Source organism: Hirundo rustica, chromosome 2, assembly GCF_015227805.2.
Source record: "Hirundo rustica isolate bHirRus1 chromosome 2, bHirRus1.pri.v3, whole genome shotgun sequence".
Lineage (NCBI taxonomy): Eukaryota > Metazoa > Chordata > Aves > Passeriformes > Hirundinidae > Hirundo > Hirundo rustica.
This window is the reverse complement of record NC_053451.1, coordinates 61,318,801-61,462,979: the sequence shown is the minus strand read 5'-3', so window position 1 is coordinate 61,462,979 and position 144,179 is coordinate 61,318,801. Positions and strand designations below refer to the sequence as shown.

Below are 144,179 nucleotides of genomic sequence, written 5' to 3'. Positions count from 1 at the left end.
GTACAGAAGTAGGTAGAAGGCGCAGAGGCCTTATAAATACAAAAATAATGGTTTGCATAACTTTATAAAGAAACTGAAATAATGCATATCTTGCTGCTGATAGCTTTTGAGTCATATTGTTTTTGTACTTTTGTACTTTTGTACATTTTCTTATATCACAGAATTGCAATGCAGCTCTTGTCTATTTTCCAACTATTCTCTCTCTTGACAGGAGAGCTTTTTCAGTGGGACACTCATAGATGAACAGCATCAAGTTTTCATCTATTTAGAGAAAAGGCATAATTAACAAATAAATAAGTTCCATGTTTTCTCCTGCCAACCTCACCAGGGAACTGCAGAATTATTGCCTTCTTGATTTGAGGTATGCACCTCATTTCAAAGTTTTATTTCTCAGTGCCTTTGATCAGCTTGTCGTTGTAAAAATATATCCCATGAAAAATGTCTCTCTGTGGGCTTGAGTGTTTCACTTTTTTCATACCAATTGCCCAGTGATTATAAAGGGCAATACAAAAACTAAAGCTAAAGAGCAAAAAACTGTGACAATAAAAATAGCACATATACCATCTGCAGCATCACACAGTACAGCTAATTTATGCTATGATGTTGAAAGTCAGAACAAGGCTCAAATGTACTTGCTTAAACTTTTTCTCCTACACAGATTAATCGGGAACAATCAATCCCAGTATACTGCTCTTTCAGTAGACTTAATGTACGGTGAATGAATAGCAATTAAACTTTAACTTTCTAAATTGTCATTGTGCTATGATATCACTTTTTTGCTACCACTTATAAATTACATGATAATGAATTATTAAAAGGATAAAGGAGACATTTGAGATTACAATATCAAAGTATGACAGCAGCAAACAAGGAGGGCTCTGCTTTCAAAGAAGTTTTTTGTTTTACAAGTAAGGTAAAGAGGAGTACATGATGTTTTGCTGGGAGCAGAGAACAAAGTTATATGAGATTAAAATATCTCAAATGTATGCTAACAAGAGAGATCCCCTTCTGGACTGCATAGCAGAACCAGATGAAGAACTTCAGACTTCATGTCATGAGCTATTACAGAAAAATCTCAGAGACAGATTTAGTCATTACTGCACTGCTAGATTTACATCCCAAAACTAGCAACCTAGATCAGAAAAATAACTCATTTGAAAGCTCCCTATACTCTGCCATGCTCAACATCTCACATCCTCCTTTGCCTACACTTATTTATGCCTAATTTTTCTTTACAGGTTTTAATGTTCCAGTTAGTTTTCCAGTTTCCTCACACTCTCTTTATAGTCAGTAGGAAAAGACAAGCTTCTACAGAGCAATTTGAAGAGGACCCTAAATAGAAGAGACCTATGAGCAGAATAACTAACTCTGCTGACCAGGAAGAGGCCAGTGAGAACAGTCCTAGATTAGGTGTCTAAAACTGGGCAGCTCAGTCAAAGCCAGTCTGGCCTGAAACACCCATACATTGCTGTCTTTGAAATAATAAAAAGCAAATTCCACTTTCAGTCTCTCTGCTCACAGAAACAGTTTTGCACTGGGAAGGAAGCAATTGGCTTTGAATTATAGTGACATAACCTGGACTCTAACAGGGCAGGGCCAGCAGCTGGCTCATTTTTCTTTCAGCTGCCCAGGAGAATTCATCCAGCAGCTGATAAACCAAGGCTTGCAATCTGATACAAAAAATTTGGACAGACAGAGCTGATTGAATTTGAATGCTGCCCACCAAGGCATAGCAAGTTCTGTGTGAATAGTCCTTGAGGAAGTGATGTGTGAGAGTGTGGGTGTGTTTATAGCAAAGACTGTAGCAGTAGAACTGAATGTTAGTATTGTACCAAAAGATAAGGTGCTAACATCCTAGAGAGGAAACCAAAAGATTTGTCAGGAAAGAGAAGAGTTTGCTTAAACTGGAGATGTCAGAAGAAATAAACCACCTTCCTTTATCTTCTTTGTTTGACTCCATGGTATAAAATTTGCTGGTATTGAGGGTCACCAATGTCAAAGTTCTAGGTAGGCTGAAAAGTAACAGGACAACATCATGGGGGGGACGGGGGGGAATAACCAAGATCTAGTAAATGCAAAGACATCCCTCAATCCCTAAGTCCATCTGTCATGAACAACTGGAAGTTGAAAGAATATTCTGAAAAATACCAAAGCTGATTTTCTTCATGTCCTCTTCCTTAGGCTACTGTTTGTTAGCAAATACTCACACTGCCACAGTAGGGATACATTTTGTCTTTCTCCTCATAATCATAAACACTCTTACAAGACTGGGGGATAAGACCTGGTCTTACCTGGTACCCTGACTTCCTAGAAAATCTATCACTGGCTCTCTCTGGAGTGAACCCAGATAAGCATGGTAGGAAACCGTGTTTGAAAAAAAAGTCTCACTTGATTGAAGTATTCGAAAGAGGACAGAAGATCAAAAATTTGTTTTCCTTCCACAGGCAGAGTTGGTAGAATGAAAAATCCAGCAAATAGGTCAACAGAAAGATATTTAATCCGTATCTCTTACATTGACTTTTTATAATCTTAGTGGAGATAAAATCTCTGGATTCAAGACCAGCTACCTAACTTGTTCAATTTCCTGTTGTCACATTCTTTACCTGGTCATCAAAAGTGTTTCAAAAAGTAAAAGCTGAGACATTCCAAAGAGCTATCAAAATTCCCAAGGGATTCCCTTATTTGTTAACCTTCAGGTATTCTAGTCTTTCTTATAAAGCAGCACAACAAAACATAAGCAAATCCTCTCATCCTTGCCTATTCAGCAAACATTCTACTCTACACACATTTTAGATATTTGCAAAGCGAGGATGAATGGTTGAATCAGGATTCAAGGAGACACACTTCCTTATAAATCAGAGTTTTACATAAACTCTGAGATTTAGAGAAGAGGGGCACTGCTGCTATAACAAATTTGATTCTATTGTATAACACGGGCCACAGATATTAAATCCTGCTTTGAATCCAATAACTGTGGATGAGCCAGTGCATATCAAAAGGTTTTCACAAGAAAAGAATTCAAAAAGAAATGGGACCAAAATACTAAACTTTCCCAAGCTGCTGAGAAGTGGCAGTTCTTAGAGACATAGAAGACAATCTGTCTCAACAAAGTAGTCTAGAATATTAGAGAAACCCAAACTGGAGGGTTGTAAAGACAATTCAGTCTAATGTGTTTAATCAGACAGAAAGCAATAAAGTACACTAACTATGAGAGACCTAGATATTTCAGTTTAAATTATAAACCTAAATTGGAAATGTTAGTCTCCTTCCAAAGGCAACCAGAATACCCAAAGCATCTGGCTGCCTTAAATAATGCATGAAGATGGAAAAAAAAATATTTTAACTTCCTTAAAAAAAAAAGAGCAGAATTTTTGTTAGAACTCTAAATTAACATTCTCATTTCAAAAAAATAAAAATACCTTAAGAGATAAGAAACATTTTTAGGCTACAGCAACACATATTAAATTAAACAATTCATTTTGGTTTTATTCAGAAATTATTGATACAGCATATTTAACTAAGACAAAATATGAACAACTGTTCATCAAAGCATTAACAGACTTAAAAGCTGATATTATGACATCACTTTTACTTTTAATCAAGATTCATTTTAATAAAAGCCTGATATCACAAGTATGTTCTTATGCACTCTGAGTAGTCCTATCTGCTCCAATAAGAACACTCACAAAAAATAAAAACAAGCAGTTATGTAAGTCACTCTGAAGGATTAGATTTTAATACATGTGGGAAAAAATAATTTAACTATTAGCCTCTGGGTTGAAGAATCTGAAAGGCACTGATCCCAAAAGAGTCCTGAATCTTTTAATTGGAATAAATTAGATTACTATGTAATATGGCAGGGAGACAAAAAAGGCAATGCAATTTTGATTGAAGCATCACATCACAGAAATAAGGAGAAAATAATCCTCTCTGGTTTAGCCAGATAAGAAAAATGGCAACTATAATTAGGGAAAAAAAAAAAAAAAAAGCAATATAATTATGTTCTTGAAAATTAAAACATTGAATGATTATTAGAAAAAAATATCCTGATAAGGGGAAGTATTACACTGTGACATCATAGTTTAGAGGAAAGAATAAAAAGCAGAGCAGCACACAGGAACTTTAAACACCATCAGACATAATGTTAGAAAAAGTACTCCCAGGACAACCCTTCATTGGCTAGAAGGAAAGGTACATAACTTCCTTTCCGTATTTCAATCACTTGTCATTCCATGAGCTTCCTAGCTGTGTGAATAGCACTAGAGACTCTGTGCCAGATTTGGATGCAGTGGCTCACACAAGATGTAGACAACACTCTGTGTGAGTGTATTCCCTCCCTGTGGGCAAGACACCAAAGATATCTCACGGCTGACTCTGACTGTGCTGAATTATGTCATAACTAAATCACTATAATTACTTACATTAACCATAATTTAATGTAATTACCTAAATAATCACAGTAAGCTTGTGTCTCAAATTAGCAACTTTTTCCCCCATTCAAAGACAGATGTCCTTTGCAGCAGCTGTCAGTGATTTGGATTTGTTTTGGTTTTGGTTTTTTCCTATTTGTTACAACCTGTTTTCCCTTGACAGTTTAACAGAGTAACAGTTACCTGCCCCTCAGAGAACCTACTTCATTCAAGAATTTTGAATCCAGCTGAGAATTAAACAAATATGGAATTATAGCTCCTGAAAGACTGTAACAGATCAGAAGACTCAGTTTTGCAACACTTTCAATTACAAAAATGTGGGATTTAGTTTTTTATACTTTAACAAATAGAACCGTTCCAGCTAAAATTTTCTATGAGCTATGATTTAAATACTATTGTTTAAAACCATTAAATACTCTGTAAGTAGCAAGAAAGCTTTAAGAGAATTTCTAAGACCTACCAGACTTTACAATTTCCATCCACATGGAAACCTTGACCCTCTCCACTTAGAAGCTGCTGAAGGGATGCTTTATGGAATTACCTGGGTAAGAATCTGGTCCATCTTGAGTATCAGAGGCAGACCCCTCAATGCAGAAAAGTGTAATGGTCTAGGAAGCCATCTGATTTGACTGCAAAAGTAAGAAAACTAGAGGAGGCAGTGGAGGGAAAAGAATAAAGAATTAGACCACTGCCAAAAATTAAAAAAAAAAACCAAAACTTCTGAGCCTGGTGGAAGACAAACTGGGAGACAGACAAAAAGAAGATCATGCCTTCTTAGTTAATAATTTTATGGGCAGGAAGATGTTAGGCAAGAAAGCTGTGACTAGACATATGCAAAGCTGAAGGAAGAGGAAACACTCTCAGCAGAGGCGGTTAAGTATACAGACTGTGAAGCCCAGAGCACAGTATCATACTTGCCAGCCTAACCAGCTTTCAGCAAGTGGTGGGCCGTGTTGGCCCAGGACCTGTCACATTCACATGAACAATTATAAACATTTCTGTTCTTTGAAGTGGTGGGAACCAGTGTGCTGCAGGAATGAGAAAGTGAGAAACTATGTTTTTGTTTTCTCTCGCAAGGTAATTAGTCCTACAAAGAGAGATTTCATTTGGAAAGCATGTTGCCTTCAGACCTATGATTGTGGAAAAGGGAAAAGGCATATTCTCCTCTGGGTGCCCCAAAGAATCAGCCAAAAGGAAAAACCAAGGCACACAACAATGGCATTCTGCAGGGGACCACAGCAAGGCGTTTGAGAGGGCTGGGCAGAGCAGTGCTCAAAGGAGAGCATGATCAGAACTCCAGGCCATACTAAGACTCTTGTCCTGTGTCTCTGTACCATTTAGCAAAGCTTTCTTTAACACCATATTTTTCCTGGTTTTTGTTTTGTTTTGTTTTGTTTTCCTTAATAAACTAGATCAATTGGTTAGATGACCCAGAGAGCCACACAGAGTGAGTACACACACACACCGTGAGTAGAAGCATTGCAGATAAGATTCAGAAGAACTTTAAAATGATACAAGTTCATATCACCTGCAGTGAATTTCTATAGCACCACACTAAATAAAAAGACACAGCAGATAGAATCCTCTGCATTGTGAACACAGCAAGTTTCTTTTACCTCTCTACAAAAGCCAGATTAATCTGCCTACTAAGCTGAGAATAGGCATTGTCTTCAGCAGTCCTTGGATCAGGTGCCTCCTCTCCGTGCCCAGTAATGTCAGGAGTAGGTAGAGTTAGCGACATACAACTGCACTTCAAAAACAAAAGCAATTCAACTTTTTTTTTTCAGTTTTATGGGAACATGAACTGTCTCTAGCCCCAGGAGACATGTAAACTAGATCCTACAGCTTGACATGCAGCCTCCCATCCCACCCCCAAACTCTCCCAAGAAAATGAACTTACATTAGTCATTTCCCCGGTTGCAGTAATAATTTTTAATAGCAAAGTGATGATTGCTATAATATCAAACATAAGGAAGCAGAAGTATTGCTTTTTCTACTCTTTTTTTTTAAAGCATCTTAAAGTGAGTCCCCCTATTCTTTATGGTTTATGACTTGTGATTCTTCTGCTTGTCAGCTCTTTTCAAAGTCTGCTTATTCTATGAAAATAGCTTGTGAGGCAGTCTTAAGTGAAGTCTCTAAGGATTAGAGAGAAATGTTAGTGGATATAATGAACAAACCACCATCTACAAGCAGGAGGTTTAAACCTGTTTGGCAGTAATTGATCCTAGCACATAAGCTTTTTCTTTTTTTTAATTAAAAAAGGGTTTTGCTAGCTCATACTGGAGTTCTCTCTTAGAAGCTGCCAAACCCCACAGCCTTATAACTGCAAGCTTGCTGCACTCTATGTGCCCATCTCTAGTTCAGCAGTCATTCCCAGTAAGCATAAAAGCATCTTATGCAGCAAACAGATAGAGATCTATCCGCCCTCTCACACGCCACACAGATCAAGGAAGTCAGGGAACACATGACACACAAACAGGCAGCCTGGTCCTCCTCTCCAGCTGATCAAGGTTGAGGGCTGTCAGTAGAACACCGTGGGTGACCATACATGCAGTTATAAATATGCAATCTGTTATATGTGCATGTGCAACATTGATCCCTCCAGTAGCTGGCCTAGAAACTCAGCCTATGCAGTAGCTGGTCCCTGATCCTCTGGTCTCCCCAGCTTGTGGTCACACAAACCTGTGAGCTCTCGAAGGTTCATGGTTTCTCTCTAGCTGGTGGCACTAAGATCTCTTTTCCTACTCACCGGCTAGTTCAGTTTTGAATTCATTCATGTTCACACACATGCATACTCAGGACACATATTCATTCACACAGTAAAAATAGACAAAATATAAGAAGATATGGCAAACTGTGATAATTAAGCAGAAAATTTTGTCAGACAACACTACTGACGAGCAAATTGAATACACACAATGATGTCCTTTAAACCCTTCTTCTATTTTCTCCACAGCAGTCCTCTCCAATCCATGTGTAAGCCTCACACATTGTAACAATTCCATTAAAATATCCATAATAAATTTTACATAAATACCAAACACTCTTCTGCCTGCATTCCATGATGAGTCCTATTAGCCCTGTGGACAGCTGCAAAAAATTATAAAGTAAAGGACAATATTTGTTAATCCTTAAATAAATTCTCTTTGTGCAGGTGACTAATAGTCAATTGCATTTTTTAAAAAACCCTGTTGCCTAACATAATATAGTAACCAGTTTCAGCAAGTTAAAAAAACCTTTTGATTTGTCTACAGACAAATAATTACATTGTTACCAGTCCTTCTGAGATGGATGAGACAGTGGCTCCAACGCATGTATTAAAATATCTAATTCAAAGAGGCAAACAATTTACCCACTGAGGGCTAAGTACAGATACTTTACCCCACAACCATGAGGTTTGCATTAGCCACAGAAAAATTAGCAGAGAGACTGTTTCTAGTAGATCATAATCTTCCCATCTTTTTGTAGAATTTATCTTGAAAGTCTGAAATAATCATTGAGCATTCTCTTATGAACATCATGTAAACTAATCTAAATTAAACTAAAAACTAAACTGAACTAAACAGTTTAGTAAAACTAAATTGAAGCAGATGAGTAATAGATTGTTTTACCTGGAGCTACTTCTTTACATCCAAATTACGGAATGGACAAGAACAGGATTTTCTCCCAGAAAGAGTATGCGGGCCTTCCCAAATAGAACTTGATTTGCCTTAAAACACAAGGCTAGTCTGAACCTGGCAGGCAATAAAGACTACTGCAGTCTGGTTTGAGTGAATTCACTGCCTAGGAGCTCTGCTTTCCAATTGATTTCTCAGTAAAGCTGCTGGATTTTGATGTAAAATTTTTACTTTAATCTTTGAGACTCTAAGTGATTACCTTCAAGTGATGATATGAAAGACAGCTGACAGCCACAGCAGAGGGTAACAAAAGGTCTTCATCTGGATCCCCTTTGCTGTAATCAGGACTTTCTCTGGCAAACAACCATGGTTTTTTGAACCCATTCACCTTTAATCTCAGCACACAGATTTGTTTCTGTTTCCAGACATGAAGCAGAGCCCACCACTTTTCAGGTTATTTCTCTAGAGGAGATTGCAGTGATTAACTTCTTAGCCCCTGTCTTTCTCCCTCCTTAACCCATGAGATTGAATACATTAGACAGATAATAACCCAACTTCATGCTGCAAAGCAAGCAGGCAGAGGGGGATTTCATAGCCACAGCCTGCTGAACCGTTCATACTGGATATTCAAGAAAATGAGGACATTTAGCTTTGAATGGAAAGTGAGAGATGCACCATGAGCAGAAATTATTAGTGCTCAATCTCTAGTTTTCTTTTTCCACTTTTTTTCTCTTCCAAAAATATTACTTTTCTGAGCATGTGTCACAATGAATAGTATTAAAGAGGAAATAGAGATAAAGGCTCCTTATTCCATCATCTGAGTCCTCCTAGGAAATCATTCTTCAAGTCCATCACATGAAATTCATCAAATACATACTAGGCTCTTGATCCTGAATAGCTTACAATTCCAAAAGATCTTTCACAATCTACTATAAGTAGAAAAAGCAATAATAGAGAATTAGATTTTTTTTTTTTAGTTACTAAAATTCAACATTAAGAAAAATTATTTAATAACAGAAATGTAAGATTAAATCAAAACAATACACATACAGTCCTCAAATATAACCTAACCACTGCTAATATGTACAGTAAATGGTAAAATATCTCTATTCTGATGTGAAAAAGTCAGGTCTCTTGGGCATTATCAAAGTAATGCTGCTTCTCAGAAAATAAATAAGTTCTCATTTCTGTTTTAAATTTTTACAGCTTCAATTTCAACAAATTTAAATTTATTTCATTAAAAAATTTGCAAAACATTTTCTTCAGCACAATTCTGACCATAATATGAAAGGGGAAAACACATGTTTGTATATGGAGGAATGTGTGTGTATGAATATATGTATATATACAGACACATAGAGAAATATTTATAAAATACACACTTCTCTGTGTGTGTATAGAAGTATACATACACATATATGCACACTTACATATTTCTGTGTGTGTGTGTATGCACACAAGGTTCTCTGTGCTTCATATAGTTTGTAATTTCATCTTCCCTCATTGAAAGAATCTATCAAGAATTCCATGAAGCTCAGTAATGAGCAAACTCCTCAGAGTTAAAAGTGAACCCTTAACTATTGAAACTATAAAACCCTAATTGCTTCCCAGAAAAAAATGCTATATCATTTTCATTTCCACAAAGGAAGTGTTAATATACTGTAGTTTTCTATGAATTTGCAATATACGAGTACATAGCAATGCCATTTCCATAGGCAGCTAACAAAATTTATCTGCAGCACTCATACTTTTAATATTCTTTTCCAGATATTGTGGGTAGATGATGACATGGAGGAGCTGCATTCTTTGTTAGATCACAGATGATAGCTTCTAGCAATGTACATCATCACCCTGTAACTCCAGAAAAGAAGGCATAAGGAAACAGAGCTTTTATTTCAGCCCAGCACATATGCCAACATTTCATTCTACAGACATCTTAATCAGAGAAAATCATAGAGTTCCTTCCTAGCACCGTCAATCACCATTTTTTATTCTTTTCCAATTCTTAAGACGTCTTGTTCACCTAAGTTCAGAAAAGCCTTTAGAGGCCTTTGATACTCCCAGAATTACAGCTTGAGAATCATTGCTTCCAACGATGGTTCTTTCCTTGGCACTCTGCTCACATAATGTTCTGAAGTGCATGGTGTCATTTGGAGGGTAGAGCACAAAACCAAGTGACAAAAAGCATTAGAAGAAAAAAGAGAAGATGTGATTTGAGGTGGGAGGTTGAAGTAAGAGGAACAGACAGACAGATTAGAAGAGCCCTTATGTTTTTTTCCTGCACATCAGCAAGCCTTCAACAGTAGGAGAGGAAATATTGTCTGTTCAGATGGACTATTGCCTAATAGCTAAGACAATTTGTGGGAGACACAAATATGATTCCCATCAACTGGAGGAGGGATTTTCAGGTTAACTGTGAATGCTCTCACATCATTAACATCTCCAACTTCTGTTCTGCAACATTTTAAAAAGGGAAACAAAACCAGAAAGTTAAGTGCTTGGAATCTACTCCTCTTTGGCAAGTGGCAGGCATCATCATGAAAACCAGGAATAAAACATTTCAGGGCATTTTTGAAATTTAGGCTGGCCAAAAAAACCCACACCCTTTCCTATCAGGCAGAAGATTAGTGGATTACAGGCTTGCACGTCAGTGCTGACATTTTGCTGCATCTTCAGCATAAAGCATTGAGGTTTTTCATTGTTTCTCAACCGTTGGGACTCTCCCAACATCAGCAAATCATGACATTCATCAGAACTCTTCAATAAAATGCACAGCTTCAAGATAGGGCACCACTACAGAGAAAAGCTAACCAAACTGTCAACAAGTTAAAGTGGTGGTTAAGTTGTGACCTTTCAGGGCTATCAAAAATCACTCAGCAACCACTGAAACTGCCTAAAGTTTCTCCACAGCACTGCAATATGTCGCATGGCAACCCACCTGCTCTGTGGCAGCTGACTGGTGTTTTGCCCTTCTGCTGCCATGACAGTGCTGGCACTAAAATGTAATCAATACAATTCTGTGTGTGATCCTGACCTAGCTTCAGAAAGGCATATAATTGGATTATCTATTGAATTGTAACCTCACACAACTGCAGATGGGGCTTTTTTGTATCTTGCCCAGTCAAGGACAGGTGAAGTATGAGAGCATGTTACTGAAAACAGGAAATTCTATTAATAAATCTACATTTAATATATTTCAGTATGACCTGAATCTCCTCGAGTATGGAATCTTAATCTTTCCAATTTATTAGCACTGTAGCTTTGAGAACATGAATAAAGGAAAGAATTAATGGAGATAATCCAGTCTAGGAGTAGTCTTCTTTTCCTTCTCTCCCATCCCTATCTTCAGGGATCTGAGGTTTTCCCTCCATACATCACACAAAGGACTGAAGAGCTCATTAATTATCAGATAACAAAATGCAGTCATTTAGCCTATGACATATAAACAAAAATTAGGAATTATGTTAGCATTATAGGTTTCAAACTTACTTCTGGGCTGTGTTGCAATAGCAGCACAAAGCACCAGAAGCATTTATCTGGTTTACCCTACAAGCTTGTCAGTCAAATTATTTCTGAATTATTCCTGGATCCTTGGCTGGGTACAATATCTGAAGTGGGGCCCATAAGTAAAACCTTATCTCTTTCTTCAGCATTGCTATCCTTATTTAGGGCTGGGGCTAAACAGAGATCTTCTTTCTTTTGAAGGGCAATAGGAACATCCTATCCCTATTCCATAGGGACACTGATCTTAATAGCCATGAGCTAATTACATAGGACTGGACTTTTCCTGAGTGCTTTAATTAACACATTTCCAACTAGGAGAAAGGCAATAGACATGGAACAAATATTTAAAAAGAAAGCCACAATCAAAGCACTGTGCTTCCCAACCTCAAGCAGCTGAGACCAAAAAAAAAGTTCAGAGCCCTTGGTCTGGAGAGAAAGAAGTAGGAAAGTAAGGAGAGGCTTTTCAGACCAGAAGTTGACAGTTAAATGCAAAACAGCTTCCCTCTCCTGCATCTTTTTTTCCCCTCTGTAAAGCTTCTTGGGGGTGTTGGTTGCCCAACATGTTGTACAGGTGTGCTGGGCCTGGCTGAGTTCATTTTCCCCAGAGCAGCCCTCGCAGTGCTGTGCTCTGTGTTGGTAGCTGGAAAGGTGCTGATAACACACCAGTGTTTTGGCTCCTGCTGAGCAGGGCTGGCGCAGCCTCAGCGCTGTCTCCCCAACATTCCACACTCACCAGCAGGCTGAGGGCGAGCAAGATCTTGGGAGGGGACACAGGGCAGCTGACCCCAACTGAACAAAGGGTATTCCACAAAATAGGGTGTCTGCTTAAAGAAAAGAGAAGGGGGAGGAAACAGGGGGGCATTCATTATTTGCTATTCATTTGTTATTTATGATGTTGCCCTCTGGTGTAACTACTACACTTGCCAAAGCCCTGCTTCCTGGGAAGTGGGCAAACATCACCCGCCAATAGGAAGTAGAGAATATAATCTTTCAGGTTTTTCGTTTGCTTGCATGAGCATGACCTTTGCTTTCACTTTAGTAAGATGCCTTTATCTTAACCTGCAAGGTTTGTTTCACTCTTATTTTCTGCTCCTGTCCTGCTGAGGAGAGGAATGACAGAATGATTTGGTGGGTGTCTGGTGTCCAGTCAAGGTCAACCCACCACAACAGAGAAGCTCAGCTGCCTGTTTGGGGACTGTCTTTGAGTTGTACCATGGATATCTTGTCCAGCATATTTTCATTTCAAGTAAGATATGGTGTTGAAGAGGAGAAGAAAGAGGATTATGTTTTTCTTTAAGCTTCATACTGTGACCCATTAGCACACAGCTAGGCATTGTCACAGTCCCCCATGCTGACAAGCCTCAATATCCCAGCGTATCACAGAGAACTAGTTGTTTAGGCTTGATTTAACTACTTTATCCCATAGCTAGCTTTGTTATTTTATATCTACTCTGTTTTAAAGGAAAGAGCGGTGAACATCCCAATGTACATTTTAATGCTGGGTTATGGCAGGAGCCTGTCAATGAATAACCATAGCTTTTGGAATATGCCACGGAGTATTGCTGTGAAATAGTTGTACAGGCAATTGGACAAGAAATGAAACAAAAGAGTGAAATTCCAGGATGACAATCAAATCCACTCTGTTATTATGTTGTTTATACCAAAGCCCATGCCTCTGCTATTGTTAAGGGTCTTGTCAGCTTTTCCATTATATGTTCTTATTTTCAGGGATTTGTTTGTCACAGTGACTGACTCATTGCAGGCAAAGTGAAAACATTAGGAGACTAAAATTTGGCCAAAGGCAAAGAGCATTGTTTACAGCTGATAACGTCACACTTGGACCAACTCTCTGCTTTAACAATGTCAAAAAATAAATGGAGATGTAACCATGTCTTCCTATGAAATTAAACCCTGATAAGATTTTTTTTTTTTTACAGTATCAGAACCTATTAAGAGCTAAAATGTTGGTGAACAAGACAAAATCTACTCAGAGAAACATGATCATTCGTCCATCACAGTAATTTTCATTCATCCCCAGGTCAGAATTACAGGGTAGGAGCAAGAGTACATTGACATCTGTATCCATATGGTCAGATTCTGCCTGTACACATAAACTGAATTCAGTACACTTTGAACTCAACTAAGTATCTACTTCTACGTCCTCTGAAGAAGCAACAACCTTCTTCAGGTAAAATCAACAATCCTAAGATATAAACAGAGACCTAAACACCCACAAGCTTTGGATAGTGTCACACTTTGGTTCATATGTTACAACTCATATGAATGAAACACAAGGACTCATGAAGCAACTCCATACAAAAGAGGCATGATTCAAGCATTTCCTCTAGGTAGATCTTAAGACAATAATTATCTTATTTTATTTAAAGAACTCTCTCATTAAAAGATGAGTAATAAACTATGGATAAACACATAATTATGTTTTGATTAATTTTTAATAACCATTGAAGAAAAATTTAAAAGAAAACTCATGTTTTCACTTTTGCAGAGAAACTCTTCCAATACTCTCATCATCTGATTTGTAACTAGAAAATGCAGAAATGTTTCTTGACATAATCAATATTTCAATCAATTTTATTTTAAAAAACAAACAAACAAACAAAAAAACAGGACAAATTTAGACATATAAAGAACAAACAGCTTTATAAAATAATGGACATTTCTGAATACCTTCTTAATTTCAGAGAAATATATGTAAGCTTAAAATTCACAGATAATTGGATTTAAATTTAACTTACCAGGATTTCTTTTGTTATGTATGTACATGGTACTCTTGCCACCAGGGAAAAGAACGTAACACAGGGCTGGGAACAAGGAATGTCAGGTTCAGTCTCCAGCTGTGTGTTCACTTCCTGCATGTTCCCAAAGAAGATGCCCTACTGTCCCTCTAAAGAATGGTATCATGAGATGTTCAGAGACAACAGGCAACAAATTCAGTTTTTTAGAGAAAACAAAAGAAGATGCAAGGATAGCTTCTAACACTGAAAGACTTATTCCCTGCTTTGCCCTATAAAGTGATGCCATCAGCTCTTGGGGGGATACACAGAATAGTTTAAGCTCTGAAATGTACCTGTCTTTAGTCAGCAAACACATTAAGAAGCATTCACCTGAATGTTTTGATTACAGTACATTCCTGCAGTACTCACAAAGACAAGCCATCCCAAAGCTTTGCCAGAAAGTGGCAAATGCTCCTGGACAGGGCAGCAGTATCAGACCACCACAGCCATCCTGTTAGATTTGAAGCCTGAGCAGTTATTTACATCTTTCCCCCACACCTCCAAGTTCTAAACCTTAAATCTTCAGTTACTGCAGAGATCTGCAAACACTAGGAGGTCTCATATATGATGCTAATAATTTCGGCAGAGCAGCAGGAGCCACTATAATTGCCCCAGCAAAATTCCTTAATTTATGTGTCTACATCACTGAAGAATTTACAGTTTTTAAATAATTGCTGGTGTGTCTTTTAAAATATATTTATGGACCTAACATTCTGTGCAGCTTACAAGCTGCAAACTGCACAGTCTATTCATTATTGTTTTGTATGTTACACTTCACTGACACCACAATGTCTCTAATGGAAAAGAATCCTGGTACATTTATTGCAGTGTGAAATTTAACAGAGTTCCCAGACAACACAGGTACTCTTCTCCAGCTGTAAAGAGACAACACGAAGTGTTCGATTTCTAGTAGACTACCAAGATAAAATAGAAATTACAAAGCACACAGGATATCTAAACCAAAAAAGTGCTCCAATATTCCTGCATGATACTCATCATTGCGCTGAAGTTGCCTTCTATTTAATGCACAATCTTAATATGTCCATGCTCAGAATAATTAGAAATGGCTCTCTAGGCTGCTCCCTCTTTAAGTGAAGAACATTAAACATTTTGATAACTTTATGTTTTTTAACTGCATATTTTCCTACGTCAGGACAAATTGGGAGTAAATAGTATCAGTAGAGCATTAAGAAGGATGAAGAAAAATTCATTCATGTGAACTTGCACAATATCCCTTGGTTAAGAACTTGGCTGAACTGGGGAGTTTCACCAATAATATTTTTCCTCACAGCTGAAGAATACTTTGTACAAGTGGAGATTTTTACAATTATGATTTGAAATCCCTCTCAAGTAATACAGAAATACCTTAAAAAACCTCATTATTTTTAAATCCCAGAATAAACCTCAACATTTGCAGTGGGCTGGGGAAAGGAAAAGGCTACACAAAGTTGCTTTATGGAGTAAGAAGTAAGACATACCAGCAAGATGGCTTACAAGAAATTGTCACTGTGATTAAAAAGATGCATTTGAAACCTTATTTCAAACAGGCAAACCATAGTTGTGAACTTCTATGGGAAAGAATCATGATTTAGAGTCAACAGCCACAGAAGTCCTTGTCCATCATCTAACAGTCAGTAAGAATAGGCTCAGGGGATCTATAAAAGACAAGACCAAAGATGACCTAGGGACTTTCTTGAAGAAGTGAATTTTTGCATCCAACTTAAAATTTCACTGTGCAACTGATGCAGGAAAAAGACAATCATGAATTCAAAAGTAACTAGGCACATTAGCTAAATTTCAAGGTAAGCTAGTAAAGAAACCAATCTGAAAATAGTGTAAATAAATTAAATTGCCAACAATTAACACTTTTAAGAGCAGTTGTTGCAATTGTCACCAAAGTGCATTTATAATTACTGATTTTTTCCCAACACATCCTGCCTCATCTAACTCATTTCAGATGAAATGGAGAAGTGTAGAAATCTATTGCATTGCTGCACACAAAACAGACCACTAACTCACCTTGATGCACTTTTCTGTGAGATCACTTAAGCTTCCTAGTTAGAGTATTCTTCTAAAGCACTTGACTCCTCAAGACTCAACAACCACCTGAAATCTCAACAGAAAATTAAAAACTGTTCACGACTTAAATTGAGCAATGATTTTATTTTAACTTTAAATGAAATTAAAAGCAAAACAAGTGAGAAAGAGCAAAGTAGTCAACTTCAAGTGTAGCCACTTTCCCTTTAGAGTACTTCTAGGTAGTTGGATTGTACTGAAGACTTCTACTGAAAACCGAAGTACAATAAAGGAAACAATTCCAGAATAATTGCCATTACCATTATAAAGCTGTAATCAGTTAAGAAGCAGTGAAGATATCTAGCCAACCTCACTGAGGAATCAACACAAAATCCCAAATACAAGTAATACTAAATTCTGAGCTGATTTAGCACATCAGTTTCTTGACAGCAATACTGAGGGCAGTGATTAAAAATACCCACAGAGGAGTGCAGGAGTGAGTCTTGCACCCACCCACCTCTCTCTAAACCCATTTCTCCTGCTGCAGGGGAGCAGCTGTGCACTGCACTGCACTGCAGGGAAGAGACAGCCCTAGAACTGAGATAGCCATTAAAGAGGAGGATTACTGCAAGTGCTGGGGAGCCCTCCAGTGGGACAGAGTCATCATAGCGATTTCTCGGTTTCTCCAGTGCCTCTGGCTCCAGCTTTGAGGAAAGTACATTGATATTTTTCATAGAGATAACAGAATCACAGAATGTGCTGAGCTGGAAGGGACTCCCAAGGATCATCGAGTCCAACTCCCTGCCCTGCACAGCACCAACCCTAAATGTCACACCATGTGCCTGAGAGCGTTCTCCAAATGCTTCTTTTCTCCGTCAAGGCTGGGTGCTGTGACCACTTCATGGGGAGCCTCTTCCAGTGCCCAACCACTGTCTCAGTGAAGAACTTTTTACTAATATCCAACCTAAACCTCCCCTGACAGAATTTCAGGCCATGACTCCCTTGGGTCCAGTAACTAGTCACTGTTCTTGCAGAGCAGAGATCAGTGCCTGGCACTCCTCCTCCCCTCACGAGGAGGCTGCAGACTGCAATGAGGTCTCCCCTCAGCCTCCTCTTCTCCAGGCTGGAGGAGCACAAGCTCAAGTTCAAGTCCTTGGTCTGTTATGGGGTTAAGCCAATCACTGTGTGATCTGCTGCAGGGTGAGGCCAGAACACCTGCTCTGCGCTGAAGGACAGAGAAGCAGCTGCATAGGAGGGTTTTTAAAAATAAATAAACTCAGAGCAGAAGAAGACAGGCTGCATACGTGTGTAACTATGTAAATACTACAGAAGTTTCAAAGCACAGCCAGCCACTTCTCCTCTGGTTCATTTCTGAGTCCTCACCTCATTTCTTAATAACCACCGCTGCATTTCTCAGGAAAAGCCATTAACTGTAATGAGTCAGAACAGCATCAGAGAAAATAGAACTTTTTTGTTAGAAGTGCCTGTGGATTAATGCCAACATTGATCAGCATTGATCAAAGCATGGATGAGTTCTTATCCTTCTTGTGTCAGGGCGCTTAATGAAGCCTAAATTGAGATCCTAAGCCACAAGAGAGATCTCCAACAACAAGGGAAGCCTCCACAAGAGATACCAAGGGACTTTTTCAGTCAGCTGGCATTACCAGGTAAATTTAGAGTGTCCATAGCCCAAGGGAGAAGCGCTCCTATGAGGATACTTTATCTCAGAGCAAATTTCATATTTCTGACTACTTAATTTGTTCCCACTCAATTTGATTTTGCCTCGTGCTGACTTTGGGAAGGGGGTTTGTTTCTAAATATCCCAGGACAAACTAGGTCAAAGAAACAAAATCTGAGGCTGTTTGCTTTTCCGGGGTTTGGAGTCATGCCGTTTTCCTAAAACTTTTTCCTATAATTCCACATATTTCAGTTTGATCTCCAGGCTCTTTAGTCACTTCAGAATATAAACCTCTCCAGTAGTGTACATCACATGCTCAGCCCTCATGCAGACATCCTTTTGACTTCAACATAAAGCACAAGTACATTCAAGTCGCAACAGAAGAAAACCTCTCTTGTAGTTTAAATTGCATGATTTACAAAGTAGAAAAGCATGTTAAATTATTCCTTAATGCTATATTTCTAAAATGCAAAAGCTATGAAGAAATTAGGCCTGTCTCAATTTGCAATTTTTTGTAAAGCACAGAAAATGTTGTTAAATTCTAAGAGCAAAGAGGTAGAACATTGGTGTTTCAAAGAAAAGGCAAAGACTAATTACTAGGAAGTCAGAGGAAAAATGTGGTTTTGTTCTGCACCTTCATTATTTTCCATTCAGCGAGAACTAGAACTGATTGTGCTTAAATATTTCATTAAGGCTTGAATTTTCAAAGGCTGAAACAAGCTGTTCAGTGCTTAAACGCTCACAATGCAGGAAAAAAATAGTGTGATCGCTATAATTACAGAGAAAGAATAAAGACGCTTTTGTTTCATTGATGTCAATAAAACTAACTTGTGCAAAATGAATGGTCACATCAGCATTATATAATTTTATTAATATTAAACTAGAATACATTAAAAATCATATTTATACAATTACCTCTTCTAAACTAAACCCCAAGGAAATAATAATAATAATAAAAAAATCAATTTATAGAGAAAAAAAAGAGCCTTACTTCACTGTATAACAAGAGTTTCTATTTCTTATCATATTCTCAGCACACGGCCGCAACAACATTCCTGCCCATAGCTTTACTTTACAGAATAATTAATAGTTAATATTACGTAATAATTAATTACAGAATAATTAATAGCTATTATTGCAAGGCTATGCTGCAAAGCTTTCCACTTTAATAGAAGAGTACTTTTAATATAGAGAGTAAACACTCCTAATAAAATATTATATTCTAATAGAAAAGTATTTAAAACAGAAATTAAGGTAAATATATGCATTTTCTAAAAAGGAGATCACACTTACATTAATCTCACAATAAAAACTGTCTGATTCATTTTACAGAGGGGGAGAGGAATTAAACCCTATTCTGCTATCAGACCCAGCAGGAAACGAGCATATACACACATGTAGACCCTGTATCCCTGGGGCAAAACCCATCATTGAACTGTGGCTAAAAAATTAAAAACATTTCACTTCATTACACCCTTGAACACACCTGTCATGTGCATATCATCAAGGAAGGGAGATGGGCCATAGAGGGGTTTGGGCCTTTAAGGACCAATCTTGGAATTTCAACACCTTTCCTTCCAAAATACAGCAGGACTGGTGAAATCATGTTGTCACATGCTCCTGAATGATATTTTGGCTTTACCTATTGTGGTGTCTGTATGCAGAGCAGCCCTGCCCCTACAAAATGCCATTACCAGAAGGAAGTAGTTCACCACACGCTTGAGAGTGCCCCGCTGCAAACAGAGAACTGCACTCACTGAAACATTTCTCACACTAAATGCAGAAACAGGGCACTAAGTCAGGCATGTATTTAAGTTTTATAAATTATGTGCGTGAAAAAAACATTAAAGTATGAACTTACTTTTTTAAAAAATGTTTCTAGAAACTAATTTAATTTATCCAAAAGTCAGCATTTCTTTGGCAAATACAACAGTTTTGCCAGAATTCATATAATTAGGACTTAAATTTGAATGCATTCAAGTTTGCAGCATGATTTTTAAAACGTTTTCCAGCAAAGACAAACACAATTTTGCTTGATTTTGTTGGTTTCTCTTTTAAAAAGAAAATCCCCATCTTTATGTTTCAAGCATAATAAAGTATGCCACAAACCCCACAATGTCATGTTGAATAATGAGGAAGGAGTCATCTGAAGGAAAGGGAATGAAATCTTGCAGTTTCCATGAGGATTAATTGGGCAAGCTTCAGTCAATTTCCCTGCACTTCTTGTCACCCTATTCACATTTGGTTCCAGAGTTTTTCCTTTTTTTTTTTTTTTGTTTTTTTTTTTTTTACATTTCATTTCTTTAGTTTCTTCTCCTGTCTATTTGCATTTCTTCACGGATTTCAGGATGTGAATTGGAGTAATTTTGGCAAGTTTTGGTCCTTTGCATTGCCCCTCATTTCATCTCACTCCATTTTGTTGCAATCACTCCATTTCCAAATTTTCTTTTTTTTGCAATGGCAGTGTTTGGTTGCATCTCCTTTCCAGAATGTTTGTTAGACTTTGTGTTCTGATTTCAAGATTTCATTCCCTTTCCTGAAAAGCCCAGCATTGCCTCATCATCCTGATCAGGACTCTTAGAAGGAGTTAACTCACTTGCAGACTGCACAGTTACAGCATATGTTCTCTTAATACTTCACTGCTTTATTAATATTAAGATGTGGTCCAGTTTGTAGGAGCATTTGGGAGATGCTGGTGCTTTCACTGGATGAACTGCTTGCCCTCAGAAAGTGCTCTGTGGTAGATGAGATTATCCCCAGTCTTGAATATGCCAAGTTTCCAACTTTTATTTGAGATACACAGTAATACAAATATGCTACAGTGATTCTGATAACAATTTAATCCCAGATCAGGGTCAGGCAGAAGCAGGAGAAAGGCTGCAGGGAATCAAGTTCTGAGAGTGCATGAAGCCATGATTAGGGTATAACTCATGTGGAAAAAGCTTGGATTTCAGCTGTACTCTTATTTTATCTGTGACCTGCTCCAACCCCAACAGAACAATTTTGTCCAAAGGTTCACTTGGAGTCCTCTTATTTCAAAATCAGCAGCAAAACAAGAAAGAAATGCACACCTGAGATACTGTCACTTGCTTAAACTGCTTTTGCTATACCCACTTCAGTGGAGTGTTAGCAATTTACACCAGCTGAGAATCTGCCCTGGTGTGTTTCATTTGCTCTTATAGTCCTTTAAAAAACATGCCAGGTTCACCTACTAACTTTATCCAATTTTTTGAGGTCACCCATACCTACTTCTGAGCCAGATTCTCTCTGAATCAGAATGGGAATTATACAATTTCTCTGCATGGAAAGAGATCAATTCTTCCTAATTTACAAAGATTTCAGTGAACTAAGTGATGATTCTATGTATTGTGACATCTCATAAATTAATTTAACAGCAGAATCAGCGCTGTTGCTGGCTATTCCACAGGAGGTTATCATCCCTACTAACAATATGTCAATATGCTTAATTAAGGATTAGAAGGGAGAAGAAAGATCACGTTCATGGCAGGTTTTCAAAATAAAGATCACAAATGCATATTTGCATCCCAGGAGATAAAGAAATTAATCAAAAGGTAGCAAACTACAGTTCAGGAAAAGCTACTGCAAGAAAAGCAGTGATATGACCACATTCAGCAATTCAAAACCAGCTTAAAAGTAGAAAAAGTCATTCTAATAGTACATTCATAGAAACATATTTTCCTATTGAAAGGCCAGGAGACAAGAAGGAAAAGAGGATAATAAAAATTACAAGCTCAGAAACTTACAGATGCTCAGTCTCAGGGAGATTGACAAATAGAATTTTCTCTATATTGTTAAAATAAAAGTAATTTGGAATTTTCAGAAAAAAATATTCAGAAAATTATCTTAGTTCTAGAGATAATGACTGATTTAGTAAGCTTTCTGTCAAAACAAAATACAGTCTTGCATTTTGTAACACCTGTGAATGGCATTTTACTGCTCAAGTTGCATTCCCAGCAGAACAATTAATCATCTGTGTATCAAAGGCAAGAAAAATCTCTCATAGCGACTGAAACTTCTTTAAACTGCAAAAGGTTCTGAAGAGAGGTAAGAAGAGTCACACACTGCTCTATACCCTTCTGTAATTCCCCTGGATATAAATTAGGAGGTCTTATATCAAGGTCAGTGTCTTCTAATGGAGTCAACCAAGCTATTTAATCTTCTGCAAATTCATCCCAAGCCTATGCCTTTTGAAGGCCAGGAACCTTCTTCTGAATCTAATCTAGCTTTACCCATGGAAAAATGAATACATCTGACTCACCTTTTACCATTGTTCTCTAACTCTTGTTTTCTAGCTTTTACCCCAGATATATTTCTACTACGCAATCAGACCTCTTCTTACTGCCTGAACAGGCCTGTTTCTTTTAACTTGTTCTGAAAGAGTAATTCTCCCTTCCCTGGTCATCCCAGCACCACTTTCTTGCAAATTTTTGCATTTTAAAATAATTTGATCTCACTGAGTTTATATGAGAGTAAATCTGTAGTAGAAATGAATTGGCTGTGGTCTAAGGGATAAACTTAATGGTACCTGTATGCTCTAGACCATACTGGTTGTTTATAAGGGGGAGATAACACTGGGTTAATAACTTGGCCTCCCCAGTCTTATTGTTTTTCTTTGTTTCCTCTCAAAATGCTTTATTTAATAATTGCAAAGAGCATATCACAACAAAATGGGAATGCAGAAACTTGTCTGTGCCAAGGGAAGAAAAAAACCTCTTCCTGACCTCAAGGACATTTTGCCATTAGCAAATGCCTCATATAAAACTAAAAATAAATGCGTGGACTCAGCTTACAAGTTTTTTCTCTCTCCAGCTTCTCCCCACTGCCAAACCACAAAACCCAGACAAGGGCAAGAAGGCCTTGGGTGCCCTATTTCTTTTCCCTGAAGGTTATGGTTGCTTACACATTAGGCTATGCTTCAAGAATTTACCGTGTAGAGTGATAAACTCATTACTATGTTATTTCTGCCTGGCTTCATTTTTTCAATTATTCCTAGTTTAAATGGAAATGTATACCAATGCACAAACTTTTCTATTTTGTCAGACTGATCACTGAAGCCCTATAATTTTATTTCTGCAAACATATATGTGAAATGGCCCCGACTGCTACAGTCAGTCTCCAGTCTCCTTTTTCCTGTCTTTTAGAAGACCAAACTAAACTTTGCAGAAAACGCCCAAAATACATGAATCTTTGCTGTTGCTAACCTGGGTTCCACTGCTATATCAAAATTTACTATGTGAAAAAGGCAATTTCAAAAGCAGAAGCAAACTATGGCAAGGAGGCTTTACTGAATTCTTTGGTATTTTCATAAACTGAAGGACAGAGATTTTCACTAGTCTCGGGCCAAATCTCCCCTATTTATTCCTACAAATATGTGACAGCCTAGATTCATCCAGCTGAAAAAAATTACCATCCTTATCAGTTGCCTCCCCAGCGAGTTGCAAAAAATAGATGTGGTAGGATAAAGACACTAATTTACACTTTATTGGCAATGGCTAAGGAGATACAGACTACTGACATCAACTTTGACAGTCTTTCTGTGCTACAAGTAACAGCCCTAGACTTAGAAAATGCTGCACATTTTATCAGGTAAAGTAATTTGCTGACTGAAATAGGGGCAGTACTGCCTGATAAGGTCAGTTCTTAGCACAGGCATCTTGATTACTTCTTGGTGAGTATCATACACTAATTTCAGTTGAAAGGGACCTAAGGAGGTTATCTGGTCTGACCATGCAACAGGGGAACCTTTGCCATTAGATAACGTAGCTCAGGGCCTTATACAATTGAGTTCAGAGTGTTTTCAAACATCTTTCACACATCTTGAGGGAACACCTTCCAATATCTGATTGCCTATGATTTTTTTCCCAATTAAGATTTTCCTTGATGCAGCTTGTGTCCATTGCCCCTCATCCCTTACCTGTGTACTACTTGGAGGACACTGGCTCCACCTTAACTATAGAAGGAAAAAATCCTTCTCCCATTAGAGAGCTGAAATTTATGCACAGAAAAGAGATGGGAATAAAGGCAAACACCAGTATTTCAACAGTTGCAACAGTTCAGAATACTGAGAGATTGTGTTACACAAGAACTGAAAAAGAGTGTTTCAACCCATGAAAAAAACATGGGTTGGTGAGTGCTAAATTAACATCAGTAAGACTGACCTTCTCAAGAACGGGAAAATGATCTGTTGATATAGGAAGCCCTGTAAAAAGTGTTTTATAAATGGGCTTTCTGGCTTAGTCCTGCTACCTTGTTCTCTGTCAACTCCAAAATGATATTTCCATTGCATAAAAAGTGGAAAACAATGAAAAATACTTAAATTATTCATTAAACTTTGTCATGCACATTATTTAGATAAAGCTCATACTTTTCTTTCAGTAAAGCCTTAATGAATTGAAATTTTTACCCCTGAAGCAACAGTGATTGGATATTGATTTAGAAAAGGTAAAGGAATGTGATTAAAAACAAACTACATCAGAATGAAATTATAGCAATGTGGAATCTCAATGCATGATGAAATGTAATCATACTATATACACTACACAGCATGGGAAGTAAAAAAGAATGCACAGTTCTTTATCTCAGAGGAAGAAAAGCAGAGGTAGAAAAGTCATTAGTTATTGTAGAACAGGCAAAATCTATCCCTGGAGTGAGCTACCTAAGCTTTTTCTCAGTCTCCACATGGATTTTCTTAAGCCTTCTATTTCATTCTTTCAAACTTGTCTTTGTTTTCCTCTTGCATAAAAGATGCAGGAAAAACTCAAATTATGTTTTTTTTCAAAACAAGTATTATTCTAAAGCTTCTGCCACATCAAGAGTGGAGAGATTCAGTGTGTCTTGTGTGGCTAGCATATGACATCTGTGTCCATTTACAGATGGTTGGTTAAGTGCACAAGGACTGTTAAATGGAAAATACCCTTAACATGATGGTAATTCAGTTTTAAGGAAATATGTAAATTGAGCCAAAGTGACACATGCAAACCTAAAATAATTTCATTTCATTTTCCTATCTGATTTCAGCTCACCTCTCTTTAATGCCCCCCACTCCCTCAAGATATCTCAGTATTTCAGCAGACATAAGGTTTTATGCCATGTTGTTCCCAATCCAAATATAACCCTCATCTTATAATAACATCCCAGTTATCTCTGCTTTACCAAAACACAATTCCAATTTACTCCTGCAAAATCCATCAATAAATCAATCACTTCAGATCCTGGTATCCCTAAACTTAATCCCAACCCTAATTGTTAAACAATTACACTGGTTGTTGTCCATCGCAGGAATAACAAGAGAGGTTGTATGCCCCCTATTCTGGCACCTGAGTAGATCAAAATTCTAGTCCACCACAGTCCCAAGTGAGAGTGAGTTCTCCAGTTGGATAGGTTCTTTCCTACTCTTCATGCAATAGGTGTGTTTCCTCCTTTCTTCACCCTACAGAGAAGATCCACACCTTTCCCTGTTTACCAAACAAAACAAAACAAAAACAAACAAACACAGAAGCGTACTTATACATCTGTATTCTGAAGAAGATGAAATAGTGTGCATGTCTATACACGTATACAAAGGTGAAGCCTGCATTGCTGTGAAGAAAGAAGGTCTGGGGACTGATCTGAAACTCTTAAGTCCAAGCTCTCACACCTTCATTGAGGCCAGAGGAGCCCATGTACATTTTCCTTGTCCCCGCCCCATTCCTGAAAGTGTTCAAGGCCAGGCTGGATCAGGCTTTGAGCAGCCTGGTCTAGTGGGAGGTGTCCCCACTCATGGCAGGGGGTTGGATCTAGAGGATCTTTAAGGTCCTTTCCACCTGTCCTGGTTTGGGACAAATTTGGGAGAAAACCCCTGTAGAGGATCCCTCTAAGGAAGCAAGCCCAAATGGCCCCTCCCTCCAACTGGTCCGGTAAAAAAAAACCTCTTTGGAGAAAAGTGGAAAAAACTATTTTACTAAACAAATGAAGTGCATACAAGTATAAAGAATGAATAATATGAAACAATAAAACCTCTCATTCTGGAGTGAGATGGCAAATTGAGAAAGTCCTTGCCGTGGGTGTAGCTCGGCTCTCTCTCAGTCTCTCCTCAGTCCCAGTCTCTCCGGCGCTGCTGGAAAATGCCGAGGTCCAGCCCCGGTGGGCCGCAGGTGCAGCCCCCAGTGCTCCCCTGGGTTTTCAGTCCAGAGCAGGTTTAAACAGTCCCGAGAAAAAGGAAAAAAAACAGTCCAGGGAACTTCTCTGCCCTAGCTAGCTGAAACTAACTAAAAGCAAAACAAGATCTCTGTCCTGCAGTCTCTCCAAGCCGCCGCCGAACACCCCGTCCGCAGAAGAATGTGGAGGAGTTCAGGCAGTTTTCTCAAAACAAACTCCGCGCTTCTCCTTGCTCTTAGAACCAGTCTTAAAGGCACAGGACTTAATATACAGCACAAACAGAACAGACAAGTGGGGATACAAGCATCATAAAGTTACCCTAGGACACCACCCAAAACCATTGTATGATTCCGTATCTTCACGGTTATAACTACACCATAGTTCTTACTCTACCCTTATGCAGAAACTCTAATGGCTTAGGATAGGAGGAACTGGAGATCTGTTATGGATTTGTACAATATACACATCAGAGAGAATAGATAATACCTTCTTTTTGAAAATAACAGGTTTTTACCGTGATGGTCGCCAAGAAAACATGAGATTGTTTGTCTGAGAGCTCAGGTATGTATAAGGCTGGAATGGAAGAAATTCTTCTCCTAGACATTCATCCATAGCACATTGAGCTAAGATGACTTAGAGCACCAACAAGTAACAAGTAACTCAGGGACAGATCAGTCTCCCTGGTCGTAGCAACTGTACTCAAGGAACCAATTAACAAAATCAGGATATTCATATTATGGTCAGAATTGTGACTAGGATTTGTGTTTGGAACAACAAAGGGAAAACTAAACTTGCAACGCATTGTTAATCTGGGCCAGGAAGCAGCCAGGGTTTTGTGTAATAGGAGAGATAATTTAGCCAGTAGTCCACTTAGAATTAAATAAAATCAGGGTTAGGAATTGGACACCTGGGGAGTACAAAAATGTTAGGTCCCTCCAAGACCAACATGGATGAAAGAAGGTGCTGTCAGAAACAAGGCTATGGTTACTATGTCCTCATCTGACATCCAGGGGTTCAGCTGAATCAAGATGAGGGATGGAGACTGAATAGCTAGCAGGGGTTATACTGAATTGTGCAGACCTTGAAGCTGAAAGCCACTGCCAGGAAGGGAAACTAAAAGATCTTGAGATAGGAAAAGCACAATAGACTGTATTGTTAAGTTGTAGAATCAAGCTTAAATATACTGGTAACCTTCAAGATATTTGGGAATCTGTGGCAAATTTCGCAGGGTTCAGAATGAACTTGAGAAGAGTTATTTTGCTGGGCTCTTTCAAAGATAATTTAGGCTACTCTGAATTTTCCACCTACATGTATTCATAACCAATTGATATTTTTTGTTGCATTCAGCTAATGATCCAATGACACAGGAATCGCTATACCCATGTTCAAATTATTATGCAACTCAAAACTGCTAAACAGCTTCTCACACAAACCCTGTTTAACTCTTCAAATCTGAGGGTCTGCATGGGCCTTATGTACAGCCCAGGAAGGTTATTTGCAGCTGAGCAAGAGAGCCCTGCACAAGAGAACACCTCACTGGTCACTGCCAAGGGCTGTGGGCAGAAGCCCACAGCCAGCAGCACAGCTTCTGCTTTGCCTTCTCTGGTTGTCTTCATTCCATAAGTAACAGACAGAAAATGAAAAGACCTGACTCTGTAGGGACAGGGAAAAAGTAATGAATTGCCCTTCACTTTCAGATCAAGAGCAAAGAGGATAGAGAGCTCAGATTCAGGAACAGTGTACTTCTCCTAGCACAGAAGATTATTCCTTAGGCATCACTCGGCTAAGTGGACCTTTCTAAAAAATAAACAAACAAACCAAAACCAACTCACAAAAAGCAGTTATTCAGTTCTTCTAAATAGCAACACAAGAAATAAAAAAGGTAGGTGTGAGTACCCACAAGCAAAGACAGCTTCAGGAATAGTTAATGGAAAATAAAGCCCTTGCTGAGAAATGGAATACAGAATAAAGACCAGAACAGCTGGAAGATAAATGCAGTTTTTGCCCAAACATGAGAGGCTGAATTTGAGCCTGTACATGAGACTGATTCCTTGTTGAAAACTCTTTTTTTCTTTCCTAAATGGATGATATTTGTCAAATAAGTATTTAGATATCTATACTCTCAATCTATTGTCAATTAAAACTTTTTGTGCTATTCAGCAATTCCAGAGATTTTCCTCAACCTTTACAGGATTTCTATGATTCTGTCTCAAATGTGTAAAAATTTCCCTTCCTACAAGTGACATGCTTTAGAGTCTGGAGACTTGTGGTGGTCTGTTGTGTAGGTACAGTTTCAGCTGAATTTCTATCATTACTACTGCCATACTTAGGCACAGCATCCAACTGTATCAATCTCATTTCCAAACTCCCTTTGGGAACACCCAGAGGGATTTTCTAAGGTTAGCTATTCTAGGGTCACTTCTTGTATCTCTTTCAGAGAAAATTCACCTCTATCTTCAGACACAGAGTTCAGGAATTCTCCTTCAGTCACTCCTGCAGGGCTAAAATCCAAGACAGTTATCTTGCACTTAATCATCTCCAGCTCACACAAAAGCTTCTTATCTTAATTCAAACCAAAGAATAGTTATATACTCTTAAGATGCTTCCCATTAGTTAATGATATATCCCTAAATGGATAATCCATTTCAGGGCTAGTTATACATATCACAGCAGGAAGATTTTAATTTATCCACTGCAGTGAACACTCTCCTGTATACTGCATATTCCTGTGTCCTTGCACCCACTTAAGGTCTCCCTTTCCCAGGAGCTGTTAGGCAGAACAAGAACTGTTGCTATAATTGTTACACAGGTCAAGAGCTGCTTCTATTCCTGTCATCACACACTCATTATTCATTACTCTGGCCACTTTGATTGCATTTTAGTCTGTATAAACTGGTTCTATTTCCTATTAACCACTAGAGTAAGAAAAGTTTCAGGGGTTTGTTTTTTTCCCACTCTAACAAAGGGTGGGGGGGAGGGGGAAAGAAGGAAAAAAAAAGGGCATTTCTACCAATTACATCTTCAAAGAAAATAAATCTCTTTCCACAAAATCACAGAATTACAGAGTAGTTGAGGTTGAAAAGGATCTCTGGAAGGCATCTGGCTCAATATCCCTACTCAATCAGGGCCACCTAGAGCTGGTTGCCCAGGACATGGTCCAATAAGCTTTCAAATATCTCCAAGGATGGAGACTCCACAACTTCCCTGGACAATCTGCGCTAGTGATCAGTCATCCTCATATTTCCAGATGTTCAGAGGGAGCCTCCTGTGCTTCAGTTTGTGCCCATGGCCTTTGGTTCTGTCACGGCACCACTGAGAAGGGCCTGGCCACATCCTGTGTGCATCCTCCCTGCAGGTATTTTGTACACAGTGGCAAGATTCTCCTGAGCAGTCTCTACACCAGGCTCAGCAGTCACTGCTCTCTCAGCCTTTCCTCACATGTGAGTTATCCCAGTCCCTTCATCAGCTTCTTTGCCATTGCCTGCCCTCTCCTCAGTACATCCACGTTGGCCTTGTACCTGGGAGCCCACAGGAAGATGGAGCACCAGGTGTGGCCTCTTCTGTGCTGAGTTCAGGGGCAGGATCACCTCTCTTGACCTGCTGGCAGCCCAAGATACCAGCAGCTGCCTCTGCAAAAAGGGCACACTGCTGTGCTTCAAGTGATAAAACAAGGCCCTGCAGATCCCCTTTCCTGACTAATAATGCCCTTTAACTCAGGGATTACGTTATCCAAAGCTTTCCCCATCTAATGTAGAGAACCCTGAAACCTCTAAACTGAACTTCTGGGCTAACTGCCATCATTAATAATGTGATCTCAGTGTGTGTCACATTAGAAACTGGGTCCTGACCTGTACATTTGCCACCCTAAACCTCATAGATATCAATGCTTAGGTACCACAATCAAAGTATTTTTTTTTTTTTTTTCCCACTCTGTGTACACATTACCCTTACACACAAAAGCCCTACAACAATGTATATGGCTGAAGCCACCAGCACAGGATGAATCTGGGTGGTTTCCAACCAGAATTGCTGCATGCAGGAAATACAATGGTACATTTGGCAGCAGGATGATCCAAATGAAACTGTACATCTCAGTTTTCTGTTCTAACCACAGAACTCTGTATGCTGTTCCCCAGACTAACAAGCATTGCCATGTGCAGATTTATATAACTGCTGGTTGCCCTGCTCCCCAAAGAGTTGCGTTTCCAAAAATAAATCAAATTATCTGCAAAGGCAGAACCCTGGTGAGAAAGAGAGGAGCTGGAGTTGAGCTTCACCTCTTAAGCACTGAAGTCACTACAGATATTTTGAACAGAAAACTATACCTAAAGCTGAAAAGACTATGCTGCCAGAGGTACTAATGAAATGTCTGGAAGCTTATAGCAATTTGGATAGTCACATTAACACAATCAACTTAGCAAATCTTCTCTTAGGATTACTCAATTCCATTTGTGTGACTTGATTCTATATCTAAAATTTATTAAATTATCTCTCTTCAAATGCAGACAAGAAAAGGCATATTAAACAAAAGGCAAAGTTTTCCCTTCAATATAAGAGAAAATTGGAACAGAGAAAAAACTTTTAGATGAAAACCAGAGACGATGGGAAAAGCAGTCCTTTGTAGTTGAATTTCATTCTATTTTATAAACCAATAAAAATACAGATTAATAGATTCCTTGTGCAATAAAAATTGAAATAGGACAAATATATTTCATCTTTGCAATCCATTTAACCAGAAACTTCTGCAATGTTCTGCAAGAAGTACCTTCTCTCTAAGAACAGAAAGAGAAGGACTATAGAGAAAGGCAAAATTCTGTGTAACAGAAAACCTGCAAATTATCCAAACTATATCTGGTTCCTGGAACTAATAATACCAAAGCCAAATAAACACATTCAGAGCAAGACTGATTGCCCTATTACTAGAAAAGACAACAATCTTAAACAAAGGATTGAAAAAGCAACTAGCAATTACATTAGATTAAACTTTCTTTAAATCACTTCAGAAATAGAATCAGTGTTTAAAAAAAAAAAGGGAAAAAAATGTTCTGTGAAAATACTGACCACTTAAACTGACACCCCAATGCAGTTGTACACACCTCAGCTGGACATAAAGACATTCTATCATGTGTAGTTATTCATGTGATGCCATTTTGTCCACTACTGCCCACTGCTACAGTCTTGCCTTTCACAGTAAGTTACATCACTTTAGGAGGGTAAACCACTCTGCAAAGCCAGTCAGCTTCCACTGTTTCCTCTGAGCTTTCAGGCTAACAAGAAGTCCAGTGACACAAACATGGAGAAAATTCAGAGAAATCTCTTGTAAGAGATGCCTTGTGGCCATCCACCAGGACCTTCTGCCCTACAACAGGAACAGCCAGGGAATGTACAGCCTCCAAACACAACCCACTGTTGAGTTCTCATGGTAAAGGCTGTACTAACAGTAGGAGTCACAAACCACCATGGTCCCTAGCTGGGCAAGAAATGCCAACCACATTGCCAGAGTTGCTTCCACCTCTCAATTCACAGAACTCTGTTTTAGAAGTTCAAGCAAGTGCTTCACCAGTTGGTACCAACTTATACTAAAACTTCCCCATGAAAAGTCAAGGTCTTCTCCCCAAAATTGCACACCCTACAATAAATAAGCTCCATGTGGATGCTTTGAGGATTGTTTTTTTGTTGTCAGAATATCCAAAATGCTGGCTTGCACTATTAATTTTCTATCCCCGGGACAGGAGGCAGGGAGGAAGAAAGGATGTCCCTCAAGGTAGCCTTGTTGTTATGCTCTGTAGATCAGTGCATCCAACTCACGTTTCCAAAGAAACTGTTAAATTAGCTACCTAAATCCAGGTCTGTTAATCAACAACAACATGCTTATTATTGACAGCAAAGGACACAAAATGTCCTTGAAATATAAACCAATTAAAAAAGGCAACTACTGTATTTTAACTGATGCAATGACAACAATGACTGTTTTTAGATGAGCCATAAACCATAGAATACACAACAATTTGGGAAGAGCTTTCCAATACAGCAACAGACACAACCACACCAAGGCTACAGACTGAATCATGGGCATCCCTGCTTGAAACATAATGCAACACAGTTTTAGTCAGTATGGACAGAGACGTAATGTATTGCATTTACTAAAAAAAAAGGCAAATATAACTCAAATATAACTCAAATTGGAAATAAATCCAATTGAATTATTTTTCATGCTTTTGTACCTTCTATTTCAAAGGAGTTTTTTCTAGAAGTGAGATGCCTTTACAAACCCATTATAGAAACAAATCATCTGAGGCAAAAAGGAAATTGCAGTTGCCAGACATATTCCTCTCCATTCGTTAATGAGCAAACTGTATTCTTAAATTTCTGCACAATCTGAGAAACTTTAATTCAGATATTTTTCATTTAGAACTGGAGGAATTCAGTTTGAAAGATTGCCTGGATGTTTCTCAAAATAATTACCAGAGAATAACAAAACTGTGAAGAGGTGCTGAAAATCCAAGTAACCAACATAAGCACTTCGAAGAACACACATCAGAGACAGCAGCTCAGATATTCTTAACATTAATACCACTGAAAAATTAGGATCAATTTTTTACTGACTTCAGAAAGTCCATTAATTCCCCTTCCCTCAAAAATGGAAAAGGGAAGCACACTGCGTTGAGGCAAAACCTATGTATTTGCCTGACTATAAGTGCTTTCTGTCCAAATGAACATGACTACTCCTTTCTTCTACCCCTCAAAATATGGACTAGGATGAGGAAGTTTTTGTTAATTTTCCATGTATCTTGGGAGGAAAAGAAAGGAATTTTGTAGGTTTAGGTTAAGCACTTCCTAATCACACATTTTAAAAATAAATTCTAATACAGTGCTTCTCATATGAGCAGTTGTTTTGTAAGTAAAAGATCAGAGGTAAAATATATCTAGTATTCTAAGCTTATATAGTGACTGAATCAACATTCATAATCAGTGACACCTTTTTACTGTGTTTTGAGCATTGCACAAACAGAAAGGTAATTTCAAATGTTTTATAAGAACATATATTTTAAAAGTCAAAAAAGAAAGGAGAAGCCACAAAAGGACATTGCAGGAAATTGGTGCAGTTTCATTTTGGGTTTGTAAGGGTTGATGTGTTTCTTTGCTTGCTTTAGGAAAAAAAGTTATCTACCTTTTATCTATTTATCTATCTTGCACCATAGAAATGTGAGCTTTGCACTAATCAAGATCGACATATAAATTCCATGAGTTTCCTGTCATTTAAGTTGACCTCTCTTAAGTTGAGGACTACAAAAGCCATTCAGTTCTCCTTTCAGATTTTTTTACTATATAGATTAGAAACTTTCTAATCCATATTTCTGTATATCCTGCACAAACCTAAATTTTAGCTACTTTTAACACATCTAAGCCTGAAGTTTAGGAATATCAGCTGGAAGAGAAATCCTATACCCTTGGAAGAAGAAAATGATCCTATAAATCACAGTGAACATCAGAATTACCAAAATAGAGTATTAGAGAAGCCACAATTCAAAACCAAATGTATGAAACCAGTGTATAATCAGTGTTAAAACTGATGTTAGAACCTAAGATTCAAAGTAAATGTTATTTCCGAAAGCAAAAGTTTTATTGTCGTGTAAGAAGTTATTATTTCAACAATGTATTTGCAGAGTTCATAAGTAGTTCTTGAGATGGATGTTTATTCGCAGTTGTGACATTCTTTATTTGGTATGTTTTTTCTATCACACCATATAGCCTAATACAGTAGCTTTCCTGCACTATGAAAAAAAGTCTTCAGGACTTGCAGGTATTCAAAAGGAATTGTCTGTGTTGCAGAGTAGCACAAAGCCTTGTTTTCCCACAAGGCAGAGGCACCCACCACCTGCAACTGGGTATCTACTAATGCTCCCTGAAGCTGGTGAGACAGCCTGTTTCAAACATCATCCAACACACTCTCCAGAGCAGACCCAGGTGCTTATATGACAGAGGACATGGACACATGTCACAAGGACACAAATAAAAATCACTCTGCTTTGGCTACACTGGTAGTCATAGTGTTTACACCACTGTAATCTGTTTCCATAAGGGAAAGGGAATCACTCTTGAAATTATGAATAAGACTTTGCAGCAGGAGGATTTCTACCAATACAGCTCCTCAGGATGGAAAAGGTTATTGGGCAGAGAACATATTTCAATGCAGTCCAGGCTTATGTTACCTGTACTAAGATAATCATAAGGAACTCTGCTCTAGAAATAGCTCTTCTTTGAAAAGGTAAGCACCACAAGGCTCCAAGTTGTGCATTTCTCCAACAATGTAAGTATTAAATGACAGCTCTTAGATGAATGAACAGTGTTCTTAATCAAATGTGCCCATTGAACCATAGCATTATAATTTGATCTTTTTCATTTCATATTACATGGCATTAGATAAACTGAAAGTAATTTTTGAACTTGCCAAGCACAGCTGAGGTCTCTCCTTCATATTTCCTTCAATTAAACACATATAGATGTTGACTTTCAAATAGTATTTTGGGCTATTTATCTTCACAGCATGTCATAGCTCACAGTAAATGAACACACAGTATAAACCTCCATGCAAAGTAAAGTTTTAAATATGATAACAACTTTCATATTTAGAACACTCAAATAAGCAGCTGGAGGAACTGGACTAAAAAAGGTCCAATAAATGCAGGCTCTTAAAAATTTATTCTCACATAAATCCTCAGGTAATGCTTTAATGCTGCAGGCCACAGGCAAATATAGAGTAAGAGATGTACTTAAAGTGATGTGGTAAACTCATAAAAAATTATATATTCCAATCTTTGAGATTACCCTGTGACCGGCACAGTCTTTTCCAAGTTTTACAGGATAAACAGATCTATATCTTACAGTGCCTGCTAGTAACTGCTGGCAATAAAACATACCCATTGAGAGCAAATCCTGGAGGAAACAAGCATTTATTTTTCATTAAATGGGTACTTCAGGATATGCCTATCCTCATGATTTCTACAGTTTCAGCTTTCTTTGGAGGCAGTTTGGAGCTCCCTGTTCCTCAGGTCCCACTGCTGGGAATAGAGACATTAGCCCAGCTTCTCTGCTGCCAAGTCAATGCTCATCAGACTTTGCTAAACTTGTGCCCAAGGCTAACCCTGGTCCTGACATTGTCCAAAACACTAATTTCTATTCCACATTGGAAACACAAGCAGCTAGCTGAGAGATTTTTTTTCTGACAGCACTACAGTACTTTGCTTCTGGGTCCTACCATATCATATTACATATCTCTGTCAGTGGATGTCTTCCCCGCCCTACTTCAAACCATTCCAAAGAGTATATTTAGGATTTTAAAAGCTGTTTCATACTGACAACATCAACAACAGAATAAGTAACCTCTTCTACCCTAGGCTCAGGTGCTACTGTCTGAGTTTGTGTGTCAGGTGTGCTCACTCTTTCAAGGTGGAGTTTAACCACCACTCTGGTCAACACCTCATCAAGAAACTTCAGCAGATTGACAGAGAACTCCAATGTCTGCCAGCAGAGCACGGTTTTGTTCTGTTGAGTGACAGCCACCTGGCATACATGCTGTATGAGTCAAAGTACTTTGGAAATATGTCAGAGCAAATCACAGTAGCAGCAAGATCAGACAGGCATAGAGACTGAAGAATCCAAGTAATTCTTTCCATCACAATTACACCCTAATCTTCCTTTATTTTGAGTAAGTTTTAAAAGAGCCTGGGTTTGGATACTCCTAATATTTTACAAGGAGAGACATTTTAAGATAGGGAAAAAAACCTCACAGAAACTGTAATTAGAACAGAAAACAGCACATGTAGGTGTAGTAAGAGGTAGTCCCTGCCATAGTCTTACTGCAGATCTGTCATACTGAGCAAAGGTTTCACTTGCCTTCTGTAGCACAGATTATTACAGACTGAGCCCCCAACTACTTGATTACATCTTGTTAGTACATCAACTAAGCTTTGAACTAATAATGCTCCTTTGTGATCTCTGGTCACTGAGTGCTGACATGCTATGTGTCTGCAGAAGGAGAACAAACCTACTGGACTGGATGCCACTAACAACTGCAGTACCACATGGGACTAAAGAGGTAGTAAAGTGGTTGCTGCTAAAGTTTGCAAAATACCAAACTGGAGGCAGGCTGAGAGAACAAAATAATATGCTCAAAGACAGGGTGACCATTTGGATGGACCTAGACAGGCTGGAGGAATGGGCTGACAGGAATCTCACTAAACAGAGGACAAATAAGAGGTCCAATACCTGGCAAGGAGGAACACTTTTCAATTGTACAGGCTGGGGGAGGACTCTGAAAAAAAGACCCATGGATATCAGCAGACACTAAGTTGAACATGAGCCAATGGTATCTCTGGCAGCAAGGGAGGCCAACAGCATTCTGACCTGTATCAGGAGGAACACAGATAGTAGATTAAGGGAAATCATCCTCCTTTATTCAGGTCTCATTAGACCCCCACTAGAACCTCATAAACACATATGCGTTTGAAAATACAAGGAAGACATCAATAACTTGCAAAGAGTTGACTGGAGGGCTGCTGCAGTGATCAGAAGTAGGGGCTGTTCAGACTAGAGAAGACAGCTGTTGGGGGACGTATTTCCACGGGGAGATTTATCAGCCTAGAGCCAGGCTCTCCACAGTGGTGCACAGCAGGAGGACAAAAGACAACCACCACATACTGGAGTAGGACAGACTCATGTATGTAAAGGAAAGACCTTCCCCTGAGGACAGCAAGTCAAACACAGGAGCAGGTTGCACAGAAAGCTGTGCCTCCACACACCTGAATGTTTCCTAGGCCTGACTGGATGAAGCTCTAGCAATGAGCAGTGAGCCCTATTTATCTTATAGCTGATGTGGTTTTGAGTAGGAGGTTCACCTAGACATGCGTTTCCTGAGGTCCCATCTAATCTGCTGTAACACCACAGAGTCCTTCTCCCTGCCCAACAGAAGAAGGGCACACAAGACAGTAAATTTAAAGAATTAATCAATTCAGTGAAGATATATACAAGTGAATAGAGATTGCTGCTTATATTATAAGCATGAAGGACCATGTGAATCACAGAACCTCTTGCAACAGCATGCTACCACAGTGCAAACGGCTACTGAGCATGATTCACAGAATATTGTTCATCCACACCATTGTTGAGCACAGTTCAGAAAAACATCTCAAGGGTCAGATGAGAGTTCTCATCATGTGAAGGTCAACAGTGACACAAGTACAAGTGTGTATAACTGAATAGTTTTAGGCTGTAATTAGAAGATTTTTAGCCTTCTGGGAAATTAAATTCTGGAACAATCTGGTAAGAGAAGTGATAGGGAATTAGAGGTAAGCGCTTTCAAGAGCTAAGGAACTTTATCAAAGGGATGTTAATAAATGTCCACCAAAAAATTAATTAATATCTCATATGCATAGGACTCAGGAAAGTGTCATTTGCTATGCTGAAAATATATCTGGATAGAAGTCTACATCCTATGTGATCAAAGTCAATATTGCTTTAAAAATACAATATTAATATGCAAAGTAGCAGTGATAAGCAACCTTTGATGAAAGATGTGAGACAAAAGTAAACAGTAGTATTGCTCCTGCCCAGTCCATCCTAAACCAGAATACTTTCCCTGTGAAACAGTAGATTTGTTTGTTAAGAAATAAACCCACATACAAAATCTAAACCAAATATCATTAGTATTCTGTACTACATTGGATTAAAGTTGTAGGCGTTATGTTACTTAGGGAAAATTAAAAAAAAAAAAAAGTTATTAAATGCAGTGGTTAACATCTTACAAATTGCAGAGCAGAAATGGCTCAAGTGAACATTGTGGCTCAAACACTTCAGACACATTTTCTTGAGAGATACATGGACTCCATAGGAACTAGTTGCCTAAACAGATCATAATTGCACATAACAAAGAAACAGTGTGACTCATCATTCATTAATGTTTTCTCCACTGCAGGCGGTACAAAAATTACAGGAGGAGACGTCAAGGTTGTGGTCAGATGAGCACATAATTCAGTTATACAGATTCACCAGCTTTCAGCATAAGACCCACACTTTCTCCAAAAGAGACTACATGGTCTGCCCTTATTAAAAGAGTGGTCTCCAGTTTTATCAAGGTGTAGGAAATAGAAAGATAGAAATGTCCACAGTTACTGAGGGGTTTAATTTGCAGCCTTGGGAGAAGCTCAGATTAATGTAAAAATAAAAGTACACAGACATTAAGCAGAAAAATTATAAACTTATGTTTCTATAGTTGTAAGTAAGAATATGCCTTAAGTAAATAAGAAATTGCATTAGGTAAAATAGTGAAGAATTTTATAGTGTAGTAATGTAATTTTATAGAGTAAGCTAGGAGTTTAGATGTTATAATAGAAGCATATGTGTGTATGTGTAGTAGTAACCCATTGGATAAAAGCGTACACAGTGCAGCAAAATTAAGCAAAGGTGATCGGTCAAAAACCCAAAATAAACTCTGTGGCAACTTTCTATTGGATTAGAATGTTATATATTGCCTTATAACAAAGAAACTTGTGACTATGTTGAGCTATGAGTGACTTCTTGCCTCTCTAAAATCTCACAGCCTTTGAGGCTGATGTTTATCTGACTAATAGTTTTTAGTCCGACAGCAGTCCCATCCCTTCAATAAGGTGTCAATAATAAATAAGGTACTGCTATCTCTAACCACCAATGAAAAGAGAAAATAAATAATCTAGTGGCAGATTGGTTTTACTGGCCGACTAGAAAGCAACAGCATCTCACCTACACCTCAGGCAAACAGTGTTAAAGACCTTCTTAACACATGCCTCAAAAGAATCACATTAATGAAAAACAGGGAAGTAAAAAAATGGTGCTGATATGGATGGCAAATTGAAAGCATCTTAAATCGGAGGTTCTTTATATAAATACTGTACATTCTGCCCATTAGTATCTGCATTTGAAGATGCCAAGTACTTTTCAGATGGCAAACTCTATTTGGAAAGAATTGTTACCATATCATAATTTAAAGTTACTTTTCCACCCGTCTTGTCCTTGTTCCAGTACGCACAACTGCATTTTGCAACACATTAATGATGCATTAATGATACAACATTGACCTTTTACAGCTATTTAACCGCAGTGTCACAGCTTCTTTCACATCTTCCAGAGTACAGCAGCTTCTCACATTAGGTTTGGAGGAGCTCACACACCAACATCAGTATCTTATCTGTCAATATTCACATGAAACTCCAATCATTGTCTGGCTTCTTGTAAAGTGCTGTAAGAAAGCTACAGTGCCAGAGGCAATGAAAGCCAGGCTCCTCACAGGGTGCAGAGACTGAATGAAATAAATGAATAAACTGTTTTCAAAGACAATTATTCTATATAGGAATTGTTCAGATCTTCATTCTTTTGGAAAAAAAATGCCCAATTCCACATACACAGGGCATAAAGGTTCTTGGCTGATACGCGTGGCAAGTTTTCACATTTCATAACTCCTGCAATTTTCCATTTCTTTCTAAAGATGTAATAGGCATCCGTTTCTTGCTTTAAACTCAGTCCATTTTCAGTGGTTTATGTACAACTGGAAAAATTTATTTTCTTTTTGAAAATAAGAGATCAAAGTTAAAGCAACTAAGCAAAATGGAGCAGCACAACTGAATTCTATTGTCATTTCTGCAGCTGGAGAACACTGAAACTGAGATGTAGCTTCTACTTGTGATGCAAATCAGTATAACATGTATCATCTTTGCCATGTACAAAGTTATTTAAGTTTTGATAAACATTTTAATGCAGCAAATTGGAATAAAAACCACCCTTAGTACGTGCCATCAAGAGTATCTGCTATTGAGAGCATTTGATCACAAGACTGATATGGCAAGAGCAGTGAAATGTCAGAGTAGATCACCTGTATGATCCCATGAATTACACCGGGCTAAAATATTTTTTAATTAGCAGACTGAGGAAAAAAAAAAATTAAAGAAAGCTATTTTGTATTCAAACAGCACATGGAACATGGACTTTGTATACGCTGTTCCAGGCCCCCACTGAAAAAAAAAAACCCACGGTTTCCTTCTTGGTCCATCAAAATGATAAGCATTCCTTCTTTATTCTGCTTTTCACTTTTATTGTTATTGTAAACAAGTTCCTTTGCTAAATAGCTACAGAAAAATATTCAGCACAAATAGTTAGATTGAGACAAATCTGTGCACAGTCAATGTAGATTATAGCTGTTTTAGCAAAGGCACAGCCATTCATCAAATGACTAACAAAATATGCTGGGAATTATTTTGACTATAAAACAAATATAAAATATTAATTTTTTTCTTTAACCTTTGCAGTTTAGGAACACATGGTATAAATGCAAAGCATTCAAGATCCCGTGACAAACTAAACTGTCTGAAAATTACATTATACGTTCTGCACAAAACTTACCTATGCACTCATTTTATTATAGAAACAGTCAAGGTACATGAAAAATTGCAAGGCACTCTGAAATGACTATAAACATTTTCCAAATTTTTTTTTAGACAATCTATAGTTCCCTGTTGGTCTTATACACTGAATAATTTGCCTCCCCACAGTTCCAGTTTATTTTGAATACATGTAAGATTTTTTCAATATATACTAGATTTTGGTTTCATTCATAACATCATAATTTCCAGGATACGGTTATGTCCATCAGCAACCTGTGTGCTTGCATGGAAACTGACTTTTTATGGTCTCTCAATCCCGTGGGAAAATTAAGTATTGATATAATTTATATTCCTTTACATTATTTTGATTCATTCTCAGAATAAAATTGCAATTTAAACCCAGAACAGGCCAACATAAACAAGTGATATGAAGTAAATACTGAAAATAAGAGTAATTATGAGTTTTTACCATTGTTTTTAAGGATAGCAAAGCTTTTCATATGCGTACCATGCTATGAGAAGGTCAGTGCCTATAAGTCTGGAGTACCTGCCATGGTTTAGCTGCTCTCCTACAGTAAGTTGCTCAAAAACATTCCATAAAGGAAAAAACTCCCAAGAGAAAGAGAATATCCCAATAGTTGTATAGCAAGCAGAAAGCTACACTGAACTTAATTGTGCAATTAGTCATTCTTCAGGCTTACACTCCTCTCAAGAAAGTTACAGCATTTTACTAGAGTTGCATCAAGTCATGTGATGGAAACCACTAAAATAGAATTGTTCTTCATGAAAACATCCATAGAGAATCACTCCAAATGATATATTCCTATGTTTGCATAAAAGCAAACCTGAAGGTAAATCTTCATGTATCTAATGCCAGGTACATCTTAGGGATAAGATTTGTCTTTCCTGTGATATCAACATTTTGCATCCCAATGAAAGTATGTGTTGTTAATACTGCCTTGGAAAGCCATATTCCCAACAAGTTTCATATGCATAAGGCTCAAGCCAAGAGATTCTGCAGCAAAAATTCCAGCAGTGTTTCTTGGAAGAGTGACCTTGACAAGTAATCCTCAAAATGCTTTGCACAGATGTTGCCAAAGACTTAAAAAGACAGTACCTGCTAGTGACAAAAAGAAAAGCAATATTAAAATATACATGTGAATACCTATCAGATGTTAGACCAAGGAAGAATTTTAAATGCAAACATGACAATTTCAATCAGATTTTAATATAAAATTCTGAAAACCTGTAAGATAAAACCACAACATTTCCACTTTTTGTTTCAAAATTATTTTACCTCTCAAGAATATAAATGAGAAAAAAAAAAATCCTAGTCAATGATAGTAATACCAACCGGGCATATAACTTTTAGAATAATTTAAACAAGAAATTCTGATTTTTTTTTTTTTTCATTCAGTAAAAATGTTATACACAAGTCCAAGGCAAGAAAAACACCTCATTCAAATTGCACTCCTAATTTCAACACAGAAATTCTCAAAAGCTCTATCTATAACAAAGCTCTATTCCTAACAAAGGAAAGCCATGAACCTACTGGTTCACGGATCAAGAACCACAGGTTGGCTCATGTCCACCTTGCAAAGGGAAAACTTCCTCTGTTGTCAGGTTTGTCTTAGCAAAATTAGCCAAGTACACTCCAATACAGAGCCACAAAACAAGCCAGTAAATAAATAGTGTGCCTGACTAGGATCCAGTGCTCCTTATCAGGTTTTTCCCTTTAACCACACAGATGTGGCCACACCAATTCAGGAGCTCGCTTTTGCTGTTGCTTTTGACAAACTAAGTTAACTTTCACATCAGTTTCAAAGATCTATCTAAACACAGTAATTTTCTCTGAACACAAAAGCTAAATAAATTAATGCTGTTCTTGGGCATGCAAACTTTACTATACCATGACTAACAAATTCTTGTATTTTTTTGTTTTGATGGACTATGCAAATCAAGAATATAATTTATATACCTACCTAGTTTATTGTCATGTTATTTCCAGATACAGGAATCAATAAGCATGAATAAATGAATGCTTGCTTTTCAAAACAGGTGGATGCAATAAGTTTTTAACTATTCAAACAACAGCTCTTCAGATCCTGAAAGGTGGAGCCTTCATTATCTATTATTTCAAATGAAGCCAAAGCAGAAAATAATCATAAAACATATAAAGACTTCATGACTTTCCAAGAAGACTCTGGAGCTGTTTGCTTACTCTGGCTTTCTAGATCCACAGCCCCAGCGAAAAGACCAGGAAATGGTCTTTATTGTTTCACAAAGAAAAACAACATTTTGAAGGATATTTCATTTGCCTACAGCTACACATACATGTCATAAACTCAGAATTCCACAGCCACTACAGAGGAATGTTGCTTTGTATTTGTAGAGTCTTAAAATTTCATAACTAGGCATTATTTTTTAAAGTTCAGACTAAATCAGACTGTAGTTCTCTTTATTTTATGATTTAGCTCACAGCAACAATGAAAGCTCAAAAGAATATAAAAGTTATTTTAATTTCAGAAGTTGCTTTGGTACACTGACTGTAGGGCTTGTTTAATGCACATCCTATTTGCAAAGAAAAGTCAAAACTGCTTTTTAAAACAATGCTATTGCATTTCTTAATGAAGCTGAATAGCTGTTGTCAGTGGTCTTAGCAGTAATTCTGGAAGTAAAGCATCCAACATGCAATGTATTAGATCTATAGTTTATTTATTTGCTGGTACAATTTAGCAGAACTGACCAGGATGCTTCATACTATTTGGAAAGTGGTTTCTAATGTAAATCTAACAAACTTCATAAAATTGGTTGTGTATTAGTTGATAGTGAAGAACTTCAACATTGTTCATGTTTAAAACTTCCAAAATTCTTTAGAATTATTAGTAAGGTTCATCGTAATTATGAAGAAGCTGTCTAGGAACCATAAGACAGCAAAAGATTTGGTTCTTTACTATTCTGCAAAAATGTATGTGATTGGTAAGATTTGACTGCATTCAAACAATAATCCACATTCTGTACTGCAGATACATTCAATTACATCCTCAATATAAAACTTAGTATCCTCCAAATAAACAAAGTTCTATTTGAACAGTTTTGTATGAGCACTCAGAGAGAAATTTAGCAGAATTAATTGTACAATTTATACCATCAATACATCTCTCAGGTATAATTCTATCTTTACAAAACTACCTCAAAACACGTGTGCTATTTCAGTCTTAAATGATCAGCATAAGGCTTAGAAAAGATTTGCATGTGACCTAGATTTTGAGCACTTCTCAGCTAAAGAAATAGTGAAATTTCAACTATTTGTCATAATCACACAAGATTCAAAGACACAGCTTAGAATGAAAAGCAGTTTGACATAAGATTCTTTCGAACATCAATGACAATTGAAAAAATTCTAGTAATATGAAGCAATAAAAGCATCAACTAAAACTACAGGAAAGTTAGTACCTACTATCTAATAGCTCGCACGTGTGCATGTATACACATATTTATGCTTAAAATACCAATGTGCATCTTTCAGTATTTTTTGTTTAAATGATTTTTCTGTACCTTTTAGAAATGTTTCTATTTCTCTAATATAAATATTCCTATAAAGAAAGTATTTACCTAAAATTATTTAGAAAATTACTATTGAAACTGATGATTTTTCTTTCTCTCCTTTGACCCTCTGGTCACAGATCACGAAAAAAACATAATAAGCAAATCTGTAATTTGTCCTTCAGCAACTTTGGAAAATAAACACAGAAAACATAGTTAAAAACCTATTCAGAATTTTACTGTACAATTCACTGATTTTTTTTAACATGTTTCACTAATGATAACCAAAAATCTAAATTAAATGCCCAACCCTGTCAGCTTTTAAGAAAATATGTTTTAATTTTACTTTACTAGAAGCAATATCAGAAGTAAAATTAGTTCAAAGTTAAGAAAAAATCATGATACATTATTATGTTAACTCACAATGGAGGCTCAGTAAAAAGAATACAAGGCAAAGAATAGAATAGTGCACTGTGGTTTTATTGGTGGCAGCAATGACAATTTGCCCCTTCCATGTGTAAAAATTATTTAGCTTCATTTAACTAAGAACTTTAAAAAAGTCTTTTGTGGTGTCAGGTCCGAATTCCTTCTGCTCATATGAGCTTTCTTTGTTCCATCCTGCTGCTTGGAAAACCCCAGAAATTCTTCTAGAAGAAGTGTTCAGCAAGTTGGGAGCTGCCAGTGAATTCCCCCCGACTCCAAGAAGGTTTCTAAATGAAAAAACTAAAATACAACAGATAAGGACAAGAATATTGGACTAAAGAAACCTACCCCCCATCCCTGGGCTCTTTGTGCAACATAGACTTCACTGTCACTTCATTTTCTTCCTCTCTAAGAGTCGGTATCTGCTTTTCAGTACTTATGGAGACACAATTCTTTAAAGGAATAAATCAGAAGGCTGCACTTCAATGCAATAAATATGATCAGTCTAAAACAAAGAACACTTTCTGGTAAAGACCTCTCTCACAAAACCACAATTTCTTCATTGTTAAGGATTTCAATACAGATTTTATAGCAAATGTGACAAGGTGCAGATTAGTTCTGTCATGGAGCAAAGGAAGACCCAAAAAGCATATATGGACCAAGCACTTATAGGTTCAGACTCGTAGGTCCTTTCAATCTCCTACAAAAGGTCTGACCCTTCAAAAATCTCATTTCTGATTATTTGCTCCCCTTTGATTTCAGACTATTAAGACATTCTATACAGAAAATGTAACATCAGGATGTATTTTTTTTAATTGTTATATTCTAATTCCTGTATCGTGACTCTCTAGGAGCAGTCTTACTTTACAGACCTGCTAAAACTAGTATTTGACTCATACCCACATAAAATTCCCTGTGATAGAATGCTGACTTAGTGTTCTCCACCTCACACTGCTGGATATTAATAAACACAAATTCCTAGGTCAACTGCAACAACGAGGTACTGATTATCCCATACTTCCACTTTATCTCTCTGTCTTCTGATAAAAATCACGAGGTCAAGGCCTCCTGGTAGTCCATAGTGTTTGTCCCTCTCCATCTCTTTTAGAAGTCCCCTTTTCAAATAATGAAATACTGCAATAAGATCCCTTTAGAAACTCCTCTTCCCCAGACTGAACAGCTCCTTTGATCCAAATTCCACTTTCAAAAAACAACTCCGAATTTTAAAATCTTGAACCTCCTCCTACTTAAGACTCCTTGCAGTATAAAGATTTTGAACTGATTATTTGTTAATACTGATTCCAGAGATGCATGCCCAAAATTCAGCACCTGAATGAGTGGGCTGCACACTAATCCAGGAAGCAGTACAGCCTCATTTCCACATTGCTGCACACCATTACTAAGTCATCCTTATTAAATGATAAGAGATTATATAGATAGATCTAAAAGGTTTTGGGTATGAGTTGATACTTTGACTGTATGGACCTCATGCTTCATCTTTGATACAACCCTATCATACCCAATACAAATATGGCCAGCAAACTTCAGTTTTAGTTTTGTTTAAGTTGCCTTTGAGAACAAGATACGTTGGAATTTCAAATGTCACAAACCACAACATTAAAATTCAATGGAATTTACCAATTTATAACATAAAATAATCATCATCAATGGTTTTTAATCTCTTCAGGAAGAAGATATTAAATTACTTAACATAATAGAGAGACACTCCCTTTCAGTAAGTAAAGGTGTCACTAATAAATTATCTGGTGAAGAGGTAAAGCATTCTGCAGCAGAAAGTTGTGGTAAAATTATGTCTCACTGGATCCCTTAAAGCTTCCCTGATAAATCTTGTTTTCATTTAACAGGTTATTAAAAATTCAAAATAAAAATGAGAGCCATGCTCTCAAAAGATTTAAGAAATGAAAAAGAGGCAGAATCCATTTAGAAATCCACTTCTAGGAACTGACATTTAATATTCCTGAACTTTTACATTTCAAGACATTAAAGCTACGTTATTGTACAAGTCCAAGTAAGCTGAAAACAATTTAGAAAAGGACTGTGTTTGATTTTCTATCTCCATTTAAAATCAGTGAGGAATTGATTATACCAATTCTGGTATATTTTATTTTTGATTATATGATTATAATTTTGGTAATGTCCAATAGAAAGGAAAAGCTGTGAAGACTTATTTTCTATGCAAGGTAAGTTTTGATGCCAGATCTGCTGTCCATTTAAATCAGGATCCCATTATAATCTTTAAAACAAATTATGGGAACACTTGCAAGGAAAAATTACCTGTGCCTTAGAAAGGTTGTTCCTTATCTGCCAACAAGTAACTTGCTCTTAAGATACAGGAGTTACTACCACTCTCCCTGGTGCCTCATAGCTGACCAAAGCTAAGAAGAGTTTTCCAGACTTATACCGTAAAATTAGAGAAATACAAAAACTATTACCTAAGATACAAAAAAATTCTCTGGCTTTGACTGCTGTGTACGCTTCACGTCTCTCATTCAACTGATCACCCTGACACTGCTCAGGGCCAACTGTGCTGGTTAAAACTCTGCTCAGTGCATATTCCAAAATAATTCCTGCATGAACTGTCACAAGCCATGCTTCATAATAGCGATTGATACATGTAGTTAAAATAGAAATTTGAATTATATTGGCAAAAATGGAGCAATTATCACCTCTCTTACATTGTCAGTACCACCATAAATGAAAAATAGATTTTAACATATATTCTAAAAAGTAGAATCATATGTTATTGCACACAAAAAATATCAAAAGGAAGAGATAAGCAGCACATGTTAAGCCAACAAAAGGTTGACTGGAGTAATGAAAAGAACAAAAAAAAGAGATTGGTAAAAATAAACTGGCTAGTAAAAAAAAATCAGATTCAAGATAAAGACACACTGTGGCTGTACATCAAATATTATGTGACTTACCAAAGCTTTCTTTAGTCAAGATAGACTTCTGACCATCTTTTGTAAATTACAGATTTAGAAGATCAACCAGTGAAATGAAAGCAGCAGAGCTTATGAGATTTGTTTAGTGAAATTACTGTAACTGTTTTATCTGGCTGGCCTTTTTAAATTTATGAATGTATACAGCAGGTGTCTTTTCTAAGGATGATATATAATCCCTTAATTTCTGGTAATTAATAAAGTATAGGTGCAAGTATATCCTCAAGATTCAGAGTATCATAAATATACTTTGTCTTTGCACCTCCCTATTTAACAATTTCATATTTCCCCTTCTCATGCAAGCAAAACAACAGAAATTATCTCTATTCACATAAATGGCTTATAAAAATAGAATATGGGACCTTGGATAGAGCTAGACAGTCCTGAGTTCAGCAGGGACTGCAGTCGCTTGTTTCAAATAAGCTGGTCTAATGTATGTGAATCAGAAAATCTTGCTGCTGCTGCTCTCAGGTGAAAAAGCATCAGGAAAAAGCTTGCTGAGATCACATGAGTCTTGACATAAAGCAAAAGGCAAAAGCTATTTGTTGAAGTGTTTTTATTGCTTTCCCTCTTCCCACAGATATATTAAGTCCGCCTAAGCTACAAAATTCAGAGAAACAGAGAAATCCAACTTCTACCATAAACATACCAATATCCCTAAGAAAAGTATAGAACAATCCAGATTCGTTTACATTGAAATCTAAACCAATACATAAAGCACCAGTAGCTTATATTTACCTTTATTTCCATATTAATCAGTTTCTAGCTCGGGGGGGTTGATAAAATTGTTGAGTGGGTCGTGTGGACCGCCGTGGCTGACCATCACCTCCTCTGCGGAATTCTAGAGTTTGGTCATACGTTTCTTCTTCCTCATCCTGCGGGTAAATAGCATTGTTTTAAATGAAAGAGGTGGAAAATGCCTTGCACGTGAGATGGTATATGCACACATACATACACACATCACATACAGACATATACATGGAAAGGCGAATCCATGCACACATAGCAACTGCTGCTTCTGTGCTGATGACCACTTAATAACTGAGGTATGGGAGCGGACTTTTCAAGCCTAGGAAAGCTAACAAAATCAGGCTAGCAAATCTCAAAACTCAATCCCCATGGCAACAGAAGTTATTAAATATTTGCAGGGAAGAAAAAAAATCATATGCATTAAATAAAAATTATTTCCAAGAGTCATACAGGCAACAAACTCAAGAAGCAAGGTAACCTCAACAACCTGCCAGAGTGAGAGAAATATCAGCTTTCAGGAGTTCACAAATGTGTGTGGAATGAAATAAAATAATTAGGAAATAGAATTACAAGGAATGGCTCTGGAAATATGCATGCTAAATACACACATCTGAAACACCAGATAAAAATCTATGAGGTAGTAATAATGAAAAAAGCCTACAAGTAAAGTGAACAATTTAGAGATGTATTTTCTATGTGCAGCAATAATACACGCTCTGAATAATGAGAGGGGAGGTAAACCTATTTGCAATATTCAGTCGCTCTGAGGCATCTTCATACCAGAAAGATATTCACAAAGTATACAGAATTCAGAGGTGAAAAAAAAAAAATAATAAAAAGAATAAATTTTAAAATAATCAATATACTGGAGAGTGACTTACAAAGATTAAAATAACTATGTATTTATTTTGGTCAAGAAATATTGAATGGAAAAACATTCATCTAGTGGAATATCTGAAGGTGGTACACATTGAAGAGTGAGAAAAATTTTAAGAGTGTAAGAGTTTATATCAAAGAAAAAAATATAGGCTGAAAAAATAACAAAGATCCTGAGAATGAGCATGATTGTCAAATGCTGTCTCAGAAAAACACATTTGATTTCACTTCTTTAATATCTTTATACTGTAGCAGGCACCAGGTCTAGTGGGAACTTGCTGGAAGAAATTTACTTTTGGGAAAAAGTCCTGGATATGTAACTCTCATCCCTTTTAGTCACAACATAGAAACATAAAGCAACACAAAGCAAGAGCACCAAATGATTCATTAGAAGTTCATCAACAATTCCAACACCCAGGAACTGTCAGAGTGCAGCATGCACATAACAGATTAAGTCAAAGCAGTAAATATTTCACTTCAAGCAACAGAAAGGAAAATCTACAGCTTAAGTTTCTTTCTGTTGTGAAAAGTGAGATCTTACTCAAGAAACCTCTCGTTCTGAATTAGCATGAATATCAATAAACATGCATTTTTAAAGCAACAGTTTCAAACAACCACATTCCTCATGGTAAGGTCTCCTATTTACAGGGCACATCTGTGGTCACAGCTATATTTCCAGATTAAGCATTACTACAGAGAGCCTGAAACAACTGTGGAAGAAAACAGATTTTTCAGCACTGAATACAGCATAATTGATTTATATCTCTTAGTTTCACTGTAGCTGAAGGCCAAGAAACAGAGTTCTGCTGTAAAACCTTTCTCAGTGTACTTCTTTTACCACCTGTAGTACTATAAATTCTCTCATATAAAGAGGTTCAGTCAGAGACACTGATTATCCAAAAAAAAAAAAAAAAATAATCAATAGAGCATTAGATGTCTAACACAGAAGTCCACACAGTTTGCAATATTGCTAGCCCTAGTACAAACACTCAACTTAATATATGAGATCATCTCCCATCAGTGACAATGCAAGCTGCACTAGCAGCAAATATTAAAAAGTAAGCTAAATACCTGAAGTGGTCTAAATACCTTTAGCTCTTTCAGTATACTCTCAGAAACATGAATAGCTGAAAACAGCACAGAAATTAAATAGTTCACTGTATAGCATCTCAGCTGTAATAGTCAACCTCTTTCTGAGGGTAAGCCCATCAGAGTAAATTTCTACAGCAGCAAATCATCAAATCTCAAAGTTAGTGTTGTTGATCCTTTGAACTCAGTAAAGACAAATGAAAACCAATATTTGTCTTACACACTTTGATTTTGGTGTAATTGTCCTTGCACAGTAAATGAAAAGCTTCACATGCTTGCATTCCAAATTAAGAAATGTTATTGTGATACGCAAGAGTAAAATGTGAAATGACATTCACTTTCTTGAGGCTCTGAATAATGTGGATGTGAGCAATGCAGCAAATGGTAATATCAAATGAGTAACAGAACACCTTTCAAGTGTTCCCTTATTCCTTTCCATGCACAGTGGCTCCACGCACAGTTACTGACTGTCCTGTTAAATTCTGCCATCTTCTCATCAGATGACACATTGTCATTCTTGGGTCTTACCTATTCATGTTTGATCCTAAATGGATTCAATGTCCTCCAAAACAATTAGCCAAACCTTTATCAAAAAAATCTTACTTTACAAGTAACTGAATTTATTTTCTGTCATAATTTCTTAATCATTGACCCTCAATTCACTACTGCTGATCTTTCACCATTTATTGCCATTTTATTTTCACAGGATCACAGAATATATAAAGGTTGTAAAGGACCATTGGGGGTCATCTGGTCCAGTCTCCTGCTCCAGCAGGGTCATTCCAGTGCACATGGCACAGGATTGTGTCCAGACTCTTCTTGAATATCTCCAGTGAGGGAGACTCCACACCCTCTCTGGACAATCTGTTCCAGTGTGTGGTCACTTGCACAGTAAGAAAGTTCTTCCTCACATTCAAGCGGAACTTTCTATGCAGAAGTTTCTGCCCATTGCCTCTTGTTCTATTGACAGGACGACCAAGAAGATTGTGCCTGAATCCTCTGGACACCCTCCCTATGTTGTACAGATTTCACTCCCAGTCTTGTTCAAGCAAAACAGGCACAGCCTATTTATCGTTATTTCTATTTTAAGGAAATTTCTTACTACCTTAAAGAAACAATGCTATTTTATGGACTTTTATCTCACTTTAAAATTTCTCCACCCTACACTAAAAACTGCCGTTTTCTGGAACAGCATGCACTCTTTGTAGGCAAAACTATGCATATCTTATGTTTACCTCTTTGCTTCTTCTGTACTTCAACCAAAAAATATTATCTGTCTATACTTCTTCCATTATAACTGCAGTCAGTTAGCTCACACATCTTGCATCAACTCTACTTTTTCAATTTTTCTCACTGCTTGTTTTCAATTTATCAGTTGCTTGTGACTCATTCTAAATTATTCTTATCCATATAAGATCTAGATTGCATTTTATAAAGCAAAGGTGACCACAAATCTCTCTTAGAGCATCTTCACTCTCCTTCTATTACCCATAGAGGCTTTATATTAGAACATTGCTCTCAAAACCTATGTATTTTATTATCTCCATAATTCAGCTTATTTTTCATTACTTATCTAAAATTCCAGATCCAGGGCTCCGTTAGCACTTACACAATGCCCACCTCGCACTGTAAACACTGAGATTAAATGATAGCACTAAGCACAACTGCAAAAGACAGGAAAAACTGGCAGATCCATAGGAAAAAGGATCCAAGGAAAGGTTCACAATGCAAACACTGAAATGCACAAAGAAATTTCAGCACTAACAGATTAGAATGAAGAGAGATAGGATGGATTCTTTAGGTTTCAAAAAACAGGACAAACAGGGAAGGATAAGTAATTTGAAAATTCATTTCCATTCAAAGTTTTGCTGTAAAAATCTGCTGTAACTTTTGATGATTTTTTTTCCCATCTCATAAGAAAAGTGAGAACTAAACAAGGGTAAAATGGGAATATATTTTGGACCCATATGCTCTGAAGAGCTTGTACCACCACCATATTTGACCATTTGAGCTTACTGAATCAGCAAGTAACTTCAGTCCAGACAAGTGACTACCAGTCTTCTTTTACATAAAAAATTCAATGGATTTCATGGCTGCAAAATACAGTTATAAATCCAGCATTTAAAATGCTTTACCAACCAATTTATTTTTCACATGAACACTAATAAAACAGAGTAAATTTATTCTTCATTAAAAGCTTTCTCTCTGAATTTCAGCTGCAAGACTTCTTTCACTGCATTCAAAACAACTGTTTAGAGACTTTTTTTAAAAAACACAGTAATCTGAAGTGAATATTTACTGAATAAATTCTGAGAATGAATGGGTGGATTACAGTAAAGAACCAGACAGAACTTACACATTTACATAGAACCTTTGCTGAATGCTGTGCTCACATACATTTAGGAAACAGTTGCAAGTCACAGCTGATCAGCTCCTGCACTTTTGCCACTTACAAAGCAGTTACCTCTGTCTATTACTGCTTACAGACAGAAAATTCTGCTCCATTCCCTGGGCCCTTCTGCTGAAGCTTTTCAATTATAGCTCTCAGTGGGCTATTAAGGGATGAACACCCAAGCCTGTGCAGGGAAGCATGAAGAAGCAGCATGTAGACAGTGTGGGGCCAGGGACCATGGGATGAAGAGGAGACAGAAGGCAAAGAAAGCAGCGATATTTTCCATTTAAGTAGTGTCAAACCTCTGTTTCAGTTAAGCTGTAGTTTTAACTTCACCACACACTGAATGTATGGGAAACTTGCTGGTTCAGTACAAAGAGAGTGTTGGCTTCCTTGTAAAATGACTTTTTCTTTCATGTGCATTTCAAATTCCATTTCCTGATCGAGATTTAATGCCTCTTTACACTGCCCACTCTGCAGGCAACAGCTGTCTCCTGCTGCTAAAACACCAAGTGATCTCTTTTTTGCTGGTTAAATTCCTTTCTCAGATTTTGCTTCTTTTGCTTATCATCCATTGTTCAGCTCCTTGAGTACATGCTTTGGTTTTTGCATTTTCTACTTACCAGTGCTTGGATCAATCAAAAGCAGACTGCAAGATTATCCAGACGAATCAAAAAAAGAAAGCAGAGAAAACTCATACTATGACCACATTGAGAAATTCACAAGTATTCTAGAAATAGTTACATGTAATTATTTTTTAATTATTTTATATGCAATATATTATATATCCTATAGTTGCATGAAAAAAAAAAGATTTGCTGAAGTGTCTGCAGTATTCTCTGGAGCTTCTACTTTATCTGAATACTTAAATGGATTCTTTGAACTCCATAACAACTAAAAATGAAGTAGGATTTTGTATGGGGTGGGGAGAAATAGGTTTGTTTTACAACATTAGAGTGGCTTTAGGCTGTAATTTCAAAAATTACTATCAAATGAGGTGTAAAAAATTAAAGTAAAAGAGGAAGTATGACTAATGTAGATTTTCCAATGATCTTAACCAAGTACTGACTTTATTTTGAAGTGTCTGTTACAGAATAATTCAACATATTTGTTCTCCATCAATTTTCTTTGCAAGATAGGCTTCTTACCTAAAATATCAGTTCCTTTCACAGAGTAATCTTCTCTCAGGGTAATCTGTGTAAGCCTGCAGATGCTCACTTTTTTTTCCCCGCAGTGCGCAACACATCTGTATTAAGACTGGGCCTGTGAGCATTCAAATTCCTGCCTTTCAAAAAATACCTACTTTATTCTCTAGCTCTGTCCAATCTGTGTTTCAGGCCAGCCTTCTTAGGCATCAAAATTATGATGAGAGGAACAAGTGGGGTTCAAGGTTATACTGCTAGATCTGCATATGGCTGACCCCTGACTGACATCAGATCATTAATATAAACCCTTAGCCCTATGAATGCCTTATCTTCTGTCTGTAAAGAACAGGCAGGATAAGCAATTGTAAAGGATCTATAGGGTATACAAGTTCTTCTCCTACTTGAACCTCATGACCCAATAAGAACCTCGCTGCATACAGGACTTTGAAAGCATTAGGTAATTAGTACAGATAGGTGAGTATAAACCCATATATGCTGCATGTATAGTCCTCCATAGGTAACTCTGGTTTGACTTTTATGCCTAAAGCATCAATAGCTTTGCTAAAGTCTTTAGCCCTAGCTTCACCCCAGTAAAATAGTATATTAGGTAAAACAGTAGTGACAGAAATGGAAATGTCAAATGTATTATGGCAACTATTAGGAAATGTAATTGTCCTCAAAGGGATAAAATTGACTTACTGGATGGTACTACATGATTTACTAAAAAAACCCCCGTGATTTTGAACTGCAACTACCCAATTACTTTTTGTTGCCATTCTATATGCAGCAAGAATAATCCCTACCCATTTCCAATATATTTTAATCTACTATACTAGTGATATCTTTATCCTTCACTGTTTCTCAAATTCTATAAGATTTTGATGTGCTATACAAATAAAACTCTACATTGTACTTTCAAGCTTGTACAAAGCCTTTTATCCAAGAGAGAAAATCAGTTAATAATTCCCTAATGTAGAAGCAGTCAATTTCAACAGCTACTGACCATGTTACAACATTTTTTTTTTTTTAATGCCATTACAAATGCTGTAATGGCACTTAAAAAAAATTAGAAAAACAATAAAACATATACCCATTGTTTCCCTTATTTACACTTTAAAAAATGAAATTATCCTTATGAGGACATGTCTTTTTCTCCACTTAACATAAGTGGGCCACAAGAAAATATGTTCCTAACCACGGTATGTAAAACTCAGTGGCATGGAACTATCCAATAATAACTGTTGCTCTCCCACATTCCAAATAATAACTAATAAAAAGATTACCCTTCCCTGAGTAGTATTCTCTTTAGCATCTGAAATAAATTAATGATAAATATATTCTGTTGACTTTCATTAACCAAACCTCAGAAAAATTTATATTTTCTTGGGCAATTTCCATAAAATTCTATAAAGTACTCTCAGGGCCAGCAATTTTTCAAATAATGCCTTATGAAACAAATTAAAGTTACTAGATTTATAATAAAATTATTTGGTAATCCTGAAAAATTTAATATACACTATTAATTTTAATTAGAATTATCTCATTTTTCCTCTGGTGAAAATGTAAAGAACTTGAGCTTCAAAACCAGCTAATTTTTAAATGATTCTGCTAAAACCATACACATCCTGAGTTTCAAGTGAATCAATAAACATTAGAAAGGAAGCAGCAGAAAATTAATAGATTTTTCGGGAAAAAAAAATCAAGAAATGGAAAATAAATGGATGGGCAAGGAAAATAATTTCATACTTAATCTGAGACAACTAAAAGCAACAAAACAGTTAACTTGGAATCAGACATTTTTGTACTTCAGTGTTTCAACTGTGGAAACAAAGCACTCATTTGTTTTCTAAACAGACAATTTTTCGATTACATTTCCATAAAACAAGGATAATGTAAGCCTGGGGCATGATTATCCCATAGACACATTGCTGGCTTATTGGTTCTCGTTAAGGGTATTGCACAGTTTATTCCTACTAGCAGTCATTCACTCTGGCACACATGGAAATAAACATGCAACTCTTACTGTGCAGTTTGTGTTGAAATAGATGTACTTTCCTGCAATTTTGTCACTGTGTTCTCAATACAGGAAAAAGGAATAGATTTTAAAAATTCCTTACAAGTATATATTTAAGCCATTCAGACCATAGCCCTTTCACCAGTGAAGCTTTTTCACTGAACAGTATCAATATCAAACTATAAATATTTAAAGGGTTATTTTCAATTTCTAAAAGAAAAGTTAATACACTAAAGTGAGATATTCTATATAAATTAACACAGAACCAATGGACACATCAAGTTTTCTCCCTTCATCCAGAAAAAAGCCATAAACTGGAAGTGTGTTTGCCAGGCTGGTAATATAGACAGTCCTAAACTATAGCAAAAAAGAGTAACTTGCATAGACTGGGAATAAAAATCAGCAGTTCCTCTGCACAAAGTGCACTTGTGAGAAAAAAACATACAAGTCCATAGAAGAGAGGGGGAAGTATTTGCTGTATTGCTGAACCAGTTTTAGTACATAAACAGAAAATCCTGCCAACATAAATTTCAGAAAGAAAACACTCAGATAAATGTCATGCGAAATTATCTAATGCTTTCCTGTCAGGTCACAAAATCACTATCTTAAAATCACAAAATCTTAACAGGGAATAAGAGAGTGTTGGTCACATTTTACATGAAAAAGGAGGCTGTATGCACAACCTCACTCATTACAGAATTTGACATATGAATCCCCCAAGTCCCACACAGAGGTGTATGTTTAGTAAACAAACACATATGTGAATTTATTTGTGAATGACTGACTGCACACACACAAAAAAATATTTCCATAAATATAACACGGTAAAATTTATTTCCATAAATATGCAAAAAAATTCTAAAGAAATAAATATAAAACAACACCGAAGTAAAAACCAAAACAAAACTGCACACAGGTAGTGCAGGGACACAGCAATTTAAAAGTCTTGAAACAGAATCTGCCCATGAGACAACACAGAACAGGCCCATAAAAAGAAAGTATCTTAACTTGAAAGTCAGGACTTCTATATTACTTTTAAAATAAAATTTGCCAAATTGCAGCCATATTTTAGCTAATAACCATGACTTAAAAAAAAAAAATAAACCATCTAAAACAGATGCAAAAGACGATGATGGGAAAAATACGATTAAAAACATTAGGAGCTTTTTATACTGCTACAGGATAGACAAGTTGGTGGCTGGTCACAAATGCTGTTCCCCAGGACTCAGTACTGGGACCAATTCTGCTTTATATACTTATCAATGATCTGGATGAGAGGATCGAGTGCATCCTCAGTCAGTCTACAGATGACACCAAGCTGAGTGGGAATGTTGATCTGCTGGAGGACAAGAGGACTCTGCAAAGGATCTGGATCAATGGGCTGAGACCAATTTCAAGAGGTTCAAAAAGGCCAAGTGCCAGGTCCTGCACTTGGGTCACAACAGCCCCACAGGCTGGGGACAGAGTGGCTGTCCAGTGGAAAAGGACCTGGGGGTGCTGGTTGATAGCGGCTGAACGTGATCCAACACATGCCCAGGTGCACAAGAGGGCCAGTGGCACAGTGGCCTGCATCAGCAATAGTGTGGCCACCAGGACCAGGGCAGCGACTGTCCCCTATAGTGGGCACTGGCGAGGCTGCACCTTGAGTGCTTTGTCCGGTTCTGGGCCCTGCATTCCAAGCAAGCCATTGAGTGCTGGAGTGTACCCAGAGAAGGGCAACAGGGCTGGTGAAAGTTCTGGAACACAAGTCCTATGAGAAGCAGCTGGGGAAGCTGGGGTTGTGCTTAACTTGGAAAAAACGAGGCTGAGGGGAGATTTTATCACTCTCCACAGTTACTCTGAAGAAGGTTGTAGCAAGGCGGGGGTCAGGCTCCTCTGCCAAGAAACAAGCAAGACAAGAGGAAATCACCTCAAGTTGTGCCAAGAGAGGTTTAGATTGGATATAAGGAAAAATGTCTTCACAAAAACCTAGGTCAGGCCTCGGAGCAGGCTGTCCAGGGAAGTTGAGCCACCATCTCTGTAAGTATTTAAAAGACCTGTAGATGTGAAATTTAGGGATATGGTTTAGTGGTGGACTTGACAGTGCTAGACTAATGATTTTACTTGATGATCTTCAAGGCCTTTTCCAACCTAATAAATTCTATTGTCCTAAAACTGTAATATCTAATCTCCAATAATTTTTACATCTAAACAATAAATTAGGAACAAAGTAAAAAAAAAAAAAAACACCAAACAAAAACCACACACCCTATAAAATTTTCCATATGAAATCACTGCAGGATAAACCTGTAGCACCAATTTACTCACGTTCACAAGTACTTCCTTTCCCACTTTGATATGGAAGGAAGTCCATTTCCAGGTTGAGTGATGAACTTTTATTGAGTAGCTCACTCCTTCAACTGGCCTGAACTTGTGGAAGATTCAGCTCTTTCAGTAGGGACTCAGCTTCACTCCTCTCCCCAGACACTGATGAAACACTGTGACTTAAGATGCGATTTCCACCAGCTGGGCCTCAAAATGCCAAGCTGTGAGGATTGGTGATGTAACCTAACATCTGTCTGACATCATCAAAAAGAGGCTGATTATCCATATAGGGAAAAGAAGCAAGACTGGAATGGACCAGGTAGGAATTGCAAGCAAGAAGAGAAAGCCCACAAGTCTGCATCCAATATCTTGTAAAATTTTTTACTGTCAACTGTAGAACATTCATCAGCAGTGTCCTACATTGAAATGGGACACTGGGGGAGCTCTGTCAAAAAAGGAACAAAGAGTATAGCAACAACTAAACACCACTGCTTTCATTTGCTCCTATATGCCTTGTGACTCACAGTGGATGTCCTGTATGAGAACGTATAGTCTAGAGGAAGAACAAAAATGACCACATCTGAAAAGAGATGAAGAGAAGGAATAAATTCAAATAGGAAACTATTACATAACTATGCAAACCTTTTCTTCAAAAGATTTCATCAACTTAAGCCTACATGAAATAAGTTCTCAAGATTTTCACTAGGAAGTCTGAAGCAACACTTCCTATTAGGTGCCAAAGGAGGGAAAAAAACCAAAAAAAACCCACATAGGAAAAAACCCCACAAAAACAAACAAACAAAAAAAGCCCCACAAAAAGAAAAAAAAAAAAACACAAAAAACACACAGTTATAAAAGGGCTTCATAAGCATAGGAGAATAGGAACTGAGCAATGAGGTAGTCCCTGATACCTGCCTGCATAACTAAATGTTCCAGGTTGGAAAGTTAGAAGATCCTATCATGTTTGATGTTCGATACATGTGACATACACATTAAATACACAAAACATGAATTAAAAGTCCCTCTGTATAGCCATCATGTATTTATTGCTTTCTTATTAACCAACTCTCACTCTCATTAGAGAAACATGTTCCCCTTTGGCAAAGATCTCTTAAACACTCAAAGAGAGAACCTACAAAAAACATACAACCCAACTTTCTCAATCTCTTTCCTTCTACCCCTATCCCACCCCCAAAAACCAGCCCAAAAGATAATTTCCTATGTTCTAACATTTATGAAGAAAAAAAATCACCTTGCTGAAAAAAAATCACTTTCACAGTAAACTTCTTTCTTCTTTTAGTTCTTGTACTATAAAACCTACTTTTTTTTAGATATTATTACTGATAACACCAGCAGGTCATCAAACAAGGGAGAAAAACACTCAAGAACTCAAGCATTCCAGCTATTAACCATCCCTGTATAAGGAAACTTCAGTACATTAAGTAACTTATCTATTGAACATGTGCTGTATACATAAGAATGAGTAAGGTCTGGAATCACAGACATACACCCCACATACTCTACTCTCTAATGATTATATTCATCATCTCTTCTATTCTGCAATACCAAACCAACAGTATCATATCTCCCTTAGAAAGCAACCAGAAAGGAATACTACAATTCCTCTTATTTTCTCTTTAATTAAAATCCTTTGAATTAATCTATGAAATATGGACAAACTCAGAACATGGGAAAGTGAAGAAGACATGAGAATCAAGAGAGAAACAATGATGGCAAGAATAGTTCAGATATTTTTACACAACGAACTTCTTTTACTCAACATACTCAATCTCAACACAGACAATACAGAGAAATCCAAGCATAAAATCTTTCAGAATTCTCAAAATGAGATTCTGAAGAACTTTAATCACACTAGAGGAAGATCAAAAACAATACTTTAACCAGGTATAACTATGCTATCTCAAAACAAAATCGCAACTCATTTTAAAGGAAGGTATTTAGCAAGGAACAGTCTCAAAATAAACAACCCAAGGAAGGAACCCATATGCAGTCTCCAAATAATGGTCATTGTATGTAATTATAATTAATAACAAGGGGAGAGGGAGAAGAACATTGTAATGTTCCAAGTGTGCTGCTTTAACCGTAACAACTATTCTCAATAATTGCAAATACCAAGAAGAATATGTCCTTAATCTGACTTTTGCAGCTGGTAATAATTTGTAACAATATTTCCTAGTCTGATGACTGTGAAATGCTCAAGGTGAAGACTCAAATATATTTTACAATGCCTAATGATACAAACAGAAAATTGAAAGTCCCTGGTTTATGCCCAGTTGGTAGAAATTACCTCCTCAATTGAAATTTGCCTCCTTTTAGTTTATTAAAAAGTAAAATGCAGTTCTTTAACCACCTTTCAATGTCAGTTACCATGTTTCAGCTAAGGGCTAGTAACTTTCAGAGGAATTGCTAAATTGTGAACATCCGTCTATACTCCAACATGGATACAAAAAGACTGAAAAATTACGTAGTTTCTCAGAGGATAAAGGTGCTACAGAAAAACATTCCCTAGCAGTTGATCAAGGTAAGTGGTTTCCAAAAAAAAAAGTCTCTAAATAATTCCCCTTAAAAGAAGGCTGGGGAAATAAATTATTACATAAAGAATTATCCTGAGAGAGCCTGAAGGTTAACTGTGTGTAGGGCATATATGATGGTGTACTGTAAAAGATACAATAGAATTTAAGGCAATATTTCCAGTGAGTACAAAAAGTCTCAAGTAAGAAAAAAGAAGTTTAAGACAAACTTTGAAAAGAAATTTTTTCAGCCTAGGATCACAGGGGGAACATATCATCACATCTTGTCAAGATGGAAAGTAAGGCACATGCCAACAAATTCACTGCCTACATCTCAAGTGTTTTCATAAAGCCAAAAGATAGCTTTTTGTGGAAACTAAATTCACACTTGTAATGCTTTAGATTAATTTCAACAAATGTCTACCACCACTCAAGAAGATGAGCAGTCCAAAACACTCAGCCTTCATTTAATGAATTAAGTCACTGAATTATTTTAAACTGCAAAATTATTCTTGAGATTTTCCTAACAGTACAGAAGCCAAAGAATTAAAGATATCAAACCTTCTCTGATGCAATACTCAGAGGCATATTTTTTCTACAGGAATCTTAGAGCTGATTAATTAGACTGTACCATTCTCTTTTACCAGCCTTGGCTTTTTGTGCAGTCAGTGAGGACAGAAGCTAGATAAGAGATCCAACCAGGACACCTTTATCTACTGCACCTACTTAATTATTCATCAGGAAAGATTTCTTGCTTGACACACAACACAAAAAGACAACAGTGCGATACCAAAGGCATCCAGGCCTAAGAGCCATAAAGAAACAGCACCCAATCCTTCAAGTAGTTATTAGCCTGTCATAAAGACATTTGAATGGGTTTGATACCTCCATAAAACAGGCAGGCAAAAGTCTTCTCCAGCTTAAAGAAGTAGCTGTACCCCTTAACCATTTAATGGTTTTCACTGCTCATTACACTCCTGGGAAGAGATTCAAACACATTCGGAAAACTAACAGGAGTTTACATCTTCACTTACCTGAAATGGGACTGGTATGATCAAGCCCTGAATTACAGTTTAAGGTAATTCAACACACACAGAAGCTCTTAAAGCTCTGTGACAAGACACAATATTATCAAAATTGAACTCTGCACTGTCTTCCAGCAAGAATTAACTGCAATCCAAGATCCTGTCATTTTCCTTTCTCAGCTCATTCCTTACTGGAGGAATGAGTTGAGAAAACCTGCCAAGTCGATTTTCAGTCAGCACAGAACAAAACAAACTACAGAAAAACTAAGAACATTTATAATATTTATGCCTTAATAAAAATTTTTCCCTTCTAAAATCTTTATGCAAAAATACAGGGCAAGATACTGCAAGAAGAGGAAACTAAGCTAAACTATAGGCTTCACTTCATAATTGGAATTCTTAAAGAATTAGAATAATTGTAAGGAAAGAATCAGTAAGAATTCCAGCTTGTTTAGAGAAGAATCAGTTAAGGCTATAACATATATAAGTGAAACTACATAGATACATAAGGAACATGCCAATATTTATTTCCTTCATACAGCAGTAGAAAACAAAACAAGGTAATTGTAGTGTAAATAGGGTGGAAAAAGGCCTATGATATTACTAAGGAAATAGAGAATGGAAAACAAAGCAAAGACTTACTTGGCTTTGGGGAAAAATGTCACAAGATAAACACTTAGAATACACATTTTCATAATTTATTAAGGGAAAAATATCCTACATATTAGAGAATAAAATTAAGACTTAAGAGTTTAACGTATTATCTTGACTTTATTTTGTTTTCCACAGAACAAATAATTAAGTGATCCAGGAAGTCCTTTCAATGCTTTTCAGTTGTTAGTATAATTTTACATCGTTTACACGAAAAAAACAAGCAGTTCTTACTTCTACAATGGTGTTTCAGTGACTTTTTTTTATTCTGATTAAAATACTTTAAGTTACCCCTGCTACATTGAGGGAACTAGTGGAATACAGTATTGTAGAGTTACATACAGGACACTTATAAGAACCCTAGAACAGTGGAATACAAATGCAGTTTTATTATTAAAAAATATTTATGAATTGAATACCTAGGACATATTTTTCAGGCACTAAGAAAAGCAATAAATGGTTCTAGTGTTCTTAAATGTATTTATATTGACATTGTATGTGATTATTGAGAAAAACTCCCCACTACCTTTTTGGTTTACCTAATGCAAAACTCAGCTTTATCTTCTAGTCACCAAAAAGATAAATAACTGCACGTAAGGTGTCAGACAAACTGAAAACTTACAACAACTCCAGGCAAACTGGGTAATGGACAGTGGACAATCAATCATACTTTTTTTTTAATTGAGGTCGTAAGCAAAATGTATTCTGAGAGTATGAGGCAGGGTTGATCTACAGTTAAGAGAAAACAAAGCAAAAAACCCACCAAAAAACCAAACCAACCAAAAATCACTTTTAAGAGTTGCTAAAAGCAGACCAGAAGCTGAGGTGCTTAAATAATATGTAATGTCATCAAAATTAGGTCACTATGATACTTTTGCTGTTCTTTCAAGTGACTAGCCAAGCAGTATTTTGCTTTGCTTTTTATTCTTCCTCCCAGTGGTATACTTTCATCTGTTTGTATTTGTTGGACAAAAAATTGAATTCAACATGAGTACTAAACAAACAGCACGGAAACGAACAACAAAGAATCACTAATTCTAAGACATAAGTTAATTTATGCCTTAATAAAGTTCACTAAATCTCTCAATATCAGCAACTCTTGCAAAAAGAAGTCTGAATTAGGACATCAGAACTCACATACAGCATGTTTCAGTCCAGACAAGTTTTCATTACAGACAGGGAAGAAAGATTAAGAATCGTGTAATCACAGAATATGCAGAATGGAAGGGACTGACAACTCCTGGCCCTGCACAGGACATCCCAATAATCACACCCTGTGCATGAGAGAATTGTGCAAATGCTTCTTGAACTTTGTCAGGATTGATGCTGTGACCACTTCCCTGGGGAGACTGTTCTAGTGTTCAACTACCCTCTGGGTCTAAAATCTTTTCCTGATATCCTCTCCTGACTCATGCCATTTCATGCCACTTCCTTGGGTCCTGTCACTGGTCACAAGAGTGAAGAGATAGGTACCTGCCCGTCCCCTTCTTCTCATGAGGATGTTGAAGACCCCAACAAGATCTGCCCTTAGTCTCCTCCAGGCTGAACAAACCAAATTACCTCAGCCATTCCCCACAAGGCTTCCCCTCAAGGCCCCTCACCATCCTTGTTGCCCTCCTCTGGATGCTAATAGGCTAGTGGTGTCCAAAGCTGCACACAGGACTCGAGGTGAGGCCATACCAGAGCTGAGCAGGACAATCACCTCCTTTGAGTGATTGATGATGCTGTACCTGATGCCCCTCAGGATACAGATGACCCTCCTGGCTGCCAGGGCACAGTGATGACTCAACTTGCCATTGACCAGAACTCCCAGGTCCCTTTCTGCAGCACTGCCTTCCAGCCTCTCATCTAGAGTATAAATACAATCAGGGTTGCCCCATCACAGTGGAAAATCCAGCGCTTGTCCTTGCTAAGGACTCTGAGTGCCCAGCCCTCTGATTTGTCTGGGTCTCTCTGAAGAGCATCTCTACCCTTGAGGGAGTCAACAGCTCCTCCCAAATTTGGTGTCATTGGCAAATTAATTCCTTTGAGACCTATGTCTAAGTCGTTAATGAAGATCTTGAAGAGCAAGGGGCTGAGTATGAAGCCTGCAGAACCCCACTAGTGACCAGTCACCAAAATTCTGATATCACCCTATTCACTACAACCCTTTGCACCTGACCTGAGAGCCACTGCTCATCCACCACATGATGTGTTTATTCGGCTGTGGGCTGGACATTTTGTCCAGGAGGATACTGTGAGAGACAGCATCAAAAGCTTTACTGAAAAGCAAAAAAATTACATCAACTGGCTTTCCTGGGTCAGCTAGGTGGGTTACTCTGTCATAGAAGGAAATCAGGTTTGACAAGCAGGACTTTCCCCACACAAAGCTGTCCTGGCTGTGACTGATAAGTGCATTAATCTCCAGGTGTTTTTCAATACCTCACAGAATTATCTTTTCCATGATTTTACCAGGCACTGAAGTGAGACTGAAAGGTCTGTAGTTTCCAGGGTCCTCCTTAACCTTCTTGAAAATCAGGACAGTGCTGGCCAGCTTCCAGTCAGCTGGGACCTCTCCAGATTCCCACGATCACTAAAAAATCATTGAGAGAGGTTTTGCGCTTACATCAGGCAGTTCATTGAGGATTCTTGGATGAATCCCATCAGGCTCCGTAGATTTGTAGGGATCCAGCTGGACCAGTAGATCCCATACAATTGCAGAGTCAACTGGGAGTTGATTTTCGCAGTCATGGCTCAGGGCACTGAGACTCCCTTGGTCCATCCATCATCCATGCTGAAGATGGAGGCAAAGAATGACTGAACCCCTGTGTCTTGTCTCTGACCCTGCTTGTGAGGTGACCATTCTTGTCCTGTAATGGGCTGATGTTATTTTTACACTGCCTATTGCTATTAATATATTTGAAAAAACCCTCTTTTTTGTTGTCCCCCACATTTCTGGCAGCTTCAACTCCAACTGAGTTTCAGCCGCGCAAATTTTCTCCCTACAGTGGCAAGCAGCATCTCTGTATTCCTCCCATACCACCTGACCCTGCTTCCACTGGGCACACACCTTCCTTTTTTACTATATTCCCAAGAGAAGATTGCTGTTCACGCAAGCCAGCCTTCTGCCTTACCTGCTTGACTTCCAGCTTTTGGGAACTGCTTGCTCCTGTGCCCTTAGGAGGTGATGTTTAAAAAGCAAACAGCACTGATGGACCCAAGCACCCGCAAAAGGGACTTTACTTAGCTAACTGAAAATTGTTTGGAACAACCGAAATAAAAATCAGCATAATATTTCCAGTAATACATGCTCTTTTGGGCCAATAGCATTGATCAGTGAAAGAAAAGTAATTATTAAAGTCAGTTTAAAATCTGTTTTGTTCTCTTGTAAAGAGGAAATACAACCAAGTTACTTCAATCTTTAGTCAAGGAACTAAGCAGCATGATAATTTCATTTCACATTCATGCATTCATAGCATTTGCATGCTATCTGGATTTATATATTAATAAGAACACTGAGACAAAGAAAAATGACCAACAGTGTTCAGCTTAAAAGACAAACCTGAGTATCAATGGGTGAACTGCAAATGCATAATGAGGATTAAGCTTAGCACCCAAACACAAAAAAGTGAAGAGGTAGGTCCTAATCAGCTTTGTTCTGCAAAAATCCTATAGCTGCAAGGACCTTCTAGCAACAAAAGAGTAATTTGTCAGAAAACAACGCATTAAAATGATTACTGTGAAGATGTTGATTGGCATTTATCTTGTGTAACTTTATTGATCTGAAATTTCATTGTTTGAATTTATGTAATTCAACTAGGCTACCCTGAGAGAAAAAAGAACCTTGAGAAGGTATTTTTCACTTCTGAATAGACTGAAAGTCCTTGGAAATTCCTCTTTTGTCTCCAATAACAACAGAGGAAGCTTCAATAACTCAATCAAGGTGCAACATATGTCAGGACTATGGTACTTAACTGTCAGAATCACTTCTCCATACATCGTCGCACCCGTGTGTCAGCTTTAACAAACTAACTCTGAAATAAAATAAACCAACCTCGGGGAACAAGAACATGGTCCATTTCATTCAATTCATCCTGTGGTACATGACTGACAATCCAACATGGGAGGAGAGGGATGAGGAAGAACACATGGTCAGATATAGGCAGAAGAGGCAGGGAAAATGACCACTTTACTAATAGGAGCAAGTAGGAAATGGCACCTCACTACCAGGATCAACTTAGTCTTTATATAAGTCCAAGTTCTTAGACTGTGAGAGCTAACATTCAGCGGCTTAAAGCAAAATAAAAGCCACTCCTCAAAACGGTAACCAAATGAAGAAAAGTCTGATTATTAACCCAGAAAAAGAGTTAAAATAATACAATCATACAGTAAGTAACTAGCATCTTACAGGTCAGCTAGTAGGACAAAAAGAAGGGGAAAAAAAGGGTAGATTTTCATACAATCAGCAATGCATCAGCTGGGAAGAGTTCCAGGTATCTTTTTAAGTACAAAAAGAGGCATCTGAGAGCTACAGGCAACAATACCACTGGGAAGAAACAGAAGATGACTGTTCAGCCTCTGCAGCAGTAGTAACATGGTTCCATGACCCAAAAGTAAGAACTTTTAAAATAAGCGCAGTCAACCGTCATTAAGGAATCATTATGCAGATGTATATTTTTTGTGCATCCTTTTATAATAAGAGTAAACAGCAAAGAATTGTGTATTCCTGATATTTTTTTAATCAAAATGTATCTCTGCTCCCATGATATTCACTAGTAAGGCCCTTTGAAATTTCCAACTTCCATAAGGCTAATACATTCTAAACTTCATAAAACAGATTTTGATGCATACATGACCACTACAATATTTGGCAAAGAAAAAATCATTGAAACAAGAATAAAATCATGATACAAAATAAAGGAATACAGAGATCTATTTTTAGTCATACATACACATGTAGTGAAAAGCTTCAGAACATAAGTTTTAAATTACTGCTTCCTAACCCTTACAGAACAACATACAATGTACATGAAATAAAACAAAAAATTGGGTTGAATAGAGTAAGTAACAACTTTTAAGAGAAAAAACATGCATAAAACTGTTTGGCTGACAGATCAATTACTCATTTTCAAACAATACAATTGAAATTTATTATACAGGAACAATAACACATCATAATACATGTCTATCAGGTTTCATATAGACAACTGAAATCTGAGATTTTGTTCATGTATTTGTTCAACTATTTTTCTACACATGTAGGTAGCATTCTTTGCATGAGTAGGCATTGATTGCTTAAGAGTTACATATTTTGTACAGACTATATAGTTTATATATTTTTAATACAATTTGTTATCACATACCCATGTGTCTGCATGAACAGGCCTGATGTTGCTGAGAAGGACCTCTTCATAATTTCCATAATCACTGAATTTAACAACTGCAGTTGTCCCAGAAGAATGGAGAGCTTCAATTTCTGCCCGGTAGAACTTAAAAGAGAAATTTCCAAAGGTCAAAAAATACAACCAGAAATACCACAAATACTTAACAATTTCCTTTTCACATATGTCTGTGTGTATGTGTATACTTAGTCTTAGTCAGTATAGTATTTTGTTTAAAATTTGTACCCAAAGTGAAACCATCTGAAAATTCCACATGGCAGACTCCAAGGACATGGCAGAATGTATTTAGAATACTCATTGAGAAAATATGCATCTTATTTAAGCAGACTAAGCATTTAAAAGACCTGTTTTCTTCTCTCTGAAAGCTGAACAAATTGATCACTAGCACAAATGCTGCTATATACAGAGAAATGCTACTGTAAGATGTTTACTTAAAATATACAACTGTAAGTGCTTATCAGCCATATAATTACATGGCTTGTATGTATGTACTTGTATACCTATCTTATCAAATAATAAAACATCATAAAAAATATGATGAAAACATGATAAAACTGCCCCTTCATAAAGTCCTTTTTCTAAACACAAAAGTTGCCTTTTTAAGATTTATGCAAATATAGCTTTCTTGAAGGTATTTAATCACTTCTGTGTGACTGAACACAAAGAAATCACTGCCTCCTAACATGGTTAAACTCAATGCTGCATTTTAACATCACATTTCAAAATTGTCCTAGAAGTGAGTAGCAGCATTTACTTTAACTGCCAAGAAACCAATTACTGCCCAAAACACATCTTCTAATCTGCTGAATACACAGCAGTCTGGGATTATCGCTTAAGTATTTATCTTGCAAGGTTTGTACTTTCCAAAACTGCAAGATCTCATTTCACAGTAATGCAAGTATGCTTCTCAAAAGAGGAAACAACTCAGTAATATGCCATTATACTTCACACTAATCCAACCACTGAAGCTACATATTCCTATTTAAGAGAGTCAACTGACTATATGTTGCTTCTACCAAAAATCCTCCACAGTTTATCATTGGTTTTAGTCATACCAGCAAAAAAGACAAAAATAAAGTTACGCTGCTAAGCTAATGCAGACCAAAAAAAAAAAAAAAAAAAAAAAAAAAACAAACCACCACTTATAATAAATAACCAAGTAAACATAACAAAATATTCTTAAAAAGCAGAAAAAGGTGTGAATAAAACATACTTAAAGAACAACAATATTTAAGGTAGTTCTCAGATTATCAGACAGGGCCAAAACCCAAAGAAACTACCCATGAAGAGTGGCAGAGAACTCCTGAACAGATGATGACAAATCAAACAGTCTAAAACTTTCTTAGCAGAGGAGAAGAAAGAAAAATGTCCTGCTGCAGGATAAATCTTATTAATGGGAAAAAGAGCTGAAAATAAAGTATTTAAGCTTTTAAAAAATCAGTAATACAAAACTATCATGCAGCATAATTAATCTGTCCAAATTCTTCAGCTAATAGCATATAAGTGCTGGTTCTGTAATGATTGAAGGATAACTAGCAGGTTTTTTACAGCCCCATTCCTGCAGACTTTATGCTTCCTTTGTGCGTGCTGACTTGTCCCAGAAAAAGATATTACACAATCTACCATGACAGGCATTCTAGATAGCACAGCATCCTGGTTTTGTTCCTCAGCACAGAATATGGGTACCTAGATCCATATTCATCCTTTCAAATTTTCATCACTTAAGTCAAATGCTTCAGTGAGGAGCATAAGTCATCCTAAACCACCTACATTAGAGAAACAATGACTTGATTTAAGCACTTAAAAAGTTACGTGCAACGAATATAAGTGACATACGTCATAAATATAAAAAACAGAGCACGGAGCTAGGCAAGAAGCACACTACACACCTATGAACAAAGGCTATGTCTCTGTAGTAGTGTGCTAAATATCTCCCACATGTGCATAAGAGAACATTAGAGGTACAATCTCAGATACTTCTCATGCGCAAAGGCATACCTTGTTGTCTTCCCAATAAAGAGCAAAACATTCATCCCCTGGTCTCCAACTTTTTCCATACTCCACGTGAATCGATGGTTCCAATATTTTCTCTGGTTTGATGGGCCCAGTTCTCCTTTTGGGACCAGTGTTGTAATACAACATTTTATCATCAAAAGACGGGATCACAGTGGGTCCTGATGATTTGATAGGTCCTACTCGTCTTCCTTTCTGATGATGTTCAGTATCTCCATTTGGTACAGCACTAAAATTATCAGTCCTACTGGGATTTTGGTAATCATTACTAACACCAAAATGTTGCTCACTTTTTACCATAAAGGCTTCACTATTTATTGTTCGTGCCTTCCTATCACAAAAAATTTCAGAATTGTGTGTTTGGTTTTCCCTTTTCCCACGTTTCTGGTTATTGTTATCTGTCACATCTTGAGCAGCAGAATTTTCCTTGAATTCTGTGAAAGACACTCCTTTTCCTACTCTGTTTTGCACATTGTTATCCCTTTTTCTGAAAGTAATATCACTCTGGTGAGTGGTTATGGGATAACCCAAATCCTTTGACCTATCATTTCTAGGATAATGTCTGTCACTTTTATTTTTTTCATCTGTCCAGTGTTCTAAAGAGCTGTGCCTTTCAGGACCTCTGTTTCTTGGTAACCCACCACTTTCCAGAGTCTGCCTTGAATTCTGAAAATCCTTTTGAAAACGAGGGGGTTTCTCATTCCTTGGTTGCCTCATGTCATTGCGAGAAACGTGTCTTGAATGATTCTCTTTGATGCCATTCTGTTCTGTATTCATAACTTTGTGCTGTACTTGATGTGTTGGCTGAAATTGCAATTTTGGTTCTACAAAGAAAAAAATTATTTCAATTAACATATTTCACACAAATACGTTTTAGAAATACTGTTTTAGACTCTGATAAAGCAACAGTGTTCTTTAGAAACGTATGCTCCTTTGTGACATGGAAATGGAATGGTACACACCAAGAATTTAGCAGACACATTTGAACTGCAATTCCTGGTTATTGGAAAATATATGCTACTCTGGGCTGTACTTAGAAGCAAAACACCTATGAGGAAGAGAAAAGCCAGGCATAAGTTTCAAGGACATTACTCGTTCCTGCCTATGGACATCAACAACCCACTTGAGTAAGAGCCGTTTAAGATGGAAAAATAGAATTCCAAGATGGAGAAAGGAGAAGGAAAGAAAATAAGGAGGAAAATGGAAGACCTCTAATCTGACCTGAAACTTTCTGTAAAAATACCTTATTAACTGCTATTCAGGATAAAGGAGAAAAGGCAAGAAACGGAAGTGATAAAATGAACATAGCTGGCAAAATGTAGGTAACAAGAATAGTAGCAAGGACCAAAACTCTGGAGACTCTGATCAGTGAGCCATAACAGGACCTGCTCCATTGTCACCTTTAAGAGCTTTAACCAGAACTCTCAACTGATGAGAATAAAGGCAAGATTATCATGAATATCACTAAAAAGAGGAAACATGCTATGGCCTGCTGAAGAGGAAGGGAGCTGTGGGTATCTGTGAAACTTTTTATCGAATAATGAGTTTTTTAGGCAGACATGAAATTTTTAATGGGCTGTTTAGGTGAAGAGCAAAAGGAGGGGAGAAATGAAGATGAACCCAGGAGAAAATAAAGAAGAAATGCGATTAAACAGGAGAGCTGCAAGTCAGTAGGTTCCTGGTCAATACAGTCCTCTGTGTGATCACTGTAACCTGTCTCATCTTCTTATTAAATTATCTTTCTAAATGCTCTGTTGTGGATGTGAAGGGACATGTCTTTAAACCTACTGGCAAATTTGAGATAGGGTAAGCTGGTAACTGGGACAAGGAAGACCTGGCAGCTGAATACTGGTGAAACCATGGGTCTTGAAGGCCACCTACCAGGGAGACCCCAGGTCTAGGCTCACACAGTGGCCAGATCTATCTAAAATACATTCATAACCCTCCTACCAGCTCCAGCCAACAAGCTGGACTAGAGGTGTCTAAGGTGGGTACCAGAGGTCAGGGGTCTCCTGGCCAGGAAAGACTCACATGGGTGGTGTGTGTGCTGCTGGCTGGGTATGAGATCTGCTAGCAGACTTTAAACTTGACGGAAAAGGAAAACATAAACCCATTAAAGGGATGCATATTTACAGGAGCAATTTTGTGCCATGTGGGTGGCTGCAAAGGTGTTATTCTCTTGCTTGTGTCCATGAGCCTGAGCCTGCAAGGGTCTGGCAGGACTGTACACTCAGGCTCTCATATACTCCCATGGAAAGGAATGTTACTACTACTACTACTAGAAACAATGGATGCTGATACCTGACAGCAAATGCATCAGCTTTCATAATAAAATTAAAATGTAAATTTTACCTGGTTTATTTTTTTCTTTAGAAAAACACTTTCAAGTATCACATTATTATTAGTAGCTCACAGAATTTTTACCAATTTAATTTACTAAATTGCCCAATAAGAATCTAGCTCAATTTTTACATTTGTTTGACCTAACATAACTTTTAGAAGTCACATTCATTTTACTAAAATGACCTAGTGTTTTTGTTTTTTAACATGACAGAAGCATACATAAGGCTTAGCTTGAACACGATCTTGGTAAAAGTACATCTTACTCTATAATTTATTACTTTGAAACCCATTATATTTTGAATGCATTAATATGTAAACATATGCTACTCAGAAAGATACAAGAATTTCATAAACATGCATTTTCTTTTCAAAAATGCAAAGATGACTCTAAGTCTTGTATATATTTTTTTGTCACAGTAAAACCTTTAAAGTTAGAAGTACCTCTATTTCTTCTTTACAAATGAGACATGAAAACACTGTTTTTCTTTATTTTATATCTGTAACTTTTCACTCAATATCTTCATTACACTTTTCCACTTCTTTATAATACCAAACTTACAGACTTCCTATCATCTAGAAAGATTTAGCTTCTTAACTAATTAATTAACAGTCTTTGGGCACAACATTCTTAATTTATACCTCTTCTCTTCTGGTAGTAAAGTGCTCAGGCTTCCACCCTTCCTATGCCCAACCTAAACTCTTACGTCTATTCCTAATGTTAACTACATGCAAAATGACTGAACAGTTTGATGATCCCTGAATGTTTACTCCCTTGTACACACCATTACAGAAAAATGTGTATAAAACTCTAACCTAATTCACTATAAATAATCTCATTTAATATTCTGTAACATTAAATTCATTAAATTAAAGTTGTTGTTCCAACAGAAGAAAAACAGGAAAGGGCTCATGACTAGACTGGGCTTGGTAATACTTTTCTAGGTGGCAGGACTTTAGGTTTAGACTCAAAACATTTCCTCTTAAGGACTGTCCTTTGCCCTTTTTCTAAATGAAATAATATTTCTTGAGCTGAGATGGGTAGTGGCAGTACTTAGTACATACAAGATACAAGGGCAAATGCATGCAAAGCAGTTAGTTTAGTTAAAGCCTCAAGGAAAAAGCAAAACATAGACATAATCTCCTATAATTGAAAAAAGTTTCCTGAAATTTCTATTCGATTTCATAGCATGTAATGAGCAATTCTAGCTATTGTCTACACAACATAATGTGATCATAACATAAAACCAACAAGCTGATTTGAAAGTGTGTTGCATCCTTTGATTACAGATTTTTTTTTTTTTTTTAATAGTAGTGGAAAGTTAAAATAATTCTGTATGTTAGACAACAGGTAATGTGACCAGAGAATTTCAAAACAGTGAACATGGTTATTTTCTTCTAGGTCTCTTTACTGTGACACACAAAGGCTGACACAAAACACCTGACTTTTTTTAGCCTAAGGTCTGCAAAATCCAATAGATTTACGTTTTCTACAGAGCTGTAGTTCTTGTGCTTAAAGATGATGTGCTTCCCTGGGGACCACATCATACACAGCAGCCTTGAAGGAGCAGGACACATTAACTGATTGATTGACATTCAAGCATAAATCACTTGCAAATGGAAACTGCCAAGTAACAGCAAATGTTACTTTGTCAACAGTAGCCCACAAAAAAAGCCAGGAAATGAGAATAGTACTGGTTCTTCCTGTATACTTGTGCTGTCTGGCCTGATCACCAAAAAACCAAAGAGATTCTAAAATTTCTTTTTGAGAAATAAGGATCAAGAAAAGCATTAAGGGATCCCATTCACAAGTTGTCTACCACAATTACTTCTACTTCCTGCCCCAACTACAACAAACCATTAGCAACTGTTCCCAGAAAAGTGCTGTGAAATGCTTCCTAAAGGGCTATAAGAAATATTAATTTGGCATTTAACAAGAAGATGTAGTAAGCTACTCTCAAACAGTGAGATAAGTTAACCCAGTCATCATCATTGTAACTAGACGTTTGGGAACATGGCCTGGAAAAAATACATTTCAAAGTTAATGATAAGATTCTTGTCGTCTACTCAGAAGTTTTGAGATGACAAGTAGTGTTTGTCAGTCTGGAACCCTCACTCACTTACGTTACTCATTTTGGCTTTCGTATGTGATGACGCAAGAGAACCGTACAGGACCAATCCCATTCCCCTGATTACAAGAAACCAGCAGGACCTTGGAAATCCCAGCCAACACAATTTATAAAGCACTACCCAATGCACAATAGAATTTAAAGAGTACGGTTTCCCATGGACCTCTCCTGTGGATTTTATCATGTTTATTAATGCAGCTTAATTCAATGACCGTGGCCTTCCCACACTGGTTGCAATGTTTTGGGCTTCTCCTCTCAAACTGAGTAATACTTTTATGTAACTGTATAGAAGTATATCTTTGAGACAGCTACCTCCAAGGCATGTTCTACCTTTGTACTGGCCAAAAGATTAAAAAATTAGAAGAGAATTAATGACACATTTGCACACACTTTGTGTCATGAAGTAAAATTCCCATTACCCAGTAGCTTTGTCAAGTTAAATAAATATCAATATAATTCTTTCTAAAATGTAGCAACACTAAGGAACAGGGACCTGAGTGCATGTTTCTGTTGAAACAAAACAAATACAAGCTGAGAAGAATGATAATAAGGAAGTGGACGAAAGAATCCAAAACATTCTGTGTTGTATTCACTACAAACTTTAACTAACTGGATTAAAGGACTCGAACAAAAACTGATAATTTTTTATTATTCTTTAAAATTTATAAAATTTACAATAGTTGTCTCTTTTACATTTAAAGACAAAATAAAAGTACAAGCCTTGTAACATATATTATCAATGCCAATATACCAGTACAACAAATATAACTGATTTTCTTGATAGTCACAGTTAGCTCTGACTGAAGTTCAATTTTTAGAAATAAGGCTGAGTAAGAAATATGACTACTATTCAATTTGGATCTCTTGTCAGTAGCATTCCGTGCTTGTTGAAAATATGGTTACTGCATGGCAGATTTCAAATGTAACAAATTTATTTTAACTCAAAAAAGTCAGACTTTTTTTCCTCCTTCCAAGTCCCCTTGCTCTCAGATATTCGAATAAATTGTGTGACTACAAAATGAAACAAGTATTTTTAATTACATTGTATTGCATTACCAATTTATTTCAAGCTTTTCATTTATTTGGGACGAGATAAAGAATAATGTTCATTATTCCTTAATACTATAGCCAGAGCTCTTGGTATCATTCTCCCTGATAATCCTTGTGTTTACTTATTTAAGCTGGCAAAGATAGGTAAGCTGTTCCTCGTAACAAAAGAAAACAATAAGGAGATTATTGGAAAAATCTTTTGTGTTCAGTAGCAGAAATGAAATAAATGGGAGCACAGGCAGCTAATTGAAAGCAATTTTGTCTACTATTTGTGTTATCGCTTGCAGTCAGGAGGTTTCTCTTGCCAAAATTCAAACTACTTAATTTCAACACAGAAGTACTTTTGTAGGTGCCACCAACCATTCACAGTAGTAAATAAATAAAAAAATAAATAAACATGCAGTTTAAAGCTAAAGATATGATTGTTTTAATTCTTTGCATTTCATTTAAATAAAGTATGTTTAAAGTATGCTGTGTTTTAAAATTAAAGAGATGACAGATCATGGAAGCAGGTATTTAATACTTTTGATAGTTGTAATTACTTAAAACAGTACTTCCTTAACTGAAAAAAGGAGATAAAACATTAAAAAACCCATCACAGGGTATTACTTATGGAGCATTATACTAACATGCTTTTTAATAACTAATATGTACTTTAAAAGAAACAAACAGCAAACCAGAAGAAACATAATGTGCTGTCTTAACTTTTAAAAGGAATATAAGTACCTCCTAAAAAATACTAAGGTATTTCAATTCATAAATGTTTTTCTACTTGGTCTAAATACAAGTATGAAAACATACCAAATCAAAGAAAAAATTTGACAACAGTTCTGCAGTTCCTGTTCAGCAATAGAACCACGCAGCCAGAAGTGAATTAAGAAATTCTCCCCACTCCTGAGGTTTCAGGTGCAACTAGGACCAGTAGATAAGAAAAACAAGGATTGATTTGCACAAAGCAAATCAATCCTCTGCACACTTGAAAAGAGAAACAATTCTTTGTTTCAGACATTTTCTCTCCCCAGATCACATAAGATTTTGCAGAAAACTCGGCGTAGTACGGGATTAAAAAATATTTAGCTCAGTTCAGCAAAATTGCCTTTTTTTGGATTTTACATAAACTCTGAGTTATTTAGAAGGAATTACACTCTGTCTGAAATGTACAGGACTTTAATGCTTGCAATAATGATAAATATGGCCATTCCAGGTAATTATCTGTTTGGTCATATACAAACATATAACAGTAGGGGTGTGCTCGTTTATTCAAAAACCACTCTCCCTATACAAACCTTTCTTTCTGAATACCTAAAAAACAATGCGAGATTTTAGAGACCATACAGGACAGCAAGGTACCAGAAATACTGCAGAACAATCTATCTTCTTTTATATGTATTATAGCACAGTGTTTGGTGACTATAAATGGAGAAAAACCTGCCAGCCTGGGTGCTCCTTAGTGTATTACTGTGCAGGAAAATCAATGAAGAGACATTCTTGGCTTGTAACATTACATATTTGAGTTCTATTGATCAGTTTGTCCAACGTGCCTTTCATTTCTGACAAATACTTTTCTAATTCTAAGGGAAACTACCTGTCTCTACTGCTCACAGATGACAGGATCAAATTAAATTTAAGAGGTACTATTAATATATATATATCCTGTTTTCTGCAGACATTTGGATGCAGACTTCATGACTGAAGAGTTCACAGCGTTAAGTATGGTTACTGCAGATAGATCATTCAGCAAATACTTTCAAAACTCCTGTCATCTCAGTTTGAATGGAACCTCAGAAAAGTAATAGTTAAGAATTTAACTGAAATGATTTTCTAAGACAGAGGCAATAAAATGGCAGAAAATTAACTTTCAATATATGATTTTAATTATGTGTTTGAATTCAACAGACTGCAGTGTTTTTCTCAAATTTGGCAAGGAAAAAATCACTTTTGAAAGTAAAAAATACATATGCCTACGTATTCCTTGAAATATCCATTTAAAAGGCTCTGCAAGCAAAAGTAAAACCTGGCATAGAAACAGAGATGCAATCTTATGGGCTATACACATTCAAGAAGGAAAATAAAAGCTAAGAACACAAAACTAAGCAACCACTTCAAAGCCTTACAAAATACAACATTTATTTTTCGAAGAAAAAAAAAATAAACAGGAGAAAGATTGGAAAGAATTTCACAAAATAATCAGAACGCTTTCTGAACTCTTCAAAAATGCTAACAAGTTTGGTTTGGTTTTTTTTCAGGAAAGTATGGTTCAGTAATAGTACACTGGATTACATATTGACTACTCCGAAAAAGTGAAAAGAACCAACATAGTGATAAAAAAAACATAAAAGCAAAAACCCTGTGTGTCATGCTAGGAAATATGCCAGAACCTTTGGTAACTGAAGGAGTATAAAACCTTTAATAGAATTATGTTTTTCCTCTTATGACATTTATGGAATATTTTTATTATTATTTAAGAGGAAAAAAACTCATAAAAGCAACATTGAAGATTATCAACTGAAGTAAATGTACCAAATATATGTATTTCTTTACTCAAAAAGCACTATGCTTTGTTGTCTACATACATGTACTAAATCCAAAGGATCATGTAAATCCCCCTAAGCAATCAGTAGTATAATTTCAAACAAGCAATTCACTCATTTCATGAGTCTTGATAAACTACTATTACCTACTTATTACAAAGTCACTGACAATAAGAAATTTATATAACCCACAGGGATTATTTCTTTTTTTTTTCCTTTAAATATCTTTCAGTCAAACAGAAAAGTCTTCTGTAATATCTCTATATAAGTACAAAATACATCCAAAGAAAAATCAATGTTTGCAGTGTATGCCAAAAATACTACCACTGCTACCATTTCTCTTCACTGTAAAAAATCTAATGCATCTTTGGTAAGTAAAATGAGTTGCCAAGAAATATCTCAAACATCATTCCCTATATTTGTTTTCTGAAAATATGGTTATATTCATTACCTGAGCAGTTTACAAAATCATATCAGCTAATGCAGAATGATGGTGTATTTAAAAGTTATTTTCTTTGAATATTTAGATTTTTGATAAATACAGTGAAGACTTACAATATCATAAATGAAGGCTCATGATTCGGGAAGAATCCAATCAGATTAACAAACTGTGATTTATGTCATCTTATTTCAATTTAGTGACTTTTAGACATCTAACCACAGAGCAACTTATTTTGAGAGGAATAATTCTCCAAGAACTCTTTTTTTTTTAATGACTGACTGTGGAGGAAGTTCCAGGAATCAACTTTTAGATGACAGAGTTAGGAAAAGAAATTCTACCTACACTATCCTACATTTGTTCCAGATACATTAATTTCAGTAACTCACCCTCTACTGTTAGAGTACCCATTTTGGACTCCAAGAAATCAAACAGTGTGCTTGGTGCAGATGGTCTGGCATTTCCTAGCTCTTCATCATCTTCAGGTCTTATTCGGCCTCGGCCCTTCCCCTTACCTGTAAGCATTAAAGGCTTTTATGTGAATGGGCAGTAAAAAAAAAAAAAAAAAAAAAAAAAAAAGGTGCACACATGCTTTCATTTGATTTACAAAATGTTCACATTTTCTGTCTTCAAAAGATTCTGTCACAGAAAGGCAGTGATAGGACAAGGGAGAACAAAAGAACAAATTTAAACTAAAAACTGGAGAGATTTAGATTAGATGTGAAGAAGAAATTCTTTACTATGAGGGTGATGAGGCACTGGAACAGGTTGTCCATAGAAGCTGTGGATGCTTCATCCTTGAAAGTGTTCAAGACCAGGTTAGATGGGGCCCTGAGCAACCTGGTCTAGTGGGTGGTCTCTCTGTCTGGGAGGTGGGTGTGGGGGAGGTGGAACAAAATTATCTTTAATGTCCCTTCCATGTACTTCTGTGATTCTAGGATACACATTTCCCATCTAAAGCTAATTAAATATCTGACTTCCAATTCAAAAATTTTGACAAGAATATAAAACACAGAAGCCTTTCTTAGGGATTTGTTTTCAGGCTTGCAATACATTGTAACTTGCAGGAAAAAAACCATGCAAATATGCCCTTCTATAACCACATTAGTAATCCACCATACACAAATCCTCTGGCCTGTAAACCGTTTTAAAGCACCTCCTTGCAAGCTTTACCTCTAGGTGGTGGTCCCTGAACGGGTTTCTGTTTACTGCTGTTCAGAAGGAAGTTTAATGCTGCCTCTAGGCTGTTACTGTTATCCATAAGAGCCTGTCTTGCTGCTTCTTTGCTAAAACCCATCTCTGTTATGTGTTTTAGAGCCTTTTCATCAACCTGAAATAAAAGGTACACACAAAAGCAATAAATACAGTACTCTATAAACCCACCAGCTTTTACATTAATTTTATTTAAGTTTTAATTGAAACAATATTTCTTGTTTAATTTATTATAAATATTTAAGTTTTATATAAAATCTTTGCATACAATCTCGAAGGCACCAGCTAATCAAGGGATTTTTTTATTAGTAGTATGGTTTTAAATCCATTTGTTTTCAGTTCTACTATTACAGGCTTTCAAGCACAAATTCTCCTAGTCTATAGGAAAACTAAAAGAAATATCTCAAAATAATATGGGTAGCAAAACTAGCCATCTCTTCCAGTTTGAAGCCTTTCACAACTTGCAGACAATGCAAAACCCAGTTACTTCTTAAAATATGGAGAAAATTTAACTGGCTAGAGGCTTTACAGAAGAAAGCAAAGAAATGCAAACAATTTACTTCTGTAGAAATGCAGGCTCCGTTAGTCCAAACTATATATAGAGCATGATGATAAAAAGTCAAAACAGAAATCGCAAAGCATAAAGTACAGAAAATAATGTTGCACCCTCACCAAAATCATACCAGTTACACATCTACTTCAACAGCTGCAATCTAAACATTCTTAACTGGAACCCCATGAATATAACACTCTGTCTATGTATTCAAAAGTAGCAATATCAAGAGCCTACAAAACCCCAAGCCTAATGGAATCTAACCTCTAAGATACATATTTAAATTTTACTGAATAAATGTTTAGTCCACAATCACAGTGAAACTCATAACTATCTCAGTAAGGGACAAATGCACCATAAGTATTCTAAGCAGACCTCAAAATTAATTGAAAGGGAAGTCATAATGCCTCAAGGTATTTTGATTTTATTCTTGTTATATCTGGGCGTTTGTTTTTAATATTACCCATTTAAGACTCCACTGAAGTCCTCCATCTTACCAGTTCTCGGTAGACACCTTCATTCTTCCCCTCTGGTTTTGCTATCTTCTCTTTCTGGAACAGTTCCCTGTTTCGGTTCCCTCCAGCACTCACACTGAGATTGCTTCTGCTACAACCACCACCTCCTCCAAATGTCTTGGTCTTTAGATAAGCACAAAATAACATTTCAGCAAACAGAAATAATGAAAATAAGCCTCAATATTTAGCTAGTAGAAAAAGTGCAGTACTTTTGTTGCAGCAGTTTTTTGGGGGTCTTTTTGATTATGCTCCAGGTCAATAAATAAAGCGCTAATTTACACATACACAGAAGAATATTTATTTATTAGTTAGCAATTTTTTCCCCTGTGCCTGAATGAGGCTGTAAAAAGGGTATATTATTCTAACTATTACAACTTGCTAAGCAATTTGAGAAATAAACTAAAAAGAAGACCAAAGGAGAACATAAAAACCTGACAGATTAGAACAAAATTTCCTAGCTATTTTTTTTCAGACTGAGTTCAGGGAATCATGGAGGTTTTGAGAATTAAAAAGAGCAGATGAAAATTGATAACCTGCATTTATTAATTAAATCTTATTAGCAAAACTGTAAACTCTGCATTTTTTAGTAGTGGTAGCAAAATCAAATCTACAGTAAAACATTATTATAAATTTATTAGCTTTATTAAAATAAGAATATAGCCATCAATTCAAAAGGACTCTGATTCACCTTTTTAAAGATACAGGAGTAGAATTATAAGCAGGCAAATATCAGAAAGCATTTGTCATTCACGAAATACTTAACAAGAAAAGATCAATCACAGTAAGTAAAATGCCGCAACACATTCATTCTAACCTCTTTGCTCTTTGCCACTTCTGCAATTGCAGCTGTTCTCTGCTTTTCAAATTCATCATTGTCCGCAACAGTTTTTACAGTATTTGTCATTTGCAGAGTCTTTCTGCGATCAAGGTCTCTGCTATCCACTTGCACGTAAGATGCACATTTCTGAAAATGCAAAAGAAAATTTTAATTACCTCTGCTGCCTTCTCTCATTTGAAAAAAGATGCACCCAAGTTTTATTTTGTTAGAGTAGCAGACCCCCAAATAAAGAATATGATCATGTAGCTAAGACATTGTGATGTAATCACAATGGTTCTTGGAAATTTGCTGATCCTTGCCAAATTCTTTGCCATTTCAGAAGCGACTGCATTAGTACCTACATGACCTGACCAGCAAAATCAAAGACTTCACACACTAAATAAAGTTAAGTTTGAAACTGAGAGGAAAAATGTTACTGGAAACTGACACAACAAAGAGACAGTATTAACACAGTTTTGGGGGTTTTTTAACAGGCACATTTTTTATCCAAGTTATCAAGATCTAAGGTGTCTTGACTGCCTTTACCTAAAAGGAACAAGGTACCTAGACATCATAATACAGGTACTTTTATGAAGTGACAAAGAGAAGTACACTATACCTGCCCAAAAGGTACAAAAGGAGGAGGGCCACCTTCTGTTCCAATGTTACTCCTATTGTGTTTTGCCAAACTCTGTAAAAGAAAATTGGTAATTAATAAATTGCAAACAGAAAACAGATTATATGATAAATATCTCTATTTCAGAAAGTATATGAAACTTGAAGATGGATATTTTAAGCAGAAAATAAATTATTATTTTCAAATCTTGGGTGACCTAAGTTAAGCAAAGGGTTGGAGGAGAGGCAGAGAAACAAAGTAAACTATGGAATTTTGCATAATTACTAATACATAGAGAAAATGTAGAAAATTCAGTTACGTACCAAAATCTACACTAATAGAACAAAGCAGCACACAAATAGGCAGCAGATGTTTCTTCATACAACGTTCAATCAACTTGCTGCCAGTAGAGATTTTAAAGGCACCCAGCACCTTTAAAAAGGGATTGGACCAATTCAGCCTAGAGAATGGAAGACCTTATCAGGGGGACCTTATCAATCTCACAATGAAGACAGGCTCTTTTCACTGGTGCTCAGTAAGATGACAGAGACAGTAGGCAGAAACTGAAACACAGGAGATTCCCTCCAGGACAAAACACTTTTTTGATTGTGACGGTGACTGACACAGCGAGGATGGGGAGTCCCCATCCTTAGAGACAGTCAAAAACTGCCAGGACACTGGCCTGGACAATTGGCTCTAGGCGGCCTTGACTGAGCCAGATGACCTCCACCCTCAACCGCCCTGTGAAATTCATGATCCCATGCATAAGCAAACAGAGAAAGGATTAATTAAAATTGTATCCCCTGATACAGCAATTCTGTATGCCAAGGCTGTATAAGTGCTCAGACAGTGATGTCTCCCTAAAAATAATCTCCTTTTTGGAGAGGATCTCTCACTGCTAGGAACAAAATGCTGTGCTACTAGGGGGAAAAAAAAAACCAGGTCCTTACTGCTGTTAAAATGCACCAAAATTTAATTTCCTATAATCTATCTCTTTTATCATCTTCATTTCTTATTGTCCTTTTCGCCCAGTGGACATTCATACATGACTACATACACTCTCTGTTTTCAGAGACAGCCTTAATTACTTAGGGTAAATATGACATTTACCTATATATTTATTACCCTGATGTAGAATTGATTTAAATCCATCATGTGATAAATGGAGTAAAAAACACGAATAAGGTTTAAGCCACTATGTGATCAGAGAATTTATTAAATGAAGTTAATAGATTAATTTAGCTAATACACACCCAAATTAAAACTTTTGGTCCACTCCTTTCAAGTTAACTACTTTTATTCAGGAGCTGAAGACTGTTTTCTAAATCATTTATAGTTATTAATTCCTTTCAAGGTTGAAAAAAAAGAATAATCCTTTTCCTCATGCCTTGGAGCAAAAAATACTGATAAAGTATTCAATAAATTATTCAAAAAAAGCACTTAGAAGTGCAGAAATGATAAAATTCTTCTGCTTTAATTTCAATCAGTACACTTAAAATGCTGCCTTAGAAATATGATCTTACCAAGGGCTGATCACTGCATCATGCTCACACTTCTCTGTAACTATTAACTGAAGCACAGCACAACGGTGATTTCATGGCCAAGCCACTTCACTTCTCCAGAGCAGGCACTCCAGGTGCAATAAACCTAGCACTTATTCTAGCATTTCTATTTGTTTGCTTGTTTGCTTGTACATAGAGAAATACAGGCAACTTTGGAATGAACTCCCACATTGAATCAATTTATAATTAAAAAAAATAATTATACACTAGACAAGAACTCAAGCATCAGATTAATTCCTCATGTCCTATAATAAGGAAGAGCACGTTGAATTTACTTTTTTTTCTTTCCCAAACCAGAATCAAGAAATCACATAGCAAAAAAAAAAAGATTGTTTCAATCTACTGCTCAAATGTGCAATTGGGCAAATGGCAAAAAAGCCCTTAAAACTGACTGCCTATTTACCAACATTTACCTACCTGAATTTGAATCATAACAATTTATTGCATAAAACTGTTATCCATAATGAAAGAATTCTAATGATCTAATGGTAAATAAAAGCCCTCATACCGTCTTCTCAGGGAGCACCCTCTGCTGAGAAGTGAGAGCTGCTGCTTTAGAAACAAAATTTCACATTACACCGAATAAAAAGCAAACACACTTTGCAAACACCGGCAATATACATAATCTTTTTTAACTTAAATTTCCTCATAACCCACCAGTAACTATCAGTTACATTAACTTTTTTATAAATACATTTAGCGTACCTCTTTTACCCTTTTTGCTCTATTTGCATCATGACACTAAAAACATATTTCCCACAGAATCTCTTAAGAAACTAAGGTTTACAATATAAGATTGCTAGATATTATGTACTATTGTACCCTCACTTTCCTTTATAGATGTCTTTTGAAGGATACATAAAACTACTCCCTTTTTCCATGAGGTAATCTCAATATTTATCCTCACCTTCACCAAAAGAGAAAAAGCTTTAAGTATACTAGAGTTCTTAACTTCTGGATGTGTTAAAAATTTAAGAGCCTAGCAAACAGTCTCATCAATAATCTCAGCAGATTTGCTTCAGACTTCACTTACACATTGTCTGGTGTTTTGTTTAATAGCAATACAAAGTACTCCTCCCCCTTAAGAAGGGTACCAGCAATATCTTACAGATACAGATCCTTCGTGCTTGGAACACCAATGACCATCAGAACATGAGGAACACCACAAAGTAATAATTATTTGGAACTGTATTTTTTTCTAAAAATGTCCATGACATTTTACCTTATATTTTCAAATAGTTTAGGGGAAAAAAAATCTCACAGTAACAGTCTTGTTTACTCCTTATTTACTCCTTCCTTACTTATTTACTGTCACTTACATAGAGACACTGAAATTTCCAGGCAAGAATTTACCTTATGATAAAATTTAATGCTACAAGGAAGAGCACATTTATTCTTCATGCAGTGTGATAATACTGCATTCATTCCACATATACTACATTGTAATATGAGTCTTTTAGTACTAAAACTTGATTCCTCCTGAAAGCAATTTCAAATACTGTTCTGAATGGAAAAAAGCAGTAATAGAACTGAACAACTAGAAGCTGACAAGTAGGTGCAAGGGCAATACCTTAAGATAGGATAAACAACTTCTGTTCTAAAGTTTCATAATGTTATTTGGCTTAATAACACTAACTTTACACTAAATATAAAACCCCTTTATTTCATCATCTACACGGGAAGCCAAATTAACACATCTCAGACTTACTAGTGAAGAGAAAATATAAAACTGCCATCAAAAAATAAAAAAACTAGCTTCAAAACAAGTAATTTGAAATAGTTACACAAATAAAATTTTTAGTCTTTTCATGCAAACACAATTCAGCATTTTATTTAAGCTTCCATGGCAAGATTAGACATGGAGTGGCAATATCCTTATCACCTCTCAGATATTTTAGCAATTATGCTTATTTGTCAGCTGTACTCTTCTACAAACCTTTCTGAACAGGATAGAAGCACCAAGTTCATAGGGAAACTGCTACTGTGTAGCATCTGGCTTCTACAGATTCGTTTGAGCCCTATCTGTCTAGCTGTCAGTCTGGATATAGAACTGGAACTCCAATTTCCAGTGGTCATGGTTCACCTGTCCAACCTGATTCCTTGTCACCCACAGCTTTCCTGACATGGCCACATTCATGTGTTGTGAGCTGGTCAACAAGAAAAAGAAAACAATACTCTGGCAAACTCCAAAAGTTTGAGAACCAGAGCATAGAGGGGATAGCAGCAGGCAATAGTTAACTTTCTGGATCTTAACAGAGCAAATCAGTGACAGCTACCACTCTGTTAAACATATTGCTACAGCCAAGAGAACTGGCTAACAACTGCTGAAAGCTGCAGTCAGCAGCACGCCTTTAACTATTAAATGTTTTGCTTTTTTTATTTATGTAAAGAGAGTCTGTTCCAAGTTACTTCTTGATACTGATTTTGAAAACCAATTATTAATTATAAAGCAAAAATTATCTGTTGAAGTCCAGGTAGAAGAAATATGAAAACAGACTGTCCAAAATATCACCAAGAAAGCAAACCAGTTCTATTCTTGCCTTGTGAATTGCACGGCATTCTTAAGAAGGTATTAGCTCTATGTTCTCTCTTCTGCCCCATCTACCTTAAAACTCGGTGTTTATTAACTGAAGAGAGAATTCACAAGACTTAATACTAAGTAAGAATAAAAATCATAAAAGGGATGTTTCAGCTGTTGACCCCAGAACCTTTCTTATTTTGAAGGCTTCATTTAAAACCAGGAATGCTTTTGTGTTTTAATGACTCTTATTTTCAGCTATAAAAGTTTAAGGGTGCCAAACAGAATCTACTAGAATACACAGCTCTAAAATTCAAATTAATTTTGGCCTTGTTTGCCAAAATCTATTAAGCACAACCAAACACCAAAGAAGGCTAGTTCTAACAAAAATTACTGAGCCCAACTTAGCAGGAGCAACAATAAAAGGAGTACCTCATATGGAACTAACCACCACGCTCATAAGCAGCTATTCTGTTTCAGAGATGTAAATGCAAAAATACAGAGATGCGTATGGTTGTAGTAGCCATAGTTAATCAGACAAGTATTTGGGACTAATGGTAGTAGAGTCACAACTCCTGCCCTAGGAACTTCCACATGTTTGTGAGAAAATGTATGAAAAAATATTCCTGCAGCCACTTTTGTTCTACTGGGACAGAAACCAAAATTAAGGAGTTTACACATATTTATGCCTTGTTGAAGAATTTTAAATCTCCAAACTGACTTTGTAACCGCAATTTATCTACAAGTACTGATGAAATGTGGAATACAGGTTACCAACTTCAATGCTTTCTGTACATTTATTCTATTATTTTTGCCTCAAAAAAAAAAAAAAAAAAAAAAAACAACCCAACAACAACCGTCTGTAGACAGTAACTGTATAAGGCAGAACTCCATAGTATATTGGTACCAAACACATTGTTTAAGAAAGCAACCACCCATGACTACTTACCCAAATAAATTTGTTTGATTAATGTTTTCAAACCATGCAGAAAGGAATCAATTCCCACACAAAGATCACTTGTACTTTTTTAATTTGCAACATTATACATAAGACCTACTTGCATATATTTGGCTGCAGCCCTAAAACTATTCGGACAGTACAATTCTTAAAGCTTATTATACAAAAGTTCACAGTCAACGGAATAAGCTTGACATTTTAAAACTTAATATGGAACTTGTAAGACAAGCATTTCCAGTGGTGTTACCTCACCCTTTGTAATTCCCACTTTTCTATAAGATGCTCCACTTCACCTCCAAGAACTGCTGTGTTACTGTCATCCAACAGCAAGAATCCATTTCTCACTTCAACAATTCCTGAAAGCTTAATTTTTGTTCCAGGTGGAGTGTTCAGGCTAGAGGTAGAAACAAAAATAAAAAAATTCAAATACATATTCTGCCACAAAAAAACCTACTCTTATTATAGCTCCAACATTTTCATATGCCATAATAAAAAATTAGCATCAAAAGCACAATACTTCTCAATAGCTTTATTGGAACACTTCCCACCCATTACTCAAAAATGCCATACTGCAAAGTAGATTGTAACAGAGATGAATATTGGCAAATTGTCTGTTTGGTTAATATCCAATTTCATAGTACCAAACAAAGGATACGATTTGTTTCAACTATCAGATGATATTCTTAGACAACTGACTTTGAGGCAGGTTTCTCATATTTACAATTAAGCGTGGATTTCTAAATAATTAATAATTTAATATTTTTTTTAGACATTTAACTTAGTAGAGACACAGAGTGCTTAGAAAGGAACCTTTCTCCGCATTGCTAAGAGCTAGGACTTGACAGTACTTTATTATATAACGCATCTCGTAGTGCTTCTTCTCTCACTGCTCTATAATTTAAAAACATGTGAATATTTTCTGTCATCAGCTCCCACATGGAGACACCTCATCTTCTTCTCACATGAATCTATCCTAGGAAAAGCAAGAGCAGAAGCATAAAGGCATCATGTATTCCTAACATGCAATTGAAAGATATGACAAGCAGTGCAATCTGGAAACTGCTCCTTCTCGTAAGAAACATGACACAGACAATTAAAACCTTTCAACTGAGAGACAACTTCTTCAAAATATGCTAAAGCTACTGTTGCAATCACAGGCCCATACCACATGGTGAGGAAAATTCATAGTGGTGTCAGCCAGTTATAGTACCAGTGGCACTTAACCTTAGCAATGTTAATGGAATTTTGGATTGTTCTGATAAAGGCAAAGAAAATAAGATCAAGAAACAGACATGAAAGAAATACAGAAAAAAAAATTAGGTAAGGGGAAAGGGGTAAATGAAAGCCATAGTCATGAAAAAACTACAATTTAAAAGAAAATTGTGATTTTAATTTAAAGTAACACTATGTACTGAAACAGCATATTATTGCAGTTTAATAGCCCAACGTCAAACCTGAAACAAATACATATAACACAAATGAAATCTTTAAATGTTACGTAAAAAGAACAATGAGTTCTCTAACTTTTTGATATTTTATCAAAAAGCTTTCAAATTATGTCTTGTACTGGGTGTTCATCTTAAAACATTTTGTGATCTAGAATCTACTTACACAGGAGTCTGTTTGCCTTCCTTTATTGCTCTCTTTATATTCGCATTGGAATATGATATTCCAAGTTGCTGGCTCAAGCTAAAATTAAAATATCATTAAATGCTCTGACAGCATCACTCTAAACTGCAAGCTGGCTCCTGCTCAGAAGGAACCATTAAAAAGATGATATTCAAAAGTCAAGTATATATCTACATCTAACTGTTGCAACTAGCAGGGAAAGACAGAAGAAGGGGTTTTTTTAAACCAAGGTTATCCAAAATAGAAAAATGCAGAGCACACCACGACTGTGCAGACTAAACACCAGAAATCGTATTTAGCACCTCCATAACCAAACACACAAATATCCCCATGTTCAGCAATAATCAGCTCTCTTACCCTTCACTTTTAACTGAAGAAATATCCAAGTTAAAGGCCTGCCCATGGTTAAGCATCATTAGTAGCACTGGCTTAGGAGTGTTAAGCCTGTGGCGTTCCTGCTACAAACGCAAGGCAAAAGATCTGCTACTACTAAAAATTGGGAATTTGGCCCAAGTTTACACACACACCCAAAATGCTGTGTGTTGTGAAACTACAATTCAGTACATGGCTGCAAAAATCCACTTTCTTCCATCATGTAGTTCAGCATAAACAGAACTGCAAATTACATTCATATATACCTTTACATGCTGAATTTAAGTTTCTCCTTTATATCCAAAACCAAGAAGGAAGCCTCTTGTGTCAAGCAACTTTTTGCATAAATTACTAAGGACACTTCCATTACTTCAAGGACATTTAAGTGTCAAAGAAAAACATGTAAAAGAAAGCTGTTCACCTTATTTTTGACATGCTACTGTATTCTATAGCTGTGCAGCTTGTGTGTCCATCAGTCATCTGTAAACGTAACATTCTGGGAGCAGCCTGAGATTCTTCATTATCCTTTGGTGCAGCAACATTGCGAATTTTCTGTATTTGCAGGACACATGGCCCTTCCAGCTAGATAAGTCAAACAGAAAAGACAAAATTGTTAGCACTGTTAAGCAAACACACTGCAATATCTAGACATACCAAGAGATGCCTCCAGGCAAAGAAAAATGTCATTTGATCAGGCAGTCATGTTGAATTTCTATCACTCATGTGGCCCATGTTCTAAAGCATGATAAAAATGGCTTTTTCAGAGAAACAGTTGTGATGCTTCATACATCAATTATACAACAAAAGTGAATGAAAACAGTTGAGGAGGCAAACAAACAAAACCACAGATACTGTCACTTCAAACATAGTATGGAGTCCAGATAAGATGTCACTGACAAAGTCTTCTAAAGAACAAAAAAAACAGCTTAGAAGACTATCTGTTTGGATCAAGACGGAATTTCAAGTACAACTGCTTTGTAAAGACCAACTACAAACATAGCTTCTTTGAACATGGTCCAATCAAAAGATAACAAACTGAAAGGACATCACCTGTCTATTGATTACATAAAAATGGATATTCTACTACACCACAATCTATGCTACAAAAAAAAAAAAAATAACCAAAAATACCTAAACAAACAAAAAACCCCACACAAACCAAAAAACAAACAAACAGGAAAACAAAACCCATCAAAATAAAAACCCAAGCCCAAACCAACCACCCAAGCCATTTATCACATTTCAGCAATAGCTAAGTAATTTTAATTTCTCTGGGGAAAAAAAAAAAAAAAAAAAAAAAAAGCCTGTGGCTGCTCATCTCATCTCTAGCTCCTAAATGACAGTGAAAAGATGAAAAAGTACACCTTGAAGAAACAGAATAGGTAGCCAGAAGTACACAAACTGAGAGCAGTTAACCAGTAGGTAAGTATATATAAAAAGAAGAGAAACTAATAAATAAGAAAACAGGAGCGCATATGAGTAGCCCTTGCCAGGAATTAAATGCCAGGAATTAAATTGCTGGCTCCTTATGTTTCCAGCTGCTTACCATCAATTTGCCAGTTATTCAGAAAGGAACTCTGAGATCACAACTTAAACCCTTTCTGAATGCTTTTTCTGCAGTTAATGTTTCTATTATAATGACAATTTTCAAAAAAACCCCAGTAACACCTTAAATGTAACAGCTATTAAATTATATGTTGTAACTTTATAGCCTTCTTTGCATTTTAATTCCTTCAAAAATACTAAAGGTATCATTATGGTATACAGTCTAGGTAGAAATGGGAAGATTCAGTTTTCCCAAATCCTATGCAAATGTGGCCATCTTGTGGTTAATGCTGGTAATATTGATTTTATTTTAAACCCATACAAAACAGAGATATTAAATGAGTGAATGAGACAGCTCTGTGTATTAATTACTGAAGTTGATAACTATCTATAATGGTCAAATACTCATGTTTCATACTAGGACTCTCCCAGCTTTTATGCAACTATTTGCTTATTATAATAGGCAAATAGTTACATAAAAAGTTATTTTTTAAATAAAGTTATTTTCTATGCAAGATGGAAATACATCATAGGTTCTCAAGATACAGAAACATAATACCGATGTTAGTCTTGACTGAGAGGAACAATCATAGCACATAATTTCTCTTTTTGACTGAAAGATTTCTGAACAACAAACTACTACTTCCTATGGAGAGATTATACTAAGAAGTTGTTCCTCTCTCATAAAGCAAATATTATTTTTTGTAAAGACATAGCTCTATAACATAATGTATTTGTAGACATTGAACGCTAAACAGCAGCACTGATTAAGGAGTCAGATTTGCTTTATGTTACTCAAAAAAAAGGAAATCACAGTTAAGAAAGCAAGGATTCAACATAGTATCTAATAGCTTGAGCTAAAATTATAAATAGGAGCCCTCCTCAAGCAGATTCTTCTCTGTGTAATTCTTTCCAAAACCTGAAGGACTATCACCCTCCAGGAAATGGTTTGCAAGTGTCTGGTTTGGTTTTTTTTAGAATAGTTTTCTAAAGATCTACAAATATAGATAAAGTTAATAAAACTCTTCCCATAAAGTTAGTTTCCTACATAATAGATTTTTGCTGCCTAGCAAAAATCTATGCTCCTGCAATGGACTCTCTCTTGAGTGTGCTTTGCATAAATGGCAATGTTTGTGCTTTTTCTCTTGTAGAAGTCGGAGCTTGCAGCAGTGACCACTCCATTCAGACAACAGAATAAACAAATCCAAACAGCTGTTAACAGGCTCTCTCATCAATCAATCTCGCTTTCTTAAAACAAACCCACCTGAATCTACCATTATGTGAATTTCAACAGTAAAGAAATATGCTTCCCCAGAATTTTCACGTCAGTGATAGACTGTCAATATTTGAAGTGATAAAGATTGAAGTGAGAACCACTGCTAGGTTTAAAATAAAATTCCTTCATTTATCCACTCTCTGAATCACATGTAAGGAACAAACCAGAAAGGGTATGAACTTCATTTTCACCGGAACACTCTATATGCATTAAAATCCAGCACACTGAAGTTTCAAGTATAGTACTCTTCTCTAGCACCTGAAGTGTTACACCATCTAACATGTTTTATCCACAAAACCTGTGGGATAAACAGCCATAAAGTACATAGTGATAGCCATGGATGTCAGAAGGCAAGTGACACAGCATTAAATTGTATCACTCTGTATATCATAATCAAACAGCTACTTTGATTTATTTCTGACCTGCTTTGTTGCCCTCTCAGGATAATGAGGGGGAAAAATGAAATTCTGATACAATGTCAAGACCAAACAAGTTAAATGACTTTTCAGCAACAAATGAAGTTGCCAGGATTGTTCAGATTTTTATTTAAGCATTTCAAAGTTGTGAAATAAAACCCAAAACGTCCTCTTTTATGGAGCATACGTTCATATATTTACACTATAATATATTCAAACATCGGGGGGTTTTGTATGTGAAGTAATGACAAAACCAGACTAATGTGCCATGGAAGGCTGTCATCACAGAAATCATAGAACACAGAAATGTGAAGTAAAAACATCGTCTACCTTTTCCACTTTTCCACCATTGATGTCACTGGGGAGGAATTTCTTGCCGATCGTTCTTAAATCTGTCTGAAATGATTACAGAAGACAAGAAAATATTAACTTAAAATATGCACTTAAAAAAATAGGAAAAATGGCGTTTTCCCCATAATGACAACTATTTATTACAGAAATCCACTCCTGTGTGTGATAAAAAATTCAACAACTCAAGAGTTTATAAAAGAAATCCTTTTGCTTTCTAAAATATATTCTTGCTTTAAGTACACTTTCAGTATTGATTAAAATGCTCTTAAATAGACAAAATCTTAAATAGACAAAATGCAATGTTTAATGGTTAAACATAACTGTGAGATCCTTGTTCTTCATCTGGCACTTAGAGAAAAGTATATTTAGTTTGTGTCTTTTTACATGCACAAATCCTTATTTATGATGATCATAAACAACTTTTTCAAAAGAAAATGTGCTAAATGTAATTACTACAGGGACCTGAACAATATTTTGCTGTTAATATATGTCAATGGCCTACTCTTCTGGCACCCTGATCTAGAACTGAGCAGCATTGTATTTTAGTATCTGAAATAATATAAACAATTGATTTATTCCGGTTTTCAGTGAAAAACACTGGTACGTTACAAATGAAAAAAAACCGTAAGAATGCACTTTTCGCATATTTACTGAATATCTGTAGAGGGAATAAATGCCCAATCTTCTCTCTGTTGCACAAGATAGCCAGGTAATGATGAGGAAGCACATTCAGTTTTTCAATCTGAGCACATCTGAGGAAACTCATCTGTCAGTTGTGTGCCCCTGAATAGCACACAGGCTCCTATGAACTGTTCCTGTGTGTCCCATATCTGTATCACAGAATCATCATAAAATGTTTTGGGTTGAAAGAGACTTTAAAGAACATCTGGTTCCAACTCACCTCCTATGGGCAGGATACACTTTCCACTAAGACCTTATTGCTCAAGAGCCCATCCAACCCACTCCTAAACATTTCCAGGGATGAGGCATCCATGACTTCTCTGAGTCATCTGTTTCAGTGCCTCACTACCCACACAGTAAAGAATTTCCTCCTAATATCTAGCCTAAACCTACTCTCAGAATGAAGCCATTACCCCTTGTCTTTTCACTACGTGTCCTTCTAAAAAGTCTCTTTCTCCATCTTTCTCATAAGCTTCCTTCAGGCACCAGAAGGCCACAATTAGGTCACCCCTAAACCTTCTCTTTTCCAGGCTGAACCATCCCAATTCTCCCAGCTTTTCTTCACAAGAGAGCTGCCCCATCTCTCTGATCATCTTGGTGTCCCCTCCTCTGGACTTGCTCCCACAGGTCCATGTCCTTCCTGCACTGGGGACCCCAGAGCTTGGTGCAGGTGGGGTCTCACCAGAGGGGAGCAGAGGAGTAGAATCTCCTCCCTGGCCCTGCTGCCCACGCTGCTTTGGATGCAGCCCAGGACATGTTTGGCTTTCTGGGCTGAGTGCACAGAGCTGGGTCATGTCCAGTCCCTCATCCAGCAGCACCCCCAAGTCCTTCTCAGCAGGGCTGTGCTCCAGCTGTTCATCTCCAGCCTGTGTCGATACTGGGGCTGGCCCTGACTCAGTTGTACCACCTTGCGCTTGGTCTTGTTAAACCTCATGAGATTCCCATGGGCCCACATTTCAACTTGTCCAGGTCCCTCTGGATGGCAGACTGTCCTATAGGTGTGTCAACTTCACTGCTCAGCTTGGTGTCATCTGCAAATTTGCTGAGGGTGCCCTCGATCCCTTCATCTCTGTCATTAATGAAGATTTTCAGTGACACTGGTCCCCATACAGATCTCTGAGGGATACCACTCATCACTGATGTCCATTGGGACTCTGAGCCACTGACCACTACCCTCTGGATGGGACTGTCCAACTACTTTCTTATACTTCTAACAATCCATTAATTCAATCAATCTTTCTCCAGCTGAGAAAGAAGGTTATTCTCAGGGACTGTGTCAAAAGCTTTAGAGAGGACCAGATAAGTGACATCTGTAGCCCCTCCTTTGCCCACTGATGCAGTCATCGAATCAGAGAAAGTCACTGGGTTGCTCAGGCAGGACTTGCCCTTGCCTAAACCTTTGCAATCAGAGCAGTGGAAGGGGACACAACTTTTACAAATTCTTTTTAAGTTCTTGGACAAAATAAAAGCAGTTGTTTTTTTTAATGAACAACTGAAGATACACTGATGTCTACTTCATACTTATTTAAGCAACTCACACACACACACCTAAAAAAGGTAAAAAAGGTCAGCTGACTTCTTGATTTCTTCTACCTGAAACATGCCTCTAGCAGTCAAGGAAGAATTTGAAAGAAGTGGCATATAAACTCACTGTTATCCTGCCTTTATAGACACACTGCTACTCTCTATTTACTCAACAGATGAGTTAATCTTCTGGGCACACAAACAACTGACTTAATGATAAAAAGTGATAGGCCATTAATTCTGGCTTGGGAGTACTTGTGCAACATTTCTGATTTCTTTTTATTATCTAACAAACAAACCTAAAATAACAACACAGGCACAAATGATCACATCAGTACCTGTTGCAGCAGATGATTATATGCAGGGCAACACCCAGCAACTCACAAGTATTTTATCTGGGTTTTGTATAAAGCAGCAATACATTCTCAAGTACATGGGCATACTGCTCTGGTCCAGAAATCAAACGTCTGCCTTCTGCATGTTTTGTATTACATTCTTTGCATCTTTGCATTATAATTTTCCTTTAATTCTTTTCATATTCCTTACATGAACTGGTGCCTGCATACATGAGTGACTGAACACATGCTTTAAAGAGTAAGTGAAAGTAGCAGAAGTGACACTTTCAGAGTATTATCTAAAAATAATCTAGTGGCTGAATCTTGAAGGTAGACAAAATAATCCCCAACAACTCTCACATAATTCCATTATTTTATTATTTTAAATTTCACCAAGGAAGAATACTTTTCTCTTAAGCACTTTATTGAATTATTTTCCCCCTTGAAACTACATATAGTTATTACAAATTTTATACTAAACCATATAAAACATCTGAGTATGGATTTGATAAATTATGTTAAAATAACAAATACATTAATTAAGAAAGGCAGCAGACTTATTAATGTTTACCAACAATGTATATATCAGAATTCTAAAAAACAGGGATTCACATGCACATTTTTCTCAAATGCTTAAAAATATTATGGTATATTACTTCAAAGATGTTGCTCTATTTTGTATATTCCTTTTTAATTTTTTTGCCAAAATTATGACTACTAATCTAGATTTATACAGTAAAGACAAAAAACAGGTTTTAGTTACATAAATATGTATACAAGACTGGATATGTAGTCTGAATGTGCTTTAGGGAGTATCACATCCAGAACTCAAAGTAAGGGTGTTTTATTCATCCCAACAAACTTGTACAAAAATTTCATACTCGTATCATTACATAGCACTTCTGGTTGTATTACTGCTTGTAGTTTGACTTTAGTTTTACATTTCATAAACAAAAAAATATTTTCCTACTGCTAAAATCTGTTCATTTTTTCTCCTATGGGTTTTGCAGTTTGGAATAGATATTCTTTCCAAGTAAAATTCGCAATTCATACAGGCAAGGAGAGAGGTAAGTACTCCATCCTTTCCATAAATCACACAGACAATAGTACATTTAATTAGACAACACACAAACCTATACTTGAGCCATTAGATCTATTATATTTAACATGACTTCTCAGAAAAAACATTTTCACTACCATAACTTACATTAAGGGCAATTAGGATAATATCATTTGTATTAACTTTTTCAGATGAACTTAAGCAAGCTTCAATTCCTTCATCTGAAAGATACCTGTTAAAGAAGAAAAAAAAATTAGAATATCACATGATGTATCAATGAGACAAACATTTTTCTGTCTATGAGACTGTCTTTAGTTCCTGCATTTTGTACTGGTGAAGCATAGATGCAAAAATACTTGAAAAATTACATAATGTAATCAGTTTCCTTAAACTGAGATGAGGTTAAGAAAAATATTTCTTATTTCATAATTTCTAAATAGAAGAAATTTTTTAAAAATGCAAACAAGAAAAAAAGTTGCACTTACAAAGTAATCAGAGCCATCACAAAAAGGGTAAACCCTGTGTTCCTAATGCCCATGTTCCTCATGATCCTGAATTACAGGAACCTGGTTTCAGAATCAACCCTTTGATCTTTACTTGATGGAAGAAGCGTATTTTCACTCGTGCATTTGCAAGGAAAAAAAAGAAAAAAAAAAAAAAACAAAACAACCACTCCCACTCCCATCCTGCTCAAAGCACAACCACATCTATTCCTAAAGAGCGAGGCTGTACAGTTACTCCCAGGGCTGGGGCACAGAACATGGCCATCCTATAAAATGTACTTTGGTTGCCTGTGCTATAGAGAAACTGGTAAAAATGAAAGCGTATTGCAGTGTAGGAATAGTCAAATATGGTGAAAAGCATTAAATAATAAAAATTCTCCTCACAACCACATTTGAAAGAAGTATTTGTGACATTGATGATGGTAATGCAGGATCAGTATCTTTCTGCAAAAATTCTGTAAATATACAATAAATTTGTTCATCTGAATACTAAGTTTTGAATGGATCACCCAAATCCATTTTAAAGGGCTGATCTTTTGTAACCTTCAAAAAACACTTCAAAAAAGGATAATTTTAACTTGAATGATCAGAAATTGTGACATTCGTTGTTCGTTTTGCCTACTGTAACCCATTTGCAGTTCCAGTTTTCAATTTTATGTAGCTGGCAACCTGCCTTCTGCACAGCTCCTCATTTTATTCAAATGCATCACAGCAACCATTAAATAACTGATAGACACCCAGTATAAAACACAGCTCTTCCTCAACATTTAAATAACTAGTCGCCAAGAAATCACCATTTCCCAAATAATAAAGGAATTATTTAAGAAACAAAGAGTCATATACACTAAAAAATACTAAAAATAAACATCCCTGCTTCAAGAAATACTTCTTTTTGAAGAAAATAACATGCACTTTGTAACATACAAACAAGGAAAAATACTTGAAGGGATGTACAAGTACACTTGACAGTCCTTTTTGATTCCAGCCGTGGTAACTTTAACATTGCCCTTTCCAGTCCTGCCAGTGCTCCCAGACTAATTGCTGGTCCCAGCTGTGCTCTAACCCAGACACTTGATCGGATTTATCTGTTCATGTCTAGCAAATCCAGCGTCTCTAGCCCACCATCACCAAAAAGAAGAAAAGCCAATAATGAAACAATTCAGACAGCAAAAAAATGTGCATATATATATATATATATATATATATATATATATAAGCATAAGAAGAAACAATCCTTTTTTTTTAATAAAAGACAGATACTTGAGAAGAATAAGGTAGCAAGATGTGTTGGCTTGCATGGGAATACAGGATTTCCCAGCTGAGTAACTCTAAGCTTCAGTACTACGATAGGGGAAGATTTATGCAACTCCTGTGCATTAGCAGATCTCATTAACTGGAGTCAGAAGGTAAAGCAGAGCAGCTTTCCCACTCTGTGCCAGGGGAAACAGATACACCCAACAGACTATCCTGCTCTCGAGGCTTCTACTGTGACTTAATTACACCAACAGACTTCCTAGAAAGAGCAGTATCATAAACTCCACAAGTTTACCTTCTGCCGTCTTCAGCATAAAACTGAACATAAGTTGAACAGCAGGGGCTGGGGGAGTACAAAATCCATAAACTGAGTTTTAGACTGTTGGCTAAGTAATGGAAGGATTCTTCTTCTGCTGCTCCAAATGCAAATGAAGTCATTCTTCATTCTACTAAAGCTAGAGGGACTGCAGCTCTCTTACAGAGTTATTTAAGCCGAGTACTTCAACATAAGCACTACCATTTTCAAGCAAGAAGAAAAGTTTTTAAAGAATGAGTAAACAAGAATTTGACCTACATTTCAACTTTATATAGGACAACATTAATTCTGCTATTACAAAATCCACTGCTGAGTCATGCTTTACTTTCACACCTCAAAGTGAAGACTGAATCACAGCTGTCAAAATAGCACTCTGGTTTAGTCAAATTTTTCATTTTATAACTTTCTAGATATAAATTTATACATGAATTTTCAGTTTAGTTTGTCTCATTACTTAGGAAAGTTTTTGAGACAGTAGGATAAAGAGAAACTCACTAGAGAAGACCACTAAATTTTAACTTATGCTAATTTAAGCAACAGCACCTAGCAAAAACATTGCCTATCTGACCAAAATCTCTGCCAACCTCACGGAGACACCAATCATGAAATACCACTGAGGACATCTGTTAGGTTGATTTAAGCAAACTTCAGCGCTTTTTAGCAAAAAGCTGATTGACTTGGTTATTATAAGAGTTTTCAAAAAAAAAAAAAAAGTCTGTGAATATCAATGTAGGGGGGATATTTTATAGTTTGGGCTTGGTTGGTTTGCTTTGTATAGATGCTTATGACATGAAAATGTAATAGGTAAATGAAAAAGATCAAGATCAAACTTACTTTCAAGAAAAAAAGATCAAGTCAATAATTCTGTCAGCAGAATTTTGCTAAAGAACTTCAACAGAGAAAAAAATAAGAGCTTTCCAGTAATGTGTCAGTTACTCAGTAGAGTCAGTAGAGTTACTCAGCTGCTTCTGTGTAACAGGATGCAAAACTATAGATGTAGGAAAAAAACGGTCAGAAATTGGCCAGGAAGCAAATTGCAACCAGGAGACATGGCACTGTATGCTAGACTTAGCCAAAGCACAGAATTCTCCTGCTTCGACAGAAGCTTGAAACCAGTGTAGTCTTGTCCATTTTGCCATAACATTCTTATACAGACTACTTCATATAGCAATGAGTACTCCAAACATGCTTATCTTTTCTTAACAAACTTACAGAAACTTATTTTAAATACATTATTTTTTCTCTCCTGTTTGTATGGTCTCCTATAAGAACTATCTAAGTTTTAGCTATGATTATTTTATTGCTACAGGCCCACAAATTATCTAAGAAGATAAAACAAAGTATTCTTATTAAACTTATTTTAAAATGAATGTATTCATACATTAAAAAAAAATACATCTACCTTGCTCAAGTATGAAAAGGGAGCAATAGACAATAGACAAAGTTATCTCTTCAGATGGCATAATCCTTCCCCCACAACATAAGGATTATTAAATCAGAGCTTTTTCCAGACTCTGAAGGAATCAGAGTCTCTTTATCTGTTCTTAATGAGAGCATGCGATATGCTGAGGGTAGGACCTTTACAGCATAAGGCCACTCAAATCTTTGTTCTCTGTATTAGATCAAGGAAGAAAAAAAAAAAAAATCTGACCCTAAAAAAAACCAAGACAGTAAAAACCTGCTCTAGAGTCAAAGAGAACAACCCTGTAGCACTGTGTCTATATTACATTCACTCAAGTGATTCACATCATCTGCATTACCCGTTCTGCCCATTTTGCAAAATGCCATGACCTGAGATAACAACAGGTGACCTACAGTGTGATCCTATTACAGTAATCCAACACATTTCCTATTGCCAAATGGTAGGAAGCAATCCCAAACCACCCATGAACCAGATCAGACTGCTGGAAGTGCACGTAAGTCTCTCAGTTCCCAAGATCCATCTGGCTGTGCTGTACAAGCAGTGTTTGCCAGTTCTTGCTCTCTACACCTCCATTCCAAGCTGTCTCCCCCAACTTTCCTTTATAAATAAGGAGACAGTGGGAATAACCTGGCACAGAAATGCTGCTGCCACAATCAACAGATTTCCCTTTTTTTCCTTCTGTAAACAAACATTTCAGAATTAAGCACTTTCACTTAATATGAAACAGCAAATAAATAAAAGGTAAAATAAATGGGTGAGAAGCATCGAGTGAGCAGCAGCCAAGCTCCACAAAATTCTCTAAGTCCAAAGAAAGCCAGTGGCTGACTACTGACATCTTACAATGACACCCTAAAAAAAAAAAAAACTGAACAAAACACACACCTCACAACATAACCTCCCACTATGAGGACTGGTAACCAGACTAAGATACACTAAAAGTACCTTTAGTTTCCAAGGAATAAAGCCCTCACTACACTCCTTTCTTACATATTTTAATACAACGTTAAAAGTTACATATTGAAGCTAGGAAAGCAACTACGTTGTTTTCAAGGCAATTTTAGTAAGGTGTACTGCAGGAGTCACACAGGGACTCTGTGGCCTTGGAACATTAATACAAATTAGAAAGGGGGGGGGGGGGAGGAAATCACAGTTTACAACCAAATGGGCATAAAGCTTCCACAAATGGTTGAGATGGTTATTTTGTGAAGCATTCTCGAGAGAAAGGAGATCAGAAGAGAAAGGAAAATAAGTGTTTCTACTGCAATTCCTTTGCATTACGCTTGCTTGAAACCTGAGGGATATCTCACCTATTCCTCCCCCCACTCCAGCTCCATTCATCTGAGACTTGAAGCAGTATAATCCTCTTAGCAACAGCATTTGTCAGAAAAAACATCTCCTAGAAAGTACCTGCATTCTCACCTTCAAATGAGACATTAAAACAAAACCATTAGTAATGAATCAGCACTTTCTACATGAACCATTCACATATAAATCCAAATCTGCAATTTTCCTGTCAAAATGTTCTCAACAAGCTTCTATGAAAAACAGATTTCTGTAATTCTTCCTTTGTAATACACAAAAAACTATACTACATCAGTAACAAGCAGAGCTGTTTTTCCACTGCTCCTTCATATAAAGTATAACATCAATTTAATAACCCACTTTTGTACATTATAGGTGTGCATTCTCCTTTTCAGTATTTCCCACTGCTATGGGATATAACCATAGTACAGATCTTGCCTACGCCTCTACTTATCTTGCTTTATGTTCTGCTTTACTTCATAAAGAACAAATTACACCTGATGTGGCCTGAATAGACAGATTTCTGTACTACTACTCTATTGCCCATGTCTGAAACACTGAAGAAATTGGCGGTATCAAAGCAAGATGCATTTTTTTGTTTGCTCTATACTGCTGGATTAAACATTTCACCTGCAGGCAAACACACATGTACACACACACAAAAAGGTTTTAAGTGAGAGCCTTATTCTATAATTAAATCCACCAGGTAAACAACTCTCCTAATAATATTTATTTTTCATGAGCAGCTTTCTTGAAAAGCATGTTTTCTCTCTTTGTAATTAACAGCTCATGCACAAACACAAATCTTTAATCTTCCTTTTTCTATCACATATTTTTTCTGTAAATCCCCTGTAATTTTCTTCTACCATCTCTAGAATTAACATCTTATTAAGCAGAAGCTTTAAGGAAAAACGTAAATAAGGAAAATTAATATTAATAAATATGTTCTATAAAATTTATCCATTTCAGATTCCTAACTCTTCCAGACTCACTGTGATATTAGCATCAAACACATACTGCACTACCACTTCTAATTCAGTGCCAGCCACACATATAAACATTTGAGTTTTATCGCAAGTTTTATATAGGTATTTTCACTGTGTTTATCAAAAATCAGAATGTTCCTTACACATCTTTGCTACAGAAGCAGATTTATACAACTGTGTCATAAAACGGTAAGGTTTGCAAAGGAAATTTTAAAAATCGCAGAAAGCTTTCAAATTTTTCTTACTTGATAGCACCTCAATAGAAGAGAGAACACTCGAAGCAATTAAGCATCTTAAAAGAGCGCAGTAGTACACGACCACCACTGGGTGTCAGTGTTGCTCCATAACAGAAAAATTCTCTCTATACCAGCGATTCTAAAAGCTTGGGGGTTCTCACAATAGGGCTACAAAATGTGTTGCTGAATTTCAGTTGTGTAAAGGAATTACATAAACTTATAGAAATTTCACTTAGGGGCTATCTACTACAGTTGTTTAAAAAGGGAAAACATACCATATTTTAAGACATTATCCAAATACAATCTTGAAAACCAGATTTTCAAGAAAGTTTTTCTGCATCCTTTAACCTGTGTAACTTACTGGGAAGCAACTGACGCTGTTCTTCCCTTGAGCTTCTGAGCTTTTATCTAGTTTCAAGAACTAAATGGGCAAAATTAGGGTCAATTGTTCCTTTATCCACAAAGCAAACATCTGTAAGGAATGACAAACCTAGATTCAAGAGGCATTCTTAGCAATTTTACTATTAATATTCTCACACCAAGAAATGCCTTTTTGTTTTGCAACTGCATTTAAAGATTTACTTTCTGCATCTTGTTCTTGTCTTGTATATTTGGTATCTTCCTCTGTACTTTGCACATCCACCAATGATTATTGCTATAAACTGTGGTTTTGTTTTCCTATCACTTTTTCAATTTGTTAACAACACTCTGAACTCTGACCTGAGCACTCACAGCTATGCAGTTTTAAGGAGCTTTATCTCATGTTTGAGCTTAGTACCTCACCCAGGTTTTTAATGATAGTATCAAATCAAAAGCATAACCTAGAAGATGTTTTCATGTTAAAATAACTGAATGGAATGTATTGCATCACTATGTAAAAATCCACTAAGTTTTAAGTGCACTTATACTAGCAAAAGCCAATTTGAATAATCCAGAAAGCACACTGAGAAATACAGAATTTTGTCTACAACCTGGTAAGCATTTAGATGAAGAGACACCAAGGTATTTAAGTCTATCTTTAAAATATTACTGACATTTCTAAAACTGGTGCAGAGGCACTACATCATCTTGGTTCCCCAGGCAGTTAAACTTGCATCTCAGCTACCTAATTTTTCACCCCAGGGAATACACCACTTCCTTAAGTGCCATCTCCAACCCAAGCCAAGCTGAAACCCCAGAAAGGAACTCATAAAATATACATTCACAAGCTCATGTTCTCAGATGTTTAGCTGACAAAACATAAGGCCTAAACCTCTCTCAGATGTCGATGACACCTGACTTTCAATAAAAACATAAACTAAAAAAGTCAATTTATTTTTAGAAGAAACAAAAAAGGTTGGGGTTTTTGTACGTTACATAATAAAAGCAGAATCACTGCTATTACTGCCCCCAACTTCTTTTTTAATGTGAGAAAGCAAATCCAAGTTTATTAGCAATAAAATCTATTTCGATAGTAAAATCCTGACCTAAGGAAAGCACAGCAAATGCTCAGTGCCAAGGAAAAGGAGAAAAAAACAAAATGAAAACAAACCCAAAAGTGCAGTACTTAACAGCAATGCATTAGCTTCCTCCTGGCTTACTTCTGCCTGAAATTTTCAGTTGGAATGGGATAAAGACCAATAATTTAGGAGCACTACTATGTTCTAAACGTATGCAATATCAAGCGCTACAAATATTTCACTGCATAAGCAACAGTGGTCCAGCAGCTGACAGCGAGGCCCAATGCAAGCACCCACTGTGCCTCTCCTTCAGGAACCTCTGGCTCCTCGGCCAGCACACCCCATCTTGATGTGGAGCCACTTACTTCCCTCCTCCTACCATCACCAGACAGGCAAAGAGCCCAGATGGAATTGCTCTCCCTAACAATGAGCTTTTTCCATCTCTCCTACAGTAACACTGGACAGGAGAGCAGCCTTATCCCTGGATCAGTAAGTCCTGAGACAGGATTTGGTGGTAAGGGTTTCTGCTTGGCGTCAGAGGCAGAGGGCACCCCAGCAATCTCTCAAGGAATTCCAACTCGTATTTCTAATTTTTTTTTTTTTTTCCATCACCTTTATCAAACTAGCCTCTTATCCATTTCCAAAGGACGAGGACTATTGTCATACAAAAGCTGGAGTAAACAGTGAAAGTTTTAGAATTAATTTTTAATATGTTTGACATGCAAAGAGAACTCTAAGTCTATTATTGGGTTAGCCTGACAGTCAGTCATTCTCACACCTCTCTAGACCTACACATCACTCTTCTCTTTTTAATTACTAGAACTTGGATTATTTTGGGGGTCCCCTCCCAGCCTCTCGGAAATTACTCTTTTCCAAACATGAAGTATCAGAAGGAAGTCTTCAGCATACTCTTCATCAAGGTCTTGCACACAGAATACAAATTTTAAGACACTTATACAGCCGCATCTCCCATAGTGTGATGTGTGCTCTTTTTAAGACTATTTTCTTTAAAATTCCTACTGCTGGGAATACTTAGAGTATGAGACTAGCAGCACATCTTTAACAAATATTTCACAATATAAAGAAGGAAAGGCTTGGTTCTTGAACAAAACATAAGGCTTGTTTGCCTTTACAACCACATTGCACATCTCTAATAACATCACCATCAAAAACCTCACACTATCCACTTGCTCTTTCCCAAATATACTTCATTCACCAAGTGCTCTACCTAAGCTATGTACACAAAACCAAAAACCAGAATTAATCTTCCTTTATAAATTCAGTTCCCAGCAGAAAAATTCAAAATAATCACTTGCAAAGCCCTGATCCAGAGTCAGAAATCCTAGAAACTGAATAATGTCTCATCACACAGGTCAACAGGAAGTTGGCTTCAGGACACAGAGAGTTTTTCTACAAGCAGACAACTGGGCAAGGGAGAAATGCATGTGGAAAAGCCTGTCTTGAACTGACAAGAAACTACTAAGCAGGGCACTCTCTGAAAGGGCTGCACAGACAATGAATTTACTTTCCTATGCTTTCAAAAAGCTCAAATTAGATGGACTTCACTGGGTAATCTCTTCACTGGCATCTCTAAACAGGGTGAGAAATCACTGAAGGTCAGGAAAAAAAGCTACAAATTAAGATCTCAAATCTACATGTGATAGGTTTTTAAAAAGTGTACTGCTGCAATTTTAGGTCTTATTTGTGATAGTTTTAAATTGCACTAGCAGAACTGTGATTATATGCAAAGGTAACTACTACATAAGTAAAGAGCCATTAAATTTTCTTCCTTAAAACAACTGCAAAACCTACCAATAAATACTTTGACATGTAATTTACATTCAAAATGTGCCTGATAGAGTATAAATTTTTCATATTAAAGATGGCAAAATCCAAAGCACTAGTTAGGAAGTGGGGAATGAAGGAGGGATGAATGAGTTAGGAGTGGGGAATTCAAAGGAAGAAAGCAAACAGAACTTCCCTCAAATAAAAGATGAAATCACCAGCTGCTTAGCATCAGTCTAGAAGGAACTTTTGCCGGTCTCACTCATTACTTTATTTCTACTTCTTGAGCCCTGCATTAACACAGCAGACACAGAGCATAACTTTCTCTGCTGGAAGTAACCAACCAAGTTCCATAATGCAGCCATAATCATCAATCACATCAGAATGCAGGCACAGGAGTTACTTATTTCACCACCATGTATATAAGACAGGGAGCACCTGAGTCAAATTGAGATCACTATTCTGCTTCAGTGGCTACACACTCTTTTTACGGTGAAGATTAAAAAGGTATATAGCTCTCCCTTCACCATATAGTTATATACAGAATCTTTGAGTGAATGAGTTGGTTAAACAATTTAAAAAAAAAAAAATCAAAAGCCCAGGACAAATCAGAAGCTTTGGTAATAGCAAAATATGTATATATATATATATATATATTTAAATAGTAAGGAATTATTATTTCATGATGAAATAAACATGGTTTCAGGATCTTGTGACTTCCCAGAGAACTTTAGTCAAAGCCATTATTACTGATGGCTTAGATGAAACAGCAAAGAGGTAGTGACTTTTATATTTAAAAACAAAATATTAAAGGACATTCTTCAAAGGAAAAAGGGAGATTAATTATATCAACCAAACAAAAAAGAAGTCAAAAGAAAGACTGAGCAAGATATTCTGGAGGATTAATTTGATAAAAGCTAATAACAAAGGCATTTCAAAGCAGATAGAAGAATCCTGACAGATGACAAGGATGATAACTGAATGAGTGCCAAAAGGGTTGATAAAAAGAAGTTATACTATGTAAGTTGGTTTTCTGCAGGTTTTTGGTTATTTTGTTGGGGTTTTTTATTCCCTGTACAGTTCTCATTCAAATACATATCTAAGCAAATTTCTCAAACTGATACTACAATATAAAAGGCCTTAAAATATATACAGCAGTGACAGCAACAGCCCCTGGGATCAGCAAGTATTTAGCCAACAGCTCAGCAGGAGCCAAAATCCAGAACTGCTGACATGTTTTAAATAAGCACCTCTACCAGAAGAACGGGAAACAATAAAACATCAGACATGGTGATCACATGAAATCCTAGAAAGACTATAATTTGTAGCCTCGTGAGAACCTTGTGAGCTTTAGGGGGAAGACAATATTTCTGGCAGATAGAAGATGTCCCACTCACAGCTGCTAGACTTCTCTGAAAAATGAAGAGAGTGAGTGGAGAGCAGAAGGATACCAGGAGGAGAGGGTAGAAAGACTTGTTGAAATAGCTCTGGCAAAAACCTTCACCAAAGGTTCTTAAAGAAAATGAATTAAGGCACAAGACGAAAGAAGAATCCTTTCTCACATACAAAAACAAGGGAAAGGAAGGGTATGAACAAAATGGTCTCTCTTGTAGAGGATTAGTTAACACTGGATATATTCCTCTGGTTTGCACAGAATACCACAAATTTTAAGGCAAAGGACAGGATAGCAAGGTGGTAATTTGTGATGATTATACAGTTCTAGATGACACCAAAACCAACAGCTTACTGTGACTGTGCATTCTGTGACCATAGGATAAGCCATCAAGTGAATTTCAACATTAATAAACGCAAAGCACTGCACAATGAGAAGAACAAAAACCTCAAGCAATGCACACAGTCCTGAGCTCTAATTTAGTTTTCATTAATGAAAAATATGTAGTCATTCTGGACAGTAAGTCATGGGTCAGTAGCAGTCCAAATCACAAAGAATACTAGGATCTCTTTTGAAAATAATACAAGACACAACATCATGAAACAAAGTAAATCAAGTAATTACTCCATCCACAGACTTCTTCCAAGATATAGCTAATCAAAGCTACAGCTCATCTAGAGTCCTTCTTAGAGCACAGGCTTTAATTAAGACAATTTTCAGCAATTTCTTAGAATCAAACTTTCTGTTATTTCAAGAACTCAATGCAATTTGCAATTCTTGAATATATTACGTACTGACATATTACGTTCTATGATGCAGAAACATAAGCTTAGTTTTAAAAATCCTTAAGTTATGCTGCCTTGGTTAACACACTTTATTCTTACTTCTACACTGGTTTTATATAAGTACATTTATTTTTATTTCAACTGGTTTAAAATCAACTGAAATTATGGCAAAATTTCATAGATTATTTTGTCGGCCCCTCAGGTCAGTGTTTTGTTTGTATGCTTTTTCATACCTCAGGTCAAAAGCTGTTGAGCTTCTATAAATTGAATTGGCTGTCCTTTAGCAAATAACCTAACATATACATTCTACATTTAAATACAAGAGAACTGTAAATTCTGTTGTACTATCTGTTGTAATGTAGTATCTGTTGCTAATACTGGTAAAGGGAGACAAAGATACCAAATCCCAGTTTGGAATACATTTAACACTGTGTGGTAGGCTTTCCAAACTTCTGAGAGCATGAAGTGTTGCTGTTTGCGCTGTTGCTTCAGCATAGGCTTTCGAATGTTACAGTTCTTTTCTAGTGTAATGTCCCAGCTCACTAACCTTATACAGCAAACAGCTGATACCTGTGTGGCCTCTGTGTAACCAAGCTGATTATACGAGAGATTAGAGTCTTCAGCCTCTTATAAAAAGCCAGATAAGAATTAACTATGACCAGTTCTCAGCATACACAATAGAAACAATGAAGTGGTGATTTACTGTACGGCAACTGAGCACGTATTTCGATCAACTAATGAATGAATTGGGAAGGCACTGAGAATCAGTAATGCCTCCAACACTAAACCAGATCTGTAAGAAACTATCACATAGATAAATGTAGAAAATTGAGTCTGTTACTAATATTGATTTGTTCTCTTCTCCCCCAAGAGTCCCAATTACAAGTTCTAAGTGTTATAAACCCACTTTTAAGAATCTGAATGCAATTTTGCAATTGATATTTGGAGATTTCAGTTGGCTGGATCTTTTAAGGTGACTTTGCTCAGTCCCTGGCAGGAACACAGCAATTCATTGCAGTCTACCAACACCATCAGTTACCCCAAGTTAAGTTCACACTACCACTTAATTAACCAAATGATAAAAGTCTGCAGTCGTAAGACGCACAGCACCTTGAACATCACCATCTCTGATGTCTCTAATTAGATGTCAGCACTGAAAAACCTGACAACATACAAGCCCACCATCCACAGAAACCATTCTCTTACCCAGGACAGGCACAAAAAAGGCAAGATTAGAATTAGGATGCAGAGAAACACAATAGTAAGGCCATCAAGTAATTAAATATTACCAGCAGTATCCTGATGACATAAAAATTACCAAAAATCCCTATTGATTGGGCATAAAAACATATGATTAAGTCATTATCTTACTGTCAGATTCTGGGCTGCATCTTCATAAGCACAAATTTGTCAATACGTAGCTCCAGAACCATCTCGGTTATTTCACTTTTTAATGAATTTAGTACTGGTTCTCTTTTCCTCCTACACTCAAACTGATGTTACTGCCTTCTAAATTCATGTAATTTATAACTGTGTTTTTCCAGCTTATAAAATGAAGGTAAATACAGCAATTATAGTGTTTATGCTAAATTATTATTACAAGGTACAAAGTGAGGCTGTGATGCTTCTGGCATTCCACTGCATAGAAAAGCCAAGTCTGCCATAAGACAACAATTAGTTCTCTGCCGAAAGAAAAGGAAACATTTAAAAATCTGAAACATAAAAACATGGCAGGAAATAGTAAATCCCATTAACCAAATCAAAATTCAGACAAAGGAGAAGCAGCTTTAACATAAACACATCCATGAGTTAATCACTGTTCTTCATTTCTGTTTCTTTCCCTCTTCTATATTCCTCTTCCCCATGGGTCTACATAGTTCTTATTCTTAAACTGCAACACTGCAAAAAAAAGAAGCCGATCTTATATAATAATATGCAAGGCATGTAAGATACCAGGGTTTTATTACCAAGATATGACCTGACAGCTATCAAGTGGGTAGTTCACAATATTCTCAGAGAGGAGATCCACAACATAAATACATTTCCCTGAAAGCAGACCATTTTCCATGTCACTGCAGTATTATTACACTCTTAGATACAGAATTTATGTTCCAGCCTTTAAGTCATTTAGCAATTGATATACTCAATGCTATTTTTATTTTCAGAATTGGACACACATTAATTATACAAGTAAAATAAATTTATCCAAAGGTACTTTGTAGAAGATGACACAGAATTAGGTGCAAAAATCAGGTGTACGTTCCTGGGCCACACCTCAAACATTACTGCCCTTCAAGTATTACAGACATTTATAAGAAGAGATGATAGTTTTTAAATATTTAAAGACTAGAATTTCTTAGGCTTATCTTTTCAACTAAACTTTTAGCCTCAATATATCTTTTAGCCTTTCCCTAGAAGGTCATGCTTTTTTCTAGTTCTCTACTTAGACTTATTTTTCTCCCCTTCCCTCTTACAAACACCATAATTAACAACCAGGACAGCTGCTTTTTATACCGCATTCAATGGCATGATACTGCATCATACTTTCTAGGTGTATAACAAAATATAAAAAAAGAACCCTCAAAATATTTTCCTGCAGAACTGCTTCTCATGAACCCTTATGATATGCAGGTGACTACTCCTACCTACACCCACAAAAAATTCTGCAGTAAGCCTACTGAAATACATTTGTTTCTCTTCTATGCCAGACCCTTTTCAAAGTTAATTTTAAATTCCAAAGACTTGATGCTGAAGTGCCTGCAACCCTTCAGGTTAGACATTGTCTCATACTGTAAGCAATCCCCCATCTCACAAGCAACTGCATCTGCTGTATATAAACTACATTTTCTCTTAAGTACCTAAAAAACCCCAAAAAACCAACAACCCAAAGCTTCATTAAATAAACAAGACGGTGTTGGTTTTTTCCTTGTCAAAACTTGTCATGCCTTGTTTCTTAAATTTCTGTTTGTGGTTGCTTGTCATCCTATTTTGTTTGTCTATAAAAACACTGAAAATTAATCAACTGTTTGCAGAACACCATGTTAATCTGAGTGTTTTAAGATTCTCATTTTTACAGGGAAAAAAAACCTGAAAGAGCAGTAACAATAACTGAAGCCCACTAATCTTTTCGCACAGTGTTCTGCTGCCACATTTACAGAAGTGTGAAGTGTGAATCATTCAATTTTACATAAAGTAAAAAGCAGACATTTTGGAAGTAATCTTGTTATCCAACTACAGGCACATAATTTTAACCTTATCCTGGATGGAGATAATGCATATGAATAGATCAAAGACACAAAATGAGAAAGGAAGAGTACTTCATAGACTAAGACCCCTGTTCCCTGTGATGCTTCTTTTAATATAAGGGGACATAAAGAATTATCTTCTGGAAAGAAAAGCATATTTCTCACCATTGATTAATGTAAGTTTACAGAAAGGAAAAAAAACCAGAATCCCAACATAAAATATTCACCAAGTTTTACTTCAAAAGATTTTTCTTATTGTTCAACATTTTGAAGAATACCAGTCTTTTAAACTTTCCCTCTGTGCTAATTGCTAACGGCTGGAGCTTTACTCTGTGTTAAGTGCTGGCATTCAAATATGGCATCTGATGTCAGCTTACAGTGCCAGTGTTTACAATCCTCTCCTTGCATGACGTCCCAGATCACAGGTCATGACATCTTTCACAGAGGTGTTACCACTCATGTCGCATGCCAGATGAAAGCAAACAGACAGGAACTGTAACTTGTTCCTGCACATGACACTATTTCAGCGACAGACACCTTACTGATACTTCCATATTCAATGATTCAATCATGCAGAATCTTAAGGTGAAAAAAGGGTTTACTTTCTACAAGGGTAGTTTCTCACAGACATTGCCTCACAGTGGGGAAGCCTCTCAGCAATAACTGCTAGAGGTTTTAATTGCACAGTTTGCAGGCAAGCTATCTAATATAGGCAGAGTATTCCTATAAATAGACCAGATTTATTCCCCAGAGACAGCACGTGTTGATTTGAGATGGGTTGCAAAGGTTAACCTGCACATGATTTGGCATCAGAACTTGGATGCGGTCTGTTCTTGTTGTGGGATGGCAGCCAAGCAGCTGCTGGCAGCATCTTACAGCAGAATTTTTGCTATGACTAATTCAGGTGACTGTACAAGTACAATAGAGAAGAATGAAAATATCTTTCCCAGGGAAAAAAAAAGGGAACTGTCTATCTGTAGTAGTGAAATGCAGGGCAAAGATTATCTGGAACCTCTCAGTGGCAGTCACAATCCTTTCTATAGAGACATGGTATGCTTTTGCCATCAAAAGAGCAGCTTGCAGGTAGTTCAAGCAGCTACAATCACCTTTAGCTACAAAAGGTAAATCCATTCCTTCATTGAACAAAGCGATATATTTCTGCAATAAAAATACTTTAGCTTGTACAAACACTAAGCTTGTTAGGCAATTCAGCACCATTTCCCCAGTCCTAGTGCTACTGGAAGTACAAGGGCTTCATAGTCTTCTTAAATACATTTGTCAAGCTTTTAATCAAGATTTATGAAATATGATGGTTCTAACTTGCCCTGTTGCAACCCATGAAGAAAACTGCTCCCTTAGTCCAAACTGTGTTAGATCAAAGGTCTGTTTCGATTCTCATCCTACTAAAACAGCAAGGGTATAAACTAATCCAAATTCATTTTCAGCATACTTCAACAGCTTGGCATTGCTGGAGATACGCAGCTGTACACTAATATTCATCTCCTTCTGCTAACTAGAAGATAACATCATGCTAAGGCAAAGCAGAGTATCCCAATTTTACCCACAGATGCAGCATCAATCCGTAACACCAAGACACACTAAGCACAGGAGCAGTCACATCTGAGAGGCTCAAGGCATAGAGAAAAACTTCCTAGACAAAACTAAGCTAGCATACCAGAAGAAGGAATTCCAACAATAAATAAGCAAGACTCCCAGACACCAAGAAAAACCTTTTTCATAAATCAAATAATACACCTTAAAAATCTCAGTCATGATCTTCAAGAAAAGAGTGTCCCTGCTTCAACCTCTTCCTTCCTTTGCCTACCGGATGCTAAATTCCCTTTCCTGATGCCTCCCAACTGATCTTAAGTTTAAAAGTTTAGTTGCTGATCGAGAATACCTGCATCTGTGTTGATGTGCATCTACCTTAGAGAGCTGTTTCTTGTCACACATTCTCACTCCTCTCTCTGGCTGGTATTTGCTCTGGCACAGTAATTTTCTCCCCTATTTAACTCTGATAATGCTGGGGCTGCCACTGTCACTGATGGGCTCGGCCTTGGCCAGCAGCAGGTGTGTCCTGCAGCCAGCTGACATTGGCTCTGTGCACGTGGGGGAAGCTTCTAGAAGCGGCTCCTGTAGCCCCCTGCTACCAAAACCTTGTCACACAAACCCAGTAAGCAAGCTGTCATGCTTTAAGTCTAAACACAAAAGAATGCTAACATGATTTTTACAAATGAAAAGAGTCTATGTTTGTAAAAAAATGTTTTCTTTGTATAACTAGCTGTAGTTTTCAAAACTTTCAACTTTAAAAAGAAATTTATTTACCAGCTCATAGTAATCAACAAGTCGTGCAAAAAAATTGCTGTTTACACTGAAGATCTTAGCTTCCCCAGGGAACTGGAGTATTCAAAAATTACAGAAACATGCCAAAAATTAAGGTACTCTAGGAACAAGGACCTTCAAATCTTCATGTGCTCAAGTTAAAGAGCTGTCTATGGAGGTATCTAGTAGTAGGATGTGAGACAGCACCAGCTTCCAGCAGACCAGGGTGCTGTGTGACACCTGGCAGCCCTCAGCCTCATCCAGCATTAGGCACCTGCCTGTCAGGTAGCACGGCAGAGCCCTTGTGCCAGCAAGACCTGGCATTTGGCTGACATGGGCACGCTGCCCACTCCACTCACAACGGAAAAGCAAAGCCTCTGCCACAGCTGCCATCCATAAAAGAGCGATAACAACATCTCTGCCTCACAAAAGTACTGCAGGGAAAATTGAATTTGAGGTGGGAAGTATTCAGAGACGAAAAGTGGATATTTTTATGAGCAAATTTGGAGTATTTTTAATCAACAACTAAACATTTGAAACAACATAGTTATTATACCTTGCATTCAAAAATATTACAAAGACCACATACACAAAACCACGGTCCTTCCTTTGTTATCTTCCTCCACGTCCTCCAAGGAAATGCCACACATAAAAGCACATTTATTTTATATACAGTGATATATTACATTTGATGCTATAATTAAAAACATAATTAAAAAGCATAACCAATTAATATTGTCCACTGTGGTTAAAAACAACAACAAAAAATTACATTACTGGACTGTATCATACATCCATCTTAACTATGGCTAACCAACCTAGAAAACAAATACTACTTTAAAAACGGCTCATTTTATGAAAAAAGGAACATTTTATGAACTACCACTGCCTCTCTGAACTGGGCCTCCAGAATCAAGAGGTGAAGCAAACAACAGGAACTCATCCAAAACTCCAGAGCTTCAAACACACAAAAAGAGACCTTAACACTCCAAAAACAAATAAAGAATTATAGAATCGTTTCAGTTGGAAAAGACTTTTAAGATCATCGAGTGCAACTATTAACAAAACATTGCTAAGTCCACAGCTTAAATATGTCCCTGAGTACCACACCTATGTATCTTTTAAAAACCTCCAGGGACGGAGACTCAAACTCTTTCCTGGGCAGCCTACTCCACGTCTTAATCACCCTTTCTGTGAAGAAATTGTTCCTAATATCCTAAACCTTCCCTGGGAAAAAACCTGAGGTTTTTCTTCTTGTCCTACAACTCATTACCTGGGAGAAGAGACTGACCCCCACCTTGCTACAACCTCCTTTCAGGCAGCTGGAGAGAGCAATGAGGTCTCCCCTGAGCCTCCTCTTCTCCAGGCCAAACTACCCCAGCTCTCTCAGCCACTCTTTAGACTGTTACCCCAGCTCCTTCACCAGACTCATTTCTACTCTTCGGACACCTCCAGCCTGTATACATAAATATATAAATATATACAAACACATATAGAGAAAAATAAAATCTACACAGTGAGAAAGAGGAAAAAGCAATCTGCAACTAACCAGTGCCATCTGAACAGTTCTGATGAGATTCAGCGACCCTCGATGAAGAGGGTAAGGCTGGATATTTGTATCGGAATGAGTCACTGCCCCATTTGCAATCACCACCGCAATTTATCTTTCTTATCTTGGACACCTAGCTTAGAAAGAGATGAATGGCCTTCTGGAGGTAATTATTTCTGTAAATTTAATGGAGATATAAGAGTAACCAGCTCAACACAGGCATCTAAATTTTAGGCAATTAAATCTGGACAGAGAATTAAACTCGTGTCTACTGTTGGACCATAACTCCAAGGCTACACATTCCTGACAACAGGCATCAAGACAAGAGCATAAGAGCTACATTTTGAAATGCACAGGCTAAAATTTACCTACTGTTTGAATGCAACTGCAAGAAGAGCTTTCAGTATTGTCAGAAAAGATAAAACTTCTGCAAAATAGGCAGAATCATAACATTAGGGAAAACAAAATTCTGTACTTATAAACAGCAATTAAAAATACGTATAAACACATTCAAACTCTTCTGAGAATCCTACAAAATCACCTAGTTTCCTGAATGTCAAAGAAAAAGTCCTTCTTAGGAGGAACTTAACTTGCGCTTCCTCCTCTTTCCTCTAAGAGGAAGACAGAAACAGCTACTACAGTCAGTCTTGTAGAGGACTTGCCCAAGAAGTTAACCCATTATTTTACCACCTTTCACCAATGTCTGAACTTCTTGACTCAGGAATATGACACAAATTGATCTGGATGATTTCAGGGAAACGGATACTTCCAACGCTGAATTACTTTTATATCCAGAGCACCAGTGGCTGCCACAGATTACAGAAATCTATGGCAGCCATAGGTAAGGGAGAAAGCGTACATCAGGATGACTGAATGATGTACTTCTGGAAGTCACCATCTCCGAGCACGTGCCGCACCACAAAAGCCAACAGCACAGCTGTAGCCATAAACTGCTTGCAGAGTCCAGTGTAGAATATTTTTACACCAAAAAGTAAATGACTGCCTCAAAATTAAAGAAACTCCTGACAAGCAAATAATATACGTAACTGTAAAACTCAAGGTCTGCAAATTCAGGTCTGCTTAAAAAAAAAAAAAAGCTCTTAATTTCTTCATTGAACAGACATCCCCATAAACTTTTATTTTATGTGACTCAAACTTGCAACATATGGTATGCAGACAGGTCACAGTAGCAATAATGCAAAATCTTACTATTTCTACTCTATTTCATCCTATGTGCACCACAAAAATTCTTCCATCTTGCACTGACTCTAGCAGTTTCTGAAGTTGATTTTATAACTATAGTTTCACATGCAGATAGAAAATCCAGGAACAGGAAAATAAAGCTTTCAAGAGCTTATCTAACAGGTTAGACAGAAAAACTACACGTTGTTTGTAAAACCTATGTATTACTACACAAAAATTAAATTAAAGACACAGACAATACCAGAAGAGAGAGAAAATACAAACATTAAATATCAGACAGGTTTCATAAACAGTATTTTTATGTGTATTTACTCACACCACTTCAGGCATAGGCAATGCTATAATATGCTGTAACTCTTATCTTCAATAGCTATTTGCAGTCCACACTTAATATAATATTATGACACCCTTAAGACTTTTTTTCTTTTGCTCTTTTTTTGCTACTTTCTTTTTTGAATGGATTTTGTGATCACAGAATCCAAGTGAACAATATGAAATAATTAAACATGCCTTCAAGGGCTTCCATAAGGTGAGATGACACCTTTCACAAAAATGGAATTAAGCACAGTTACATTTTAGTTAAAAGTATCAAAAAGACAAGCTTTAACTTTAAATGCCTTTCTTCAAACACCTAGGTTTTTTGGCCTGAGTAGGTATCATTCTGATAAGAATTTAGATATGTGCACTGAATGTACAACCTACACCTCAGAAAATCCTGACTCCAGCTTTCTCCATTGCTCTGCTTTAATTCCTAGTCAGAATTCCCACCCCTTCACTTCTTAACCTTCTCTATCTGATGGAAAACTCAGACACTGTCTGAAAATGAGGGGAGTGTCAGTGAACTGTTAGAGATACTCAGTAACACGCACAGGGAGGCAGACAAAAGAGCACTTCACTGAGTGTGCTCTGGCAAAGATCCTTGGCATCTGCTTTACCTTTTTTCTCTTCTGCCCACACCAAACTGAGCAGTGCAGTTGGCACACCTGAGGGACAGGATGCCATCCAGAGGGACAAGCTCAAGAAATGAGCCTGTGGGAACCTCATGAGGTTCAACAAAGCCTAGTGCATCGTCCTGCACCCAGGTTGGAGCAACCCCCAGTATCAGTATAGGCTGGGGGATGAAGGGATTGAGAGCAGCCCTGCTGAGAAGGGCTTGGGGGTGCTGCTGGATGAAAAGCTGGATGTGAGTTGGCAACATGTGTTCAGAGCTCAGAAAGCCAATGGCATCCCAGGCTGCATCAAATGAAGCAGGACCAGCAGGTTGAAGGAGGTGATTGTGTCCCTCTGCTCTGGTGAGACCCCACCTGAAGTGCTGCATCCAGCTATGGGGTCTGAAGCACTGGAAGGATATGGACCTGCTGGAACAATTCCAGAGGAGGGACACAAAAATGATCAGAGAGATGGAACTTCACCTGTGAGGAAAGGCTGAGAGAGCTGGCATTGTTCAGAATGGAGGAGGCCCCAGGGTGACCTTACTGCAACCTTTCAATATGTGAAGGGCCTTATAAAAAGGATGGGGACAAGCTTTTAAGTAGGCCTGATTGTGATAGGACAAGGGGTAATGATTTTAAACTGAAAGAGGGTGGGATTACAACCAGATATAAGGACGCAATTTTTTTTACAATGAGGGTGAGGAAACACCGGAATAGGTTGCTCAGAGAGATTGGCAGATGCTCAATCCCTGGAAATATTCAGGGTCTTGAATGAGGCTCTGAGCACCCTGATCTAGTTGAAGATGTCCCAGCCCATGGTAGGGGGGCTGGACTAGATGTCCTTTAAACGTCTCTTTTGACCCAAACTATTCAATTCTTTATTAATGGCATGCTACAAAATTGTTCATGACCTTAACGCCTCAGAAATATTTTTCATACACCACAGCTCTTTAAGTCACACTGAACACAGGAAAACACTTTTAATATAATTCACAAAGAGATTCAATAGAAGGCACACTTCTCTATATTCCACTGAAAAACTGTGAATGCCTAACTAAACAAATCAGATAGGGTGTCACCTTGGTTTTTCTGAGTTTTTTAAAGCTTTTTGATTGTTCTTAAAATGGAGTCAGACTTTTTAGCTACTGTACAATATTAGGAGCAGTTTCTGCCTTTCTTCACATATGTAACATAAACAAATCCTTTGTTTTTTATTCCCTGTCCTTTTTTGCATATTTCTAACCTGAAAACAATTGTAACTGACAGCTGGTCTAGCCGTTTGGCTGGGAGGTGAAAACTCCAGAAGCCAATCCACAGCCAGACCCACAAATGTATAAAAAGTAAGAAATAAACAGGCAGGGGGCTCTCGGCCTTGGCTCAGCCTTGGGCTCTCTCAGAGGAACAACTCTGCCCTGCAAAATCTCTCGTCTCTGTGTGATTGCTTTGCGTATCCCGATCACAATAGGGCTTCTGTCTTGCTGTACACTTACCCTTTATGGCCAACTATTTATTTTGTCTTTACTGATTTAAGGATCTGGACACTGTCAGTTCAAAAATAAAATTTAAAAAATGCTTCTCAGGAGACCATTTTCACATCCCTCTCCACAAACATGATTTGTTCCCTTTTCTTTGATATTACTCATAGCTCTTTGAAAGATCAAGTCATTGCCTACACTTTGGCAAGACTATTACTCTGTTTACTAGTGAGAAGTTAAGAGAAGTTAATGGTTTGCTAACAGAAAATTTGGCTTTCACGCAGACTGGTCAAATAGCCATGAGTCACCAGGTGCTGATCTCATAAAGTTGCTTTGCCCATACAAATTTGATCAAAGAACTCCCTCTTTGCTCACAGACTGCTTCCTCAACCAGGCACCACCTGGTTCTTCAGCAGGCTTTGCTATGCACTTTGCCTATCTGCACATACACCTATATGCCCTCTGAAGTTTGGTTAACGGATAGACGAAATTCCTGACCTCTGTCCTAACAACTGCAATCACAAAATTTACTGTTAAGTGTCCCACCTCACAAAACTGCACAATAGCACTCATCCAAGTATTCCTGACATGAATTAAATTCATACATTCTGCTCCTAATTCTGAAAATTTTAAGGGGTCTGAATTAACTTAAGTCCAGCTCCATCTTCTATAGGCAAATGACAATATATCATCAAAACTTATATAATTACCTACAAGTATATTCACAGTGCCACCTATTTTATCAGTGAGGTGAGATGGGAAATTTGTGAGCAAGCCTTGGGATTTAGGGTGCTGTTCTACAGGCACAAAGGCTTGAGATGTCCACCTCCAGCCATGAGGAGCATTTACACACTCCAACTTTCCCCTGACTAAAACCATCTCTTTAAACTCCTCATACAACTGAAAACTGCATGCTTTGGTACACACAAATGCAAAGGACACAATAAAAAAATAGTGACAGAGGAGAAATAAGGGTGAAGAACAAAGGCAGAAGAAAATGACAAAGTAACCTTGTCTCTGTTTTTTTTTAAACATTACTTCAACTAAGACCATTCCTTTTTCTGCACTCTGATGTTCTCTCAGCAGAGTTCAGAAAGGATATGCAAAAAAATGGAGCAACATGAGGCATGTGTATTGTCATGAACAGGTACTAGTATGACAGCCATTTTTTCAGATAACTAGCTGCTTTTTTAAAATGCTTTTCCTTTTTCTCTTTTTGCTTTAGGGTTATTTGACTGGATCAAATATGTTAGTATATGTGAAAACATTATAAAAGGAGACTCATGTTCATGTTCTGTTCAGTGTACTGCTGATTAACTGAAAGTCCTAATTACCAGCAATTCTGCCATCCTTCATTAATACACACCCACCCTTGCTCACCTACTTCAGGTTATGTTTTCCTTACAAATTTTACAGATAGTTATATTCCAGTCTACCTCCATCTGAAGTATTAATAACTAAACACACTTTAGTACACACCTGCTCTCGATCTCTGACAGCTGAGGGAGGTGTTAAGAGAGCAAAAGTAATGCATCAGAATAAATAGAGAAGTTAAATTCACAACCACTGCATTCTGATTTCTACAGAGAACAGAATACAACTAACTTGGAGTTAGGACAAGTTATGGTGCCTCATCATGAGAGTTACAAAGAAGTAAAAATTTAAAAATAATGCTCAGGACCATTATCTTCCTTATTTTGAAGAAAACAAGGTAAGTTCAGCTGAATCTATGAAGACAGTCCCCTTCAAAAAATATTCTCTCCTGTTCTGCAGGATAATTATCTGCCAATAACCATATATCTTCTATAAAGTAAATCATAAGAGAACATCATCCCTCTTAGACATTTTCATTTTGGACAAATTCTGACAAAATCTTTCCTGCACCTGCTGAAATGTTATCTATCACAATATTTCAAGAAATGGTCACTTTCTACCTGTCTTGAATGAAGAGCTTAGCTTCTGCTTCTGAAAGCATCAAGGGATTAAAAAAACGTTTTACCACAGCTGCATGTTGTCCTAGGAATAACTGCAGTGGATAATTGTAACACCAAATAACATTGTGCACAAAAATTAGAATTCATCTTAGAACACTGCATAAACATAGCATCTCCACATAATTTCAGGGCTAGGTATCTGACCCTTCATCTCTTCCTTCTGTTGAACTTGCTCTAAATGCTAAAATACACACAAAGAGGGGGGAAAAACAATCAAGCCCACAGACTGACTCACTAAGTCTAAGGGGTAATTTGCCTGAGATCCTGAGGCAAAGAAAGAAAGCTTGATTATATATAAATTGGGGAATGGCATCAAAGAAGAATGGCTATTCACAACAGCGTGTATTACAGATTCGCAAAGCAGAGGAGGCAGAATATGTGTCTCAAATCCCCAGGGCCTGAGCTGGTATCTATTTTACCTAGACTGAAACACCCCAGCTGCTAAACTAAGGAGCATAAGGCAGAGACAGGCACTTTTGCCAAATTTCTCTGCCCTCCTTTTGTATTCAGTATTTAGAAAAAGCAAACACTTCAACGATTAAATAGATAAACAGTTTCACACGAAGTCTAGCTTATTAATTTTTATTTTAGTGACCAAATTAAAAAGTTTTTAAAATGCAGTTCAGTTAGTCTTAGAAAAACAATGATTATATATCCTGCAGTTTGTCTAGCAGCCATGTCACACAGATGAATTCTAACCATGCAAGCCAATTTTAGCCAAATTTGACAAAGAAACAGAAGTCTCAAAGATACCTAAGTTTCCCAGAAATCAGCTGGCTGGTAGGAGCAAGACATACAAATTAGCAGTTGCATTGTGGAAAAAGGAAACAGAACTTGGCTGTCATCCATCTCCAGCAGGAGCAATCAACTGGTCAATTGAAGCACTCCCCTAGTTCCAAACCAGCCATAACACAGGCTGGTGCTTGCCAAATGCAGAGGGACGTGAGAGGAAGCCAAATGTCTTCTGGGGTAGGACAGGCTACACGAAGGAAAGGAAGGCATGATAGTACACAGGTGCTGGGCAGTACCGAGGGCAGTGCAGCAGCCCCATCATGGGAGTCAAAGGGAAAAGTTTGCATAATTAGTTCAGTATTAGGAGCTTGAAGACAATCACACTCAGATTTCCATAGCTCTGAAAAGTTTATTTTCAACTTGTTTTTAATTTTGTCAGTGGAGCCAAGCAATCATCCGATTCTACGACTCAAAACTGGACTATTTGCTTTCTTTAATACAAGAGTTTTAAAGCTTATGCTCTAATATTCTGATTAAGAAATAATGAAATCAAGTCTGTGTCACAACCTTTAGGAAGTAATATTAAACTAAAAAGTACATAGTGAAATATACATCTGAATCCTACAGAAAAACAAGTTCCCAGTATACAATGGGAGCAGGCAGGCAAGCAAGAACCAGCAGAGATAAGACATCTCAAACAGTAACCACCTCCCAGCTGAGAAATAGGAACTGGTGATACCCTCCATCTGTCAAATAGTAAAAGAGGTATATCATCTTCATCGACAGATGGCACGGTAGCATTAAACTTTTTCATTCTGCCTAGGAACATACCCACATTCAGTCACCAATTCTCACAGAACTGCGCAAGCCAAGTCCTACCACTTGTAACTGCAAATGACTGTTGTCCCTCTTACACCTAACTCTTCTATCCAAAAATCACAAGTACATGACAGGCTAAAAGGCACCATGCAAAGGCCACACACTTGCCATTTTGAAATTTTCATGTAACTTACCTTGCACTATATTTAGCTTAATAAGCTGGTAATTAACTTTTTTTGAGGGTAGGAGGTCGAATAATACCATAACTGCATCACATCACATTTTCTCAGTCATATGGTACTCTCCTCTATAATGACAGAGATCGAATAGGTTATCTCCCTTCATCATCTTCTTTCTCCTTTTCTGCATCTGCTTTTCCTAAACTCTCCCTCCTATCTGCCCTTCTCTACTTGACAGTAAGAAAGCAGATCAAAAATACAGAACACCTTTCTTTTGAACACTAACTGGGAAGACCAGATTTCTTCACCGTGAAAAAGACCAAAGAGGGTATTTAACATATCCATAAAGCTGCAAGTGACATTAAGGAGACAAAAAGGGATTGGCTTCTCACCATCCCTAAGTTAGCAGGTGGGAAATGGAGCAAACTTAGGAAAAAGGTGCTTCATGCAGCATATGAAGGTGTTATTCATTATTCCGTGTCTGCTAAAATTTAACACAGGTTCAAGAAAGAACTGCACAGATTCATGCAAAAGAAGCTCATCAAAAGTTTACTAGAAAGAAAACATCTAGCTGAGGAAATTGCTGAAAAAAAACCCAATAGTTAAAAACTGGGGAAACCTGAGATATCATCTCTGCACATTTGTCACACTCTCAGGCTTCTCTACAAACATAAGTTATTGCACTTGATTAGAGAGAGTTCTGGAACAGAAACTTTGATCGACACACTAAAGGACAGCTGAAAATCATCCCCCACAGAGACTAAACAAGGAAAGATGTGCATGAACAGTACAATTTAAGCTTCTTGGACCTGTAGCAAAGTCAACTCAAAATACTACTTCCATTTAAAATGAAGAGATCTTTTGTGCTGGTCTCTACACACTCCAGTTCAAAAGTAAGAGAAATCAGAAGTTTAGGTAGCAACCAGACCAAAAAAGTCATTCTAGTAATGGTTATTATAAAGTACTTACCTTCCATGTAAAATGTATTCTATAATGCAGAAGTACATTACTTTTTTTTTTTTTTTTTCCTACATATCAGCATAGGTTGTGCTGGCATAAGCACATCAAAATTTTATTAACATGCTCACATTGAAGTTTAAAATAGATGCACAACTTTTCATTTAAAAAAAAAAATTAAAAAAATAAAAACCCCAATAAATAATTGTCTTTCTTTTTTGGGGGGGGTAAGGGGAGAGTGTAGAGGATAACATGCTAGTAAAAATTGAACAGTGCAAGATATACCACCATAGCAATCCTTGGCCAAAATGAATATCCCAGAGCTCAACAATAAGAGCTAAGCCATACTCCTCCTTCCAACCACGGAGACTAGGAAGGAGCTGAACAGAAAGCAGCTGTGGGTTTGTGGTGTAGAACAATTTGAACACAAACCAGTGTCCCCATACAGCAGTAAAGCCTAAGGACATGCTGGACTGTAACAGCAAGGCTTTAGTTAGCAAATCAAAAAATGTCATTATTTTTCTCCCCGTAGCACAAAGCCATGTCTAATGTATTGTTTCAGGGGTCCCCATTACAAGAGAACACCCCCAAACTGAAGACAGGCCACTGAGGTGTTTTGGGGGCTGCAGCCCATGTTCATAGGAGGAGACACTGAGAGCATCATTTTTCATCCAAAGAAGAGCAGACTAAAGAAGGAAGTTGTTGCCCTGCCCAGCATCTGAATATGGCTTAAGGAGACAAAGCCAATTCTGAGTGCTGTGAAGTGAAATGAGAAAGAGCAAGAAACATGGGCTCCAACATAGGAAATCTCAAATGAACACAGAGAGAAAAATTTTCCCAAAGAGTGGAAAAGCACTAGAGCAGGCCACCTTTGAAATATTCAAAGCTCAACTAAATAAGACCTAGTTTGAATTAGCCCTGCTCTCAGCATGGGCTGGGACTAGGATGGCCTCTTCAGAATCTGGCCAAGTAAATTTTTTTATTATTATTATTTTCAAATTATATATTGAGCAAAAAAAGCAAAATGTGGCATATTTATAAGAATTAATTCCCAAAAATACTTTCTCAGAGGAATCTTTTCTACATTTTTCCCCAGCAAGATACTTAAAAGCCGGCTTATTGAGGCTGGAATACATAACATAATATTCTTACATATAAATAACAAAAGGCTCAATCTTTAGTAGACCAAGAATAAATTTGATCATTTTTAATCACCTTATTTAGCTTATCAACTGTACTCATGAAGGAGACTATTAATATTTCTCAATTCAAGCTGTAAAATCTTACTTTATTACCACACAAAAGCAGCACTGAACCATAAAACTACAAAATGAAACTTGGAAACATTATTAATTGCAATTTTTGTTATTAAAGCATGACTTCCATACAAGTGTCAAAGACCCGGACTACTGCTTCAAGACTTCATATTAATTTCAGCAATAATAAAAGCCTAACATGCCCAGTGTTTGCTGACTCAAAAAGCAAGATACTAAGAAAATACCTTCAGTTTGATTTGAAACATTTAAAACAGAATGTTATGACCAACACAAAGACATCAAGAATCGCTGCTATAGTGGGTACTGCTCTTAGAGAATCAATTCAAGTGCTCTAACAAAAAAAAAAAAAAAAAAAAAAAAAAAAAATTGTTTTTCAGGGCACATCCCTCTCTGTTACATATCAAAATTGGCACAAACAAAAAAAGAAGTTACAATCTGCTCAGAAGACAAGGATGAAAGATGAGGATCACTACTGAAACAATGAAGTACATCAAAACTGAAAGGCAGAAAGTAATTTCTTTCACAGCTGTGGTCATCAATGCTTAAAACACACACATCCCTATTACTACATAATTTTAACTCAGCACAGATTTTTTTTCTGGATACACAGCAATTACTTTCAGCCCTGCAAAAGTGTCCTACTTACTTAGAGCTTTAAAACTAGATTTATAGCATATTTACAAAATATGACTCAAAAGTAAGCAGCATGAAGACATGCACTCTTGCTGCAGCAACAGAGATTCATATATTCCTAAAACTTAAAAAATACTGCTGCCACAAATGTAGCATTCCAAAGAGCTCCAGTGCTTACATCCAAGTTGCAGTTCATCAGTGTTGGGGTTTAATCCAGCACGTAGATAAATGCCACACTCACCAAAAAAACAAATCTAACTCCTTGCCTTTACTTGGGGTGAAATTGCAAAATTTAGAGGAGACCACCATACCGGGCACTTGGCTGTACAATCCCACACACCCTACTACCACTCATAGCTACCCAGACCTGGGGGCAAAAGTCTGTGTCACGCTCTTAAATAGTTGTTTCACCCTGAACAAGACTTGAAACACATTCAGGAGACATAGCAATAGGAACATGCTGGTTTGAACATGCCGAGAATAGTAAAAGTTCCTCCAGCGCTACTGCAATTAGCCTGGAGAAGAGGGGGAAGGTGGCGAAGCGTCTCCCCTGCAGCCAAGACTGAGGAGAGGTGCACAGTGCAATCATTACTGGTTCCCGTAGATGGCTCCCGAAGCTCGGAGATGGCGGCAGTGCGAGCACAAGCACCTCAGCAGCCTCACAGCTACGCTGTTACCGAGAGCCAGCGCTACAAAATTCAACACAATGAAAACCTCAACCCAGCCCCCAGAGGTGACGAACAGCACAACAAGGAACATAAACAATAAACAGCAAGTATTGTTACTTATACAACACACATACACTTATATACACCTAGACATTTAAAGCAAGTATTGTCGCTACACAACACAGCTCTGCACACACAAATCAATATGGTAAACTAAAAGAGGGCAGATGAAGATGAAATATTAGAAAGTGTCACAGCGTCCACTGTGCATGTGGAAGTGCTGTCTCACGGGCTAGCTCCGTCCCACACCACAGCACACGTGCTTTTGGGTCGGATTCACTAGTTCCACTAGCTCTCTCCTCCCTGTGGGATCTTGGTTCCCCACACCCTGCGATGGGCTTGATGGTAGCCATGACCACTGCAACGGAGAGAAAGGTGACTCTCTGAGCAGGGTTAGCAGGGTTTTATTTAGGGGGAGACCGAACGGGAGCTCCACACCTGACCACTGCTACTCAAGAGAGACCCCGTACAATGGTGGTCCAGTAACTTTTAAACAGGGGAGCAACAAGAGGTGGTAACAACAGTTTAACCAACCAGGTTAACTCAGGGTGGAACTAGGGATGTAAACATTCGACAGGAGAATCACTCCGTGATGGGGGAAAGGGGATTCCCCAGGCACCAGCCTATCACTTGACACCCTCCCTGGAACTTTCCAGAATCTGGGGAAGGGTCCCGAGATGACAGACAGGGCACCCAAGGAGAGAGAGAAGGGATTGACAGCAATATAAGGGGTAAGAACCATTGGGAAGAACAGGGGTACAGGGAACAAACTATTTTACAAGACTTCTTATAAAAAACTGTAAAATAATTATATAAAACACTTAAAAACCTAATAAAATAACTTTTGCACCACCACAAGAAAGAATATTTTACTATGGTGAGGCACTGGAAGAGACTGTACAGAGAAGCTGTGGATGCTTCATCTTTGGAAGTGTTCAAGGTTAGGTTGGATGTGGTTTTGAGCAAGGCAGTCTAGTGGAATGCATCCCTGCCCATGGTAAGGGGGGTGGATGGAACGAGGTAATCATTAAGGCCCCTTCCAACCCAAGCCATTCTATAACTCCACAATTACAACAAATTTGTTTCAACATGCTCCAGTCAGATCTTCCACTATTTTAAACCTTTATGTCCCATACTGGGTGCCAGGAAGGACTGTCATGATTTAACCAGCAGGTAGCTAAACACCACACAGCCACTCACTCACTCCTTCATCCACAGTTGAATGGGGAAAAGAGCTGGAGGGGGGAAAGTAAAATTTGTGGGTTGAAATAAAGATAGATTAATAGGACGCAAAAGGAAGAGAAAATAATAAATATTATAATCACAATGGATTAATATGTACATAAGCGAGGCACAATGCACTTGCTCACCACTTACAGGCCAAGGCCCAGCCAGTTCCCAAGCAGCAAACCCTGATCAGTTTTCCCCCTAGCATATACATCGACCATCATGCCACATGGTATGGAATATCCCTTGGGACAACTGGGGTCAGCTGTCCTGGCTGTGTCCCATTCCAACTCCTCGTGACCACCAGTCTCTTTGGAAGAAGAGCAGAGTGAGAAGCTGAAAAGCCCTTGACAATATAAACACTGTTTGGCAACAACTAAAATATCAGGGTGTTATCAACAGTATTCTCCTCCTAAATCCAAGTATAGATCTGTAAAAAATGTGAAGGTAATCATCCAAACTACCGCAAAACCAACTTAAGCATTCATAATTGCAGCTTAAACATGCTATCAGGAGCATACTTTTCCTAACTGGCAGTATTTTTTCATTAAAATGTTTATAGTTATACCCACAGAGTTGTATTAGAGAAAACATTTGTTCAAAGTTAGCAAAAATTTAAAGACCACTTTGCACAAGAGAAAATATGCATTGCCCTCCACTACTACTGCTATAAATAAAGTGTAAAAAAAATCTGCCATGTTAAAACACCAAATGATGTTTCTTTTCATAAACATACATGTTTACCTAAATGTTCTTTGAAGTAACAGGTAAAAATCAAGTGCTGAAGCAGCTCACTACTAAAATTTATTTTCATATTCTTTGGTTTAATTAATACTTTCAATTTAATATTTTGGCATTGCAGACTCAGAAAGAGAAAGGATTTAAATTAAGGGCTCTAACACTAACCTCCCAGCCAGATGATGTGTAACCAGAGAACAACATTTGTTCTTTATTCTCCTGCCTTTTTTGAATGATCCTCTAATCCAAGCTTTCACCTCCTTTCCTTCCCAAGTCAGTCACAAAAAAGCCTAATCTGACAGAAAATTACTTTCTGTTCTGTCGGTAAGTTACAGTGGAAAAGGGGAGGGTCAGTTATTACTGTTAGTAAAAGATAAAAATTATGTTATTATTTTAAGAATCAAACAACACAGACACACAGTAATTATTCTGAACAGAGAAAAAATACTGGAAGACATTTAAGAGTAAAAGTATGCAGTTACAAAGCACTAAGTTCATCTCTAGTGCAACAGCATGAGGAAAGTATGACCACAGCTAAAGCATAACAGCAATTACTCTTCTAGAATAAATTAAGCTTTCTCCATTTCATCATGTTATTATCACAGGGTGGCATGGTTTAGTTTGGAACTAAAACATAAACTAAGAAAACAGAACAGACTACTGCAGTATTCAGAAAGACATTTTCTTTCCTCCTCTTCCCCATTACCAAACCTAAAGAAAATTACACCCTGGTAAACCCTCAGCAGCATTCTCCATGGAAATCTTTTCCATCTCAAAACCACAAATAGAGAATCTTTTTGCCTAAGTGTCCAAAATCATAAATGAGCATCAACTGCAAATTTCTGCAACAGTTATTTGATCAAGGATGAAAACTCAGTGGATTTACAAAACTTAATACCTCAAGCATAAAAACATCTTCAAGTTCTTGTTTCCTCATTTGCTTATTCCACAGCAATTCTCTCCATTTTAGACAACTCTTCAAAATGAAATTCCCAAACGTATGTCTGAAATTTTTCAGACCAAACTCAGAGTGAGAGATTTCTCTGGACATTAAGAAAGAGATTATCACAAACTGTTACTTACTATTTAATGACACAAAAATTGATTGAAATAATTTTATGCTACATATTTGAGAATGATTTAACTATTAAACAAACCCAAAGATGTTTAAAATATTAAGTATGAGCAATGATGCATCCACTTCCTTCACTTACTCTGATTTTCATAGCTACAAACAAATCTGATGTTATTTTGTATCAAAGACTGTAGATAGCACACAAGTGAAAAGTTGCAGAGGTATTTGGCAAGTATTTGCCAAAAGGTAGAATTCCAGGCTGTTTCTTACACTAGCTGAAGTGCAATTTTCTAACCTATCAAAACCTACCTGTGTACAACACACATGACTGTGTACCATACCTTACATCTGAATTTAAAAGCACAACTTTAAATAAGTGTTTAAAACCAAGAACCACGACTGTGCTCATTATACATTCTGTTTTCAATGAAAAGCAGCTTGATGGATCACATTTTTACTTAAGGATCCTTTCAGCATTCCCTAGCAGCTCATTACTTCAACACCAAGTGTGCCTCATTCGGAAATCACTACTCTGAACTGTCAGAACCAGACCCTTGAAAATAACCCACCTTCTCTTCAGCTGCTTCACTGATGTTTTCTCCCCTCATGCTCTTTTCCAAATAACAGTTAAATGGAAAACTTCACATTTACTAGTATTTCAACTGTATAACAGAAAGTGTGCTAAGATGGAAAATGTAATGCTCATTAGCATTACAATTCTAAAAAGTAGTTTAAAGTTCATCTCTGCTTTGTATTTAAAACTGTCTTGGGCACAGTATCACAGTTACAAAAGTAAAAAAGTATGCACTTGGAAACTCTGAGTAAACTTAACTGCCCTGATGCCTTTTAAGTCTCCCACACTCCCAGTGTACAATGAACCTATCAGAAATTATGGCAACATTAACCAAAAGAAGTGGAAATGTGCTTCCATAATAAATGGTAATTTCCAATTCTATCATTCTTACAAGGAATACCATGAAACAAGATGATCCAGCTGTTGAAAGATGTATTTTACCTGTTCAGTACACTGCCATCACTATCAGAGCTAAGTGATTTCATATCCTCATTAAACAGGAGAAAAATATTATTAATGCCTTTCACAAGGTGTCTTGGTTTGAAAAGACAGGTGTCTGCTAGGGAGAGGCAGGCCTCTCTAGGAATGGGGAATTCCAATCCTTCCCTCCGTGTTACTATAATTTGGAAGATTAAAAAAAGACTTTTCAGTCAGAGCTATGGGGAAAGGCATAACAGTCCTTTACTAGTAAATAAAGCAGGACAGACAAACGACGACAGCAATTATAATAATAATAAACAGAATCAAGAACCCCGAGGGGCTTTGTCTCACAAGTCCCAGGCAGTCTGATCCCTCGGGACTCGAGAGCACCAAACCAAAACGGTGGAAACTCTGGCGCTGATGGCTGGAAATGGTGGGGTGTCCCCAGCAGGCAGGGGGGTGTCCCAGCAGATGAAGTGTGCAGTACTGGAGAAGCCACGGCGGCTGGACCCAGGCTAACCCAAAATCCAGCAGGGCAGGCAAAAAAACTCCGAATTCCTGGGCGCTCCAACAGATGATAGAATTCTCAGGACCGAACCCCTCCGTTAACCGTGGAATCCACACAGCTACCAGTCGCTCAACCGTCCTCCCTGGAAAACTGAGAGCCGAAAGCAAGAACCCCCACCCTCCGCTCCTGGGAGCCTTTTTCCTCCCCCTAAAACTAAGTGATCAACTCCTTTTGTCCAGGTTAAACACCCTTTAACTATCAGTATCTAGTCTCCCAGCAACTTATGGGGGGAAAAATTCCACAGGAAAACTTAACCCCCAACACAAAGGTACCACATTAATGCACACATCTAACCTGTGATTTAATGCTGAATCCAAACTGACGTCTGTAAGTATTTAAAGACCGAGATCACACATACTGTATTTTACAACAGTAGAAGAATATAACACAGTGAAACTTCTGCAGACTGAAAGAAACAAGTGAACATGAGTCTCTAACAATTACTTAATAGAAGAGATTTAATGATAACACAGGCACACTGTTATCTAATAGTAATAGCTGTGATGCAAAAATGTCAGACTTTTCCAGGTAACACACAGAGATGTGCCCAAGATAACCTCACAAACTCCAAACTTTGATAAGATAAGCTTCCAGCAAGTAGGACTGCTGTAAAACAGCAGATGCTAGAAACAGCCCCTGCAGTCAGAAACTGCTGGACAAGAGCTCTTGCAAGCTTTCTGCTCCTTGAGAAGATTTGCTACTCCATGATTCATAACAGGCCAACAGGCCACAGCAATTTGACATAGATAAGTCACAACACTGTGGAGGGTTTACTTTGTTCATGTAACAAAATTCTTTAAAATCTTTTTTTTCTGTTTCTTCTCAGATACAAGCTGTGAACACTCTTTCTCACTCACATTTTCCCAAGAAAATGCTGGCAGCCACCCTAAAGCATTACATTGAACACAAATATACTAAGGCTGGGACTGTGCCAAAGACACAGCTGCCATGCCACTGAGAGTATCTTGAAGCTGTCTTAACACACATGGCTTTTTCTCCTCTGGCTTTCTTCAACAGCTTTTTTTTTTGATATGACACAAAACTAGAAGCTCAAGCTGTTCCTGGAGCACTAGAAGACAAACAAGGAGAAAGAAAAAGCCAGTCTTGACCACTGCCCCCAGACCATACTCCCCCACAAAGAAACTAGTTCAGCAGTCTGTTCTCCAGTAAGTCTTCACTTGCAGTCAGTTAATGCCATCACTCCCATTTCCAAAACCTAGGCTGCATTTCCCAAAGTGAAGGGTTCAAAATGATGCCAATGCAAGAACACCTGTCATACTTCAATTACTTACCAGTGGTACAAAGATTATTTAAACCACTTTATTTTTCCTTAAATGTGCAAAGAAGCTCAAAGGTTGTACATCAGTCCTAGAGCTGTCCAGTCCTCCTAAAATCTGACACCTCATGACTATGCATTACATCAAGTACAGAAAAAGTGATTAGAAACATGCATATACTATTCATCCCCTAGTGAGCCTTTCCTTCTTCCTGTCAGCTCTATTAGAATTATTCTTACTGGAATTAAATATGCTCCTTTCTCTCTAAAGAAGTAGAAAATGTACTATTCCTGAAAGTATGAACAATATGCATAGCTTGGAGAATCAGTATTAAATTTATTTTAAATTTATTGCTATGAAAATCACAGGGAAAACAAACAAACAAACAACCCCTGATGTATAGGATATTTAATATCCAATGTTTCCAAGTGTAATTCTCTCTAACTAAAACTTCAGGACAGCTTCTTACTCCTATGTACTCCTACAAGTACTACTTACATACAGCTGTATTTTAACCAGCAATATCACACAAAATACACACATAGAAAATCCCAATGAATATCACTCTGTTACCACTATGAATGATAACAGTACCTTACTCCAAAATCACCAGCTGCCTTCCCACCAGCTTGCTGCTGCTCACTGTCTGGGGAGTGTGAGAATACAGAAATTGAAGAAATAAAAAAAATCTGTCTCAAGAGTCTTATAACATGATCTCAGAATGCAAAGTCTTTGCAAAGGTCTTTCTCCTGAGACCCGGTTCATCTATATGCAACATCTACTCCAAATGCCTCCAATTTCCACATTCTAGATGACACAGGCTTTATGACTAATAATTTAAATTACCAGAAACATGTAATTTTAGAAGAACCTGCTTTTGCTCAAATGGTAAGATACTGACCTTCAGAAAACTTTAGACTTCTTAAACCCACTGCTGCTTTTATTAATTCACCCTTCCACTGGGAAGTTGATTTGGGTTTGCTGGAAAAGGCAAATAATCAAGCATGCTGCTATTTTATCCTTCTGTCAAATCCCTACTAAAATCCCATTTACACTACACTGAGAAACAAAATTTCTCTGAGGGAAGAGGTAAATCAAGCCAGAACAGTAAATCCCAATTGTGTAACAAGCTCCATGCCATCATCTTGCTTATGTGATGATATGCACTAGCTTAACAACACAAAAATTGATAGAAAGTCTTATGAAACTCAGTGGACAGGAGAAAATGTGCAGTGTTTAATATGAGTTTTCCAAAAGCACCAGCACCAAAAGAGGAAGAAAGAAGGAAACTAGTGTGTCACTGAGTCAAACCCATCAAGTAACACTTGTCCTAACAAAGTACTTGCATCCCATAAAGAAGGCTAAGCCTAAGAATTACAACACTAAGTAAATAACTTCTGAAACAAGACTCAATACATTCAAAATTCCAAGGACTCTGAAAAGGAGACTAGCTATAGGAAACCTACACATTTCCTGGGAACTCACTGATTGCAAAGAATCAGTGTAAGACACACTATACCAAGAAAAGTCAGGACACTAAAAAGGTGGGTGTTAAAGAGATCTGCAGCAATTTAATGGTCTTTAACTCTAGAAGTGTTGCAAGTAGATTAAGCTTTTTTCTTTCCTCGTTTTTTTTTTTTTTTAACGTAGCAACAACTTCATTCGAAGTTGCAACAATTCTATAAATCAACATCATCTTACATTAGTGCTTTAGCTTCCTAGCAGAGAAACCAGCAGGTGAAGTCTGTGTCCCCCAAGACGGTGCATAAATCGATACAAGTTCTCACATAAAAAGATGGAGAGAGAGTCTCTCCCAGCAACTGATGAAAACCAGAAGGGTGAGCTGCAGCGAGGCAGTGGAAATCACAGTTGAGATGGAGTGCGTAGGGGACCTACACACTTGTTTTGCCTTTTGTCTCTGTTTAAAATAGTTCGGTTCATTTCTCTCCAAATCCTCTTCCCTCATCTCCAATCAAGGGGAGAAAATCCTTTCTTCAGAACTACGGTGTGAGGACACTTACCTAGCAATATAAAAATAAGAACATAAATGGTGTTTTAACTTATGCAGTCTAGGGTTGTCTAACACGGTTCCATTTTTGTCAAGGATGGCCAGAGGCAGATGATCCAGGTCAAGAATGCAAACCGCAGCAAATATCCAGACATAAGTGTCCAGTGCAACTTCTGGCTACCAGCCATTTTACAGCAAGCAGTCCAACTTCACTCTAGAGTTCAGTATTCAGTGCAACTATCCCTACCTGGCTTTGCCTAATTACAATTTTAACTCACTCACACTTTTTCTGCTCCACAGTATCACATGGCCAATAACTTTCACAATTTAATTACACACTACTTGACAAGCTACTTTAATTTTCATCTGGTAGCAAGTTTAATTCACCATGTGGCCAAGTTCTTGTCCTAAGAAAAACAGCCACTCTTGCTTTCTATTTATCATGTCTTTATGATCTACAGATTTTATAGATCTCTATCATCTCTCCCCCTATTGTTTTGTTTATCAGAGTAAAGATCCTGATCTTCCCAGCACAAAGTATCTCCCACACCTCTCATCCACTTTTTCAGTGTCTATGAAACCCCTGCCGTGCTGAGATGGTTACATTAATGCACACTCTTAATGATTTCGACACATCACCGATGAACATAATGACCTAGCAATGTTTTAATTCTTTGTGAACAGTTCCCAACAGCTGTCTGACCACTGCCCTCCTCATGTATCTATGTGTGTAACAGGAGCAAATTTAGAGCTCATCCCTGTGTAGATAGGTTTCCATTATTTTCCCCTGTATAAGCATCAATTAGCATGCACCAGAACTGAACTACATTTGCAGGTGAAAAAACTGGACAACAGCTTTGGAGGAGTTTGCTGCAAGTACCAAATTAGTTCAGATTTTACCAATCCCCAAATACCAACAAATTGCTATGGTGCCACAGTACTGTCACTCCTTAAGAATAATTTTTAATATAATGAACCCCTTAATCATAGCAGAAACCTACTGCTGACATTGTTCCGACATGAAGCAATCATTTATCTATCTAGTTCCTCATCTTTTAACCCACAAGATAACAACCAGTCTTCAGCAAATAAGGTTTGGTTGAGGTCCTTAGTCAAAAATTTTACCCACTTTTAAACCAATCTGCTACTGACTTCAGTGAGTGTTTTCCAATTATAGAGCTGCAGCATTCAGTGAGCAATAACTGTGTAGGATTTTGTAAGATATCTACTTTCATTTTATGTCCTGCCTGCAGATTATATAAACCTCACCAGGTTCACCTCATTCAGTTTTCTGCAAACTCATGTGTTCCACACGTTAGTCCCCTACCTCCTTCCATCTCCTTTTTTTCACCTTTTAATTATAGCCCTAAATTTGTTTCTTGTAGTTATAACAATTCCAGGTAGTAACAGTTATTTTTCAGGCACCTAGCATCTTCTTTAAAAAGAAGAAAAAAAAAAAAAAAATAGAATCAGAATTATTTTCTTGGGGTTGCTTCCCTTAACAGAATGCAAAATGCTGGAGACCTTTTGCACTCCTCCAGAGTGAAAATGAAATGAAGAATTCAGGTTCTAACTACCTATAACTTGTGACCCAGCAAGAATGCAAAGTGATCAGATCAGCCAGTAAGAGATACACCTGAACAAATAAAAAATGCAGTGATGTGGCCTTTTGTTTTGTACTGGCATTTAGAGATTTCATGGTACCAACCAAACTTCACAAGATTTTGCACATCACAAAAGAAGTCTCAAGAATCTCGAAACAGATGCATCACTCCTGTGAAACACAAGATCTGTGTTATGCTTGTGTCTAAGGAAAATCTTGTCTCCTGCCTGAGCTTGCTCAAAATGCAGGAACCAATTTCAGCTGTGATTTCCAAAAACACTTTACTGGAACAGCAAAGAAACACGAGGGAAGAGCAGATCATCTTGCAGAATTCTGGAACTGACTACTTTGCCAAATGCCTGCTGTGCTCTTAGAAAGTGGTGTTAGATTCATCCCTTAAGAACCTCTCTGTGTTTCCAGGCATACACCTACTTTTGCCTTAGAGCTTGGACCATATCCGATGATTAGTCCTACAAGAGGACACATGTGAACAAACCAATCTTAAACCCAGAGTTACCCAGTATGAGCATGTCACTTGCTGAAATACGAAAAACTCAGTTTAAAAGTTTGTTGTACATCAACTCCATATGTTTCACTTACAAAGAATATACAACCATGATGACATTAATATAAAGGTTTTCTCAGGGACTGTTAAGCAGAACTGTTTCCAAACAACTAGTACAATTCCATTTTCTCTTCATCTCTGGGAATAACTTTTCATAGTCACAACATTGTTTACCTAATCCACAAAATACATTATGTTTTACAAAACTGCACTTTTTTGCCATAGAGTTACTAATTTTTATGGCATCACACGCTGCAATAAAAAAATCTGTACTAGTTGACAAAGAACTTGCAAATACATTTAGCTGTACTAAAAAAAAAAAAAAAAATCTTTACTTATCCAGTTTGAACCTCTTGCTTTCCCACAGAGATCCATCACCTGAGATCAGTGAACCACAGGCTAAACCTGCTGTAGGCCAAGGCATGTTGTTCATTTATGACAGTATGTTGGCATTTCTATGTAATAAATTCCCAAGTTCTGCAAAGATCTAGGAACACTGTAGAGATCTTGGCTTGTCATATTCTCTTATGAAATGCCACTCAGGAAATTTAAAACAAGCAAATAAATAAAACGAAAAAACACACCACAAAAAAATCTGTTGTAAGCCAGTAAGAAGTGCTTTGCCACTCATTGTTTACATAATGGGATGTACTCTGCAGCTCTTCTGGACTTCACTTCTAGTAAAAAAACTGGATTCACTAATTCATGCTCCATTAAGGTCCATATTTTAATAAAGAACACTGGAAAACTTGTTCTGAAATTCATTGAGTAACTATATGTAACTATACATGTTATGTAACAATATAACTATAACAATACAGAAAGGTAATTCTGCCACTAGGCCTTCCTCCTCCTGTTTGATAATTACATAAAAAGTTAATTCAGCACTTCTGTTCCAAGACAGAATATCTTTTTCACTGACATGTAATACAAATACCTTATCTCTCTCCTAGCTAGAGCCAATATCTCATTCCAAGGAACAGTGTAGCACATAACAAAAAGAACTAGCACCAAAAAATGCAGGCTTTCAATGAGAGCTGCAGGGATCTGTCTTCAGAAAAACTACAATTCTGCACACAAACTACAGGGGCCTTTTATTCATTTTCATAAAACACCACCATCACAAAAAAAAAAAAAAAAAAAAAAAAAAAAAAAAAAAAAAAAAGCACCACACTCCCAGCTTTACCTACCACTGTTATGTTTACCAAGTAGGGCTACTTTACCTTTCAGAAGCTGACAAAAATGTAATTGATATACTGAAGGCAAATATTACAAACTCCCAGACAATTTTATAACAGATTACTCTGACTATACCTAGTTGGGGGAGGGGAATAGATATATAATTACTGTTCAGTATTAACTATACTTTATTACTGTTTTTCTTGAAAAATAAAACTTTATTTTTAATTCAGAATCATAAAAGGTAAACATTTGTTGCAGAAACTGACATAAACAAGTGTCTACTGCAACTCTTCTAACCTTGTAAGACCGAAGAAACTTGCAGATTTTCAGCAAAGCAAGGACAACTTTTTTTTTTTTTTTTTTCTCTCCTTAATGTGCCATGCAGTGCTTCTGCAGTGGGGGCAGATTTTAACATATAAACTCACTTTTGGTTTTGGACTAGAAGACTAGTCATTCTGACACCAGGTGACAGCAACAGTAACAACCACATTGGTACAATACATTATTTAATCACCACTGTAGTCAGACACATAATACTACATTAAACACCACTGAAGGCTCACTCATAGATGTGTTAAATAAATCTAAGATCAAATAATATGAGAAAAACTATAAGTATGTGCAACAGCAATGCAGAAGCATAGACGCTCAGGTTACTATTCTTATTGGAAGTGCAGGAACACAGCTAAGCAAGATTTCCAAATCACTATTTCTTTTTCCACTCCAGCTCACATTCCTCAAAAGTATATGCATTAATTCCTCCCTCTTTTATACTACCCTTCCCAATGCAACCAGGTAAAGGCATAATTCCAGTGGACCTGATAATCAGCCCATTACTTGCCCGGTCAACTTTCAGCCTCTGGGACTGCACAAATAACAAGCATTTACAGCCAGTCAAGAGTCTACACCCCAAGGAGAGCAGTAAACACTGCAGAGGGACAGATTGTTGCAGAGGCACCTCATATTTGTACTGCCAAAACCTGAAAGCCATTTACCAATGGCACTCATTCACCTGAAAAGGCAGTAAAACAACTCAGTAAAAGAGCTGAAAACTGTGAAAAAATTTTGAATAGGCAATATAAAGCAAGTAAAGCAAACTAAGAAAAAAATCCTACTTTTATGGAAGACTTTTGCATTTTTGGAGAGCTCTAAGGAGCAAGTTTCAAGTCGCAGTCCAAAATTCCCATTAAATAAGCTAATGTTAAAAAAAGAAGCAGAAATAGTTATGATTATTTAAATTCAGCAATATGCAGGAACCTCAGGATTGTGCACTCTAGAACCACTTAGAGCCGTATTTTTGGATCTTGATACCCTTATCCAAGAAGCATACCAAAGGACACCTAATTACTCTATTCGGTTACTATTACCACAAAGTAGCACTGCAAAAGCTGACCCAACAAACACAGCATCACCAAAGCGCTAAATGAGGCGATTATCCCCCTGGATTCAGCACGGCTGTAGCCTTACCTGGACTACCGTGCACACAGTTGGAAAACTAGGTGAAGGTCCTTAAACACGGAGGAGGGCAACAAAGCTGACGGCATGTCCTGTGAGGAGCAGCTGAAAACTTTGGCCTGTCTCGATTGGAGAACAAGAGGCTGAGGGGGAAACCTCACTGCTCTCTTTCTACAGCCTTCTGAGTGGGGGAACTGGAGAGGGAAGTGCTTATCTTTTCTACCTGGGATCCAGTGATAGGATAAACAGGGATGGTTCAACTGTGTCAGGGAGGGTTCAAACCGGACAAAAGGAAGCATTTCTTTACTGAAGGCATAATCAAGCACTGGAAGAGACTTCCTAGGGCAGCGGTCAATGTTCCAAGCCAGTCAAATGTTTAAGAGGCATTTGGCCAGTGCCCTTAATAACATACCAAGATTTGGTCAGCCCTGAAGTCATCAAGTGACTTGACTAGATGACTGTCGTAGGTCCCTTCCAAGTAAATGATCCTGTTTTATTCTAAATCACATAATGCCAACTTTAACCTTTTCCATCTTAGACACACAAGAAACCATAATTCAGGACGATCACTAATGTAAACAGTAGAACAGAAATATCCCCGAAAGGCCATTGGAAGTAACTGTGCACGTTGCTTTGTGCTTTAGCAATTAGCACTGAACTTTAGGTTTGGCTAAAGACTTTCCAAGTAGTTATGGAAAAAAGTCAGCGTTGACTAATAAGTGAATCATTTCAACAAAACAATCAAACAAACAAACAAAAAAACCCCAACCCCAAAACTTCCTACAATGCAAACTCACTTCTAGGCTAGCAAATAAGCGTTTGCAGTAGGTATTTGAAAAGCATAGCTCGTTGAAACACGTTATTCCAAAATAGATATTGTGTGCTCAACAACTGGGAATAAGTAGAAAACACAAGTACCCGAGCTCAAGCCTCACGTGTCTCATTTACCCCACCTTAACCCCACTTTTTCCATCTTGCCTTCCTTACTGAAGGGCCGCACAGTGCAGTTAAACAATCCCAGCACTACGGGCGGGCGCCAGGCCTCCGGGCGAGCCCGGTCCCGGGGCAAGCGGGGAGGCCGCCGCGGATCCCGAGGGCTCTCGGAGGCGGCCCCGGCATAGGGTTGCCGGCCCTCCCCGCAGGGCCGGCGGGGACGGGCCGGGAGCTCGTCTCCAGGGCGAGCCAGCGGCAGGCCCCGAGCGCACCGGGGGCGGCACAACCCCCTGCCCGGCGCCGACGGGCTCCGGGCGGAGGTGGGGCGGGGACGGCCCCCGCACCGCACGCCCCGAACACGGCGCACTGCCCACGCCGCCCCGCCGCTCGGAGTCACCCCGCAGGCGGCGGCGCGGCCGAGCTCGGCCCCACTTACCAGCCCGACTCGGAGAGCGCCGCCCGCGCTCGGTCGGCCATGGCGCCTCCCCCGCCGCTCACCGCAGCACTCGGGGCCGGCGGGCGCCGCGGGGACCCCCGGCACTCGCTCGGAGGGGGAGGAGGGACGCGGGGCCCGCTCGTTCCCCCGCCCCGCGGGCCTTTCCGGGCGCTCGGGCCGGCCAGGGGGAGGGAGGGAAGGGGGAAGGGAGGGAGCGGAGGGAAGGAAGGGGCGGAGGCGGCGCAGGCAGAGACGAACAAAGCCCGCGACCGGCGGCTGCCTGGAAACTGCCGCCGCCATGGCAGGGAAGGGAAGGAGTGAGGGCAGGGCAGCGGGGGAACGCCGGCCCTGCTCCTGCGGCTCGGGGCCTGCTGCCCTGCAGTGGAGGGAAGGGTTTGCTCAAACGCGTTTCGTCTGTAAATGATATTACTGACCGTAGCGTTGTTCCGGAAAAGGTCCTCCTCCGTGCCCGCAACACGCGTGTCGCGGATGAGGAGGGATTCTTAGAAGAGCCTGGAGCGCATAGAGAAGCAGCTGTGGGAGCAGCTGTTTAGCCTGGAGAAGAGGAGGCTCAGGAGGGACCTTCCTCCTCTGTAAGGAGCTCGTAGCCAGGCGCGGGTTAGCCCCTTCTACCAAGTTACAAATAAGTTGTGGCACAGGAGGTTTAGATGGGATATCCGGAAAGAACCTCTTCACAGAAAGGGTGAAGCATTGGAACATGCTGCGCAGGGAAGTGATGGAATCACTGTCCCTGCAAGCGTTCAGAAAAGCTATAATGTGGTGCTTAGGGGCATGGTTTAGTGGCAGACTTGGCAGTGCTCAGTTAATGGTTGGGCTCGTTGTTAGTGGTTCTTCCCAACATTAATGATTCTTTCTGAAGGACTGTTCCCGTGTTTCTTTTATGTTTGGCAGTTTGCTGTTTGGGTTTTTGTGGTTTTTTTTAATGATTTGCCCTGAAATGCTGGGCACTGATGAGACATTAAATTTGAAGAAATAGGGATTTTTAGGAAAGTTAAGATAATAAGTTGCTGAAATAGCTGAAGTATATAGGTAAGGTTTGTTCACAGTTAACAGAAGCTGGGTCTTAGATAAGATATCCCGGATTTAGTAACTCATTGCTTGTCAGCTTTATGTTTATGTAGCTGTGCTTGTAATGAAAAACAAAATGTGGTAAATAGGACATAAGATAGCTGCAGATTTCCTGCTTAAAGGACCCATTGAACACAGGAAACTGTAAGTTCTACCAAGGATTCATTTGTCACGATTGCATTGAAAAGGTAGAAAGGTCAGGACGAGGAAGACTCATCTTACTTCCTCATTTTGGGTGACCCCAGAATAGACCCCCAACTTATTATAAGAAACAAACTACGCATGCTTAATGGCCTTTTTGCCAATTAGCATACAAAGTGAGGAATGGGAGGTGACAGGGGTATGAATATGTATTTGTATTTTGAGTATTCAACACTTTTGTAAATAAAAGGCTTTGTAATTACCTGTGAATTTCGCAGTGTGAATTAGGGAAATATCCCGCGTTCTGCCCAGCTGTAATAAACATACACTTTCTAACTTTAAACTGTCAGAGAGCTTTTGTCCGTCACAGTTGGGTATCAATACCCATATTTCTTTAATAAGTCGTTGATATGAACATTTTGGTGGGGGTTGGTTTTGTTTTTAATCTGCCTTTTTAAAGGAAATTATACTTTAACAGAATAAGAACCATTTCATTATTGCTGTTACAAGTACCTAGTGCCCTCAGGTGCCAGTGACGGCATGGTGGGAGCACTGTCCCCCTGTTTACTCTGTGTTCCACCATTCAGAGGAACGGCCAGAAGGTGAACTTGAGCAGATCAGGAGTTAAGACAATGCTTATCGAGGCCTTGGTGCTCAGGGTTTCTGCCTGCAAGTGAGGTCGGCTGCTCTGCAAAAAAACACTGCCCATTTGCATTAGTGCATCATGTCCACCTATTTCTGTAACCCATCAATGCCAAATGTTTTTTTTTAGCACTGAGGTGTTGAAACTTGTCCACCTGCTATGTTTGTCTGTTAAAGATGGACTTTTCTTCATGGGTCATTTTCATCCTTAAGATGTTTCAGTTTTCATGCAGCATCTTCAAGTCAAAGCTTACAATTTTGCTTTTGCTGATGGTTTTGCGTTTGTTTGGTTTTTTATGGTGGGGGGTTTTTTGGTGTGTTTTTTGCTTGTTGGTTTGGTTACTTTGATCCACCTGAAAACCTCTCTTTGCTATACTGTGGAGAATCTTTCTGTGGAGAATTTTTCTGATGCATGGCTGCACAGCAAGGGCCATGATACTGTTAAGTTGGTTGGAATGTAATTATGTCTATGTGGTGTACGTGATGATTAACAAGGATATAATGTCCTTGAGCACTAGAATGATACAACAACAAGGGTGTTGTTAGTACAAAAATGCTGAAAAATACTAGGCTAAGGAACTGAAAATACTAGATTAAGAAAATTGTAACCGCAAGGCTGATTACAGGAAGAACATGCGTCAAAATATCATAAGCCAATCATGAGCTATAGTTTTGTAATATGTATGAACTAATTATTGACGCTATATATTTGCTATTAATCTAAATAAAGCTAAGACTTGTTGATCATCATCAGATGTGGCTTGTCTCCCGTTGTTTTCCGACACTATACTGAGTACAAATCACTCAGAATTTTTGCACACAACACTCTGTGCTGCTCATTCATGGTATTTTCTTTTGTGTCTATAGGTTATATACTCTAGGTCAAAAGTTTTGTCATGAGTAAGTAAGGTGTCCTGTGTGGCTGCTGTTTTTAAGAAGGCATATATATCTTTAACTTGATAATTATTAAAAGTTTGACACAGATGAAGGAAACAAAACCTATATTATTCAGGTTCAAGTGAACAATATCCTTGAAGCTTTCCTGGTCATGAGCCTTAACATAAACCCTAAAAAAAAAAAAAAAAGGCAGCTTAAAAATGCAAGACTGTGATTTCTGCCAAAAAAATCTCAAAATCCTTGTGGTGGTCATTAAACAACAATAAAAAAATTAGCAGAGGGAGCATTATTAATTGGGAAAGTGGATTCTCAGAGGTTGTGCAGTCCTGTGTCATGACAAGGCTCCAGGTGAGCATGAGCTGCCAAAAGAGTAATGTCAAGGAGAACTAACTAACCCAAGAGCCCTGAAACTGACCTGCTGTATGTCTGTACCAAAGAAACTCTTGAATTAGTGATGAGGAATACCGTAAGGCAGAAGAGTCACACTGAAATGTCCGTGGCCAAGTCACACCTGTGTTGCAATAGTAGCAGCCACTGACATGGAAAAGCACTAGCAGATAGGTGGAAGTGTGGTTCCAGTTCAGAGCTTATTATGCAAAAGAAATGGGAATAAGAGCACCTTGCATTTGGAGTCTGACCTGTCGGCACATTAGATTATCAAGAAAAGGTTGTAAACATTGTAACTCAAAATGGGATTTGAGCCCATAGAGCCAATTAGTAAGGGATGGAGTATGACCTAGAAGAAGATAATGAGAATTACAGACTTTATGCATTGCCTTGTGTTAGTTAAAGACATGGAGGGTTTTGCTTACTTAAATCTTCATTGAAATCACCAGGCAATTATAGCAGCAGTTTATGCCAGCATAAGGCTAGCTCTTGCACCTCATGGCACTAAACACCATCTATAATAAAGAAAATGTAGGTGCTGTCCTTCTTAAAGGTCTGCAGGCATCTGCTCTAACAAATTCATTATAAGCAAGCTGAGATGTGTGTGTGTATATTCACATGTGCCTCCTTTTGTACAGGAGAAGTCCCCATTAGCGCGTGTTTCTCTGCTCACAGAGGGCACTGCCTGAGCTTTGCAGTTTGTAGCTGCTGTTGGCCATTGTGCACTGAGGTGAACAATTAGTTCCACTTTAAAACAGGTGATACAGTGCCTGCCAGGCAGTCAGAAACCCACAGGTAAGACCCTCTGTACCAACTGTTTGTGATAAAATATTCTCAGAACATATTCCCTGTATCAGTCACCCCTTAGAATAAATGACATTGCTATAGGTAATGAGCAGCAGAATACCTGGGGTTGTACAGGGACTGACCTAAACCCTCACGTGCCTGTAAAGGACTCTGTGCCTCCAGAGCTTTCTCTGAAAAATGTTTGTTGGTCCAGATGAATCAGTGCATCACTGTCCACAAAATTCACATGGACTCTGGCCAAACTGCCTAAAACGCAGTTCTGTTTGATTGCTGCCCATGTGCCCTGGGACAACTTAATCTATGCCACAAAGAGATTATTTCAGAATGTTCTGTAATTTTAAATACCTGAAAGGGTTGGTCTACTAAAGCACCTCTGGTGAGACAGAGCTCTAACAGACAGAACTAGCACACAGCACAAGACAGCAAGAGCCAGTTTCTGAAGCAGCCCCGCAGGCTCCTTGATTCATTGGATTGATTCATCCTTACTCCCTTCATCTCCTTCCAGTTCCAGGCCCAATCCTCTTGGTTAGCAGTAAGCTCACAAAACT

At 37.4% G+C, this 144,179-nt stretch overlaps 1 protein-coding gene across 2 annotated transcripts; it reads right to left on the bottom strand.

The window, feature by feature from the left end:
- Positions 1-44,615: 44,615 nt before the first annotated feature.
- On the bottom strand, positions 44,616-139,793 carry TDRD3 (tudor domain containing 3). Of its 2 annotated transcripts, XM_040055085.2 has the most exons (14): positions 139,669-139,793; positions 96,288-96,372; positions 92,520-92,585; positions 89,374-89,534; positions 87,204-87,345; positions 81,917-81,988; positions 81,295-81,444; positions 80,463-80,603; positions 79,374-79,530; positions 78,590-78,715; positions 69,697-70,535; positions 67,660-67,785; positions 48,279-48,415; positions 44,616-44,877 (listed from the first exon to the last, which is right to left on the bottom strand). In XM_040055085.2, the coding sequence occupies exons 1-13, from the start codon at positions 139,707-139,709 to the stop codon at positions 48,296-48,298; spliced, it is 2,226 nt and encodes a 741-aa protein (XP_039911019.1). In that variant the 5' UTR covers positions 139,710-139,793; the 3' UTR covers positions 44,616-44,877; positions 48,279-48,295. The 2 variants fall into 2 exon arrangements, with proteins under 2 accessions (XP_039911019.1, XP_058275252.1); XM_058419269.1 differs by lacking the exon at positions 139,669-139,793 and having other exon boundaries at positions 92,520-92,581; positions 96,288-96,364.
- Between the last annotated feature and the right edge of the window lie 4,386 nt (positions 139,794-144,179).

What these genes read in the sequence shown, in the direction of transcription:
- TDRD3 (XM_040055085.2), bottom strand. Translation starts at nt 139,709, where the DNA reads ATGGCCGACCGAGCGCGGGCGGCGCTCTCCGAGTCGGGCTG. An exon ending in AAAAGTGGGAATTACAAAGG is followed by an intron (nt 81,989 to 87,203) that starts GTGAGGTAACAC and finishes TTTCTTTTACAG; the next exon opens with AGTTTGGCAAAACACAATAG. An exon ending in CTTTTGTACCTTTTGGGCAG is followed by an intron (nt 81,445 to 81,916) that starts GTATAGTGTACT and finishes TTGCATTTTCAG; the next exon opens with AAATGTGCATCTTACGTGCA.